Raw genomic sequence first — 144179 nt, 5'->3', positions numbered from 1 at the left:
ATGGCCCTCATTAGGTTGCCCTCAATTCTGATACTAAAACTAAACGCGCGCCCCATCACTTCGCGCTAACGGAGTCGAGTGCTTCCTGCCTTTCGCTGTTTGTGACGTAACTGCCGGGATGTCTGGCTTTTCGTAAACTAGCGATGGGATGATTAGGTAGTTATTCCATTATGGGGGCTGCAAGTGGCCAAGTTAACCCGCGGTGACCTCCGCTAAGCCGTGTGTCGTGTATGCCGGGTGTTCCTGCGACGATCCTAAGTCATTTTTAAAAATACCCTGCGGCAGATACCACAATACAATCCTTCAGCCGGACTGCTGAAACAGGCGGATATCATTTGCACGAGAAATGACAATGCATCATCGCCCAATTAACTAAATTCACTATTTAAGATTTCGACTAATTGGATGGGGGCGAAATGCGAAAACACTCGTGTACTTACGCGTAGATTTAGGTGCACGTTAAAGATCCCCAGGTGGTCCAAATTTCCGGAGTCCCCCACTACGGCGTGCCTCATGATCAGATCGTGGTTTGGGCACGTAAAACCCCATAATTTTTTTTTCGAATAATTGACTTACGGTACATTTACAAACTGTCGCCAGGCAGTTCGCAAGGCGTATCCAGTTAATACAGATTCCCAGGATGACAACAGTTTTCAGATATTAATTCCCAAACTTTGCAAATAAATGCATCGGCGGTCCTGTTACTTCTATGCTTCAGTGAAGAAACGCCGTTTTGCTTAAAAAATGTAAGGCGGAACGACCGCTAAGTTTAGCGCAAGTTTGATAGCGCATAACTCAAAAAATGATGTCACCTGCACAATTATTTTCAAGTTGATATGCCTGGCCATCTCTCCGGCTACAATTTGTGAATTAGAATATATGCCGTAAGATTATTAGTTGAAACTTAATTAGTGCAGTTTCTTTTTTAACTAGATGATTAGGCATTTCGATTTCTCGTGCAAGTAATATCCCCCTCTTCCATATGACCAGCTCAAGGACTACAATTTGGCTACTTGACATACGCAACCAAAAAGATTGTTAATGTCTTCGCAGGAACACCTGGTATGGCCATCTGACCTATACTGTTCTACTGCTGACTGCAAGGTCGAGGGTTCAATTCCTCGCCGGTACAGCCGTATTTCGACAAATTGCGATGCAAAAAACGCCTGCATGCTATACGCACTAGGCGCGCGTTGAACACTTTCAGGCGGTCAAAATTAACCAGGAGCCCAGCACTACGGCATAGCTCACTCCTCATGTGTTGGTTTCGACCGCTTAACCCCGCTAATGAATCCCTCGAAATGTATTTTGAGCGCCAGAATTAAGCAAATAACAAAGCACCACAGAAAAAGCACTAGGTTTTATTGGGAAATGGCCACTCCTATAATCCAATAAACGTCCGTCTATACCGTAAGCATCGCCCAGGTTAGAACAAAAAAAAAATGGGTCTGATTCCTCTTGCAGAGGAATAGCTTATAACACGAAAGTGAGGTATGCATTCTAAGAAGCAGTGGAAACTTCTTCGCACATTCACAAGAACGAGTCTATAAATGCGCACAGTATTTTATTATTAGCACAATATTTTATTGATGACTGCGTAGCAAGAACGGCAGACGTTATGGAAGCAATTTCATGTTTAGGAGCGTCACTGCTGGTTTAAAACGCCGCAGGGAATGTAAGTAGTTTGGAAATACAAAAGCAAAGACAGTGCGAAATGCTGATTGCAGTAAGTGTGCATCTGTATCTCAACTGGAGGTGGCACTTCTGCTAAAGAAAAGCGTGCCGATCAGCGCCCTATGCCAAAGAGGTCCTTCAATTAGACTCCATGTCGGCACTTAGGTCACAGTGAAACTTGACCTCCTCGTGAAAAGTAAAGTTCTACGGGAGTATCAGTTGACGGCAAGTGTGAGAATTCTCTGCCAAACTTCGGCTTGTTCCAGGAAATTATGCAAAGCTACGTAAACATGCCTCTATCAGTGGGGCTCACTACCAGCACCACAATACCAGTCTTAGCACCGCTCTTGCTGGAAATAAATAACTAGGGACCTAGCTATCAAGAGGCACGTTACAGGTGCTGGCTGTGCTGGCTAAAGCTTTGCGTGTGAGCGTGCACATTGGCAAAATTTAGATTTAGATAGCAATTGATGCGGTACAGAGAAGCTTGCGTAAACTAGGAATAATGTGCATTCGAGAATAAACTTTTAACCCGATAATTACTCAGGGCTCCATGTGAGCTGTAAACAGTGCATTATTTATGAGTACATCTTGCTTTTAAGCATCAATATCTCTGGGTCAGTATAGAATGTTGTTAGATTCTGCTTCATTTCATTTTAATTTACTGTGAGGGTAGTGATATTACAGAGAGGTGTGAGGAGTTATAGAACAGCTTAGTGCAATTACATGAATTACTCAACAGCGCTCATTATTCTAGGTACCATTAGATATATGCAAGAGTACAAAAACTGGCTGCCCTCTGCGGGCCAAGTATGCAACAAGTATGTCAGCATAGAATCATCAATATATATATATATATATATATATATATATATATATATATATATACGGAAGTGAGCTTACTCACTTACGAATTTACTATATAAATACGGAGCGCTGTACTTGCAACTAAATTTTGTATCAACAGAAACGCTTATGTATGATAACGGACTTAAGTAGCGGAGAGGAAAAATCAGTAATGTAGCCTAGCAAAGGTAAGCATTCACAAAAAAGACTTCTGGTAAGCAAAACGGTATGCTTAAAACAGTAAAAACTGGATGCCAAACAAAAAAAAACGTGTTTAAGTACGTATCGTACAAACTAGGTGCGGTATATCTGGTCCCGCTCTCTTGCGGCGACGTGTATGCTCGACAGGATGGGTGAAGTATCAAGACGAGATTGCAGGAGCACCATCGCTCACTCTCTTCGTCTGGATCGTCATACCATTTGGCCAGTCATTGTAACCCCGTTCTCAATGATACTGTTATCGTCTGACGACATGATAACACACTAAGCGGAAAAATAATTGAAGGTTTTCATATCAACACGGGTGGTGGCGTCAAGCAAGGATAGAACATCGGGCTTCTAATCTGAAGGTGGTAAGTTCGAGTGCTCCTCCAGTCCACTACATTTTCAGGCTTGGAGTGGCACCTGACACCGGCAAAAAAATTGCTCGGAGCCAGTGGGGCTTTGCCAGTCCTAGTGCAGCCAAATTTGGAAGGCCCACAAAGCTTCAGCAAAGACACTCCCTCACCAGAACAGAAATAGGCCTCCCTGACGTAGTATTCGGTCACTACGTCCCTCACGACTCTTACAATTAACCCATATGGCCGTCAGTCCCCAGCGGCTGCAGAGCACCTGATCAAGGCGGCGGTCAGAACTGAGACACGGCAGAGGGCGCTAAGAATCTCTGGATGCGAACAGGCCGCCACTGGAAACTGAACCTGGGGCGCTATAACGTAAAATGATTCCCAACTGTTTTGATTCCAATTTCTGCAATCAGCCTCCACGATTGGTCAAAACATTTTCAGGCCGCTCTCAACTTCGCCTGTCTGTCACGCGACGTCACGAAAACCGCAATAGCTCCCCATATGATATAACGTGTACACACTGATTATGCATGATTAAACCACAAAAAGAAAAATAATAATTCCTGATTCGATGTCTTTTCACCAGTAGCTCCCTGCTATTGGTCCAATGTTTTCTGGCTGCGCCCACTTCGCCTGTCTGTCACGCGACGTCACAAAACCGCGAAAACTCACCACGTCAAAGTGACGTGTACTCGAAAAAAAAAGCATTAATATGCCGAACAAAACCGAAAATGTTTCGGAATAGCCACAGACTGCCCCGTTCCGAAAGGAATCAAAGATGGCTGCCCTCCTATCGCTCAGGCCCTCGCTACTCGCACCTGCCGGTGAGCATGTATTTATTTGCGCATGATAAACCTTTTTGTGTGGCAGTAAAACGTTATCAAGCCCTTTCGGCATGCATACGACATCGCTCTGTCAACTCTTCCTTGTTGAGGATCCGTTTTAGCGGCATTATTATCCTTCCGTTTCACGCTGCCGCGATTTTCGACCAGCCACCGCTAGCTAAGTAAGGCGAAGCGGACCAATCGGAGAAGCCGGCACCACCCTCTTCATGCGGTTATCTATTTTCAATGTGCTGGCTCGGCCCCATCAAAACCCTCTCCACAAGAGCATGCTCCTCGCCTCTTGTCAGCCATTTAGATAAGAAAAACCTCTGAGTGTAGACAATGTTATTGGTTTTGAAGGCGAACAAAGGTGACATCCTATAAACGAGGAGACTGATTGGGTTGTTCAGACAACGCTGTGGGTCACCGCCCGATGCTTGCGTCGGTGGTTACGTAAATTTGACGTCAGGAGTTTGGAATCAAAACTGTTTGGAATCATTTTACGTTTTAGCACCCCTGGCAGCGTTTAACAAGCGAACCCTGTCGAGTGAGGCTAGCTTAAATGGGATCTTTGAGGAATTATCAGGCATTGTCTGGGATAATATCGGGCGTAGTGATGTCAGAAGAACTGATAACGCTTATACAGTGCTGGTATAGAATTTCTTTCATTTTGAACAGAGAAAAAATTAAAATGAGTCAAGAAGAAACAGGTCAACCGAGACGCAGTAAAGGTAAAAGCAGACGAATTCAGGCTGCTGCTCGCAAACAAATATGCAGCTTTAGAACAGGAAGATGAAGATACCATAGACGTAGTGAATGAAACCGTAACAAGAGTGATTTTAGAAGCAGCGATTTAAGTGGGAGTTAAGGTGTCATGGCAACCAGTAGGTATATATATATATATAGAAACTTTATTTGGCTGGAAAATATTTTAAGTATAGCGGTGGTCGGAGCCCCTCAGTCCAGGGCCCCACTGGCCTCTGCCGCCTGCCTGACCTGGCTAATTAAGGACTTTTGTCCTGCCAAGTCGGAACGGGCGAGCTGTGCCTCCCACTGCTCCATTGAGATATTATTAGTGGGCCTATGAGGGTGCTTACTACACTCCCAGGTCACATGTATTAGTGTAGGTATGCCACCGCACCAAGGGCATGTGGCCCTATAGCGGGTGGGATACATGGCATTTAGCAGTTTTAGATGGGGGAATACCCCGGTCTGTATTTTGCGCCAATCGGCGGCCTCTTCCCCGCTAAGTTGTGGGTGAGGCGGCGGGTATTTTTTGCGGACTCCGCGCTGATGAGCAAGGATGTCTTTTACATTTAAATTGATTGGATTTTGTGAGGGATAGTGTGAGGGGTTGGGGTTCGAAGAGGACGCCATCGCTCGGTTAGTAGACGCTCGAGCTAAAGCGTTAGCCTGTTCGTTCCCCTGTACCCCCGAATGTCCCGGGCACCATGCAGAGTAGGCGATGGCGGTGGTTGAACGATTTGGAGATTATCGCGAGGCTAGCCGCAGTCACGTGCCCCTTAAGAAACATGCAACATGTCTCCCGGGAGTCAGTGACCACGACTGAGTCCCTTTCCGAACGCTCCGCGTGAGCGAGCGCGATCGCCACTGCTAACATTTCGGCCGAGGTGGGGGAGCCCGCCGTGGTCGACGCGGTAATTTGCTGCTGGCTGATCGCGTTCACGACTGCCAGGGCGTACCTCCTTTGGTAGCGCTGCCCGGTAGCCTCTGCATACGCAGCTGCGTCCGTGTAGTACGCAGCACGCACGCGCAAAGCACGCGCACAACATATTCAACCGATGTAACCAGTAGGTAAGATCTCTCAAGTAACAAACAACCTAATAAAAAAACGACAACGCATGAAAGTGTCCAACTGAAGCGATCAGATAGAATTCGCGCAACTGTGAAAACTGATCAGCAAGAAGAAAGTAAGGCACATTCAAACTTCTTACGTGGGAAAGATTGAAGAAGCAGCATGAAATAGATGAGAAGAAAACTTGGCATAGGGCAAGGCAAGATGTATGCACGAAAGGTAAGCAGGGTAATGTCATGAGCAATTTTGATGATCTTTACTAGTAAAAGCAGCCGAAGAATTATACAGGGTGTTTCATTTTAGCCGCACCAAATTCTTAAGAATTGCCTGTGGCAGATAGCACAAGACAGATTTTGCCTGAATCGCTGCAGATTTGGATGCTCTCTCTTTGCAGCTGACACGTCGCAGTGGCTTAGCGGCTATGGTGTGGCGCTGCTAAGCACGAGGTCACGGGATCAAATCCCGGCCGCGGCGGCCGCATTTCGATGGGGGCGAAATGCTAGACCGCCCGTGTTCCGTGCATTGGTGACACGTTAAAGATCTCCTGGGGATCAAAATTAATACCCAGTCCCCCACTAAGAAATGCCTCGTAATCAAATCGTGGTTTTCGCACATAAAACCTCACAATTCAATTCTCTTTACAGCTGTCTTGTTTACAGTCTACATTGGAGCAAAGCTAAAGATGGCAGCTGTCTCGTGAAGGCGCCAAAGCAGCTGCCTACTAGACAAAAGGCTGGAAACGCATCCGAAGTGGCGGACGCCACAGATGTCGCTCTGCTTGTAACTGTGAAACCTCTTACACAGACAGTCTCAATTGCTAACAAAAGAGCCGTCCTCAATGTCTAACAGCAGGTAAAAGTGACTTTCTTTCATTTTTATGTGCATTTATCAGCGTTATTTCTGCAGAAAGTGTCTTTTTCTTTTCTTGTGCTATTTTTTTTGCTTTCTTCTTTAAATAACATTTTTTGGCCGTTCTTTGTGTCCCATTTCCCACTGTAGTCAGAATTAATGAATACACTGCGCTTGGCAGACCGAATACTGTCGGAAAGGCTTTGCGGATTCGTGTGCCGTACAAGCTAATGTCGTTGATTCAATTTTCACAACTAACTGCGGCGATACAAAGTTCTAGCTCACTGTGGCTTAAACGTGTTTTCTCTTTGCACAAACAACTGACACTTATCGATTGAGCATCTGCCGCACAAACCAGTTTTGACTGCACCGGCACAGCAGAAACACAATGCTCGAGATTTCAGTGTACACGAGTGATTCGGCAGCCCATACTCCCACTATTATAAAATAAAAGCATATTGCCGAGCATTAAAAAATAAAGGGAATGCAATTATTTCACTGAAAGCACAGCCTAGCCTATTATGGGTGCGGTGCTATTCTGCTTGTTTCTGTTCGCGGACAAGAAACCTTCAGTCGTCCAAATCGGGTGCGGCCCGCTTTGGTTGGCTGCCGTTGCTGAAGGCGACAGGTTGATATCAGTGGCCGTTCCGTGGGCGGGAGACATTGATCGCACGAAAGTGGACTGGCAAAGACGCGACACGGGTTCCATTCCGATGCTGGACAGTTAAGGGAGTGGACACCTAATGAGGCCACTGCAGGACGTGTGAGCAATTCGCTAATTAACGTTTCAACAAGGAAACGCCGCGTTTTGCAGCGCAGGGTGACACACTCGTTATTTGGTTTTTATCTTTCGCCTCGATCAGCAACGACCAGACTATGCAGAAAGCTCAAGGTCATGGCCTGTAAAAGGCTGTGGGCGTTAGGCGATTAAGCGAATACAGCTGTCGCACACTGGTCGTTTCACTTGTCTGGTTGCCGGCGAACATAGCTTTGGGGACATGTGTGGTCAGAGCAGCCGATGTCACGAATTGCGTGATGACGTAGCTAGGGCTACTAGAAATTGGGTGATGATATCCTCCCGAAAGCCTACGACAGCTCTGGGACAAGTTGTTTTCAAGTCGGTTCCAGTGAGCGACTAGTATGTTACGAACGAAATAATAATAAAAAAAACTGAATGCAGGGGACTTGTGCGCTGGCTGCTAAATCTGGATTGCTGCTGATTGCTACATCTGGTTTTGTGTCACGAGTTGTGAACTACTCGTAGAAACTTGTTCATACGTCGTTTGTAGTGCTATGGCTCTGTCCTTCCCGGAGTGTTCCTCATTTTATTGCAAGTTGGAGCAGAAGAGAAGACGGCGTCTCTACCTCCTTACATACATTTATTAAAAATTGAATAAAATAATCTTTTTTGTAAGTTATCCCGTTAGACGCTCTTCATTTACGTAAAGGAAGTAAACGTGTCAAAATGTTTATTTTATTTTGTGCGTGTGTGTATGTCACAAAAAAAAAAACGATTTTCTATAAAGATATGAAGATGCAACACGGTGTGCTGGGCTGACGTGCTGCAGCTACATACTGGGGCGCTATAACGTAAAATGATTCCAAACTGTTTTGATTCCAAACTCCTGACGTCAAATTTACGTAACCACCGACGCCAGCATCGGACGGTGACCCGCAGCGTTGTCTCAACAATCCAATCAAACACTCTCCTCGTTTATAGTAGGTCACCTTTGTTCGCTTTCAAAACGAATAACATTGCTTGCACTGAGAGGTGCTTGTTATCTAATTGGCTTACAAGAGGCGAGGAGCACGCTCTAGTAGAGAAGGTTTAGATGGGGCCGAGTCAGCACAGTGAAAATAGATAACCGCATGAAGACGGTGGTGCCGGCTTCTCCGATTGGTTCGCTTCGCCTTACTTAGCTTGCGGAGGCTGGTCGAAAATCATGGCGGCGTGCGACGGAAGGATAATAATGCCACTAAAATGGATTCTCAGCAAGGAAGAGTTGGCAGAGCGATGTCGTATACGTGCCGAAAGGGCTCGATAACGTTTCACAGCCATGCAAAAAGGTTTATCATGCGCAAATAAATACATGCTCACCGGCAGGTGCGAGTAGCAAGGCCCTGAGCGATCGGCGGGCAGCCGTTTCTATTCCTTTCGGCACGGTACCAGTCTCTGGCTATTCAGAAAAATTTTTAGTTTTGTTCGGCACATTAATGCATTTTTTTTCACGTACACGCCACTTTGACTGATGCAGTGAGCTTTCGCGGTTTTGTGAGTTCGCGTGAGAGACAGGTGAAGTGTGGGCGCAGCCCGAAAATATTGGACCATTACCAGAGGGCTAATGGTGAAAAGGCGTCGAATCAGGAATAATTGTGTTTGATTTGTGCGGTATAATATGCATAATCAGTGTGCGCACGTTATATCAGATGGGGATCTATCGCGGTTTTCCTCACGTCGCGTGACAGACAGGCAAAATTGGAAGTGGCCCGAAAATGTTTTGACCAATCGTGGTGGGCTGATTGCAGAACTGGAATAGAAAAGTTTGTAATCGCTCTACGTTATAGCGCCCCTGGATTTTCCTATGCTCCCGCATTATTCGAAACGCCCTTCACGGGTTCTTTTCATCGCCTTTAATGACAGATAGTTAGGATTCACTTCATCATCATTGTCAGCATCATCACCAATCTATTTCATGTCCACTGCAGGACGAAGTCCTCTCCCAGACACCTCCAATTCCCCACCTTCAGCTGATTTTATCATATACGTCGCCAATTTCCTGATTTCATCGGATCACGCTGTCGTGTTTGACTGTGCTGCGATCACTTGGCACCCGCAGCAACTCCAACGGACCACCGGTTATCTGCCCTACGCATTACCTGAACGGCCAAACGGCATTCATTGTTCTCAATCTCTGCTAATATATCAAATACCTTCATTGTCTCTCTAACCCACGCCGCTGTTTTGCTGGCTGTTAACGTTACGCTTATAATTTTTTTTCGTTCTGTCTCTGGATGCATGTTTCTTAACTTATCAAGCTTCTGTGTTACCCTCCAAGTTCCAGTGGCATAATTTAGTACCGCTAGGATGGGATGATTGTTCGCTTTCCTGTTCAAGGATAGTGGTTAGCTGCTGGAGAAAACACCATGACAGAAAATAAGACAACTCTCACAAGTAACAAATGATCTAATAAAGTAAGAATAGAAGCACTAGAGCATGGAAGTCTGTAACTCCATGAGTTCTGACCAAATTGGCAAGGTTTTTAAACAAAAAATGAGTAAATTACAGTCAAAATAATACCTTCCCAGCATGGTAGCATGGCTTCAGTAAGAAGAAGAAAAAAAACACAGTAAGCCTACGAGAGAGCTAGACGTATGTAGTGAAAGATAAGCAGGGCAATGTAATCAGCACCTTTCACAATATAATAATAGTGGCGAACAGCAAGCAGAAGTTCCATGTCTAACTAGCAAGAAGGTTAGAAAAAGGAGAGGACATTGTACTTGAAAACTTGTGACCCTTTATACACAACGCCTCATGACATTAGGTGTACGAGAGACATATAAGGACGCCCACATTCTATTCATCTATAAGAAGGGAGACATTAAAGAATTGATACGTTATAGGCGCAATAGTTTGTCATGGGTATCATACAGAGTATTCACCAAGGTTGTAACCAATACATCAAATTGTGTTGATTTCCGCGAAATTATGGCAAGCCATGATGAAACCACTTCCATAGAGTTCCGCATGCACCTGAATTCATGCCCTTGCTTAATGTTATTCGTATTCACTTGCGAGTTAATTTGGAAAAGCATTGTAGGCAACGCGCAATAAAATTTACAAATGGTATGCAGAGCATCTAAGCGGAATGGCGGAATTTAACGCGTCAGTAGTCTGCGCTCGTCGTAATGCTGTTGAGTTTCAAATCACGCCGCTGTCGTTGCTGCGTATGCCGCCGTTCCTCTTTAACTTCACGACCCTAGAGTACGAGGCGTTCAGCATGTGAAAGTGACGTGTGTCTTCACGCGTAGAGTCGGATCTAAGTCATTCCATAAAAATAAATCTTTGACTCAATGAGGAGGGCTTTAGTCAGCAGTACTGGCATATAAGTTTACCAATGTGTTCGCTATCGTGGTGTAGTTATTTCACTTTTTTGCGCGGTTTCATATTAAGTTCAATCGATGCCACTGCTTATTGGTTATAGGAATGCACTATCCTCACACCGCCATCAACTACAGGCTGTTAGCGGCGATATTTGAGAACGGAATCAGCGTCCTCGCTTGTAGTGAATGCCACGTTTGAAAGCGCAGACAAGAGGTACGCAGAGAAAATGGGTTCGCATGTTTAAAAAAATGCGTGCCTCATGACCTGCATTTATGCGGAATGTGGGTAGGTAAGAACTGATGGCATGCCCGCATTTATTCCGCTTGGGCAAGCCAGGCGTTGCTGACGAAAGACCAGGAAACCAGATACAGTACGGTTCAAGGATGGTTGATATACACTGTAGAGGGTGCGTTAAGCCGAACAAAAAAAAAGACAAAGAAAACATGAATAGATTGAGAGAGACGGAAAAGAGAGAAGAGGGACATAAGAAGCAGTAATTAGAAATGCTGGAAAAGAAACATGTCATCGAGTAGACAATTACGAAATTTAACTTTCAGCCGTATCGCTGGATTCAAGCAACAATGAGTTTGAAATAAATCGTCTGCTCGCTCGCACGCATGCACGCACACAAAAGGTAGCACCGTGATTGTATTGCAACGCGAAGTAAATTGTGCATGACACAAAATGCACGACACAACCTAGCCGATTAAACCCTGTCTCGAGACCCACGGAACTGTATTTGTTCCAGCTGTTGGCAAAAACGTCGACAGCAAAAAGAAAGAAAAAAAATGGTACAATACAGAAAGCATTGTGTTTATTTAGGTTGATAGTAGAAACAGTGCAAATGTGAGAGGGTTTTGCAAGTAAAGAGATGACAATTGGGCACATCGGCACAGGTAAGTGATTTCCGTATGAAACATCATTGATTATTTCGTGAAAAGCGGAGAACTATAAATAACGGTAAAATAACGAAGATTTGATGGTGTAATTGCGTGAAAGCGTGGAGATAGATGTAGGTACAGCAGCTAGGGAGATCAGGTGGTCAAGTTGTAAGCATTTGCTTCATACTACAGTAATTGACTCCTTCATGCGCTAAGGCACTATGAGTGCTGAAACTCATTTGAACATACAAAAAAAAAGAAATATGTTGCTCGAATAAAAATACAATAAACGGAAATAAATATTGTATGCCGCAATGTAAGTCCTAATCATGAAGTCAAAAGAAATATTTATCTTCGCGAGCATGCACGTTCCGCACGCAACAACAACAAAACTAAATAAATTAATTTTATGAGCGTCCCCAGGAACGACCTGGTGGTCTTGGTACAGGCGCTCGTGAAACTGATATAACATACATCACACGTATATACATGCATATGCCATCTAACTGGAATAAAAGCTGCGCATTCTATAAATTGCGGTTTAGAATATATAAAATACATAATATAACACAACATAACATACTACAGCATAGCATAACATAGCATCGAAATCAGGAGATAATTCGAGACATTGGTTTTACAGCCAGACTTAAATACAGGAAAAACACGAGCAGTTTTCCACATGTGAGGGTAAGTGTCAGTATCCAGAGAGTTATTGGATATAGATGGCGATACTGGGGCAAATATACTGCCGCGAGCTTTTAAAATTGCGCAGCGAATGCTATCAGGGCCACATAATAGGGAAGGCTTCAAGCGCTTAAGGCATTTGCTGATGAGCTTTTCATCAAACAACACATCACTAGATGTAGGAACCGTCGTGTGCTCCTGACTTACACCAGCGTTGAAACCTGAACCTTTATATAAGGATGAGAAATGGGCAGCAAAACAATGTGCGACTGCTTGGACTTCTAGTCCTGTAGTGTAGAGCAGGTGAAAACACTGTCCACGTTTATTAGAGCGCTTGCGGATATACTTCCAAAATTCCGCCGGCCGGTCGGAGGCGCTCTTCTCCAAGAATTCCAAAAATGAGTCATGATCCCGCTCAACGGGGCGGTTGCAGAGAGTCGGAAAAAAGCTGAATTCTTATCTCCACTCGTCAGGCACATGACTTCTGTATTTACGGTGCGCGCGATCTTTATACTTTAGAGCAGTCGTAAGTTCAGATGAGAACGAGTGGGGATATTTAGAGCGTTTAGGACTGTGCTGAAGAATGCATTTTCGCATAATGCTCAAAACAAGCTTCGTAAACTGATCTACTTGGTCATCAACGTTGATTTTGTCGGTGGCCAGTGACGTTTGAAAGCAAAGTGAGAGGATTCATTAATGCCTGTGGATGAACACTGCCTCAGGGCTGACACAGAGGCAGTTATCTTAACTGATGGCTAAAACGTATTGGAACGCACTAGGGAAATGTCAGAACGGGAGACATCGAAACTGAAGCATTCGAGAGTCACACGTCCAAGAAGTTGCCACAGGAATTGGCGGTTAAGCTATGTTGGTGAAGTGTACGGAAGGACAGGAAGTCAAACAACAGGCTACAATTTCTCTCTATGTAATGACTCTAATCAGAATATCTAAGCGTGTTCCTATCAATTCCAGGTGCGTTAAAATCACCAAGAAGGATTACACTATGCTTTCTATGGGAGTATAAGACGCTTTCAATAGAAGACATGACCACATCAAACAAGACCGGGGAAATATTAGGCTGTACATAGAAAGTTCCGATTAACAATTTTTCACAGCGCCGCTAGGCTCAGTTCAAGCAAATCGACTCCTGTACACTTTCTATGTCGTTGGGCCTAACAAATCTCAGTGAACTGTCAGCAGCAATCAGCATTCCACCAACTTTTTCTTCAAATCCACTGAAGTCTCGGTCATTCCAGAACACGTTGTAATGTGGTGGAAAAAATGAAGAGGAAATTTCACTGCAGAGCGAAGTTTCCGAAATAACAAAAATAGGAAAAGACGAAATGACATTGGAGAAAAATTATTGTGCTTTGGTGCGAAGTGCACGATCTTTTAAAGAAGATGGCCAAATTATACACCACTTTGATCTTTGGGGATTATCTCGGAAAAGCATGCTGTCGTGTAGTCCCCCACGGAACGGTTTGAACAGGCATCCCATTGGCCACCTTAACAGGTCATTCAGGCGTCCAAGGGCTTCATCATCGACAGATTCATCAGCGCAGACCTGAAACGAGGCATAGTAACTATGCCTCGTCTTGAAGCGCTTGTAGCCTATGCGTGGTGCTCCGACGTTTGAGAGGTGCGCAGTCAGATAAGCAGACGAGGTTTCATGACAGAGCCTAATAATAATATTATTCCGCACAGTCCATAACTCGCTCCTTGAAACATCTAATGACCACAGTCTGCGAATAGTCCTTGAAACGAGCACCTAATTTCGCGTTGGTTTAATGGTTTAAGCTTGACGAATTGCTTTGGCTTCTGCTTTGCATAAAATTGACAAGTTATTAACACATATGAGATGTCCACATCGCGTTCACCCCAAGGTGTATGCTGATGATTCAGCGCGACCAATTTTTTATCTAGTGCACTCTTAAAGAAGCTTGTACCATTTGGGGCTTATCTTGTTCTCCAACAATAATCGTCATCTGTATTGCTCGCGTTTCCTTTCTTGAAAACTCCCCGCTGGCTACTTTCCTGTCGATAACGCTATGCCACGCTGATAACGCGCATGCGGTTCATGACATGGAAGTACCGGGCGCGCAGCGTTAAAGAAAGGAAATGCGGGCAAGATAGATGCCGATTACCGTTGTGGGACAAGATAAGCCCCAAAGGGTGCAACCGTTTTTAAGAGTGTAAGTTGTTGGAGAAAGTCGCAGCTAGCCGGTGCCGATGACACAACATTTCAACGGCTCTCGGTAGGTCAATCGAATGTCGCAATTTCAACTGAAGGAGTTTAGCCGGTTGTTAATCCCACAGTAAAAAAAAAAAAAAAAAAAAAAAAAAAAAAAAAAAAAAACAGGTCCACAAAAACGATAGAATGCGTCCTCGAGAAAACGCAAATAAGGGCGGTGGTAGATTGGATGGAGCGATTACGTTAGAAACTTTTCATGGGTGAGCTTACACGAGACATGTACTACAGGTGAGTGTCGCCGGGCTATGCCTTCGTCCTGCAGTGGGCAGAAATTGTCTGGTAATGATCATATGTAAACAACGTTTTCCAGGTAGCCACTGTGGTGTTAACCGAAGTTGACAGGACAGAGGTAAGTCTACTTCAGAAAGGCCTATCGTCGCGTATGGACTTTTTTATTCTGCCCTATGGCTGCCCTGCATGGATTGTCCCGATCGGTGCTTCCTATACAGGGACCTCCCTGGCAGCGTTTCGAGCGCATCATCAGACTCAAATACAATGCAGCAGTACCTCCTGAACTTTTTTAATAGATCTCGTACAGGTCTAGAAGTTAATATATCCGTGACAAGCGCCACAGGTGAGTTAACCACGGGTATGTTTGCCGTTGCTTAAAAAGAAAAGAAAAGCATCCGCGCCGCAAGATGGAAACTTAGTTTCGTCCAGAAGAAAGTGTGCCCCAAATACAACGAATAGACATTGTTACCACTGATGGAGACTTCGGAGTCAGTCAGTGCACAATTATTCGACTTACTGTACTGGAAAGGCATCATTTGTGCATTTTTATTGACACGAATATATGTGTTTATATGTCATCGGGCTCATTTCTAGTACAACGGAAGTGCGCTTCGCCACATCACATTTTTGCATAAGTGTCTATCATTAAAACTAAGCCGAAGCGCGATCGGCGCATTGTCGAGTTTAGCAATGAAGGATGATCTATATTTACTGTAGCAAACTGCGTTTCAGGCAAGCCGGCTAGGCTTTCATATCATCTGGTTTGGACATTCGCCTATAGAGAACTGGAGAATCAGCACTGACAGAGGGTTAATGAGAATGGAAACATTGCTGACAGAATTGACAGGTTACCTAACCTAACGAGGTCAGACGAGAAAGAAGCAGGAATAGATGTTCAAGGTGATCAATGTTTCAATGTTGAGTAACGTATTTGCTAAAAGACCACTCTTCAGTGTAAGCGCAGTTCAGCGTTTGCTGTATCCATCTCTCAATCATTTTTCCTTTAGTCTCTCAGTAACCGAGTCCCCGTTTCGCTCGACGAAGAAAAAAAAATTTCGCCCTCGTTACGGGTACTTAAGGCCTCCCGTCTCTCGCGTGAGACAATTGGAACTGTTCACTTGCGAAACGACGCTGATAAGAGCCTCCGCAGTGGCAGCTAGTCGAGCGCACCACTTAGACCACGGCAGCAGGCGGAGTCCTTGACAGAGAGAGCGCGAGTTCAACGCACCAACAGCACGGAGACACGCACGAAACGTCTGACGGGACATGCGACGGCGCCGCTTTGCGTGAGGGCATATATTTGCGCATTGTGCGGCGGACACACACGCACACGGCGTCACGAGCGATTCTGAATGAGACGCGGTCGCACGATGCGGTCAAGACCAGTGCGCGCGGTGCGATTATGCGGACGCACGTGAAGGCAGATCGCGCGTGTAGACAGTGAATGTTGGGCGGGTCCTACTTTGCTTTCCTCCGCTGCCTCTGTTTGCGCGTGCGTGTGTGTGTTTATTTTTTTAAATGCTTGCGAAAGGCACTCACATGCTGCGATCTAACACGTACTGGGCGAGGCCAAGTCTGCAAAATCGAATGTTTTAGCAACCTCTGTCGGAGATTACCATACGTGAACTATATGAGAGTATCGCCGCTAACATGTGCGAAGTTTAAGCATAAGGAAAGCGATGCCATAATTGGAGATAGAATAACGGCTATGCTGTTACCCATCAGTGATGTGTGGAGTGCGCGACACGGTGCGGTGGATGGAGCCAAACAAGCAGACGACTAGGAATGCGCGCCCGGAGGCGAATTCCGTGCTGGATGGAAGACGACAACGTCGAAGAGCGTCCGGCACGTGAACACGCGGCGCAAGAAGAGAAAATAAAAGGAAAAGGCATCCAATGAGAAGAAAACACGGAGCTTTGAGCGGCCAATCAGCAAAAGACGAATCGGCCAGAGCGGCAGAATAGCGAGGTGCGCTGGCAGAAGGGGGGAGAGTTCCAGGAAGCGACGCCAGGAGAAGGTCGGCCACCTGACCGGGGGTTGAAGACGAGCCGTCGGGTTCCGCAACCGAGCTGGGGCCGGTTGCGACCCGGCTCCGGCTCACGCGACCGGGGCCTCCTGCCAACCCGTTCCTGGGCGTCGCCACTCTACCCGATCAAGAACTGCTGCCCGAGGCCGGCGAGCTTCTGCGCTGAGCTGGGCGTAGAACTCGGGCTACGGGCCCGAGTTCTACGCCCAGCTGCCCGGCCAGAACGCCGCCGCCATCTGCCTATGCCGCCAAGCCGCCGGCCTTCCCTCTCCAAGCCAGAGCAGCCGCGCTCTGGTAGCCTGTCCAACGGTCGAATAAACCGACCTTTGGTTAGACGAATGCCACGTCCTTCGTTGTTTCGCCGCCTCCCATCCTCTGCGAACTATTACGCGCCCTCACACTCGTGATCAGCCCGGACTCGCGTGCTGTTGATTCCATCCTAACTTTAAGTGCATTTGTTGCGGTGATTGTTCGTTGAGTGCTTATTTTATGGCTTTATTTTCGTTCTAGGAGACGTTGGATTAGAGTTACGCGTGTAATTTCGTCCGCAGGTCATACAGCGCGCACATAAATGTAAATTATCATCATCATCTCCCCAAATGCTTTAACAGCCGAGAAGGACAAATAGTTTTCGCTGGCTGCGGAAGGGTGCTTTTCGATTACACATCTTAGCCGCCACAGCTGGGAAGTGTACTCGCAACCTCGTGCCTAGCACCCAGAACGTCATAGTCGCTGGTGACTTTCAAGGACACGGGACAGTTTTGAATAGGTGTAATTCGAGCACAACTGTAGCATTTCACACAATAGACTTTTCAGTACAAACAAACTAGATCTTTACTTACGCCTTGTTCTTCTTGCGTACGTGTTCTTTCAAGCCCAGCATTTCAAGCCAGGCATAAATTTTGATGCATCTGGCCCCTCTCCTATGTTGCATGGCTTCTCAAGCTGGATAACCTCAGAAGCATCAGCTCCTCAAATGTTTTAACAGCCGAGAAAGACAAACCGTTTTCGCTGGCCCCGGAAAGGTATGTGTTCCCGACGCCATCGCGCATGTACCTCCAAGCGGCGTGGCCTTTCTCGCACGTGATCCGTCCTCTTAGTAGCAAACTGTAAAGGACACGGAGAAAGGAAATAACTAGGAAATAGCTTTGCGCAACACATTTGAAGTCGTATGAGTCAGCCCAACACGTTATCCTATTACGGTAAGTTTTAGTGCCTTCCCCCGCCACAGTAGCGTTGCTCAGCACACGCTCTGTTGCTGACTTGTACGCCGCTTAAAGCCTTTGCCCCACTACTATCAAAATTTGCGCTGTGCATTGGCGGCCGCGCGGCACCACACTTGTCAGGGTCACCCAAAGACAAGACCCGACCTTATGCCAACCTTCTACTTTGCAAGTAATTAATAGGCTGCTTGCAAGGATGTGCTTTTTGTTTCAATTGCATATATTGTTTTCTTCGCGACATGAATAGCAAAAAAAAAAAAAAATGTGACGTACCGTGGATCTTCTATACGGGCAGTGTGTTGCATTCAGCTGAAAGACCTCGCTTTCATTAAGTCTGCGTTTGAGGATGACAACGGCGTTTCATACTTATATCACGCAGTTTCATACTTACCCCATGAAGTTTACATTATCAAATTTGTGGTTGTGCAAAACAGATCACGAACGTCGCAAAGCACAAGCGGCGTGTCGACTGTAAGGACTGATGCAATTATTATTATTATTATTATTATTATTATTATTATTATTATTATTATTATTATTATTATTATTATTATTATTATTATTATTATTATTATTATTATTATTATCATTATTATTATTATTATTGTTCTGAACATGCACAGACCAGCAAACATGCGCCATTTGCTAAGCTGACAATAAACGTTTTGAGCACGCTTTGGCTACACAGAGTGCGGTAACTCGCGCAGCCAAAGCAGTGCCGTGACACCGAAGTGCCACGATTCGGTTTATTATAGGTCGCCTCGCAAGGCCGAGGAGCGCGCAAGTGTTTTTCGGCCTCGTCCTAAGCCCCATCTATTACGAGAGGCTTCTTTTCTCCTCCCCTCGCACTTGTTACCGCTTCTCGCGTGGACCTTCAGCGGCTAGAAAAGAAGACAGTCACGCTCAACGGGCATCGCGTCCCCAATGATGACAATGCGGCGTGCTCGCGAGAACGTGCTGGGATGTCGCCAAGGACAGGGCCACTCCATGACACTCACTGCTGCCCCCACTTGACCGGGAAACCATGTGCGAGCGCCAAGAAGCAGTTCTAGGGGCATATCGTCGCACCGGATGGTTGTTTCTCGAGGACTCGGCACCAGGGCCAACCAGGGTTGCCCGCGGCAGGTGCTTTCAAAAAGAACGGACGTCCTTCCATTCGAATCTGCGGTTGAGAAACGGAGTCGTGCGCGCCCGTTCGTCGCCTGAGGAACAGTTCCACTTAAAGACCTCCGCTCCAATCTGTCCCCCATTGTTTGAGCTTTGAGCACTCATCCTCGCAAATGGGGCCCGCATTTGGCGCTATCTTTTCATCGCTTCAAAAAGGAACCCCACGTGCCACGTTATTGTAGGGTCTCGCAAACTGGGGCACTTGCCAAGTGGGCCGCACGGACTACTTGAACCGTGAACCGTTTAGTTAAACTGACTTAGATAAGTGGTTGATCGCTGCGCGTAATGATGCATAAGCGCAGAAGCGCACCGTCCTCGGCCCGATCAGAACATTAAATTATGCCGCCTAGAAGACAAGTCAGGCACCGCTCTCGGTCGGTTGTCCGTGAGCGGTGCGGTCGCATATCTCGGTCGGAGAGGTCGCATATCTCGCGTCGCGATCTTTGCTCTGTCGTAAAGAGTCAACAGCGTAGCTTCTTTTCACAGACCTGGTGAAGATGACTAGATATCTCAAGATGGCATCTCACATTCAATACCCGCCGCGGTTGGCAGGTTGTCATGGCGGTACGCATGCGGGTTGGTGAGCTCAAGGTCGTCAGTTCAATTCTTCACGGCGGCGGCGGCATTTCGGTGGAGGCGACATGCAATAACATTAGTGTAACACGGGCCACAGCTTGTCAAAATTTACACGGAGAGCTTCACTAGCATCTCATAAGACCACTGTCACCTCAGAACATTAAACCCGGCCAATCAATTAATTGATCAATCAATCAAACAATCAATTTGCAGAACAGCGGCCCAATGAATTACTGTAAAAACTCGAGGAATAACCAAAATTAAGGCAAGAAAATATTGCTAGCATGGTGGTTATCTTTTTTGACGTGTAGTAGCAGCGATAGTAAGATTACTCAAATAATACTGTGGCCATGGAACAGCGATTTAGCGTCCTATGATTAGTTCGCTTCGGTGTAAACAGCGATGAAAGACAGAACGTCTTTCAACTTTCTGTCTTCAACGACGTCTTTCGTGCGATTCGCCAACACAAAGCTATACTTCTCAAACTGGAACCCATTGTGAGATCGGAATAGAGCACAGAGAAAAAGAAAAGAAACGCGAGAAATATTGTGCAATGTGCGTTTCAGCTTTCACATATCGTCCGTCAAGGCGTGAGAGATTGTCGCCAATTATTCTGGAACGCCGAGTTTCAGTAGAAAACGTTGTTTGTGGATGGAGGGACACGTGACAATACCCTTTCGCAATTTCGAGTAAAGGGTAAACTGTATTTTCACCTATTGGCATAGAGGTTCGGTTGCAGGATACCGATCAAATAAAAGTGCATGATGAGCTCTTGGCTTTCGGTAAGAGCAGTGGTGCTTTGAAGCGTATGTTTTTTTTTTCTTGAAAGTATAAAAATAAGGATATTTCATCCAAATTACGTACCAATGAAGGCAACATCTCAAGCAGGAGCTGTTGGAGTAAAGATTTGAACTGATGCACATGCTATGCGTACGTGGCCATTACTCTCAAATTGGGCTCTTTTGTAGCCCCTGCGCTGGTTATGCCGATGATCTGGTCAAAGGTTGTCTGGGGCCCTACACCATGGTAAGGCGGCCCGTACTTGACCCGCTCTGATTGTTCAGAGGACTGCCAAAGTGGCTATTGGCCCTTTTCCTGGTGCTGCCATGGGCGCGGCCATGTGAGATCACGTGATGACGCGTCCATTGCTTGCCTCAGCTGCCTCCATTGCCTCCGCGTTTACAATGCAAGCGCGTGACGCCGGTGCGGCGCAGCAAACCTCCGTTTCGACGCATATCGTAGGCGGTGACTGTGTGGACGACATGAAGCTTAGGCCACTGCTTCAGAGGCCATGTAAGTGCTTCCAGAGCTCATTACGCCTTGTTTAAATGGCGCAAGCAGCGTATACAGTACTTGTACTAAAAGCGGGGCTAGAAATGTATTCCGAGCTATCCGAACTTTCAGCTTATGAATTAAATCAGGATCACTGTGCTCATTCTTTATTTGGCAAACATTTTGAAGCAGAGGCTTGTCATGTTTCCGACTCAGTTAAGTTCCTCGGTTCTTCGGTGCTGCCACTATTTGATTGTTTATTTTCTGCCTAATCGCTCGGCGGGTGTTCTCTGCTACGATAGACTTATTCTTACGGCGCACAAATCTTGGAATGTAAATGTTCTGTACTTTGTGGTAGCTTGTAGAGAAGACGTATTATCGCTAGTCCCTCGCTTACTCTGTGGACCCTCACGAAACCTTCAACTTCCAATATTCGTGTCTTGTTGGTGTAGCCGCCGTCACTCATTCTTCGGCGCATGGATTCAAGTGTACGCCCATTCACTTATTATTGATACGTTAGCTATAAGGTGGGTGTAAGTTTGCATGCGAGTAGGGGTAGATGTGTGTAAATAACGTGCGAGAAACTTACTATGCCACTAAGTAGTGTTACTTTTGTAACGAGCGGTAGTAACTCCTAAGTGCCGACGTTGCGGAATTGAAGTTCTTTCTTTCGAGGTTAGCTATACAGCGCTGGCGGATGAATTATCTGTTTTTAACATCGACGAAAGCCGTGCATCGCGAAGGGCCGGCAACACAGGCAGTCCTTATGTAGCAGCGGCGACACAAGTTGATTCTATTCCTTAATATGCGAATCACTATTTTTGCAGCTAACTACCGCACACGTCTTCCTTTTATCATTACACATTTTGCAGGTTGAATTGGTCACAGTGCATTAGCGATCACCCACTTGCATTTCCGACAGCTGGTCGCACAGTAGCAGGGCAGAAGCAGTAATGGTTTCCTATTCGCGCGCATTCGCTGAGGCAATGTATGGCGCGCCGCCGAAAGCGCCATCTCATTCCTCTAGAGCAAACTGCTCCGTGAAAAGGGGCAATACAATGTGCGTCAAAAGTAAGCGCTGCTGGCGTGGACAGAAAAAGTTGGGAACGTGGTACTTTTTGCAACAAAAGACATGTGACGGGATTAGCATATGGCTAGCAAGCTGTGTACTAATGCTCAATTACCGTGGCTAATAATACTTTCACTGTTCACCTCGATGGCGTGGACAAAGCTTGCCTGGATCGAAACAGCTGCAGCTGTAGTTAAAGAACGCGCTTACTCCACTCGCTCTATCTAAGTCCGCTCGCTCAAGCGCAGTTGCCCATCTGCGCCTAACAAAACGCGTTCTAGGGAGTGTATAATAACGTTTGAGACAGCTCCTCTGTTGACCTGTGCGAAGAAAAGTATCTCGCCTTGGCGTCTGCTCACGGGGTACTGGTGTGCTTACATTGTGAACATATGGCCATTTACAAGATCTCGGGTCACACCAAGGCCGTGCAGATCTGTCGAATACAGAATCGGAAACTATAAGACTTTACGTCATTCTCTCTAGCTCTTCCTCTGGCTCGAACATCTCACTCGTAGCTGTGCACCGTACCGCTAAGGATTACTAGTGATTCTGTCTGTTTCGTATCGTACGCTTCATTCCGTTCACCTTATCCTTATGTCCATCTATTACAGCGAAGCTGTTAGGGGCGAGTTCCCCCAGGATAGTGTCCGCGTGTAGAAAAAATTATCATCATCAGCACTGGCTCGAGCGTCGTCGTCTTCTTCCGCAGCTGGCTTGTTGGCGCACCTCGGTTTGCGCTCGTGACACTGCTCCCGCGTTCGCCGTCATCGTTTGCTTTCACAGCTGGCTGCGTTTTCGCTAATCATTCAAGAGTAGAATTTCACTTTCTTATGTCGTCGTAATCGGGAGGCCACGTTTACGGGGGAAATCTGCCTCCCCATTACGATCATTGCATAAGGCAGTATGAGCAATTGCCTAAGGGGGTATGAGCCATTCATGAGCAACTGACGACGTGTCCTAACGAGTTTGAGCAACGCCGCCGCGAACGCGCTCGGGAGAGAGCTCGTCGTCGACGTGCCGATTCTAGCGTGAGGCCTTCCGAAGCCCAGGCGAAAATCAGCGAAGAGCCGTGCACACCAAGTTGAGGGAGCGCCATGTTGAAGCCAAACGTCAGTGAAGAGCCGCCGAACCCGAGTTGCGGGAGCATGATGTTGAGGCCAAACGTCAGCATCGTCTTGCCCTCAAGGAACCCAGCAACAGTGGTGCACGCCTCGGCAACGCTACCGCCAACTTCACCGGTGCGACGGCCAGGTTTCAGCGCGAGTTTCTCAACCGGAACGTTCATGATAGACATGTTCAGATGGGTGATGCCCAACGACGATACGCACATTCTCCAGACCCACCATAGTCCCAGCTTTGCTGGCTTCCACCTTCACAGTATTGGAAGGACTCTGAATTTTTTTGCCTTAACTTTCATCGGCCGAGAAAGGCACATGTGCGCTTCTCCAGATCCTGCAATCAACATGAACATGAGCTGCATCAACATCAACATGAGGCTGCAAACTGCAGCTGACCTCATCCAAGATTACGTCAGCCAACGGGGACTACAATGCTCGCCCGAGAAATCTGAACTCATACGAGTCTGCCGACGCCGGGGTAACCACATAGTCCCCACAGACCCAACACGAAAACTCGAGGTACACCTCAACGGGGGCCTCATACCAGAAACGTCATTGCTCAGGGTGCTGGGCATGTGGCTGCAGTCTAACCAGCGTGCTACCCACACCCTTACACTCCTCAAAACGAGTGTCAAGGCGATATCACGCATGATATCCCGTGTAACATCCAAGAATAGAGGCATGAAGGAAGGGGACACCCTCCGACTGGTCAAAAGCCTGGTGGTGAACAGAATCACATACAGCCTGCCTTACTACCATCTCAAACAATCCGAGACGAAACAGGCCGACACATTCTTGAGGTTGACTGTCAAGACCGCTCTCCGCCTGCCGATGAGTACATCGACTGAGAAATTATTGGCGCTGCGGTTACACAACACCCTCAGCGAACTCACAGAAGCTCTTCACGTCTCACAACAACAGAGACTTGCGCGGACTTACACGGGCCGGCAGGTCCTACAAACCTTGGGCTTCAAAGCCACAACAATACGAACCCAAGAAACCTACACGATACCTCGTCACGTCCAGGACAGGTCTCACATTGCCCCAATACCACGCCACATGGACCCTAACCTACACTCCGGAAGGAGGAAAGCGAGGGCCCAGTACATAGAGAAAACATTCAGGTTCCATACCACGGCCCGTTTTATGGACGCCGCTATGTACGGAATGAAGAAAAAGGGCGCAGTGGCAGTGGTCTGCGACCGCCGAGGCCATGTCACCTCCAGTGCATCGACCCAGCCCTGCACGATCACGGAAGCCGAAGAGCTGGCCATCGCGTTAGCCATCCGCAAAGGCCAACACGCAAACAAACCACTGACGATCCTCACGAATTTCCAGCAGGCCTGCGGCAACTTCCTACAGAGAAGAATCGCAAGACCTGCGGCAGAAGTCCTAGCCCAAATACCCGAGGAGGACACTGACGACAACACCATCCAAACCATCATTTGGATGCCGGGTCACGCTGCCATCACGGGTAACCTGTATGCCGACAGAGCAGCTCGAGAATTTGCACATAACCGAGCACTCATCACGCCGACTGCAGATGACCCTGACCCAGTTGACCCGAGTATTTAGCAATCCTGAACTACCACAGAGGGAGTCGCTTGCGATATCCCCCTAAAGACGGAGGATGCCGCTGCCTGGCGTAGGCTCCAGACAGGCACTTACACGAACCTACACATATTACATCGCATGCACCCCACAGCCTACAGGGACGAATGCCCGTGGTGTGGGTCGACACCCTATACCGCATTACGTGGGAGTTCACGCTACACAACATAGAACACCATGACACGAACACCACGAGGGAGCAATGGGAGGCACTGCTGTCCAGCTCGGCCCTCGACGACGAGCTCAAGCTGATCCAGAGAGCAGAGAAGATGGCAAGAGCCAGCGGAGCCCTGGACTAGGGGCCCCGACCATTAGCGATGCCCCATTGGGGCAAGACAGAACTCTATCTTTGCATTAAAGTTTATCTATCTAACATGAACTGAACTCGCGCACTAGGCAGTTTGAGCGCCCAATTATATAAGCGCTGTACTTCGTTCAGTGCCTGCGCTTAATCTGAACTCCTGCCTTCTTTTTATATCTCTGTCACTCCCACATCCCCTCCCCACGTGTAGGGTAGCTAACTAGACTAAGTCTAGCTAACCTTCAGCGTCCTTCCTTCCTTCTATCTATCTGTCTCTCCTTAATGCAATGCCAACAGTGACGAGTCCGTGTCGACTACATCATTTCCCTTTTAAGCTATCCTATATGGTGTTGGACTGCTGAGCACGAGGTCGCGGGATCGAATCCCGGCCACGGCGGTCGCATTTCGATGGTGCGAAATGCGAAAACACCCGTGTACTTAGATTTAGGTGCACGTTAAAGAACCCCAGGTGGTCCAAATTTCCGGAGTCCCCCACTACGGCGTGCTTCATAATCAGAACTGGTTTTGGCACGTAAAACCCCACAATTTCAAGCTATCCTATAACTTCCTTGGGCGCCCTCCTAAATGCGTTTGTAAGGGTGTTGACGTTGTTGCTCTGTGAGCACGTGCTTAGCCACTCTAGTTCAATGAAACTTCTTGCGGGGCAAGTTGATCAACATCTAGCTAATTCACAACACGTACACGCGCTAAACGTCAGCGGGGTTGGTCATCGGCACGACGACACAATGAAAATTGTTAGTGCAGAGCCATACTGTGGCGAAGCCTTCTTGTGACAATGTGACTTCAGATTGACAGTACTTAAGAGGCCTCTTATACATGTTAGAGCTAATACTATAATGGAGAACAATGACATTTCGGTTCATCTCAAGTGCGCTAACTTATTTGTCGAAAGTTGTCGCTATAAGAAAATTGCGGAATCAGGAAAAGTTACAGGTTAGTTTTCACGCTACAATCACACTAATCCTGATGATTCCGCAATCACATGCTTAACAGCATGACCCCGTCCAGCGTTTCAAGTTGTCGTTTATTCTTGCCCGCGCATTAACTGTTACTAGCATTTTTCAAGCAGTTCACTTCTGAATTTCTAAATTATCCAGGCATTCGTGGCATCACTCACCAGTGGCTTTGTACTGAGCGCGATAAATGATTCCAAAGCGAAACTTGCTCTGCATATGCAGTGGCATGCCACGGTTCCGACGGGTAAATAAATCTTACACGACGAAATCAGCTGCGTACAATTGTTTTCATTTTCGTCCTATGCCACGTGGAAACTCGTGGAATGTTTATAAGTATACACCACACTGGTCTCAATTCTAATGCCATTAAATCTTTATGTTACTTCATGCCTTCCCGGAAGTATGTAAGGTATTCAATAATGAACTACAGACATTGTTTATGCGCAATACTTGTCGCAATTTTAGGGTTAAAGGCACACGCCCAATCAGGCGAATGCAGTCTGAGACATATGCACTAGGATGTCACGAGGGACGGAGGCAATGTATGTTGCTTGCCGTAGGAACAATTGCGGTGATTAGTATACACACCCAGATAAGTAGTTGCCAGCAAACGCGCTTCAACTGTGCGTAGCATAACATACTTTATCGGTCAAATTTCCTAGTTAGTTGGCAAGCCGGAGCAATACCGTCAAACAGATGTAGTTGCCCAAATATATTCTATGCCAAATACAAGAAATAAAAAAGCAAGAAATTGAATATCTCGTACTCTTCAATTAGAAGATCAGGATTAGGTGCGTTTTAAAGTTTACTATTAACTGACTATGTATGCGCAAGCTTTATGCGGTTTACCATGTTTCACCAAGGAGGCTCACTGGTACTCTGTTGCGGGTCGATTCGCGCTATAAAAGCCTGTTGACTGTGTTCTATTATGCGAGATACCGACCGACCGGTGGAAGCGAAACAATTGTGGGTCAGGAAAAGAAGGCTTCGCTTTATTGCACGCCTTTCCTCGAACGCGAAGCTGTTCGAAATCGAATAGATGCGTCGGCTGCGAAGACAAAGCCCATGCGAAATGCCCACGCTTGCCAGCGCCAAACTGCGCGAGCAAGTGACTGCCAAGACGGCGTCGTCCCTCGCTCTCGCCGCGATGCCTCCGGGCGTCCATCCGCTTGTTCTGTCTAATTACGGAAGAGTCCGCGCGTGTCCTCGGCGGACTCGGCCCTCGCTCGCGGCTACCCCCCGACTATCTCGGATCACACAAACGGAACGGCGCGTCCGGAGACGTTTGTTCCCAGCCTTGCGCTCTTCCGGTCGCGTCTTTCCTGGCAAAGAGAAGGCGGCGATCCGCAGCGATCCAAGTCGTGCTCATATATACCGCCCGGCGGAATGAGCGGGCTGGATGCGGCCAGCCATCACCACCGCAACCACTCGTCGCATTTAATGGCAGCTTTGCGGAGCGAACCTGCACAGCGCGTATTCACATTGTCTACTTGACGGTGCGCTTTCTTCAGGGACTCGACGAAACGGCCCCGTCTAAATGCGGCGTGATTTGCATGATGAAGCTGGCAAGGTCTTGGCGGCGGTGCGAGCTGTTCAACATGCAACCTAGAAATTATGGCTGTCGGCATTGGTCAAAGAACATTTCACTACACGGTTCGTGTGTCCGCAGGCGTCAAACTTCAAGTGGGCTCTTCGGAAAAACGGGCGTCCCATGGCAGAAAGGAACTTCTTCGGCAAGTTTGTACGGTTTTTGCATATTCTTTGAAACGACGCGTAGGAGATTTAGACGAAGGAGGAAACACACATAGGAAACTACTCGTTTTTTTTTTCACTGCGGCGGAAGTAGTAACTTTAAAGCGTCTTTTGTCGCGGCCATCGTCGTGTGACCGCTGCTTAGTCCTAGGCTTTACCTCTTCAGCAATATGGCCAGGGCAGATTTAGCGCAGTCAACTGCAGCTGATGTCTACGTAATGCGAAAGCATGCTTGGTTTGGTAGAGATTGGTTGTTTTGAATCATTTAAGAGTTCTGCCGCGAAGAGTAGCTGATCTTGTTATGTATTTATCCTACGGATCAAGTAAAACATGTATCATAATGCACCTAAAACGCAGAAATGTTTTGATAAGACAACCACTGAAGCGATTTAAATGCGAATTGTGGTATTGAAAGCAGAAAGTTATATTATACGGAATGCAGGCCACAGAATCTTAGTTTGTAGGACCAGGAATTTATTTTAAAGATTGCCGAAAATCGGTTTGCTCAAAGAAAATAGAAACACGACGTTTACAGACGTGTAATTCTGCACCAAAAGAAAATATCGCATTCTTTTAACTTCATACTTAGAGCATGTAAAGTGGACAAACTGGATATATCAATTTATTGTGTATGTAAACTTGCTGCAATATTTACGAAACTTTTGGAAACGTCTTACTCGCATAACAGTGGAACATTTTTAGCGGGATGCGTTAGATCATCCATATATGCTCTAGATTTATTATTAGACGAGTTTACAGAATTGCAATATCGTTTTCTAAACATCAGAGTTGTAAACCTGATAAATTTCAGTATTCATTTCGGAAATTTTGTGACTTTCAGCAATCTTTATGAAAAAATGCGCTCCCTGCAGTCACTAGAATTTAAATTATTTTCTTCAATTTAACAAAATTCGTCAAATTCGGGGTGGTGGTTGCCGAGAAAAAAGATTCCTCCATTCCCATGTATTTAGATAGGAGCCCCCGAGCAAAAGCAGCTTCAAGTGAAACAAAATCATGGCAACACCACTGAAAATCGAGCTCAGGCCACTTTGGAAATGAGCAAACGGGAGCCGGAGGCCCCAAATTAGTGCGCCTTTGCGCATCTTTTGCGCACGGAAACGTGTTCGTGGTGTTACGAAACACGAAGATTTTAGTAATACTGACTTCGGTGAGTGTATTTCATAGGCCATAGCATGCAATATTGTAGAGTACAGGAGTACAATGTGGGCCTTTCAAAGAAATTGTTGTTAAGATGTCTGCTATACGGGATTGGGCTGCATTCGCAGTAAGTGAGGCCAGAGGCAGAGAAATCGCCGAAGTAGGACGAATATTTTGCCGCTAGCGACAGCTATTGTGGGTTTAAAAAAATCCCTTATATTTCTCCGACGCTGAGCGAAAGCGAACCCGCGTCAAAAGGGTTTTACGAAAGACAGCAACCCAACGCTTTAACAGGCTGCGCCACAAATGCACTGCGCATGCGCCGCTTTTCAATGAACGTCTCGCCAACTTGGGTCACTGAGGATGCGCCAGAAAATTATCTGTGTTTGCAGGCACCGGCGCGCCACGCTTCTGGTCTCGGATGCTGCGCACGGGCTTCTGTGCAGTGCCACTAAATGGAGGACGTTTCCAGAAAGAATGATATTATTAGCCTGCTTATCTTTCAGTGCATACATCTTGCCTTGTCCTATGTCAAGTTTGCTTCTCACTGATTTCATGCTGCGACCATATTTTACTGCTTCCTCAATCTTTTCCACGTTATAATTTTGGATATTCCTTACTTTCTTCTTGTTGATCCGTTTCGACAGTTCAGCGAATTCTATCTGATCTCTCGAGTTTGACACTTTCATGTTTTGCCGTTTCTTTAATAGGTCCTTTGTTACTTGGGAGAGCTTACCGACTGGTTGCCTTGGTACCTTACATCCCACTTCAATTGCTGCTGCTGAGATCAGCCTAGTTACGGTTTCATTCAATACCTCTATGTTGTCTTCATCTTACAATTCGAAAGCTGCATATTTGTTTGCGAGCACCAGCCAGAATTGGTCTGCTTTTACCCTTACTGCGTCTAGGTTGGCCGGTTTCTTCTTGACAAATTTTATTCATTCTCTCTTCGAGTTGAGAGAAATCCTAGACCTCACTTACCTATGGTCACTACGCTTTATCCTACCTAACACTTCGACATCGTGCACTATGTTGGGATCAGCAGAGATTATGCAATCTATTTCGTTCCTTGTTTCTCCATTAGGGCTTTTCCTGGTCTTGTTTCTGTTGCTGCGCTTCCTGAAGGAGGTATTCATTATTCGGAGCCTATTCCTTTTCGCAAATTCCGCCAACATCTCTCCCGTAGTGTTCCTAGAATCGATGCCGTAGTTGCCAATTGCTTGCTCACCAGCCTGCTTTTTCATCACTTTTGCATTGAAGTCGCCCATTACTACAGTATACTGAGTATGCCTTCCTCATTGCTAATTCAACATCTTTATAATACTGCTATATTTCTTCATCATCGTGAGTGGAGGATGGGGCGTAGGCTTGTACTACCTTCATTCCATACCTCCTATCAAGCTTTATTACGACGACTGCTACCCTCTTATTAATGCTGTAAAATTCATCAATGTTGCCCGCTATGTCCTTATTACTAGAAATCCTATACCGAATTCTCTCTTATCTGGAAGACCTCTGTAGCAGAGGACGTGGCCGTTAGTCTGTACTGTATAAGACTCACCAGTTCTTCTAACCTCACTAAGGCCAATAATATCCCAGGTAAGACCAATAATTTTTCATGTAGCCCTGCTAAACTAGCCTCACTCGATAGAGTGCGAGTTTCCAGTGGCGGCCTGTCCGGACCCAGATATTCTTAGCACCCTTTGCCACGTCGCAGGTCTGACCACCGCCTTGGTCAAGTGCTCCACAGCCGCTGGGGACTGAGGGCCATGGGCAAATTGTAGGAGTCACGAGGGAGGTAGTGGCCGAATACTCCACCAGGAAGACCAATTCCTGTCCTGATGAGGGAGTGACTTTGTTGAAGCTTAGTGGGTCATCCTAATTTGGTGGCACCTTGACTAGTATAACCCCACTAGCTCTCGGCGATATTATTTTTTGCCGGTTCAGGCGCCACTTCATGCCTGGATATGTAGCAGACTGGGAAAAAAATCGAACAGAAGGCTACACGTGTATGCATGCTACACCAAAATCCTCCAACTTAACTGCAGAATGACCCTAAATCATTCAGAAATGAAACATCATATTTTCGTACTCTACGTCCGTTATTAACGCACGTAATAGTGCCACTGAGAGCCTCGTTAACTTCACGGATGCATTATCAGACTCGCTTTCATGTTTCGGTCAAAACTCTTGGGTGCGACTCACGCATTAAAGAAACAAATAACTTCCGCAAATTACGCGTTCAAGACAATACAAGAAGATTCGCGCTTATTTATAAGTACTTTCACGCACTAAATGAAACTCAAATGCCACCGTCGTCTAAGTATAGGTGCGAGACAAGCACAGCCTTAGACATACCCTTACATAATACGTCGAAAAGAAATCTGTAGAGTATACCATTACTAAATGCGATCCACGCAGCCTATTTCTAAGGCGCAGTACTCTCCACGTGCGCGCGGGCCGGAACAATCATCCGGCAATTTCTAAAATCAGCTGAAGTAGTCTGCACAATAACCAGTATCTAACCTGATACAGCGTTATTTTCAGAACTCGCGAAATTCGAAAAGAAAGTCTTAGTTTAACATAAGCTCACGCGAACTTTCTACATATCTCTGCGAAAAAACCACTGACGCTCTCCTTTCTCGAGCGTTCAGCTGTCCATTGTCCTGAAAGCAAACATCAAATTAACTCGAAAAGTTATCGGCCTCTACCACGATCAGAAGAGACCAACACTGCCCTATGCCTAACAGAACGTTCCTAAAACTGAAAGTTGTTCCAAAATATTCTTAGAGAAATGAATAACAATGAATGCAACTTTTCCAAACGTGCCTACACGGTGTCAATTCAACAAGGCATACCCATAGTCAAGAAATATAAGCACGTCGACGTATGCATAAATGAAGGAAAGACTTACTCAAACACCCGCCAAGATAATTTAAAAATAAAGGCGAAGCGGAATGCAGCAATAATGAAACACAGAGCACTGTGGTGCCACAAAAAATTAAGAGGTGGTGCGTGGAATCTGGAAAGGAGTAATGGTGCGAGCGCTAACGTTCTCAAATGCCATTCTGTGCCTAAAACGGTCTAGCTTGTCGGGGTCGGAAGTTAACCAAAGATCAGTAGGCCGTTGGCTTTGGGAGCCTACAGTAAAACCTAAAAATTAGATGGGAAAATTTGTACGATAACACAAAGACAGTACCTTGTAATTTGGTGATCAAGCCGGTTGCCTAAGGACCAAAACATACCGGAGCAAATATTCGCTACTAGACGAGGCTGCATCAAAAATCCGGAGACCACTCAGCACATCGTAACGAAATGCGGATGGATTCACCCAGTGAGACCCGTAAGTAATGGACGCCTTCCAGAAGCGCTTGGATCTAAAGTGGACGGAAGCATAAACCGATCAGCAGTCGAGATATTCAACAGACGTTTAGAGTATGGTGAAGAAAAGCAGGGAAGAGGTTGGTACAACCTGATTTGATCTCTTAAAGTCATATGTAGCGGCCCAAGGTATGCTTTTGCGCCATCCCATTGAGGGAAAAAAATTTTAATAAATTGAATGAAATGTATACAAAAACGCTAGACAAAAAAAACTTGTATAACATACCTGATTAAATCAAGCAGGCAAGGTGACGATTCGTCACCGCCCCGTCTCAAAGGGGATGCCATTAAATCATCATCTTCAAGAGCGAGAGAGGAGCCCGGTGGCCGAAGGACTCGTTTCATAGCTTTCGCACGGAATGCATTTCGGAGGTCACGTGCAGGCTTTACGGCGGCGACGCCAGATGCCACCGAGTGTTCTTAGGGAAGCTCGAAAGAGGAGTCCCGCAACACTACTCGTTTCGACGGTGTCAATACGTTGTGTCGCCAGAGGGATTCCACGCTAAGGCATTATCGCTGATAGTCATCGTGAGATGGATTCTGCAGCAATTTTTTTTTTTTGTTCGAATAAACTTTGTCGACCGTCAATGCTTGTGCGTGTCAACTTGTGTACGTCCTGTCTACTTCGCGCTTTACCCACAGTCACGAATAACCAACGAGCCAAAATTTCTACACTTTTGGAACAAACAGCGATTAGGGTGCTTTCGCGTTTCAATATAAATCGCTGGCTGCAACATAAACACCTCAGTAGGTGCATTTGTGGCGCCACATGGGAAATGGTCGCCATGGGAACGGTCCAAGCCTCCTTTTTACAACAGAGCTGTTAAAGCCTCGCTAGGTTGGTCCCGTTGTCGTGCGCAGCATCGCCGAGCTGGCAGAGAGTGAAAGCAGAGCATAGGAGAGGAGGTGCAGAGAGAGAAAGAAAGAGAGACTGACAGAGAGTGAGGAATAAACAAATAAATAAAACAAAATGAACCTTCTTGGTGGGGCGGGATTTGAACTCGGGTACTCACGGTCCGAAGGAGAGCGTCATAACCTCGACGCTAAACACCCACGCTTGCACAGCCGCGCTGTTTCATCAGATTTCGCAAGCGTGAAACTGGCTTAAGCTTTTTTGCTTTCGACGGGAATTTAGGGCGCAGGTTATTTTCCCAAGCGTTTCACCCCTGGATGAAGCCGAATGCCAGGCCGGGGTACGCTTGTGCCCATTTGAACCAGTGGGCGCCCGGCGGTGGTGTTAATCGAACCCACAACCTCCCGCAGCCGAGGCGGGCGCTCTACAACTAGGCCACGGATGCAAAGAGCGCGTTCCCTTGCCATGGCACGTATGGGGTGCGTTTGTTGCTTATCTCGAACCCTCGCTTAAAGGACATGAATGAAGCAAAAGGACCTTTCTCACTAGAAATTTTCTGAGTAGTTGCTCACAAAGCTAATTGAATATATAGACAAAACTTCCAGACAAACCAGAGCAAGCGCGGAGGCTTTTCAAGGTGGCCCATACTGACAACGTCGGCAATCAGGTGGCTCCATTGGCAGTGCCCGTGTCGACTCGAGCGGTGTGTGCGGAAATAAGTGAAGCGTAAAAAAAATCGCAGTTTCACCTGAAAGGCGAAGCATCAATTGCGATAGCAAACTTGTAGAGAGCTATACGGAGTAATGATATTAGCTTTATCAGCTGTATAAACTTGGACATGCAGCAGCATCGGCAACACGCAGAACTGTTGTCGACGCCATCGGCGTTTTGCCCGCGTTCGCTCAAAATGCGTGCGGCGTTGGTGACTGTTGCCGGAGCCTCTGATATAAATAGGCACTGCGTGCCGCAGCTAAACGTCGCCTCCCTTCCCTCCCCCTCCCCCACGGCCTCTCGCTCGTCGGAAGAAGGCGCGTTTGCTCTACATACATGGTGATTGTGAAGGAGAACAGAGACGCCTACTTCTGCAGCCCTTAAGCGAGCACGGCGCAGAACGCGCGTTTGTTCTCCGCCGTGCGTTCACTCCCCGTGAAAGACGCGCCCCTCGCGCCCTTTCACTCGCACATACAGCGTTCGGCGCGCGGCAACGATTTCTTCTCCAAATGACGTCATACGGAACCTCACGGCGACGGCGACGGCAGAAATCTGCTTTTGAGTGTCCATATAATTGCTATCGCAATAAAACCGAAATGAACCGGTGTTGCCAACTTGCATTAAAAGAAGTCGGCAGTCGAGACTCCAAGAATCGACCCGCCGGTGTGGCTAAGTCAGCTAAGGCGTTGCGCTGCTGAGCACGACATCGCGGGATCGATTCCCAACCGCGGCAGTCGCATTTCGATGGAGGTGAAATGCAAAAACGCCCGTGTGCTTGCATTGTAGTGCACGTTGAAGAACCCCAGGTGGTAAAAATTAATTCGGAGCCATCCACTACGGCGTGCCTCATAATCAGAGCAGGTTTTGGCACGTAAAATCCCAGAAAGAAGAGACTCCAAGAATCTCTAAAACACGCGATGCGATCATCCAAATTCAGAAAAAAAAACCTACCAAATGCAGACAACAATGAGGTTCATTATCAAAGTGTTTCATTGTGCCTACGTAAAATACAGATGAAAAAAAATTACACTGGAGGGAAAAGTGCTTTTTTTTTTTTTTGTGAATCAAATAAAATCTTTTAAATTATCAATATTAGTCAGCGGTTTTTTGTGCGACTGCTAAGTGTGGAAACATATCGCGAAACGAAACTAAAAATAATATCGTTGGCCCTTCCACTCCGTGAAGATGGATGATAAGCGAAGCTTGTCCCTTTGCATACCTAATCGTCCCCTTTGCGATCAACTTTATGTTTACTGGAATGTGCCCTTGTGATGAGCTATTCATTGTCTTATATAACGGACAGATTTAATTTTTAAGCAATTTAATTTCGAAGAATCGCAAGCGGCAATTGCGGGCGATTGCTGCTAACCACGCCGCTGCGAAAACTTGAGACATCGAACGCAAGCGACAACGGCGGACTGCGGGCATACCGTCCGTGACGTAGTTCTCTCCGTCGCAGCCGAACGTGTGTGTAACCTCATAATTGAGAAATACTTGATTAACCTAGTGATAAACACCCAGGCCGCATGTTTCAGCTTCGCTGGTTAACCATCTTCATGGAGTGGAAGGGCCGGCGAATTTTTGAAGCAACGCCATCATACCAGTAAAGGTTCAATCACACTAGGCCGACAGGACACCGATTTTAGTCTGCCGACTGTTAGCGACAGCAGCTTAAAGGACGGAAAACGCTGTGGCCAACGGTTTAAAGGAAGGAGAACGCTGTCGCCGACAGTCGGCAGGCCAAAATCGGTGTGGTGTCGGCTTAGTGTGAATTAGCCTTAACAGGCAAACGTGCGATACTCATACTGTTACTTCCCCGGGAGCATCACTGCGGTACCGTCACGCATCAGGAGCACAAGTACAACATTGAGGATTAACCCGTGTTTGCATAAACTCCTACTCGCCTTGAACTGCTAAACGAACACCAAGCACTATCGCGATAAGTCGCAAAACAACCTAGGGGACGGCAGCAGCAAGAGCCGCTGGCGCGTGTCTTGTGGACGTCGTCGACCGTCCGTCCGCCGTACACGCAGAAGTCAGCAAGACCCGTCCTACGCCTACGGCCTGTATGCCGAGGTGACAGCGCGGTCCTTGAAGTGGCGATAAAGCCCGTTTCACATGGTGCGAATTTGCAGTGCGTTTTTCGCAGCTGCGATTTCCGCAGATGCGAAATTCGCAATCCCGTTTCACATGGATCTACGGCAGCTGCGTTTTTCGCATACTCGTTAAGCATTCTGACTGGCGATGACATATGAGCGAGCCGTCTCCTATTGGTCGTCTGTTTGCACCGCTACAGTGGCTACCACCGTATCTGCGTTTTTCGCAGAGAAGTTCAGCACGCCGAACATCGAAAAAACGCACGCACGAAGGGTCCAGCGGCCTATTTTCCGCAGCTGCGAATTCGCACGTGCGAATTCGCAGACAAAATCGCACCGTGTGAAACGGGCTTAACACGTGCTGGCCGAAGGGCCGAGCGAACGTTCGGGGCCGTGCTCAAAGGATATGATTAGCGGGTAGCCACTTCTTTACTGGATGTTTTTGCTTTGTCTCTGTCGCTGCCAGCACCACGCCTCGGCCAGTGGGAGCGAGAACTGCCCTTCGGAGCCGGCGCCCACGCAGTAGTTTTCGAGAATGCCACTTGCTCGAACGATGAGCCATTGACGTCCGCGCCACTTTGTCCGCGCTGCGTCATCGGGACGGCGAGTGGGTAGTAGTGACTCAAACACAGACGTGAAATCATGCCTGGGAAGCACCCCGCCGCCGTTATTACCTGTTTCACCACAAACCGCAAAGCAGGGTGCGAGATTACATGTTTTTAATAGTCGGCCGCCACCCGTACCACGACACCACTTAATCATACGTGTTGGTCAACTATAGTTGGTTCGTCCTTGTGAGGAACAGAGGAAATCGAAATGAGAGTAAGGCCATCGGGAAATACCCTGGTCCTGTCATTTCCGCTACTGTTTGTCTAACTCTGCGCTTGTTTCTCACCAAGATGAACAAATTGTCTCAGCAATCACGCGAAGTCGGCTTTCACAGACTGAGCAAGTACGTGTCAGGTGCCTTGTGCCTTAATAACTTGTCGTTGGACAATATGACGCGTCTTTTTTACTTCTGGAGACATCGGTGAATGATATTCATCGCGCGTTCTTCGTGCAGCAAGCGCGCACACTTATACGAAGCGGTCACATAACAAAGCATGAAGCTACAAGACAAAAACCCACAACTTACCATGAATGCCCTTTGCCAGAACTCCCTGGAACAGCATCGGGCCCGTGTGAACACCCGGCACCGATTGTCGCTACAAAAACAGCTAACAGCTCATTAAACTCTTGTCGCCTATTGCGTGCCAAATGATTATGTGTAGTCAATACGTACATCACTCGGGAAAACTTGTTCCCGAGTTTATATTTTGTTGTTTAAATAAGTAGCTTTTTATTGACTAACCAAGTGAACCAATCCACCACAATAAAAGTTTGCGACAAGTTTTTGAAGTAAGTTGCATGAGTGCATGCAGTCCAAAACGATATACGGGGTGTCCCAACTATCATGCACAAGATTTAAAACTATTCAAATGCCACGCAGCTGGACAGAACCATGGTAATGTTGTTTGCCGTCGCTTGGAGATATTTCTTTTGCACTCCACCTAATAACACAATTAGTCTTAATTAATTATTCAACTTCACAAGTTTTATGATTATGAGGCGGAAACAACTTTATTTTGTTAATTTGGCTGAGTGATGGGTGCCTACCAGGTGATGCCTTACAGCCACCTCCTAGATGAAAAGTGTCAATGAGAAAATTGTAGACCAACATGAAAAACTCCCTTTCTGTTGCTCAACACGTGCTGCATAAAAGTAATTTTCCGAGCGTGAAAGAAGTCTGCGAATATAATGAAAACTTCCTCGAGCGGCCAGTCGCGGGGCAATCCATTCTGCCCCTGGGTTAGCTCAATATCACTGTCCCTTGCTCTTCGTTTTTTTTCCTCCTAATTTACCAGCCACTTTCAAACGACATGGTTTCATGTTTGTTGACGTTTTTCGGTATATCATTTGTGCCCGTATTCACAAAACTGTTCCTGCGCTGAAATTGTTAATAAGAGTAAGTGCAAGCCAGCCGCGATGTATGGACATAACATTAGCGAAGAAGGTCAGCCAATAAAACAGAGAACTTAGGAAAGAAACGCTTTTTAAATCCGGCCCCTGTTGACTTATTTATTACTCGTTGTTGTGCACAATCGTGGTATATTTGTTGTTGCCAGGCTCCGGGGTTTAGAGCATGTACGCTTTGAAGTTTTGCAGTAGCGAGTCGAAAAGTCGTAATATAGCTCCTCACTCATTTACACCGTGGCTCGCAACGAAATGTTCACCTTCAAACATTAGGCGCAATCAAGGTAAACCACCGACTGGTCGGCATAACTAATGAGTGCGCTCATTTCTTATACGTGAGCAAATGAGTAAGCGTGAGTATGAGCCTTAGTGAGTTTGAGCGTGCTGGTGTGTGCATGAAAAAAAAAAAAACTCGATCACCGAAAAATATTTCTTACGAGCGAGTGCGCAAGCATTTTGGCGAGTTATCCGGACAGCATATTTTTTCGCTGGTGCATCGCGCTTGATAAAAATATTTTTTAAAATATTGGCGCAATGTTCCGCTACAGCAAACCGTTTCACTGAAGTAGATGGTGGATCGAAATTTTATTAGGGAGTTGCGCAAGAAGACAGGGACGAAGGAAGCATGGCAGGACAGAAAAATCAATCAAGCAAAGTTAGGAGTACGTCGTCCACATGTGGTCGCGAGCGATATATCTTTTGCCAGGGCTGCCTCATTTTCCTCAGAAAACACTGCAGGCTGGCCTGCTTTTGCAATACAAAGATCGATGGGAGAATGGCACACACATTCAGGGGCGGATCCAGGTTTTTTCTGAGGGGGGGGGGGGGGGGTCAGCTTCTGTCAGTGATGATGATGATGATGATGATGATGATAATGAGTAGCCTTTCTTATTTACCGAAATTTACCGTTTTTCCTCACGATAAAGTCGCGTTTTATACGGCTAAAGCAACACCTGTAGCCCTCCGTGGTGGCTCAGTCAGCTCAGGCGTTGAGCACGAGATCGCGGGATAAAATACCGGCCGCCGCGGCCGCATTTCAATGGAGGCGAAATGCAAAAACGCCCGTGTTCTTGCATTGTAGTGCAGGTTAAAGAACCCCAGGTGGTCAAAATTAATCCGGAGCCTTCCACTACGGCGTGCCTCATAATCAGAACTAGTTTTGGCACGTAAAACCCCAGAAAGATGAAGAAGACCTGTAGCGAAGCCAGGTATCGGTTTCTCCGAGTTTATAGGAAAATGACGTTACCCAATACAGCCATGTGCTTGGCGGCTGCGCCTGATAATACAGGGTGTTCAAAACTAAGCTTTATGGTTTTCTTAAAGTTAGCCACTGGGAGGCACGCCAAGACCACCTGTGAAAATAAGTTATATGGCTAGGGGGGCTCAAAGTGAGATGATAATTATCGTTGTGAGCAGCCCAATTAGCTAAAATTGAACAATTATTTTTTTGTTAACTGCAGTAAGTGGGTATGTTTGTATTGAAAACTTAGAGACAGTCGAGTTTCTACACAGTATCAGTCGGAAGAATTATTCTAGCCTGTCCGTGCTCCGAGATATCAGACTCCAAATTTCAATTGTCGTACTGCGCAGAATAATCGAGAATAAAGACGCGACAATTCTCATGAATTCCCGTGAATGATCATGAAGCTCAGTGACCACTTCTGTGGAGGGATGGCGGTGACATCTTCTCTCTTGAGTCATGGTGGTGTGTTGAGTAGAGGAACGTTCTTGAATACGGGCGTAACGGTCCGCTCCAACGCAGCAGCCACTACGCTGGTTGTTTACAATATGCGAATCACCGCGTATGAAGACTCACGACGCTACCTACAAGAATAACGATGTGGCGTAGTAGGCGAGAGCGCGAGCCAGCGTCTTCATGTTTTGTTTCCCCCGCGACGTCATCCTTTTACACAAGGCGCGCATCTCCTTCTGTTTCTCCAACCACGCGACGCCATCCTAGGCCCGCGCGCTGGCTTTGGCCGCTGACGTCACTCTCCCCCACTTCGCAGCCGCGGCGCGAGGCTTCGCCCCGCTCCGCGAGAACGCCGACTCAGACAAACGGAGCCGGTGGGCTTGAGCCTCCTGTGCTTAATGTACGACAATAAAACTGCGAAGTTACAATGAAAAACTTGTAGCGTATGAACGGCACTGTGCTCGTACTGGATATTGTCAACGTGTAACTGTGATCCCAATGAGTGCTACAGTTAAAAAAGTTGCCTATGCGTAGTTCTTAGTTTAGCTGTTAGTTGTTATTATTTATATATGAACACTTCAGCAAGAGATCTCTTTCATTAAGCAGGTTGGTCGCGGAACCGATGACAGCCAATGAGGCAACCGTTGACACCCCAGGGGGAAACTAAGTTAATCAGGCGCGAAGGCGCTCGAGCGGACCTCGGCGTGTTTGGCAAAAGGGACGTCCCCTCGTTCATTCGACGCCACCGACTGGACGAGTAAAGCACGGCAGGCGCCAGGAGGTCCAAGGTGTTCATGAGAAAAAATAACTACGCCAACTTCGCGACACCACACCCCTACGGAATAAAACTAAGCTTGTGAGCGAGCTAGCTTTACTTCTACATGGCTGATACCACTGGCACTCGCGAAAAATACTTTTGAAGAATGCTGGTTGCCATATATTTTTCATTTTTTTTTGCGACAGCTGGTTGTCAGCGAGGGGGCGATGCAGAAATCTGAGCGGGGGGGGGGGGGGGGGGGGGGGAGTCAGGACATCCGGACATCCCCCCTGGATCCGCGCCTGCACACATTTGTACTCTAATTAGAAAGTAGCATTTCGCAGGTATGTACAGTTAGTGGACTATGTTTTGCACAGTTACGCATCCTAAATTCGTATCTGTTTGCACTAAGGGTTAAGACAATTGAACTGCTTCTTTGATGTGTTTTCTGCGTTGCACTTTCTTGCACTGCCATGAAGTCACGACATTCTGCAGCTGTGTTTCAGTTGTCTGTGCTTATATGATAATGCGCATTTTAACGGCAAACCAGCTTTCGATAACACAGGATTCGCCGGAGGAATGAATCATTTGAACGATGGTCATGCGAGAGGGGCATTGTGTTAGTGCACAAATTATTGCATAGTGCACTTCGGTTTGAGACAGAAAAATTACATCAGTCAAATTATGGGATGTAACGACCAAAGCAACACATGACAACTTTTCGCAGTATTCTGTTCAGCTTTATTAGTCGGAAATCGCCAGGTCAAGCGGGGTCCTTGTTGTTGAGGTATGCACAGAAAGTTTGAGCACCTAAAGACCGAACTGCTTGTGACAGATGGCTTGAAAGCGGCACGCGTGCTTCCTTTACATATAGGGGTAGGGAAAACCGTTATGCAAAAATCTCGTGGTATTTCTATACTTTCAAGCATTGTACTCGAAGCACCTATCGTTCGTAATGATTGCGGTCTTAACTCGTCACAGCCTGATCTCTGAAAAGCAATACGGCTTTGTCAGAGACCGAAGCACGAATCTTGCTTTAGAGGATTTATCAAGCTTATTGAACTCCGCCATTGACAATAATGGAATTGCTTATGCCCTTTTTCAGCCGCTTCAAAGGCGTTTGTTTTGACTATGCGAAAAGCTATTTAATTACGGATTTCGTGGATGGTTCAGTGTTTCCAGTTTCAAATGTATTTCGCGAAATTCACAAAATGAATACAATTGTGTGCACATACTGTGTAGCCCCGTAGCCAAATGCTGGTCATTATGGACATCTTACATAACTCTCTGTACGAAGGTGGTGTCTATCGGGTATCAATAAATAGCAAGACAATCGGTTTACAGAGTGAAGTTTATCGCTCAATTTCGGAGCCTCTTCTTTTTCACTGATATGTGAGTGTCATTGGTAACTGCCTCAAGCTCTGCAACCCATTCCAATACGCAGATGACACCTTGTTAGTATCATGCCGCAGTACCTATGGAATAGCTATTACTGATAGTAAACATGACTCTGAGCAATTATTGGTATGGTACCATAATAATTTAATATTGTTTAATAACACAAGACTAGACTTGTTTGTCTTCACATTGCTACTAAACCGTTAACATACAAGCATGTACGTGTATCTACATTTCTCAAGCTGCTTTAGGTGCACTTGCTCTCCTGATGAACCTGTTCCAAGGGTGAAATATTTTTGACAATTTTTTTCTCTGACATGTCATGTAAAAGCGATCTACCAAATGTATGGGCACAACTACGCAAGTTCGTACATTTTATGTTTGCGCCTAAAACATTCTGCCCTGTCCGAGTTTGTAAACAGGTTGTTCTTGTTCTTGATTGTAGTGTGTAGAGATATGACATGTCTTGTTAACATGTTTCTTCCTTTTTCGGGAGAGATAAAGTGACGTCTGCGTTAAAAAGTATTTTGAGGTCTGTATGGTATTACTACTACGAAATGTGCTAATATATTTCCTATGTTACGCATGCGAAATCTATCTAATCATTTTAGGCAAACCGTTGTATTAAACATTTTTCGTCCGAACAATTCTGTATCCCTATGAGCCTGTCCGTCAACTTCATTTACGGGAACGTTTTGTTCTACTCCGTGTCAGAACACGATATGGGGAACGCCTCAGGTCTTCTTCATGACTAGCATGACAACATGTACTCATTTTATACGCGTAAGAAATGTCAGTGATCTGTTGTGTTAAAATAGCGTCTGTCTTAAAACAGTACCAAAGCCTTGTAAGTTGTGGATTGTACAGTGTTATGTTATGTGCATATGACATGCGTGCTCTGGACTGCCTCAATTGGCGGGTACTGCCACTCAAGCCAAACCCGTGGCTCCAGCAGGCCGAGGTGTGTTTATGGTGAATGTTTCAAGAATCAGGAATTATTATTATTGTGACAGACATCTCAACCATTGTATCCTTTAAACGTGCACCTAAACCTAAGTACAGGAGCACTGTTGCATTATATCCCTACTGAAACGTGGCCGCCGCAACCGGGTATCGAGCCCCTGCTGAGGCACCACGGTGGGTCTTTAGGCAAGAAACGGCTGCGCACGTTGGAAACGCCATCTATTTTTGGTGAACAAACCAGTCGGTAAAAATTGTCCATACAGCTGCACTAGACAGCACACAACGTGCGTACGGTCCGGCACTTCAATTTCTCCTCTTCAGATCGGGCAGAAGCACTCGTGTGTTTTTCTGGGCTAATCAGGACTGAGTCCTGACGAAGGCCTAGGATTTACTGATGAGTGTTTACTGATGATGTTGGTGCGTGTGTACGCTGAGTGCTGTCTTTGTTTTCTCTTTCACCTTGTTTTCTTTTTTTTTTCGTCTAGGTTCAGCGCGCGTGACAAGACGTCAACCCTCTTCGCAGCAAGGTTGTGGAGGAACTTTGTAGAATACATAGTGCGGCACCAAGTGCGTTCATTTGGTCGCGGCCACATGGCACAGGAGGGCGCCAAGAGCGTCCTCAAAGAGCGTCCTAAGCAGGGCACAAAGAGTGTCTTTCAAAAAGACGGTGGCCTGCTGAAGAATACGACGCCATAGCGGCTAATTTCTACAGTGACAACTAAAGCTGGACAATCGGCATGAACGAATTGGTACTCTCCCAGCACCTCCATGAACTAACTGCAGGAATGAGGCAAATTGTCATATTACGTTAGGTCCACACTCGTTGCCTACCTACCGAATGCTTTTTCAATTACACTGCGGGCAAAAAGAACACACATCGGTGAGCTGACTGTGGGAGCTTCTCCAACACACCACCCACACTCCAGGACTCCCTGGCGCTTACACAAGCAATACTAACACCAGTGCTCAACACACTAACCAAAACACCACAAACATTTGGGGAATAGTTAACGCTCCCTCACCATTGCTGCGTTAGCCAGGCTTGCCACAGCCCTGGAATTCTCGGTAGATGACAAGGGATCAGAGCCCAATCCGGACAATGCAGTAACAGCATTAATGCCGTCTTGAGTTCTTTGTTGGTTTCTTATGATACGATTATATATATATATATATATATATATATATATATATATATATATATATATATATATCTTCGTGTTGCAACTATTGCCAATGTACAGTGCACAGAAATGGTATGTGTGACGTGCAGAATGCAGAAAACTTCAAAGTCCAGCAAGTTGCAAGGCGTACCCTCGGTCAACGGAGCCCATGATGTCCACGAGTGTGGAACAGAGTCACGAGTGCCGACATCGGACAAAAGAGGCTGGCAAACATTAACAAGTGCGAAATTGATTCAATTCCTAATAGTAAACAACACAGGTGCGAGTGCTATAACGACCGTTAAATAATGCATTCGACTTCGAGACGTAATCAAAGCGTTGATCTGGCGGCTTTGCCCACAGTCGTTCTCAGTAAACAGAATAGCTGTGAAAGGATATCGAGAATAGTTAGCACGAAGGAAGTATTGTGTGAATGCAGACGCTCAAATGGTGGTCATGGAGCACCTCTGGATCTTGCTGAAAAATACGTGACCTGGAGCAATGAAGTAAAATTGCGCTGGTATTTTTCTTATTTAGCACAGATGATCTCAATATTCTCGTGCTATGAAAGCCTTATAAAACAGTAAATACCTTAAGGTTTGGCCACAATATACACATGTAAATTTAATGCAGCGCTGGCCTTTCAACAAATAGATTTGTCTTCAACCGATGAAGACGTCGTAATAATTGCACCGGATTGAAGCATGCCCCTCGTCTATCATGTCATGCGCCCAGCTCCAATTACCCCTGTCTTGTGCCAGCTGATTCCAACTTGAGCCTGCAAATTGCCTAATTTCCTTACTACGAAATGTAATTTTGTTATTGGGCCATTTGTCATAACGCAAGACGTATCGGCGGTAAAGTGTGCGACCATTGTGGAAACAGGCACTCCATCAGTTTGGCAGTGCTGTTTTCTTCGGCGTAGACTCAGCCGTTGTGGCGTACACGCCGCCGTCAGCAAGTCGTGCACGACGACGCCGTTTTCGAGCCGGAACGCTGTCCGGTCACGACGGTCACGTGTGGCCAAGGACTCGCGACCGGTCTTCGTTTGAGCTCTGCACCGCAGATGCATGCACACACACACGCGCATACACCTGCTACCATAGCGCTATCCATGCCGCTACAGAGACCGCCGGCAGCTGTGCACCAGACAGCCATTACTGCCGGCAGGCACGCATAGTTGTCGATTTATCTCCCTGTCAAATAAAGGATCCGACCGCTTCAACGGCGATGTAGCAAGAACGCAACACCTTTTGTACCGCCATCGTGACTAAGTCTATAGGGGCCGAATTCACCAAGGTATTGGTTAGTAAGTGCTCTTTACCAGTGGCCGGCCATCATGGCTAATCATATTCCCAGCATCAGCATTAGCTGGAATGTTCGCTTACAAAGCACTTGCGGCGAGTTTGCCGGCGCTAGAGCGCTGGTTCTACAGTATATTACGACGCCATTTTGAAGGCGCAAGCATACGTAAGTAGGCGTCAGTTTCCTGTGAAGTTTTAGAGACATTGTTGCCCGTTGAGTAATTATCCAAAAGTTACTGAACTGTGCTGTCTGGTGAGCCATAAAAAATGAGATAATGCCATTTTTTACGCATGGCCGTCCAAGAGATTTTTTTCATGTTATTCTAGCAAAACATATATTTATATCATCAGTAAAAATTGTGCTGCTAGAAAAAGCACCATGACAATACTCATTAACTGAGTTTCACGTGACTTCATTTTTTTTCTGATGTCGTAGCGAGAGAGGGCCATCTCTCGCATGTGTAACTCGGCTCACATTGACACTGCGTATCAGTGCTGGCATAGTAATTTGGAATTCCCTTTAATAATAGTAGACCATACTGTTTATTATCATTTCTATGTACAGACGTGAGCAGCCTTGTCTAGAACGCGGGAAAGGCGGCTTCCGGGGATCTCTGGTGCCAGCCAGCGACGTCTAACGGTAGTTGCTTGGCCCAAACGTGCCCAGAACCTACCGTTAGACGTCGTACCCAGCAGCTGGCGTTAGACGCCGCTGGCTGGCTCCAGAGAGCCCCGGAAGCCGCCGTTACCGCGTTCTAGACAAGGCTGCTTACCTAAGGTACTGATAGCTTGTTACATTCTTGTTTTGCAATGCTGGGAGACCCCCGAGTATGTTCAGCACCATGTTTGCTTACTCAAAATTCGGAAGCTATACATTTAGTGGAAAATTTTCTGATACTTGATATTCCTTTTGACGTTCGCAATTTGTGTCTTGATTCGATTTGATATTCGTTTCGAAATTAACTATTCAGTATTCCCACACCCCTACTTTTTTGCATTGCGGAAGTGCGGTTTACTAATGCATGTTCGAATCTATATCACCAGGTTACGAGACGGCTGAAAGCGTTCGCCGAAACAGAGCCTTAGGTACGCTACTGAACGCCTGTTTAATCTTTTTCTAGGATGTATATGTTCCACTCTTTGACGTTCATTGTTGTGGTCGTCCGCGTCGCACGTCTACTGAAGGTTACCATTTGATTGTTGCTGCAGATGTTGACGATCCGCTTCAAAGCGCTAAGGAAATATGCGATGCACTTGAGTTGGACGTCAGCCTCGGTACCACCAGGAATTGCATGCACGAAGCTGGCTTGAGAGGATGGGTGGCAGCGCGCAAGAACCCTACCTTACAGACAGGCAAAATCATCAGCGTTTGGCTTTCGCCGGAGCGCTATCTCTCGCAAGTGTAACTCGGCTCACATAGACACTGTGTAGGGCGGACGGCAGTTAATGTTTATGAAAACTACCTTTTCAAGTAACCGCTCCCATACAAGGCGCAGGACTGACAGTTATACAATCTATGACCGATCTACATGTTGTGAGGCACACTTTTCACGATCTGCGGGGGGTAATAGTCGTCGCACAGATATGCGTAGACATCGTCGCGAGCGTTTATCGCAGTCAACCGCAGCGATAAGGATGCGGCATCAGTGCGTCCGACACATTCCTCATTAGTGGGCGCCGGCGCGAGCGCCACAACTGTACGCTTCACTGCAGTGCTTCGGTGTTCTGCACAAGAGCGACTGAATCGCGCGAAAGGCCGAAGCAGGGAATGCTGGGCGAAAAAGGGCATAAGTTTGCTGTATAAAAGAACAGCGCGTCCGAAGCAACGCACGCCGGAAAGGGCACATATTACAAAGGATAATTGCGAATCCACACGTATGTGCGTCCATTGCTGTACGCTTGGTCTGGGCCGCGATGCTCTGTGAGAAAGCGCAGCGTGGAGCCAATTCCTATCAGACATTTTAACACGAAAGTGTTTTATGCCGGGGTCCACCAAGACTTCACTGACGTATTTCCGTCACGGATAATTGCGAATCCACACGTATGTGCGTCCATTGCTGTACGCTTGGTCTGGGCCGCGACGTATTTCCGTGACGTATTTCCGTCACGGAAATACGTCATAGAACATAATACAAAGAAAGAAACCAGAAGAAAAAGTTCCACAAACATGCAAAATTTGGAAATCGAACCCACGACCTCTCGGTCCGCGACGATAGATCGCCGAGCGTTTAACCCATTGCGCCACAAACGCATTTGCAGAGAGCTACACAGACGCGCCTTATATATCTAACACTCCTCCGTGTACCCGCGCTCTTGCTCGGGGCGGTGCCGCCGCCTACGAGCAGAAAAGAGAAATACTGCATTATGACACTAACGCGCACCGACAGTGAACGCTTCGGTGGTCTCAGCACTACGACGCCTCGATGCCAGCATTCGAAGGGACGCTGGCATCAAGAAGCACTACCAACGCCACCTAGGTGGCGTTCACCGTACTCAGCACAGCGGAGCGTGGCCTCCGCAATTAGCTCTGAAAATGTTTCTGAAGTTGATCGCGGAGGCTGCAATTACGACGCGCTGTACGCGCTGATTTGACTCGGTGACGATTCAGTTACGTGCTTTGTCTTGCGCGTTGTATTAGTGTGTCAGTTACGTGCTTCGTCTTTCGCGTTGTGCTAGCGTGTGCAGCGTAGTGCAGCTTCCATATGCACGACGGTTGCTCGTGGTCATCGACGTTGGTAGTCGTGATGGAGGAGACGTGCCACCAGGCGTCAGCGTGGGTGCATCAACGCCTAAGGGCGCTTTAGCCACAAAACACCAATAGACATTATATATCAATGTGCAATAAACATTACACTACTTCTGTGAAGACACGTTTCACTTTCGTGTTCTATACCGATTCCTATATAAGAGGGATCAACCACATTTTTTTAAAGACAACAGTCTTTCTTGGGTTACCTAAACGCGAGAAACAGTGTCTGTCTGTCTGTCTGTCACTCGATTCAACCGCCCGGCCAAAACCAACCAAGCTACTAGCACTGGTGGCACAGGGTCATACACGGCACCATTATACAGCGCAAAGGAAGCATCAGGCCTATTTGAGGCAAAATATATGTACATAACCTTGATCCGCAGCGTTCATTTATTAAGAATAGACACTGCACTGGTTTTTACGTTAGTAAATAAAAAAATAGGGCGTTAGAAATGGTGTCGAAGAGACGCTACGCGTTAAAAACAAACCGACTGAAGCCGCGTCTCTGTAGCCGGCTTTAAGCCAACAGTAATAAAAGGTTCCAACAGATGGCGCGAGAGCAGGGCGAACGCGGAAAATTGGAATTGAATTCAGCAAAAGCTCCTTTGCATTCATCATGGGAGGAGTGAGAGGGGAGGTGAAGAGCGTGAGGAGTGGTAGGGAGGAGAAGAGAGGGTGTTACCTATCAGGGGCGGCACAAGACTATCGTCTTAATTCGACATCATTTGCAGCGAAGCAAGCAGATATGCGGTCATTATTTTTTTGCCGATTAGCTATGAAGCGCGGCACGCCATACTGAGACCGAAAGAGCAAGAAGTAAATAATATAGGGATCAAGATATCAACAAGATATTAGTACTACGATATGATTATCAATCAATCGTTTTATTTTTTGTCTATTTGTACGAAAAGGCAGGAGAGAGGTGGAGAAAAACAGCGCAGATTTTATTCATTGGACGGCAGCTGCCATTCGACGGATTTCAAGCAGATTTATACGCTGCCCCCAAATCTAACTTCCGCCAATCCCTCCAAGGACGGTATGCGCCATTCCTGGAGGCAAGTCAATATCACGTCAGATCAATCGCACACGGAATGAACCATAGCACTAACGGTGTCCTCGGATACTATAGCACCAGAGTTTGCTCTTGCGATCACAGTGTGAAATTATATGACCTTAGGCGGTGTAAATACCGCGTAAATTTCGCAAACCTTTGTGCGTCGGCGCCTGGGAAAACGTTCTCGGGATGTGGTGACGTGCCACGGCGCCGCCTAATGACAGTGCATACACACCGTTCGTAGAAATGCAATTGCGAAACTGGCCGCGCCCAGTTTCAGAGAAAGCTGACTCGATAAAGCGCGCGGAATCACGCGCCACTTCAACGTGGTGCTCCACTTGAGAAGAGCGTAGATTACTGCTGCGGCGCTCACGTTCGCAGCTAAAACCTTGTGAGACCTGAAACAGAGCACGGCCTGCTATGGTGAGGAACAGGTGAAAAAAAAAACAAAAAAAAAAACACGCAGCTCAACATTTCTCGGGCGCAGAGTGCGCGGCTCGCATATAGGCGGGCGTTAAACGCGTGATTCATTGGTCATTAACACGGCAGCGGTAACCCGGTGAGTCAAACAATCGTTCTTCAGCGTCGAGGCCATTTCCCTTTCGCCGCGCCATATTAGCGGACGAGAAAGGGTTGTTTATTTTGCGTCCTTCTGCTGACCGCGCGCAAGCTGCGTTCGTGGGTGCCAATTGATAGCTTCGACGTCCGCCCGCCACCGTGGAACGTAATGAGAAGAGGCTACCGGGAGCGCAGATAAGAACAAAAGCGGGTAATTCTAGTGGAGGACTCGCGCGAGTGGCCTTCCGTGCTCGCGTAGGCAGACAACAGCGAGGCCCGTTTCTTCAGTAACGGGGATGCCGAACGGTTATGGCCTCATAACCGCTCGTCGTCCTTTGAATATTGTGGCACCGTAATGCCTCCCACGGAGCGAGATGATCGTAACGTAACTAAACGATTTATGCGCACCGCTATCGTTAACCATTCTTTTATTTTTTATAGCCGCCCTCTTGTATGTACATCTTGTAAAGTAAAAGGACATGGTCGTTGTGGTGAGACACGAAGTATATTTAAGCTATTTGGAGAGGTTGAGCAGTTAACGTTAGAGGACTGTTCATGACGAACGCTGTTCCTTTCCCTTCGATCTTTTTTCTGTCATGCACTCGCCGCGTTGGCTTACTAGCGTGTTTGGTTACTGCTATTCCTTTTTCAGGTTTGCTCTTGGAGGAACAAGAATTATTCAACACCCATTTGCACCTTCCTGCATCCCAGCAAAGACAAGGGTGCACCAAATTCATTTCTAAATAAAATTCATTCACTCATTCATTCATTCATTCATTCATTCATTCCCGAAATATCTTTATGCCCTGACCATGCGATGACGACTATGCTGACGGAAAGGAAAAGAAAACCTGCTGGCATTTCTTGCAAGCACTTGACTCAATTGGGCCATTTATCATTGTGGATACTTCGAGGATGATGGCGATCTTCATAATCATCATTATAACCACCACCGTCTTTACCAACTACGGCGACCATCTCATTCAAAAGACGGCACTTTGGAAACACTTGCTCAACGAATGGAACGTATCCCGAGCGAACGCGTCGAAAGCGCAATTGTAGCCCCGCCACAAGGACGATGGCAAGCGCATCTTACGGTACTATGACTGTGTTCCAATACTCGACTTAGACGGCAAAGTAGACGGCTAAGCGGACAGCGGCCATCTTAAGTCTCATCACATTTCTCACGAAAACGTCCAAGTAGACAGCCTCGCGAAGACAGCATCGAAGTCAAGAACGATGCAGGCTACTTTCCTGTCTAAAAAAGATGGCGACTGAACAGGACGCTTGGAAACTCGACGGGAAGGTCGTCTGCGCACATGAAACCGTAGACGCGCTTTTCTATGCCCTTAATATAAGTAGCATCGTATTTTTAATTGGTTCGCAAGCTAAAATACTTAAAATGCAGAAATAATGTGTGCTTTTCTCAACTTTCTTTTTGTCACCGCGAGGTGGTGTCACGTCGCAAAAGCCCGTTCCAGACGGATTGAAACGTGTTCCATTACTTGGCCTTGAAGCTGTCTCGGCTGTCTCCTTAGCTGTCTACGTAGGCTGTCTCAGAAGCTGGCCATTGGCCAGTGAAATTATTGGAACACACCCTAAATGTAGCACAGAAATCGGGCCCATTGGCGCCAGTTGTAGCGTAGGACCTGAACCAATCAACAGCTGTGCTAGTTGGTTCTGGATGAGAGCAAATCAACATTGTTCCAGCGTGAAAAAAAAGAAAAAAAAAGATACGAATAAGCGCTGGAATAGGGATCGATCATAGCTGAGCCCTTCGTATACGCCCATTCGGTCATCGCGTTCGACTTAGCAAAGAAAGCATTCATAATCTATTTCAGAATCAAAATCAGTGTATCAGCAGCGAAGTAGCAGTTACAGGAGATACAGTAGGAGGTTACTTGGTTAGAAACTGAATTTGCGACCTCCTGACAACGATTATTTAAACATATTAGTGGTTACAAGAAATTAAACTCGGAACAATAAAATCCTATTTAATGTTTTATTATATAGATTATCAAAGAACAAAATATTTTGATCGCTATCACAGCGGCGGTTCCATACCTAACAACTTTCGGCACACCTGGAGCGCGCCTGCCAACAACGTGACAACAAACGTGAGTAGACATGACGGCCGCATGGCTTCGACTGACGCCATGCTGAAGGAATTGCAAGCGTTACAATAAGGCTGAACCATCAGGCAACAAGTCACCACAAACCCAGTATATCGATGGCATCACTCACCCACCTCACCTAGGGTCGAGATATCAGATTCGTATAATGAGTTCTATTTTTAAGGCGAAAGCCTCGTGTGTCTCGTTTCGAGGTGGCCTTGAAAAAGTGGAGCCAGAAATCGGACAAAAAATTGGTAAAACATATGTACAAAAACACCGATAACGCAATAAGATCATCACAAACCCCATAACATTATGCATAAATCAATAGGTAATTATGGGAGGTATATAAATATCGATAACTAATCATGATAGTCACTCAATTAATTATCATAGTTAAGAATGACAAACCATTAATGGTGCCTCTTGGCAGCAGTTTAGAAATTTGCGCACGAAACATTGCAAACATGCAGTTACACCTGCGGTCTAGCTAAAGAATGTACGAACCTATCGAAGTGCAATAAGATGCAAATCATGAGTAGCGTTTCAGGTGCAGTTGATCCCCTATCATCTTGCATCGGTATCCCAAACAATTATCGTCTAAATGTACCTTGTATCTGCATCGTAATACAATGCCAAAGTATATCTTTGCCCAGGCCTTCTATTCAGTCATGACACCTTAGCCTGTTCGAACACGTATCTCCTCCGGCAGGTGCGCTCGCTAATTGTGGGTGCTTATTTTCAACGTGCTGTTATATATTTACAACTTCCGGGTTGAATCGTGACAGCGTGACCGCCGCGTAATGAACGACGCGTTAAATAGCCACGCTTGTTTTTGCGTAGGCGCTGAGGTCACAGCGTTTCTAAGCGCTGGTATAAAGGCCTCGAGGCTATATAGCGTAAACACATGCATCGCACATATGCTGTTTTTTTTTGCGTCTTGTAAATAGAGCGGCAGTGATTTGTTTGGTGAACGTGGCACATTAGATTTGAAGTTAATGCCCATCATCTATCTTCATTGAATGGAAATAGAGAACCGCGGTAATTGGCTGAGCTTGCAACCAGGTTGGCCTCGTCAAATCACGAACTTACTCGCGTTCAAAGCCGTCTCTCTCCGAAGGAGGGCGTATACCCTGTTAGAGGTAACGCCGAGGTCGTCGTCCAACAACGCGTACGAACACCAGAATTAACGCTCTTGTCATGTCTGCATTTTATTTCGTCGTCAAGCGCGAAAGTGGCGAAAGCGTATTACAGCAATGCTGTTTGTGCGACTACAAGCGCTAGAAAGTATATCTATATTTACAGGAATATGGGACACGTCAGGCGAGACGATCAGGAAAATGTTTAAGTGTGTAGCTTTTTAATTGGGCCAAATGAAAATTTATATACCCGAGTTATTCGGCTGTTTAGAGGCATTCTATGAAACGCTTACAAACTTTTACACCGCTACCCCGAGAGAACCGAGGGCGGTAAAGAAAGCTATATTGGCAGAAAATGGGCGCCATGGTATGGGTGGTGTGGCAAAAAACATCGAAGTGTTTGTAGGTTAATTGCAGCCTATGTAGATTGTTACTTACACAAGCATTCCAGTTTTTCCAGCATAAGAAGCGCAGTACCGTTCTGAAGAATTCAACATGCTACATATTTCATATTTTTAAACAATGGGGGGAAACTTGTGCGCGATACCTGGGCGAAGTTTCAAGAGCAGCAATTTGTCACAGCATTTGCAAGAAGTTGCTCCGACAAGCGTTCAAAGCTTCATACGGCCGTTATCAGCCATGTTTCCCCTCAATTTTCCCTATTTTCGAAAGTTATCTCAGGCGTCGACGGTGTCCTCGGTGAACTAAACGAGCCATCCGCCACGGTGACTTAGCGTCACTTAGCGGCTATTGCATTGCGCCGCCAAGCAACAAGGTGGCGGGATCGAATCCTGGCCCCGGCTGTCCCATTTTGATGCGGGTGAACTAAAAAAAGAAACCCCCGTGTACCGTGCATTCGGGACACGTTAAAGAACCCAAGGTGGTAAAAATTATTGCGGAGTCCCCCCACTGCGGCATGCTCATAATCATATCGCGGTTTTGACACGTAATACCCCAGAATAAAAATGATGGTGACGAACTACACCAGTCACTTTGTTTATATTTGGTGGAAATAGGGGGCCATTTATAACTGACGCCTGGACAAAGTTCGAAGCGTGTGGGTTAATTACATTTTTTAAAGTTAATTGCGTATGCAAACACTCCGCAACGTTATAAGTGTGTTTTACGAATCGTGCAGTATTTAGCCCCCTGTCCTTAGAGAGCTGGAAATTGTCACCGCGATTATGTTCAATAAAAGTGGAAAGAAGATTATCGTCAATTTGCATGTAAACTGTAATAGGTGTCGATAAATTACACCTTTAAAAAAACTATATAAGTTGCTCGAAAGGGGTGTCACGCTGCCGTTCTCCGCTGCCCCTGGAGAGCGCTACACCGAGTTCACATTCAGTGGAGATGGGAGCAATGTTAAAGGTGGTGTGTAGAGAAATTGTAATTTTCCAGCTTAATTAAGACTGTTGAACATATTTACTGAACCTTCATTTTCGTCTTCTGTTCATTGTTTATACGAGGCTGCCATGGTGCCCTTAATGAACTAAACCGGGCAGTATGATTACAATTCGCGCAAATGGGGGGTAGGTTAGGGGCAATATCTACACAAAATTCAAAGTGTGTGGATAATTACGGCCTTTACAGTATATCACTTAATTAAGTGTTGCAGATATAAGTGCGTTCCGAAAACAGCGTATAATTTACCTAGCTGCTATGCAGACAGCGTAACATCCACCGATGTCAAATGTAGTGAACAATTCGGGAACATTATGGCTGATACGCGTACGAATTAAAGTGTGCGGCGGTGTAGTGTGGCTTGTCCGAAATATTCATTGGTCAAGGGCTCGGAAAAAGTTATTTGTAGGCAACGTTTTAAACTATGTTACAGGTAGCTGAAATTCCAAATACAACTGCTTGAAAGAGACAGCGCTGAAAATTGGGTTCTGCTTCTCTAAGGTCGCACTAGGAGGAGGAGGAGGAGGAATGAACATTTATTTCGGAACCAGCACTTTAAGATGGACGGGCCTAAGCCTCCCATGAGGGGACGTCGAGGGCTTGCCTCGCCGCCGCCTCACGGGCGTGCTGGGTCGCTCAGGTTTGGTCTTCGAGGGCGGAGCTCCGCAGAGCCTCACGCAACCTCGACGAGAGCCGTGGTGTTAATTTGTGTGTACTGTGCTGGGCACTCCCACAGCATATGCGGAAGCGTAGCCGGGTGAGTGCCACAGCACCGGCAGTAGGGGGTACTGTAAACTTCAGGGAATATAAGGTGGAGGCGGGCGGGTGAAGGGTACGTATTTGTTTGTAGCAGACGCAGGGTGGTAGCCTGCGCCCGGCTGAACTTGGGGTGAGGTGGGGGGAAGGTTCGGCGACTAAGGTAAGATGCCTTAACGAGATCGTTATAAGTAGTCAGACTACCCTAGTGTCCAAGTCGTCTCCAGTGTCTCCGGCGCGGTTGACTAGTCCTCGCGCAATGGAGTGGGTGACCTCGTTGAGGTTGGGGAGGTGTGGTCGCACTAGTCTACCGTCTTTTTTTATTAAGCCAGACGCGTGTCTCGGGTTTATTCTATTGACGGCTGCGTTCATTCAAAATTCCAATAATAATAACAGATGATGCATGCTTAATTTCATCCGAATTTACCGTGTTCACGTGGGAACTACATGCTGTGCAATGTATGAATACATTGCACAGCATGTAGTTTAAAGCTTCTCTTAAAAATTTCGTCGGCCCTTTCATTCCGCGAAGATGGTAACAGTGAAGCTAAAAAGTGCCGCCCCGGTGTTTATCACTAGGTTAATCCAGAGGATTCGTTAAAGTATTTACAAATTATGAGGTTACACACACTTTCGGCTGCGATGGAGAGAATGACGTCACTGACGGTATACCCGCAGTCCGCCGTAGTCGCTTGCGCTCGATGTCTCGAGTTTGCTCGGCGGCGTGGTTAGCAGCAGTCGCCCGCCATTGCCGCTAGCGATTCTTCGAAATGAAATTGCTTCAAATATAAATCTGTCCATCACGTAAGACAATGAATGGCTCATACCCCCTTAAGCAATGGCTCATACCCCCGTGAACGCGGCCTCCCCATTACGACGACAGAAGTGAAATTCTACGCTGGAATGATGAGCGGCAACGCAGGCAGCTGTCGAAGACGACGACGAACGCGGGAGAAGTGGCACGAGCGCGTGCCCAGCAGGAGCGCAACCCGAGGGGGGCCAACGAGCCAGCTGCGGAAGAAGACTGACGACGCTCGAGCCACTGCTGATGATGATACCGCGTACGCGTACACCGACCCCGACACAAGTGAGCCTGTAAAGCTTCGCTTAAAAGCCAGACTGTTAACAAGGCCGAGCCTGCAATATTTCTCCAGTGGAGTACAATAAATCGCTTGTCATGCCATTGTCGTTGATGTCATCGTCGCCTTGGTGTTTTCACACACGCGCTTGCGTCACTCACATACAGTTTCTGACTAACACAAACATCTTGGTAAATCTGGTAGTACCTTGCAGAACCCAATGCGATGCTGTACAGCAAATTCAAATGCTTCACAAAACATTGATCCCTACTATCTTCATTTATTTTCTTTTTCTTCAGAAAGCGAACGATATATCTGCGTGTCTCCACGATAGTAAAGATGCCTATAAGCAGCTGATGGCATGAATATCCGAAGTAACATTCTGGGTGACGCCATGGTATCAGAGATGAAGCGCACGCTGCACAATGATTATGGATTTTCTGCTCATGCACTTGATGCTTTGAAAACTGCCGTTAAGTGGCGAACGATACTAAAGTCGTCCTTGTCCTCTTTTTTTTCATTTTTATGCTGATCTGAGGGGACCGTGGTCCCGTTGGTATGTCCAGCGGTTCCAATAGAGAAGGCTAAACAATGGCCGTGTTGTTCTTGTATGCAGGCAAAACAATCGACTGTGTTACGCTGTTTTGATACTCGAGCAGTAAAGTAGCCTAATAAGTCACTGACGTATTTTAATACTTCATGTCATATTACCACTATCAGCAAGTCAACGTAAAAGTTTACAGGATAATTCTCTAACCAATGCATAGACAAAATAGTGCGACATAAAGGCTCTACTGGAAGCACTTCTTTAAGTAAAACTCATCCGTGCGAGGTACAGGTTGTTATGACATCGGTGCCTTTTGCCGCTTTCAGTAGCAAAAGGGGAAAACAAAGGAGAAACTGCAAGACAAATTTGGCACAGTGAAAGAAAATTTTGGGTATTGTCATCAAGCTCCAGAATAACTCTGGGTCCGGCAACAGACGCAGGCCTGTTTATTGAGACGCGTTAATTTTTCGAACGAAGTATTACCATATAAATGGCAGAATGCAGAATGTATCGGTTTTTAGTACCGCGTCTAGTCATGCATAGTTTATGCCTTTGTGCAGAGTGGAAGCTCTCGATGTGAGATACATAATGGTACCTGACTGTGCATTCGGATACTTATGGAGTTCTTGTCATGTGTGACACATATCACGCGAAACCTTCCCAGTATCGCATGCTTACCCGTAGTAGTTGCGATCACTATGCATCTCGTTGTTTCTTCTTAGTTTCTAATGCTTGATATCGTGTCAAATCTTCTGTCACATTTTTCTTTTAATAACATACGTGACTTTATTCCAGCAGAATCTTCGCCCGAGAGGCCTAGACTAGGGGCCCCAACCACGGGACCTCAAATATTGTTTTAGTCTATAAAGTTTCTCTCTCTCTCTCTATGCGGCATCGTGAAAGCAGATCGCTTACAACAGAACCTCCTTCCTCCGCTCGCCAGGCTCTTCTGTATAGCTCTGATGTGGATACAAAACACTTGAGTGCCCGTTCCCATAGCATATACTGTCGAGCATTACCGCGCCATTTTGTTCGATGAAATTCTGCTACATCTCTTTGTAAACTCGAAGACTCCCACTCTGTTCAAGCGAGTGCGTAATGGGAGTCAATGCCCTTAAACACAAAATGGTGTCAATAAATCCATTCGATTCACTTAAGACTGGAAAACGAGGGCATTTTGCGCGCACGCCGTGGCGTTCCCGCCACGCAGCGCGAGATATCGCCCGTCGGAATCCGAAACTACCGCGCAAACTGCCAGCTCGAGGTTTCCGTCATCCGGCAACAACTTCATAAACGGGCAGCAGCATTGGCCCCCTATACAAAGTGGCACAGCACACGCCGCTCTGCGAAGCCGATTACCATAATCCGGCGCACGCCGCCCCCAGATTACCGAGGATGGATGAGGCGCCGAACGCGTTCTAAAATGTGCGCAACCTCTCGCTTCCCATGCGGGCACGGGGCGGGCGACGAATACTCAGCGCAACATGGGGGGTGGGGGGGACTCACCCCCCTGGGGCGCACGAAGCAGCGGCGGCGACTGAGCACTAAATGAAATCAGAGCAGAAAGATAAAGTGAAGCTGCTTGATAGGAGTCGAGCTGGAAATGCGTGACCGCTTCTACGGAGCAGAGTGAATGGGAAGGGAGCGAGAGAGTGAAACGGGTCTTGGCTTTCTTGGGACGTTCGTGAGTCACGAAGGCACGTGTAGGCGCGGGTTTTTCTTTTCTTTTTTTTTTTTTTTTGCAGGTTTCGTGCAGAGGCGCCAGCGGTTCGAGAACGTGGCCGGAGCGTTGGCAGTCGCCGGGGTGTCTGGACGGTATACGTGCGGTTCCGTTTTCTCTGGATTCAAATTCAAACAATAACGAGAGAGAAAGAAACAAGTCCGAGTGAGAAAGCGTCGCCCATTCAAGAAAAACGGAGCGGATTCTTAACAGCCCTACCGCACGCTACATCGCGCTGACACTTAACGCGCTTCTTTTTTTTTTTTTTTTCATTTTGATACTTTCGGCGGTGGTCGTGTCTTAGGACGACGATCACTTCCTCTTTCGACGTAGCGCTCCCGTTCTTAAAAGGGTCGTTCGCTTTCGTATAACATACCTCGTATATAACACGCTCGCTCGCACGTCGACAATGAGCGTGGCGAAGAAAAAGCGAGAGCGGAGAAAAAAGGTGGCGCGCGCGATAATTGTTCCTCCCTTCGAGTAAGGCACGCGTGAACGTGCGCGCCGACGCGAGCACGTGAAAGATCGGCATTACGCAACCATTACGCGGTGCATCTTTGTTCGTGTCTGTCTGACTGCCCACGAGTTGTAATAACAACGGAACAACGGGAACGACTGCCTAGTCATATTTTTTGTTTGTTTGTTTCGATTCTCTCGCGCCGGCTTTTAAGCGATCTCTTCTTGCTTGTTTTATACCTCGCGCAACCGCGTGGACTAGTTCTCGCATACCTTTGTTCCTAATGCGCTCCATCCGGCTTCTTTTTTTTTTACTTCTTGTTATTCACGAGACAGTGTGAGTCACGGCGCGCACTTATTTTCGTCCGCCTCTGTCGTTTTTGTTTCATTCGTCGCATGCGTACGCGGATTTCACGCTCTCGTTTTGCACTGACGGCGCGAAGTGACGCCTTTGCCGCGGAATCGCGGAACCGGAGGCGACGAAACGGGAAAAACGGAGCGTAAATTAAAGTGCGTCGTCGTAGAAAAAAAAAGATCGTTGCAGCATTTTTCACCTAGGTTGATGTTTATTTTTGCATGGGTATCGGCCACGATGCCCCCCGGTAGCTTAGTGACTATGCTGTTGCGCTGCCGAGAGTGAGCACGCGGGTTCTATTGCGGCCGCGGCGGCCGCAATGTGAGCGACAAGAAATGTAAAAAAAGAAGAGAAAAAAAAAAACGCCCGTTTACTCCGAGTGGCCAAAACTAATACGGAGACTCCCATTAAACGGCGTATCTCATAATGATATCGTGGTCCTGGCCAGTAAAACCCCAGAATTTGTTTTCTGTTTCAGTCGCGCAAACCAAGCCGAAAATAGTACTTTAACAGGGCATTTCAAGCTCGCTTGACTTCTCATCAGGAGGCGCGTTGAAAATATTTGGCTTCCTGTAACGCATCCTGTTGGGAGTCATAGTAGTCGGTTGCAGGGAATTAAATAATCACCTTCTCAGAGTGTCCCTATACATTGTCCCTTGAAAAATCGCACCTTTAACCCGGTGTGGGACAGTAAACGTACAAAATATCGGTAGCACCTCCGAATCGCTGACGAAACTACATGTCGCACGTGTTCGAGAAGTCGTCATTTTCTTATTGTCTCTTGTACATAAGTTTCTCAACATGTAACTTTGAGCTAGTCTGTGGTTCATTCTCAGACTTTAAACAGCGCATTCAAGGAAAAGAAAGAACATGCAAAGCAGTCATCAACTTCTATAATAAATGTACACTGATCAACTCCCCCGACGTCTTATCTTCGACCCCATATGGAGGCTTCTTCCTGCGCCCACATGAAAACTTGAAATTTCATATCTTCCGTTGTCCCCTTAGACTACGTTTCCTTTTGTCACACTAGGCATAACTTATAACATACGATATGCTTTACATTTTCCAAGCCGTCAAAATTATAGTCCAAAACGGGAAGCTGCACTAGATGTAAAAACGCACAAGGCGAAAAACGGAATCACCGTGATGCCATCGCGTACTTGAAAGACACCACGATATCAGTATTGAAATAGCAAAAAGGGGAAAAAATTATTATTGGAAGAGTATGCGTATTCAGCGGGATATCCGGTATGAATATATGCACCATCCGCGTAGATACGTATTGCGTGCATTTTAAAACTTGTACCGGATGGCGTTATCGCTGTAGCATGACCAATTTGCTAACCTTTCTCTGTGACTCAAGCATTATGTATGCGTTATACAGGTCAATCGAGCCTTGACAGCACTTTAGAGAACCACACTACGTCACCACTAATCCACGGCCCTCTACCACCATGGCGCTCGTAGCTCCTGTGTTGCTGTGCTATCATACACCCCATCAATGGCAATGTTACGCATAGACGTGCGCGCCTTAGGTTATATCTCAGCATACTCTCTGGCATGCCATGCATGCATAGGTGTGTGCACATGGAACCATGTTCTTTCGAAGCGAAGCTTTCTTTGCGAACCGTCCCGGAGTTTTCTGACCACGACTGCTGGGTGCGGTTGCTGTTTGCACGATAGCTCACCCTAGGAAAACATCCGCGCCCGAAGGTGGGATGGAACCTCGGTCGCTCATCACAACAACCCGATGCTCTAACCATTAGGCCACAATCGCACGCGCACTTCCATCGAGCCAACGCCGACTAAGTCTGGGAGATGATCGTCGCGTCTGTCATATTGCGTAACACGTGCGCGAAATACGCAGGATCGAAATTGGCAAATTTTGTAGCATTTCACCGAACCCTTCGAGAAAGCTTCACGAGGCAGCAGCTCCTTTACATTTACTGACAGATTCCAAGCACAGCCTTCACGCAGCACCATCGGCATGCTGGAAACCTTACTTCACCACTATATGTCGTCATCATCATCATCATCATCATCATCATCATCATCATCATCATCATCACCTTCTTCTTCTTCTCTTCTTCTTCTTCTTCATCAGCCGATGTTTATGTCCACTGCAGGACGAAGGCCTCTGCCAGCAATCTCGCGCTAGCTGATCCCGACTTGGGCCTGAAAATTTGGTAATTTCATCACCCCACCTAATTTTTGGCCGTCCTTGACTGCGATTCCCTTCCCTTGGCACCCATTCTGCAACTATACGTACATCGCTATAAAGACAATCTGGACAGTACTAGACGTACACAGCGCTGGCTTTAAACAAATTTAGAAAACTTCTTCAAAGTCGGCGCTGTATGTCTCTTTTGTCCGTCTTGTCTTTATCGCGCTATACAGGTACTGGTTGACCTGCATGAAGCCCAACTTTCCACCAATTGCACTTCGCAGCCCCCCTTCCCCCTCCTCCCCCCGCTGCTCTCTGCGCATGCGCCACGTTGCTATGGCGACGGAGGCGCGAGGTCTGAGGCGGAAAGGAAGAGGCCGGTGAGACGGTCTGTTTGGCGCGCCATCGGCCTAACCTACCTAACCTAACCTAACCTAACCTAACCCCGTCGAGGCGTATTAAAGAAAATAATAAAAAACTAAAGAAATTAGCGCCAAAAAAAAAAACTTCCCAACGACGGGAATCGAACGCGTGCCTCCTGGGTGAGAGCCACGTATTCTAATCACTAGACCGTGACGGGTACAAGTTCGCTGATTTCGTAAATCCCTGAAATAGGACAACAACGCCTTATAATGCAACGCGGCGCATGCGCAGAGAGAAGTGGGGGTCAGATCAAGAGCAAAAACCTCTCCCATAGAATACCACGCACTCCACGTATTGCGTAGGCTTCTTAGTTTTAATGACTCGCCGCCTCTTGTCTCGGAAAGTGATAGATTAGAAGATAACACGCGACCGTTAAGAACGCAGCTACCGGAAGAGCAGCTCAGTTGTACACGATCGGTCATCCTACATTCTCCGTGAGCTCGGGGGCGAGATTAACGCGACGAGCCGGCTAGGAAGACAGAGCAGGCGTTTCGAAGTCATGCACCCACGACGGCACCTTTTGAGAGCCGGAAGCCTGAAAAAACAACAACAATAAAAACAAACGCAAAAAAGAACACGAAGAACAGCACGCAGTACTGTTCGCCTAATTTCTCCGGTACGCACAGGGGCGCACCATTGACAGCGTGATCCGAAAAACCGGGCCAACGACATGCGGGCCAACACACACGCGGCGGGCAGCATGGGTGTCGGCGCACGCTTCTTCGCGCACGGGTAGCTGGATGAATGGTCGAAGCCGAGCCAAAAGCCGAGCCGCCCGGCGGGCGAGCATCGCGGAGGAGCTAGGGAGCAGCGGCGGCAGCGCGGGAGGTTCCCACGCGTCGAGGAAGCGCCCGCCAATGGAGACATCAATTACTATCTCACGAGGAATGCGCGCGGCGCTTGTGCCCGCTGCGAGGAGCCGGACGGGAGGCATGCGGTGAAACAGGAACCAGACCGGTGCGCTTGTCGCGTGCGTGCCCTGATGTTTCCGGCGCAGTGGATTACACGGGGCCGATCGGGGGCGGAGGCGCTGCTTTCTCCGAATACGTGCGTTGCGATCACGTGTGCTCCTTACGCGCGCGTGTCTAGAGCGTAATCGCACGCACCTCTTTAATCACTCTGACGCACAGTGCGGTAGGGTTAGCAATTACCGTCGAAGGAAGGAGCCCGGGATGCATGAAAAGTTGAATTGTGAAGAGGCGCGCGTGATTGCAGGGAAAATCGAACTTGATTGGTGTTATCTGGTAGCAGCATCTTGGAGAGGCTCTCAGTCATCTTGAATACCACGCGTGGGTCCTTTCCGTTGAGCCTACGGGGAGACGGAGAAAGTATTTAAGCTAATGTTCCGCACTCGTTCCGCAGCCCTTGCGTGATATTATGACGCTTTCTGCTTGAGTGACCAGGGTGGAGCACAGCACAGTGTCTTGCAAGCAAACGCGGATGTTAGTGTAGTATAGGGTACACAATATACTCAAGTTACCTTGAAACAGAAAGTGAGAGATTCGTGAGGGGGCAATCACTGTAGAACTGTAATGTGGGATAAGCTGACAATACAGCTCTCCAGGACAGTTAAATCAGATTATACAAAATAATGATGTCACGAGAGCTAACAGACGAGCCCTCTACTTGCTGAAAGTAAGGCTAGGTGCTTCACGGATAAAAGTTAAATGCAATAATTTCACAGTGTAGGTGATATTCTCCGCTGCTGTATGATATGCAGAAAAACGAGGAAGCATATTCTAACGAACTGCTCTTCCCTTCAGCCCCCAATAAACGCAGCAGGCACGATGATAAAATAAGCCTCGTGATTAAAAAAAAACGCGTTGCGGTATACTCAAAAGGAATATATAAAGAACAGTCACGAGAATTGTAGTAGAGATGTGGAATAGATGCGTCGGCATTTCAATGATGATCATATATATTTCGCTGTGCACTAAAGCACCGTCCCGATATAAAGACGCATTATCTATCTATCTATCTATCTATCTATCTATCTATCTATCTATCTATCTATCTATCTATCTATCTATCTATCTATCTATCTGTGTATCTTAGCTTGTTAGCTAGCTCTCAAAGCCTCTGCGTAACCCTTTCCCCAAGACATCGATACACTTGCAGGATACCATGCTGTATCCTGCAAATTAAATTTGCATGCATGCTGTCGTCATGCATGCAAATTACCACGCCTCAAAGCCAAAACACATGCATATAGCAGGAGGCAGTAACAGAAGACTGACGGTAAGTAATGGCGCCGACGAAGAAAAAAAACTGGAGGACGCTTAAGCTTCGCTTTTAAGAGTGGAACGTGATAGCATTCAAGGATTCCTGACTGCTTCTGACACTTCCCGGCAACTGCAGCATATGTAACCATAACGTTTACCGGGAAGCACTGGCGGCGAACGCTATGCGCGAAGGCGAGATTTCTGGTTCTTTTGTTTTCTTTCCTCCGCACGGCGAGCGCCGCGGATGCACGGAAGCGAGCGCCATCTGAATGGCGTTGCAAGGAACCGAGGGGTGCGGGCTGCTCTGTGATTGGTAGAAATGTGGCCCCTTGCCTGGGGCGATCCCATAGGAAGTGTATAGCCGCACAAAAAGCAGCTCGAACGGCAGTTGGAAAAGGGGTTTGTGTATGAGTTTCCACGCAACAGAATTGTTTTCTCGTATATTGAAATTATTTTCTCGTATATTCAAATTACAATCCGACGCCATCATTTCTGTAGGTTGTGTGTAAGTCGCACTTTAAGAATTATGTGACGCATTTTACTTTGAGAAATGCAACTAGATTAGTGACGATTATGCGCCACGCGGAGGGCCTGTATGGTGGATGCGTGGTTCGGGATGATTTCTCTCATACGGACAGCGCCGCCGACGCCGACACCGGATTTTCTGTGCACGGGGCCCTTAACGCTGTCGCGTTAAAAATGCCGACTTTCCGACCACTACTTACTCGTCACACAGCACTGACCATTCGTCTGAGTATGCCTTTACTCACTGATGATAAGTCAGTATACTTATTAGCTGCACGCAACCGACGTATGACAACCCAAACACGCTCAGTGAGATTTAATTCCGAGTGCAGCTGAGTAATTGTATTATTTCGCTAGCGGCTTCACGCCTGAAGTAAGTGAAGAAAGAGACTTTGCCACATTTTTCAACACATATGCTTTCCCTGTCAAACAACTGGTAGTTTTTTGACACATATTAAACATCAGATGAGTGTAAGCAGAGGCAAAGTAGTCTAAGCGAAGCTCTCAGAGGACCTCGTTGCTGAATGGGCGCTTCGCTATTTTGGCATTCACGAGCCTGTTGGCTGGATTGTGTTTATTTTGAAAGCAAATGTCGCTCCGCGGGAAAAATGTGTAAACCATTCCGGGCAATTGTACCAAGATGGCTGGCTCTACGCGTTCTCGGTCTGCCCTATATAGCCTATAGGCACAATGGTGCCTCGCACTGTTCGGCGTTCTAGAATGGTGCCGGTAAATAAAGATCGCCGTATTCCACGCATATGTGGAAATCGGTGTTAAGGGATGTTGCAATGATGTTTAGTGAAATGTCTTCGCTTCACTTCTCCATATTCACTTGTATGTAGCTTGGCGCTGAAAAAGATCTGGGGTGTTACGTGCCAAAACCCCGATATGCTTATGAGGCACGCCGTACATATATAGTGGAGGAATCCCGATTGATTTTCAACACCGAGGATTTTTAACCTGCACCCAATGCACGGCACACGGGCGCTTTTGCATTTAGCCCCCATCGAAATGACGCCGCCGCGGCCGGGATTCGATCCCGTGCCCTCGGACCTATAGCGCAAGGCCAATGCCGCTACTCAAGCAAGGCGGGTCGTTGCTTGACGCGCACCCAGGTCCCATTTTGTTCCCTTCAGTTCTTCGGCCACACTCAACGGCTTTTTGTGCCCACTTCGATTTTCTGTTGCGGACTGCTTCAGTTACTGTCTCTTGTTCTGCCTCTGCATTCGCGCAGAAACCCGTCGCACATTCGCATTCTGGGAGATTCGCCACAAATATTCAAATGCCCAATGGCGCATGCCCAATCGCAAGTACCCAATGTCCCAAGTTGTCCATACGAACGCATGGCCACTGGTGCATGCCCGGTTGCACATTGTTAGTGACTCAAGCTGCGTACTTGGCAAGACGGCAGCCAACGCCCGAAAGAAGTTAATAAAAAAAGGAGGGGGCAGGGAGGGCTGCGAGTAAAGGCATTGAATGCTTCGGTTTACTAAAATACCGCGATGCAGGTATCGTTAGCAGGCAGCCGAAATTGCGCCGCCACTTTGTCGACTGGAGAAGAGGCATCTGAAAAGGTTTAATTCTCAGTAATTAGGTTTGAAAATTGGGCAAGTTAGTAACAGCTCGTTGAGCAACACCAGCGCTTCCAAAAGGGATAAGAAAAGAGAACAAAAGAAATGTGCTTACAACCAAGTAAGTTTTATTGCAATAATTGGAGCAGCCTATTATATACGGAACAGCGGCACTCCTGAAACTGGCGTCTGTACATAGACAGTGTTTAACGCGAGTTCACTTCAGTCACTAGAAATCGCAATTCGATGGCACAATACAAGAACCAAAAAACGTTGTCATCTAGCTGCCTTCCGAAATTAGGGCATTTCGCGATGACATAAAACAATGTCTATCGCTTCCGCACGCATCGCCACATTTGATTATTCTAAACGTCTCGTCTATCTGGCGCGTTACCCTTTCCCTGTGTTTGTAAATGTTCATCTTGACTTCAAAAATTCAATTGCACCGACAATTGCGACGTTGTTTGGAGAGGTGTACGCGTTTGTATGAGTGAGTGAGTGAGTGAGTGAGTGAGTGAGTGAGTGAGTGAGTGAGTGAGTGAGTGAGTGAGTGTTGCTAAATTGATGTTGCGTGCACTGCAAATGCACGTTTTTCATCACTTGCTTGACGTGTCAATTTGCAAAGGCACACCTTAAGTACTGCGATGAAATTTTCGAGAAATGAAAATTTCAAAGCAGAGCTGTACTCTGCATGCCTAATGATGATGATGATAAAAATGTATTTATTGTAGGATGGCTCGAAGGCCTATTATGTGGAACAGTAAGGGGAGAGAGAAGGAGAAATTAGAGCCGTCCTGAGTGTCCTTCTCGAAACCCAAGAGCGTGTCCAGATCGGCCCCGTCGGAATCCGCCAATTCAGTTGGCGGCCTAATCCACTCCTCGTAGGACGACACTTGCACCGCCCTCAGGTGGTGGTCCCGCTGCTTAGCGTAGCGCTGGCACTCCCAAAACAAATGGGCTGTGGATGGTCGCGTGGCCATGCCGCAGTCAGGGCACTTGGGCGGCTCCTGGGTGCTTCTTCGTGCTCAAAGGCTGTCGAGGGGCGAGGTTCCTGCGACGAAAGGAACCTGATAAAGTATCGAAAAAACGGGAGGGGTCACCTCGCACAATTTGTGGCGAAGGTTTGCACCGTTTAATGAGAAAATTTTACTCCACGATAAGGGCGTCTCATAGGGACCGGCCACGCCAACTCCACCTGCCTGATCACACACAGCCTACGCTGCCGCTCTCTTGATAAACTCCGTCAGTCACCAATTGTTGCGCAAGAAATGGAAGAACTGTGATACATGTACTTAAAGTGAACGCGCATAGAGAAAAACTAACCCTGAGCCCCCCCCCCCCCCCCCCCCCCCTGTATATCGAGTCCGTTAGTGCTCAACAGCTCAATTAGAAGCAGATCTGTGCCATGATGGATAGCGTCTAACTACAGCTCGTTACAGAGTGCTTGGAACTCACCTAGTCCGAGAGAGCCCTAAAGCAGCCAGAGATATCGATATGTTGTTCTGGCAAAAAAGAAACAAAGTCAGGCCTGGTTAGCTTACCGGTCAGCAGTGGTAGGCAAAGATGACGATAATGAATAACAGAGGACAGGAGTGGCCTACCCTTAATGAGCCTAGAAAAGAGAAGGACGCATAAAAGCACTCACGCTTCGGGACCACCGGCAACGTTTCGCATTGTTCGCGATTACCGGAATGGGCGCAGTTCTGACGTTGACTTCGTGCCTTAGAAAATGTTTGGTTCTAATCGCTGCATATTCCCACAGACCGATAACCATGATTTAGAATCAATACGCAAAATATGCTACAGAAGCTACCTGCTCCATTTCCGGCTCTATATAACAGATGAAGAAAAAAGAACAGTATCGCAGTTCTGAAAACTGGACGTACCGTTAAAGCTGACATAATTAGCGTATTACGCTCCGCAATGAAATACGGTGATAATTTGTCATTGAAAGTCTTGCAAAATCCTCATAAATTCTGTAACAATATCACCTATGCTATGAACTGTATCATATAATATATTATAGTATACTATCTTATTTTACGTTATATTACACAGTTTACCTTTCTACACTGAAATACAAGAAATCCCATTCAAATCGGTTTAGTGGTGGCCTAATGAGAGCATTTCAGCATTTGAAAGGCATCTAAACAGATAAATATGCGGTAAAATTACCTCTTAAGAAAGCTCAGGTCAAGCAATTTCAACTTAAGTAAAGAAGAACTAGTGAATATTTTGTTATTGCATAAACCTGACTAGTCTACTAGTTCAAGAAGTTGAAATCGGGGAGATTTTTGGGAGATCATTTCTTGAATATACCTGTATGGTGACACCAAACATTCATGCTCATAAAACGGAAGCGTTTGCCGGTTCCGTTTTGAGAGAAGATCACTTTTTTAATTGCATTTTATTAGCTCCAGAAAAGTCTCCTTAGCAACGTGGCCCCACTGCGCGACGGAGTTACAAGGGGACACGAGCTCTCCTTTAAAAAATCCTTCGACATGTAATTTTCATTGCGCTTTCTTATGGTGTAATTGTGACCTGGATTCTGTGTGTTGCGCACACACAAAAAAATATGTGTGCGTCGCTTAGAAGCCGAGTTGTCCTAAAAGTAAAATATTTAACACTGGGTAACCCTTTCTGGTTAGAAAAATGTGTCCCTGTGCACGCATCTGAAGAGGAAGCTTTAATTTGGGACCAACTCCAATTTCATCTTGCGTATACTGCACACCCCAGGCGCGTAGTCATCTTGAAGATGTCTAACCTCTTCGGTCACGGTGTCCACATCTGTGGACACGACTTATTTTTGCCATTTCTATGCAGTTGTGGCGAGGAATAGATCACAAAAATTAAGCTTACGGTAAATTGAACGTTCTACTTACATCAAGTACTTTCATTTTAGTTCTGAGGGAAATCTATCGCTACCGAAGATCGCTTTGGAGAAGCCACTACAGCGTATAACGGGAGGTGTGACGTGGGACGTTCCTGTAGTAATTGCGAAAGAATTTGTTTGCCGTCTAGTAATGCTTGCAACCAATAAATAACTTGTGCAAGTAATTCCCGCTTGTGATACAATTCTTTTTTATGAAGAACTGTATCATTAGGATTGTAGAATAATTGGGTATATAATCACTCTGTAATTATGGTGACTTGAAGTAAAATCCAGAAAGAGTCATTCTAACCACCCTGACTTGCTCTTAGTGGAGTCTGCAGCACCTTGGCCGACAATTATGTAAATTTCATACATTTACCGACAGTCGATCATTATTCATGACTGAAGTGGCTGAATTATAGCTTCACTCAGCGTTAGTCGTTTCTAGCTTCCCTATTCAAATAAATGTTATACGCGGCAATGCTCCCAATAGACAACTGCTGGAACGATTCGAATGACATTTGTTGTATTTAAATAAAAGAGTTGAATTCTACTGACTGTGGGAATCAGAATTTTGATATAGGGCCTCATAATTCTGATCAGTATTGCCAAAATCGGTAAGTATAAAAAGAATTACGAATACGTAATTATTCACGAAAACGATATTGCTGTTACGTTAGCTGCATCTGTTAGAGTATCTGAAGCGGAGGACAAATGTGGTTATGAATTTCGGACTATGTGAAATATTTACAACGCTCACCATGATTTCGCAAAAGTCCACCTCAGAAACTGGTGATAAATTTCAGAGCGGTGTGTAATGCAAAAATTTAGACCGCTGTAGATGTCTGAATAGGCGCAGTTCGCACAACTGCTAAATCGTTTTCTTATTGTTGAGTTAGAAAGTGGTAAACATGATGCTTCCGTTTTATTTATTTCCCATTTTCAACACCTTCTGCAGAAACTTCTCGGCCAAATAAAAACATTCTGCTCCCTCCAATCTCTGCATTTCAACTTTGTAAGTGCAAAAAAACTAGCGCAATTTGGTGCCATAAATGCCAAGCAAAACAATTGCACTTCTCCTATTATTTACATAGGGAGCTCCTCAGTAAAAGCTTCCTCTTTATACAAAGGTTTACATGCCCCAGCATAAAACGCTCATTGCTGTCATGAACTATGAATTAGTTTGCAGTTCGCTCGGTGGTGCTACACCGTGAGAACTTGTTGGGTCACTAAGACTTTAGCCAGGACGGGCGCCTCAAACATGTACAACCGTAAACAATCAACGTGACTGTTTCTTGAAACTAGACTGGAAACTTCGACTGCATGGTTGAGACTCGTGTGAAATTTTCAATTCATAAAACTTCGGAAGAGCGCTTAAGGCATGGCAAGAAAACTGCACAAGAAAAATAATTCTGTCTTCATAAGCTAGCCCACATATCCATTACTGTAAATGCGAATTAGTAAGCGTGTCTGGAGGCAGGGCAGTGCTTCGCAGAAAGAAAACTTCGTGCGTTATATGACATAAAGCGCTGGCTAACATATGCCAAAATTTCCAAGATTTGCTGTCATTTCTTTTTTTTACAGCTTGTTTGCTAAGCGGCTTGCACATTGACAGCTTACTGACCACTTTCATAAACTCGACAATTTTCATCACGAGAGAGCAATAAATGAGAGGGTCATTGGCTTCATGAAACCATCACCGCGCACACAATGAACTCGACACAGTAAATGAATTTGTGCAAGAGGGATCACGCGTGCTCCACATGATGGGTATTGTACAATTACTCTCATTCGCTCACGCGATCACGCCCCAGAGCGGACGCATTTTTCCCTTGCGGTCACCTCACGGCGCGCATTGTGCGTCGGCAGAGTGCGCGCAATTCTGCACAACCGTCACGTGAAGGGGATCATTACTCTACCCTGCGGGCGCGCAAAACAACGTGTAACTCGCCGTAATCACTTTGGTCGCTTGCGGTCGTTGTTCGCAGTTCCGGACAATACAGAACGGGGTGTTTGACGCGCTGCTATAATTTTCCTTGTACTACTATGGCGCTTCTATGGCGGTGGTAGCGCAGCGCATCGTCTCTACAAGCGCCATCAGAAAGTAAAAGAACATTGTAGACGGCGAACAGGATTATAATGACATAACCATGCCGAACTAACAATATAACTAGGGGAAACCAGCATTGAAGCTTCGCGTGACAACAGCACAATAACACAAAAGTCTCGCGAGCGAAGCCAACAATTTTGAGTGCTATGATTTCGCCCGTCTTGCGATTACATGTGCGCGACTTACGAACTGACTGGGCGCAGGTATGCTTGAAAGTAAAGGATTGTGGAGTTTTACACGCGAAAACCACGATCTTATTATGAGGAAAGCCGTAGACACCGGATTAATATTGTCGATCTGGGGTTCTTTACCGTGGAGTCAAAACGCGGTACATGGTCACTTTCGCAGTGCACAGTCATCGAAATAATTCTACGTAGTAGGGGATGTGTGCCTCACAGCAATCATAGCCATAGACAGAGAGCTTACGTGGGCGCATTGGGTTCAAGAAAATATTTATACAGCGTGCGTCCGTGTATTGCCATTTTATTGGCTTCCCTTCCGGACGGTGTCGGCATACTTTATTTACACGCTCAAACTGCCGTAGCCTGGCCAGCAATGGTTGCCCATCGCGACCGTACGCCAAAAGGAGGGGGATGGGCGAGTGAATGTCTTTACAAAGGGGAAAAATGAATAAGAACCACAATAATACTGTTACTGGTTATTCTGTTAAGAGAGGATTTATTTGGACACGACGTAACCGACGGTCTTGAGCGCCAGCCTAGGTTCCGTGATCGCTTGGCAAAAAACGTCCTCTTCTTCCACACCCCTTATCTGTGTCCCACTACAGCTTATGGCACATACCCAAATAACATAAGACTTTCACGCTTGTAACACATCCCCCCGCGCAGACGAAGCCCACCGGGCAAATCAAACAGCCCCTCGAGAGTTAAAAGGCTTCAAGCGGGCAACATGAGTCACTTCAGTCTCTGAAGAGCGTCGTTCACTTGAATGGAGGCGCGCTATACGGTAATTCAATTCGCTTATGTGCTCTAGAACAACATAAGGTCCAACAGAGTGTGCCAGCAGTTTTTCGCACAACCCACGTTTTCTGGTAGGCGTCCACATCCACACTAAGTCACCGGGATCATATTTGACGTGTCGGTGTCGGCGGTCGTAACCTGCCTTCGAGCGATCTTGTGAAGCAAGAGTGCGCAAATAAGCAAGGCGTCGGGCTTCATCTGCGCGACAGATGGTCTCAGATAAACAGGCATCATCGTGGTTCATAAATGCAACATTCGTATCAAGGGTATAACGTGGCGGCTGGGCGTAAATGCGAAAGAAGGGGCCGTAGCCGATAGTTTCGTGCTGGGCGGTGTTAAATGCATAAGTAACGAAAGGTTGAACACTTTCCCAGTTCTTGTGACCTGTTGAGACGTACATGAACAACATGTTCGTGAGAGTTCTGTTGGTGCGTTCCGTAAGGCCGTTTGTGTGGGGATGGTACGGCGTAGTGTGTCGAAAACTTTAACAACACAGACGAAGCATCTCTTCCAGAACATCGGCAGTAAACTGTCGCCCACGATCGCTAATAACGACTTTAGGAGGCCCGTGTCGGAGAATGATAAATCATAGCAAGAAAAGGCACACGTCGGCTGCAGTAGTCGTTGGTATGGCAGCCGTCTCACAGTAGCGTGTCAGGTGGTCAGTGCACACAACGATCCAACGATATCCGTTAGAGGACCGTGGAAACGGGCCGAGAAGGTCGACGCCGACTTGTTTGAACGGGGTCCTTGGGGGTGGAACAGGGTGTAGTCTACCAGGAGGAGTACTTGTGGGAGGCTTGCGACGTTGACATTCGTTGCAGCTAGACATGTACTGCCGCATTGTCTGATGCATATTAGGCCAGTAAAATCTTTCTTGAAGACAGCAAAGCGTTCTAGCTGCTCCCAAGTGACCGGAGGTTGGGTCATCATGCATATCCCGCAAGATGGAAGTGCGTAGACTTTTCGGGACCACGATGAGATATCGTGAGCCTGTGGTAGCATAGTTCCTCTTATATAGGAGCTCATCAAGTGTGCAAAAGCGATTGGCTCTTGATTTCTTTTTTGGCAGCCAGCAGTTGCTTTAAAGTGTCGTCGTTTTGCTGCTCAGTCTTAAAGGTATTTAGATTAGGAAATGCTGGCTCCAAGGATGCGATGTAGTGGTCGAAGTTGTCCGCGTCACAGTCCGTCGTGGGAAGCGGTAGCCGCGAAAGGCAGTCTGCGTCGACGTGCCGTCGACCGCTTTTATTGGAAACGGTAAAGTCGTACTCCTTTAGACGGAGGGTCCAACATGCAAGCCTACCAGATGGATCACGCAGATTGACGAGCCAGCACAAAGAGTGATGTTCTGTGATGATGGTGAAAGGGCAGCCGTACAGGTATGACCGAAAGCGCGGTACTGCGAAAATCACTGCGAGACATTCCAGTTCCGTGACGGAGTAATTCCGCTCGGGCTTGCTTAGAGAGCGACTCGCGTACGCTACGACGTGATTTTTTTTGTGCCGAAGCGTGGAATAAGAACAGCGCTGACACCAATACCGCTAGCATCCGTGTGTAGTTATGTTGGAGCCGCAGGGTCGAAGTGTTTGAGAACGGGATGGGATGTCAAACGGAACTTCAGTTCACGAAAAGCAGACGCACATTCTGGGGTCCAGTCAAATTGAACACCTTTCCGAAGCAGACACGTCAGTGGATGCGCGATGTGAGCAAATCCGGGAATAAACCGACGGAAGTATGAGCAAAGGCCCAAGAAGCTTCGCAGCTCTTTTACTGAGCGAGGTTGTGGAAAGGCTTCGACCGCAGCTATTTTCGCTGGATCACGTCTTATTCCCTCTTTGTCCACTAGGTGGCCTGGAACCAGCGTTTGGCGTTCTCCAAAGCGACATTTCTTGGAGTTTAATACCAAGCGTGCTTAGCCTAAGCACTCTAGCACAAGATTGAGGCGTGGGTTGTGTTCACAAAACGTGCGTTCGAAAATCCCGACATTATCCAAATAAAAAATGCAGACTTCCCACTTAAAACCACGCAGAATGTTGTCCATGAATCGCTCAAAAGTTGCGGGCGCGTTACACAGCCCGAACGGCATCACATTAAATTCGAAAAGTCCGTCTGGTGTAACGAATGCCGTTTTTACCTTGTCTGCCTTGTGCATCGGAATCTGCTAGTATCCGGACCGCAAGTCTACACTCTAAAAATATGAGGCCGAAGAAAGGCAATCTATAGCATCATCAATCCGTGGGAAAGGGTATACATCTTTCTTGGTGACGGCGTTCAGGCGGCGGTAATCGACGCAAAATCACCATGTGTCATCTTTCTTTCTGACTAGAATTACTGGGGCTGCCCACGGACTACTCGACTCTTCAATAACGTTGTTCTTTAGCATGTCATGGACTTGGTCATTGATGACCTTGCGCTCCGAAGGGGACATCCGGTATGGCTTTTGTCGCAGAGGCTGGTGAGATCCTGTGTCTATGCGGTGCTGTACGCGAGAAGGGGGAAAGGATGGTGGTGCTTCTTGCTGGGAAAAGTCGAACACCGCGACGTGATTTCATAAAATATTCGCGAGCTCCTGACGTTGGTTAGTACTGAGCGATTTGTGTACCATAGGCATTATGGAAGTGTTCGTCGTGCATGCAACTGAATGAGACTCATCCGTGGCATCGGGACCTTCTGCGAGGATGGCGAGCGCCAACACTTGATGTTCACGAATTTCTGCAACTTTCAGACCCTCTGGTAGTATTGTGGGTTCATTGGAGCAATTTATCGTCCATAAGACAGTACGCCCATCAATAACCGACCGCGTGCAATAGAGGACCAGAGCATTCTCCTTAATGCAACTAAGGGGAACGGGCTCTACGGTAGCATCGAATGTTCTGTCGGTTGCAGGAGAACAGACAGGCGACTGGGACACATTTGGCAGACAACGGCGGTACGACGGTATCTGCAGACACACAAAGGGCCCTCTCACTTTCGTAACACGGCGGGTGATTCACAAATACGGCCGGAAGGCTCGAATCTACAGTTATTTCACCCGTTCGGCAATCAACATTGGCACCACACAGCTTCAGAAAATCGAGGCCCAGAATTACGTCATGCATGAGGTAAAACTATGAACTCCGCGTTATATGTTTCACTGCCCAAGCTAACTTTCACACTGCACAAACCTACAGGGTATAATAGTTCCCCACTCACTCCACGAAACATATCGGCACGGTCCCATGAAAGCACCACTTTTCGCCCTAGCAGGCGTTTGAATGCGAGACTCATTACTGAAATGGTCGCTCCTGTTTCCACTAAGGCCATTGTTGAGACACCGTCTACACGCACACACACACCTTATTTTTAAACATGCAAATTGGCGGAGGTATTTCTGTCAAAATCGAAGACTGTCCAGCGGCCTCACCTCCAACAGCCGCTCTGACTAGTTTTCCGGCGGAGGCCACGGGTAGCGGCGCCGGGGAGACGGTGACCGGTGTACGCGAGGAGCAGGCGATGGTGTCAAGCTCCGATCGGAGGCAGGGGAATGGTTTCGCAGTGTTCCCGGAGTCTCGTTGCACATAGGGCTTGGATACGTGTACGCACGCCCAACGCGTTGCTGGCCAGGTATTGTTGATCGGTCGTACCTCGGCGGCTGGCGGCGTGGTGGGGCCGCGTTACAGTACCTGGCAATGTGGCCCTCGACACCACAGTTGTAGCACAAGGGAGGAGGGCGATCGACAAAATATCGCTCAAAGCGCTCAGCCGAGGAGGGCGTCGAACTGGGTACATCATGTCAGTACGCTGAACAGGAGCCGTACGCCACTGTGCACCACGGTTGGGTTGAAAGCGGTGCCCATATCGCTGTTCTGACGGACACGTCTCCGGATGTGGCCGCGTAGTTCCAGCCACCTCGACGTCCGTGACACACATAGACGGTGTAAAAGTAGAGCATGGTGCTGCGGGCGCTGAGTGAGATACTCAGCGCCCGCCCCCTCCTTCCCTCCTATACCCCCACAGCCTTTCGCGCACTGTGCGTTCCCTCTCCGTGAAAGCGCGCGTCCCGCGCGTGCTTTCACTCGCACAAACCACGCGGCGACGATTTTGCCGCCCTTGCACATTATACGGACCATCACGGCGACGGCGACGACGGCGACGGTAGAAATCCGCTTGAAGTGTTCCTATTATCGCTATCGCAATACTACTGTGACAATAAGTAGACTGACCTGTTCCTCAATCGCGTCAAAATGCTCTCTCTCGGTCGAATATTCACGTAAAGTAGCAAGCAAGCCAGGACGCGGATGCGCATTGTGCTTTCACACTAAGTGGAACGAAGACGCCATAGGAGTGCACAGCGTGACCCCTGCTTTTGAGGCAAGGGAACTGAATGAAGGCAAGAATAGACGAAAGGCCCTCAGCATTGTCAAATGGTCTTACGTTAAAAATAAAATTGTGGCAGAAATGTCGACCGTGGCTTAATGGCTAACAATGTTTTGTAGAGATGATACGGAGTTAAGCAATCACGCACAAAGCTTCTTCTGGCGGTGAATACCCACGCGTGAAGTTTCAGTACGATGGAAGAAGACTAATACAAGCGAGCTTGTTTGTTTTCGTACAATTTTGTTTACTCTCATCCTACGCATAGTGTAATCTCATGCAATCTTTATGTTTAGCCACCCCAAAGTCACAACTTTATATTCACGCAATATTTTATGTTTAGGCACTTCACCGTTCACAAGCTACGCCGCTGAAATGCAAATACAAAACTAGGCGGATGTTCGGTGTGAGACGTCTACTCACAACGATGCCACGAGAACGAAGGTGACGTATGATGCTTGTCGAAGGAAGAATGATGAAGAGAGGTGCATGGCGGAACAAAGAAGTACGACCACACTTCTAGCGACGTCTATCGATTCTCTACCACCTGTATCACCTGCATCGCGTAGCGGAGAATTGGCCAGGAATGGACACACACCCAGTGGCGCCTACCGAAAATTTAAAGGACAATTATGTAAATGAAACAATGTGTTAAGTATGTGCTATTACATTAACACGTTGGTGTTTTTTAGAGATACCTGTGAGCCGACAGCAGATGTTGAGGTTTTAGGTAAGCATTCAATTTTCGTTTGTCACGCAGTGCAGAAGTGCGATTACCTGCGCTATATTGCCGGTCAGCACACAGGTATATTACATAAGCCCGTTAGCTGGTAGTTGCATTCGGCGCACGTAAAATTTTGGTATGTATATTCACAGATATATCTGCCGAGTTATCAACCGACTAGGCCGCAGACAACAATCAACCGCAGCAGCTAAGGAATCCAGGAAGGTAGGCAAAAAGGTATCGCTTTAATATCGCGGCAGTTCACTCTCCAGAATTGATTCACTGTTCTATGCAGACATCCGTTTGCCGTTGTAGACGCCAAGGTCGCTCTTCAAGATGTTGCGCACTGAACATAGAAGACAGGTATGCAATACACACAAAAGACTATTTTGATCATGACTGGGCTGCAAAATCGGTAATTCTATTCGAAGATATCTTGTAGAAAAGTGCATGATAGCGACGCACGGCTGGATGCGCAGACAAGCAGCTTATGGTGACGGGACCTGTTTGGTTTTTTTAGGGGCGAAGCTCCTTAGGGTGTGGGGGTCTGTCCCTCCTCTGTAGTATGTAGTAGTAGTAGTAGTAGTAGTAGTAGTAGTCGTAGTAGGTAGCCACGTCTAGTTCTATGAAAAAAAAATTCCGAAAGTTGTGTCCGTAGCGCGGAACCGAACCAGGGACCCCTCGCTTCCGAACGCGCGGCGCTAGCCACTGCGCCACGAAGAGCACATGGACACAGGCACCACGATGACAATAAATACCGAACATTAACGAAAGACTGCGCGTTTCTAACGCGTTTGTGCTAGCGCGTTACGGCCCGTGTAAGAAGCTGGTGTAAGACGCTGTGGCCTCTCCGCCTTACCCCCGTATTCATAAACGCTCCTCGACTTGAACTTGACTTGCCACTGCCTTGGGCAGCGCGTTCGAAACGCGTTGAAGGCGGTGGCAAGTCAAGTTCAAGTTCAAATTAAAGTTGATTTTGTATATATACACACAGTGTTTCTCACGTCTTTACATGATGATCGATTGGGCGAATTACACGGAAGATTCACGGTTTACCGATGATTCCCTCCGGAGCTTCGCCCACTCATCATCATTCACCCCGTGGATATGCTGTGATTTTTTTCTCGTTTTTTTTTTCCAGCGGTTTGAAATATCTCCCAAGTTTTTGGAATAATGAGGTGTGCTTCAACGCGATACTGAAATCAGCCTCTTTATCCCTATGCCCGAAACGTTGTTTTATGCAGGAAAATCGTTTTATACACACGCATCCTCATATGCCACATCAGTATCACTGCGAATTTTCGGATTAACATTTTCACATTCTTATCATGCCTGCTTTAATAATTCCGAAGCTCGAAGCAATTGCATAAAACTAACTTGCCGAAACACACTTATGATTAGAGCCTGAAGGTACTATCGCACTCATAGATCTTATCTGCGCTGGCCATGCCTGTGGCAGTATGATGTAGTTGCCGATCTGCCGAAAGGCGAAGGAGCCCTTTGAAGCGCTGCAAATATTACGAGCCAATTATTGCGGCGAAGATGAATTGTCTGAAGGCTGGCGCTTAATACAATGCCTAAGTTTTCATGGTCAGCCGCACGGACTGCCGCGGCTGTTAATTGCGAACCACGCCGTGTGACCTGCGACCGTTCGAAAGTAACAAGCAAACCAGGGACTACGATGCAGTTGCTCGAATATCTGATCTTAGCAAGTGGCAGCAGACAGAAGAGCAAGACCGAATTAACTGGCAGTTTGAAACATAGGACTCACTCATGACTCGACTCACTCAGACTGACCCGTGAGTTTCACAGTCTGAGTAACCCCGGCTGAGTAGAATTTTGGTGATCCCGAGTCCGAGCGCCTCGTTATCCGTGTTTCTCACCTTGTCCCATTTTTCGTGCTGTTTAAATCTTCTATACTATTTATCTTGTGATTCACTCTTGGTGAGCATGCCTGGCAGCGTCCGCAAAAAGTTCTTTTCACAAAAATTCACAAAATCTAGTGAACAAACTACTATTCAAGTGGTGCTGCTTGCATTAGATTTTGGATCATTCGAGTTAACTATTAATTGTTCATGATGTATTTTAGCTGTGCGTTTTATGATCGCACTGCATGCTCATTATGTGCTCATTCTTTTTACTATAATTGATCTGTGGACATTTTAAGGCACACAAAATAAGGTCCTCCTTCATACGTTCAATACTACGTCATGTTTCTTTAAGATATGTCGCTTTTCAACCTTGTGTAATGAGCTCTATATCAAATTTATTGTGTTTTGTTTTTCATTGTTCTGTATATTCACCACAATTTTAATAATGTTTGCAGATATTATGTCGCTAAGTTACAACGTACAGTTTATGACGGAACAATCTTATAAATTGACTGCAACCATGAAATCTCCCTTTTAATAGTACACAAATCAGCGCATTTATACGTCTAAGCAATTCATTTTGTGCGTTTGCACGTATTCAGTACGAAAAACACGGATAAAAGGAAACACGGAAAAGAGGGAGGGCCGAGACGGACGCGCCGAGGCATCCCATCGCATGCCGCGCACTCTAGATCTAGTGACGGCGCTTCCTACCAAAATACCTGTCTTTATGTGTAAGCCTGCTGCGGCTGTATAAGATGAAAATTTAATAACTCACATTCACTAAAAAATGTCAGTTGATTTCTCCCATGTGCCAGGCCACCGGTTTCTGCCTTCTCCTGACAAAACTTGCGCATATGCTATGCGGATAAGTCGATAGCGCTAGGCAACGTGTCGCCGTGAGGCTAAACAGGACTACGCTGAACCGGCTGGCGAACCATTATATTAGTTATTTGTAAAAAGCCGAACTTATAGGGACAGACAACCGCTCAGAATATGAATCGAGATAACCTCGCTGATTGAAAGATTGCCTATCGTACTGGTTAAAACGAGCCATGTTTTTCTCATTAAACGTGGAGGAGGAATAAACTTTATCTGCAGAAATCAACTGACGGTGAAATCGTCCGAGTCTCAAAAAATTACCTTTGGCGCCCTACGTGGCAAAAGCATGAATATGCATAACAGGGCAACCACGTGACATTCTATTAATTTACGCGTTTCTAGATTTTTTATTAGGATTCAAATGCAGCGCACTTTTTTCTGTTATAAGTTTTTTCTAACTTACAATGTGCAGATTAGGCCTTTGTTTGTAGCGAGTAGAAAAGTTGCATTGTCTTCGCCTTCGTTTTCTATGACTTGGTTTGGCTCGTCTATCGACAGAATAGCGACGACGCGGGCCAGCCCGCCATGGCATAGGCGTGTACTTGGGGGAAAAGGCGGTTCAAGTATAAGGAAGGTCTGTACGACAACGCAAACTTATTGTACCAGCTTTTTACTTTCAAAAGTGGTTGATGAGGTCAAAATGCAGATGATTACCCAAAGTTGCACTCACTACTGTGAAAGCAGAACCGCCTTTCAGAATTTGTGAGGCGGGCTATCGGCATCGTTTTCACTTCTCAGCGTTACTGGCGAAAGAAGAACGTAAACTTTATTATCAAATCGATAAGATTTGAGTCCGGCGTATTTTAGTGGGTCTGGGCACCCGCCGCGGACGCGGTTCCGAGACCTTGTCTCGAAGCGGCTTCCTCGGCTCGCTGGACGGCCCAGAGTTGTACATTCAGGTTCGAGCTGAGCAGTGCGGTCTTCCAACGCGAGCGAAGGCTGGCGGTGGAAGAGACGGAGGTGTCGGCACTGCCCGAATTGTTTGTTATGTCCCGACATTCCCATAACATGTGATTAAGTGTGGCAACCTCGCCACAGGATGTGCATCTGCTTGTAGGGTACATGTCTGGATATATGGCGTGCATGAGTCTTGGGTTTATGTAAGAATCAGTTTGTAATTGCCTGTAGTGTACTGCTTGCGCCCTGTCTAACCTAGCGTGAGGGAATGGGTATACGCGTCTCTGTAACTGGTAGTGTGTCGTGATGTCGTGGAACCTGGTCAAACGATCCTCCCACGCCCAGACGTTTGCAGTACCCCGCGGGGGCTCTTCCTCCGATGATGCTCGGTGAGTGAGGCCTCGAGCAAAGCGGTGAGCCGCGTCGTTGGGGGTGCTCAGTCCAGTGTGTGCCGGGATCCATAGCAAGTGCCTTCGGTTATCGACGTCGGCCTCTCCCTGGTGTATGAGATGTCGCTTGAGTATGTCGTACGCCTCTTGCGATATGCGCCCATTTGCAAAATTGCGAATTGCCGTTTGCGAATAGCAGATCACGTATGTAGCCTTGGTTTGTGTGAGGGCCAGTGCAATGGCCGCTTCCTCTGCCGCTTCGGCATATGCCGTGTTCACGGTGACGCTCGTGAGGCGGTTACCTCGGTGGCTAGTAAGGACTCTTACTTTTTCAAGCGAAGCTTGTTATAACTCACAGATTTCGGAGGTGTCCATGTACGCATAAAATTATCATGACCAGCATTGGCTTGAGCGTCGTCGTCTTCTTCCGCAGCTGGCTCGTTGGCGCCCTCGGTTTGCGCTCGTGCCGCTGCTCCCACGTTCGTCGTCATCGTCATCTGCTTCCACGGCTGCCTGCGTTCCCGCTATTCATTCCAGCGTAGAATTTGCCTTGTCTTCTGTCGTCGTAATGTGGAGGCCGCGTTTACGGGGGTATTAGCCATTGCTTAAGGGGGTATGAGCCATTCATTGTCTTACGTAACGGACAGATTTAATTTTGAAGAAATTTCATGGAAATCCACCCAGAATGAACGCACTCGGGAAAGGGCTCGTCGTCGACGTGCCGATTCTAGCGTGAGGTCTTCCGAAGCCCAGGCGAAACGTCAGCGAAGAGCCGCCGACCCCCGAGTTGCGGGAGCGCGATGTTGAGGCCAAAGATCAGCGTCGTCTAGCCCTCCAGGAACCCGACAACGGTGGTACACACCTCGGAAACGCTAGCGCCATTTCCCCGGTGCGATGGCCAGGGTTCAGCACGATTTTCTCAACCGGAACTTCGGAGCCAGTTGCAGTGCGTGTGACCGGCTGTTGTTCGAGCACAACATGGTACTCGTCACTGCAATTCGTTCGGAGGAACACCGAAGAACCACACGACAAGCTTCGCTTAACCCCATTTCCTCGACATGGGAGAGGCTACTGATTTTTTAGAGGCTGCTCAGATTGAAAAATTCTGCTTACCACGCATTCTGTGTTCCACGCGCTTTTTGAAGTAACCGCTGCAGGTTAAAACACTACCGAGGGTGAGCTATTCGTTCTGCCATAAAAAACTAGGTCCTTAAAAATGGGCAGTCCAAATACAAATCAGAGCGCGTCGAACCAGAACCGAACTAGTATTTTCTTTTTGGGTTTGACACCCTGGTTTGATTATCAGCAAACGCTGCTGAATGTAAATGTAACTCATTATGAGCATGAACGAGTACATGTGAGTTTCAGCGCAAGAGTGTGCAAGTGGGTGCGTGACAGTGCAGGTTTGTAGACGTGAGTGTGAACGTGACCTTAAAGCGGGCTCTGATGTTGCTCTGTATCAGTGATCCTTTTATTGAGTTTGTAATTCACATGGGTAATAAGCCTACGAGTGCGAAGAACTTAATATTTGGGCGATTCATTAGATTTAATGGCGCCTGATTCCGTGATTTCGTTAGTATGAGTGTGTATGTAATTACGTGAATCCGAATGAATTCGAGTCTGTGTAAGTTCTTGAATATAAGTAGTGTTTGTCCAAGTCTCATTCTGGTGAGTCTAGCTACGAGTGACTTAGGCTTAGCCTGGTCCTTGAGTCCGGGGGAGTTCAGATGCGTGGAACTTCGGTGAGTCGGAGTCCGAGTGATCCCAACGCAAATACTATAGTTTGTGAGTGAGTCTGGGGAAGTTTCGTTTGTTTTGCCGAGCTATGGTTTGATGCACACAAAGCTAATGTGTCTCAGTTGTTATGAAATCCGGAAAATGGAGCAATGTTTTTCTGCAGAAAGGTTTGCCATCGACTTAAAACGTAGGAATGAGTCTGCAGTTATACTTTGTGTTTCCGGAAATCGTATTTCTTCCATTTTGAGCAATACGTCCTTTTTCACAGTCATTATTAGCATCTGGTGTAAAGATCGATTATTCTTGTACTCCTAAGTTTTGCCGACTCGATGAATTTACATAGGTGATCTGCAAGTTATGATTGCTACGTACGTCGGACCACGCTGTTGGTTGTTGTATAACGCTGTAACAGTTTGCACTTAGCCGTATCAAGCGCGACACTGGTATTCGAACTTTCGCGCGGAGAAAAGAACGCAGTTTGAATCCAGCGGACCAACACGGTTGATCAATGCTAGCGTCATACTTTTGCGTAATATAATGAATGTAGCATTATTAAAGAAATGGTGTTTTGACTGAATCAGTGAAACTTCGGTTACGCTGTACAATGAGGAGATCAGCTTCTTTGAAACATGATTGAGCCATTTGCTGTAAATGATTATTCGCCAATGTCAACTCTCTGTTGAATTGTATAGGGAGATTAGCTGCAACATGCGTGTTGCAATACACTCATGGATTGCAACACACTCATGGATATGTGTACGGAATAACATTTTTTCCAATTGCGAAGTAAACGAAGTAGCATGCGAGAAAAATAATGTTTAATCGTAAGCAAAACGCGTATCCCTGCAAAACGCTCGGTAAGCTACTACAGATATGCGTTATGAACGAAGCAATAGAAAGAAATTGAAACCGCGGAAGGCGCACACGCAGACTCATACATGCGAGAATATACACCCACAAAAGACACGTACAAGACACGGGCACATGCAAATCAAATTTTACAGTGCCTCCCGAGATTCAGAAGGTACCAAACAATACTAAACAAGTTGTACAGTCTGAACCGAACAGCACAATCATGTTGATCAAACGTGACATGAAACGGCAGATTATGTCCCTTACATCTAAAGGAGAAGCAGTTTGGGAAGCTATTCGCACCACTTTCCTTGCGAAGGCATGCAGCTGTCGTTGGAAACTAGTTGCGCCTAGTTACAGCTCCTAGGCAAACACACACTCAGAAAAAAATAGAAACATGCTCGCGGACACCGAGAAGAGTCATTGACCAAGGAGGGTTGTCGCTTCATCTCCATCCTTTACAAGAGTTTCTTTCTCTTCATAATTGCCCATTAAAAGCCAGCGCACACTGCGTGACGTACACCACCGGGTACTCAGCCCGGTTAAAAGTATACACGGGCGCACTAGACAGGGCAATCATAAAGCGCTAGTCGACTTTCGTCTCAAATGCAAAGAGGACCCGTGTGCGACGAGAACGCGCGGAAACAATGGAGCGTGCGCCAGGCGACCCTGTTTTTTTGCGCCAAACGAGCTGCCTCCGAGCCAACATCGCGAGAGCGGGTTAGCCATCCGCTTTCCGCACCTACAGAAGATGTTAGGCTTAGCGTCGCCGACTGCGACGACGGAGACGTCTCGTCGTGATTTTCGCCTCCATGCACCATCGTTAGCCGACAGGATGGCGCGTGGACAATGGGGGACCCCTTTCTGCACTTGTCGCCTGCTGCGCGACTGGTCAAGGGCGCTCGCGAAAGTGCGATTGCGGTCACCGCCAGGGCTGGCACTAAGTGGGGGGTGGCAGAGAAAGGGATGGTTCAGACACACATGCACCACTCGGCATCTTTCGTTGAAAGAAGTTTTGGATTGTGTGCAAGATTTCATCTTCTGTTATTGACGCAGTCGCGACGATAGCCGAATCGATCTTGCTACCGCCTGAAACAAGCGTGCGTGGATGGTTGCGAATATTTGATGATGTCCGCAGAATCAACTAAAACCGTACACTATCGGGCCATTGTAACCTCAAGGTTCATATTTGGGCTTGCCTTTGTGTACATCACACTTCGCTTGTGCAGCCTTTGCGCGTGCTCACTGTATATACGAAGCATTTAACCACGTGCAGCGATTTTACTCGCTTTGACCAAACGCATCTAACGGAACAAGCCTACATATCACGGGTGCGATTTAAATTTAGTTGCGAATAAGACATGCCTACGAAGACGGCTGCATGGCGAAGATGGAACGAAGAGACTGCCAACGGCGACATAATAACAATGACACAATAACGGTGACTGTATACGTGCGAATGGCGATGATGATGATGACGACGGTACAATAATGACGGCAAGATAACGACGGCACTCATGAGAAGGAAACCGACGGCAACCTGATAACGATTGGGCCAGAATGACGATGGCAAGACGAGGATGATCAGGACCGCACTTCGTTTACTGCGACTATGTAACGCTCATTTTCTTGCACGTTGCACTGTACTGTTACACAACAGGCGTTACAGTAACAATGTTGCATCAACGGTGTCCTTTAAACGGCGCTGCATCAATAACCTTATGCTGAAACTCGGGTACCTAGGACACTACTGCGGCGCACACACAAAGTAACCAGGGTGGAGCACAAACTTATCAAAGAGATCTGTTTTAAACGATCTATTTCACTTTACATACACTTAGCCCTTGGACTTTGGTTTGGACAGCTCCCTCCACTTTTATCGCCGGGATCGGCTATTCGTTGCAACGGTTTATGAAAACGAATAGAAACTAAAATTGATCGTTGTGGAATACGACCTTATTTTGATAACTTCCACACAGGGCGGAATGCATTGATCCAGTCTCGTACTTACGCGGCTTCATCCAGCCCTGCTGCTCGAGATCTCTTAGAGTATCTTTGAGTAGAGTTCTAGAGAGCCGACGCTTATGCAACCTGTGATATTACTCTTTTGCCAGCGCCCGCTTCAGTGCTGTGAAGAAAAAAAATTATAATCTCGCGTATCTCGCAGAAAACCTATAGCTATAGCTGAGGATCTGGATGCGACGACTTTGAGTGCAGTTTGACGGCAGGTATAACAGCTTTTATGTAGAGTTCTATAAAACACGTTGGTGCATGGTTAATTAGATTAATTGTAGCGCAGCAAAAGCCGAGTGACAACAGAAGCAACTCAAACAGGTTCACACATTAAATTGACTTATTTTCGGAAGAATACAGATTATATATGCAGGTGTACAGCATATGTGCAACAAGTAGTATCAAAAGCGATATCCCAGAAAGTTATATTCGCAACTGTAGATTACAATAGAAGGTTCACTTACACATGAATGGCCTTTCTTTTTGATGAAGTAAGCCTCCGCCAACTTGCGCGCAACCGTATCATGATTTAGTTTGAGAATTCGAATAGTTCGGAGTGCGTGTTCACACGTGCAAGATTTTCCGTGATGAGGAAGGTGTGAGCCAGTTCCCTTCCTTATGGACAACGCAAGCTTATGCGTTCCTTATGGACAACGCAAGCTATCGTAAGCGATCATGCCATGCAAGCTAGTTTTGAATTGCGAGTTTCCAGCCGCGTTTCAGCTTGCTTTCCCAGTGCGGGGCTATCTTCTGTCACCGAAGCAATGTTAAAGAAGTTTAAACGTAAGCCTCCGAGTTCTAAAATTCAGTGCCAAACAAAGGAGACACGACCGATTCTCATACCGTACTGTCGAGTGGCACACGATCTAAAATATGTACCTTGAAGGTATGGCGCGCCGGTGGTTTTCTCTGCACCGTGGAATGTAATATTTGCAGGGGCGTAATGGTAGACGGAAGAGAAAAGCAATTCTCTGAAAAGAAGCATGTTAGATATTTTGTGGAGTGCTCTGTTGGAGTATACAAAATTATGTTAAGCTGTGGGAAGATATGCAATGATCACTTAAGAGATCATGCGCTGTCTATGAGGAACGGTATTGTATGGTATCCCTTCTTTGATGGCGTACACCCACTGCAGGGAATTGGCCAAGATTTGGATGCTATTAGGAGACTTCTGGTAATAGAATAATTGGTAAAGTTGTCAGAAGTAAACGAACAAAAATAACATATGAAGAATTTATGAAAATCTTCTTGAAGCAACTATAAATTCCTCCATGGCTGAGCAAATATCCCTGTGGCAGTTTCCAAGAGATGGAACTTATTGACATCTTCCTCATCACTGTCAATCTTGCACATGTGAATCCAGACTGTCAGCTACTCATATTCTGATAAAACTAATTCGTGATACGGTTGCTCGTGAGTTGGATGAGGTCTACATTATCAAAAAGAAAAGTGATTCATGTGTAAGTGAATTTTCAATTGCAATCCACAATAACTAATATAACTTTCGGCAATATCGGTCTTGATTGTGCTTGTTGATCAACAGATCCGATAGGTCCTATCATCCTTCCTCCGTCACCATGCACTTCTAATCGGGTGATAACCACAATTCCATGGACAAATAAACAACTTTTTACTAAAAACATGTTTAACAAACAACTTTTGCCGACATGTGAGCGCAAAATTGTAGCTGGCCACTGCGTTAATTGCATTGATTTTCCGCCCCACCTCAAGAGAAAGGCTCCGGTCATTCAATGGGCGATTCTTCTTGCGACGCTGTCACCTAATGTCGGTAAAAGATTGCGTCAACGACCTCCTCTAGCTACCGAAGAACTGGTAGATAGGCTTGCCTATGCAAAGTATCAATACATCTGAACATGTCGACGCCGTGGACCTGGCTGCGGAGGTGTCCTTGAACAGAAGACGTGCGTTGCCGACACCTTGACATACAAAGCCCCCCCCCCCCCCCCCCCCGCCTCCCCAGTAGTTCTTGTGGCATACGAACATCGTCATAACTTGCTCTTCTCACGCGATAAAAAGTAAAAAGTAGGGCTTGTAAGTTTATGGTACAGAAGGTCGAGTTGCAGGCACGCACGCCTTGCGGCCACTATTTTGCTTGAAGACGTTGACAAAACCGTCATCTCACACACAGATCTCAACTACAAGTTTAAATGGGTAGTCTTGCCTATCACACACACTTTGAAGAAGTTCGATATACCTGTACTCGTTTGTCATAAACGATTATACACACGTGCCTTGTTCACAATATACTTTTTATAAAATAATTTGCGATATATCAACCTTACTCAATTTGGACGTTATGAAAGGCACCTTACCGGGCCCAATCAGAAATTTCGGTTCTACTCTGGAAGACGTAAAGCACCGTCTAAGGATCATATTAACTGAAGAATTTTTTTCAAACTGGTTCATTTTTAGTGGAAACAATAGAAATTGAAATGTCGCGTAACCATGCTGTCAGGAGGCTAGCTTCACTACCAAGCTTGAGAGTCTCCCTTTCTGACTCGATTTCTGTCCGCAAGCAACATTCATTCCCTCCGTTATCGCATAGCAGAGCGGGGGGGGATCGCGTCACAATTACGTCAGAACCCACGTCTGCCTTTTTTTGTCCTGCTTTTTTATTTCGCGGTGCATTTCCAGTGATGTTTTGCACTTTCTGCATTAATGGTGACGTTGAAGGCAGTGAGTCTGACATAGACGCGTTTATGAGCGTGACCTTGATCCTCCGGCAGCATGCGCGACTCCCTCGAGAGGAAGGGCGCGCGGGCTTTAGTTTGAAATTTCAGATGTTTTTGCATCTTGCAACGATATTACTTTGTCGAAGCAGCTCCTTTGTCTGTTAGGGATGTCCAGATCCGGTGAGGGGTCTATTAAGAGAAGGAATGCAGAAGACGTAGTTTGCAGTTTCGTTCTCCAGGTCACAAGAAACCAACGTATCCATGGAGTTCGAAAGCTTACAAACTACATTTCTTGAGCACAAAACGGTTCTTAAGTTTTCATATAATGTGATTGATATAACGCGGGCTCCGCAGCGTTTTGTCAACTACGTCTAGTTATCAGAGTGGCCTTAGCGAATAAGCTCAGTAAACAGGATTAAAGTTATTGCACTGTTCCAGCCTCGCCGTAGCTTCACGGGAATGCTTGTCCTTTGGCACACAACGAGGTGCGTTCAAAAAGAAACCAAACTTTTGAAATAGCGCGCCAACAGGCAGAGGTGGCGCGCTGCGGCTACTAAGCGCACGTAGCGGCAGCTTCAGACACCAAACTGTCATTTGTCGCGTTTCCCTCTGACTGGTAGTTGGCGAGTTACAGCCGCTGAAGTGAGCACATGCACAAGGTGTTCGTCGGATTATTGGCAAGGTGACAATGAAAGAGACAGAAGAACAACCTGTGTGTGTGAAATTTTGCACCAATCTTGACAAAACGTTCACTGAGATATTTCAATTAATTAGTTAATCAGATGGGGAGGACTCTATGAGGAGCAAGGTGTGCTATGAGTGGTTTAAGCGTTTTGAACACGGCAGAATGTCGATCGGTGACAATCCCAAGCCTGGAAGACTTTCCATATCAACAGATGATGACCACGTCAAGTGATTTCGTGCTGTGATTCGTGGAACTCGTCGTTTAACTGTCCGAAAAGTTGCTGACGGAGGGGGCATCAGCGTAGGATCACGCAAACAAATTTTTAGTGACAAACTTCAGATGCAAAACATGAGTGCAAAATTCGTGCCGAGTTTGTTGACTGACGATTAGAAACAGACCTGTGTTGAAATCAGCCAGGAATTGCTTGTCACTGCCAATGACAATGCAACCTTCCTTAAGAACATCATAACAGGTGATGAGATGTGGGTTTATTGCTATGATATTTAAACGAAGGTGCAGTTGTCGCAGTGGGTGGGCAAAGGGTCTCCTCATCAAAAAAAAATCAAAGCCCTTTTCTTGGTTGAAATATGGTTGAAAGCGAAGCTTTCTTCCATGCAAACTGAATCAAAGTCAAAGTCCAAAGCCAACGAAAACGCAACGAACCCAAGAAATGCTGAGCGACCCGATGCGATGCATATGTGATTTCCTTGCTTGTTTAGTATTGTATTTTTTGAACGTTGAAATTGAATGAAGACAGATTTAGTTAAGTTGCATAGTCTTGATTTTAGATCATGTAGCCGTTGCTTATACGCACACACTCACACTTTTACGGACTTCATGCCGTTGCCGATACACGGGATCGGCCTTACGGGCACGATCGCGCTCGCACTTACGTTCGCGTAGGGCAGCCTCTTCTGCATAATTGCGCTGCACCCGTAACCTACCCATGTTGACGGCCGGGAATGCATTCCTTGACGCGCGTAATGCAATGCGGATATGTACAGTTCGTCTGGGTAGCGTGGCGTTGCAGTTCCGATTGTTCTTATCGGTAAAATTGTGAATGTAAAACTTAGTGTTCTACGATACGTATGTCGTGCGCCGTGGTTCTATTGTGTGCGCAGATGCGCAGATAGTTCCATTGTGTAAGTTGGCTTTCCTGCAGTGCATTTTTGGCATAGAAACATAGACAAGGAAAGCTTCGCTTTAAAAGCACGCATGAATCGGTCAAAGATTAAGATGGTGTTGGTTGTATTTTTTGACTGCAAATGCATTGTCCATAAGGAATTAGTACCATGTGGTCAGATGGTAAACAAGGAAGTCCACCAGGGAATTCTAGTGCGTTTGAGGGATTCTGTGCGCAGTAAGACGCCTGAATTGTGGGAAAACCAAACCTTTAGGTTGCGTCATGGCAATGCGCCGGCTCACGCGTCGTTCTTTGTCGGTAGCTATTTAGCAAAACATCAGACTCCCGCTGTGCCCCATCCACCATTTTCTCTGAACCTATCCCCAGCAGAATTCATCCTGTTTATCAAACTTAAAACCACGTTGAAAGGACGTCGTTTGCAAACCACATATGAGTTTCAGAACAATGCGACAAGAGACCTGAGCACCATCTCAGACAGTGCGTTCCAGGAGGCTTTCCAAAAGTGATAGAAACGATGGGAACAGTGTATTTACGGTAGAGGGGACTACTTTGACAGGTGTATTGCCCAATGTGCTGTACAATAAGCAATAACGATGTTATAGCAAAAGTTCGGTTTCATGATCATTTCGGTGATTCAATAGATGTGGACGGACATCATTATGCAGTTTGTCTGTAATGACGAATAGGGAACCTCTGGCCAGGGACAGGAAGACACTGCACATCTACAGCTATTTTTATTTGAAATGATGAGGTGTTATGCACTGAATGCATATTGTAATGTCTATGATGGAAGAAAGAATTGCCTGTTTCTATGCAGTATGAAGCATAGTTTTTTTATTTGTCTGTGTGTGCTTGTGTGTGATTTTCTTTACTTGCGAGGTACAACGACGACCCCAGCATCTCGCGATGACGTTGAGTATCCGTAGGGTAGAATTCATATATAATGGGCACAGATAATGTTGGTGAACTGCGCACTCAGTGGTCGCGCTATTATGAAGTTACCACCGTAAAACCGAGAGCGAGCGCCCGCTCATTGCACATGGCGAGTATGGAATAAGTAGTCTACAGCAGCGACTTTGTTACGATTTATGATCTCTTTACTGATTGAAATGTAAATATTTTTTCTACGTCAAAACGAGGCACCACAACAGTGTCCTGTCGTGGTACACTCCCTGTCACAACCAGGTGACACTCTGGCGCCCTTGCGGTTTTCCTGTAATTACATCCTGGTATGAAGGCCTCCCAATACTGGGAATTCGGAGGTAACCTAGGCTTCTTTTCGCGTTTAAATAAAACGGTGAAAAAAAAACACCACATCCACAATGAAGAAAACGACGAAACGTCCTTCCTCCTGTCTGCTCTCGCTTATCGGTGAGTGCCCGTCACGTCATTGAGGTCTACCTACGCTAGAAAGACCCCGTGCCCTCATTACGAGCATTTAACGTCCACCGCGGCTCCCCGGGGCGTAATTAAAAGCTAAAACAAAGCACGTGCGTAAACTTGGGCGACGCCGTCGCTAGAAGTCGTGCGCTGGGAGGCGCCGTCCTTGACCGAGCTCCGCCGCTCAACGGCGACCGCCCGCTTCGCCGACTCGAGAGCCGAAACGTGCTCTTAAAAAAACCTCTCCCGTGTGACGCTGACTGACTTCGCGCGCTCGTTCGATCTCTCGTGTAGCCCTATTTGCGTGCACAGCCAAACACACTCACGCAGAGCGAGTCTCCTGAATGAGACGCCGTCTCGCGTGAGCCGATAGGAACGAGCTCAATCAATGTTTCTTTATGTATACACGCGCCTGCCGGGAGAAAGTAAGCGGAGTGTGCGCGCGTGATGTCAGGCCGTGCGCGTCGCGTTTGTTCGCGTTCCTTGTGTTTTCGCTGGCGAGAACGATTTGCATTCAAATGAGGTCGGCCGTTGTGTCTACCTCCGGTCGGTGCCTGACGTGAGTGGTGTGCCGTACGTGACGTCGACTCCACGTCGTTATCTCACGTACAAGGTCACGTCGTGTACAGGCCTGCTTGCTTTTTTTTTTTTTTCATTTCGCGTTGTCGAGCGCGACTACAAGCTAAGGTATACATAAGGATTACAAAAGGACGCTGCCTTGTCTGTGTCCTTTCTGCCGCCGTGGAACATGTTGGCTCCAGAAAAATGGCGCCCGATATAATCTGCGTCCCACGAAGAAACAGAAATTGCGATACTATCGCTTAAAAGCAGATGTGTCTCTGAAAACACTGCCTACCCTGTTACGAATTTGTTACTTTGTTGTCCGGTTGGTAGTGACAATGAAGACATCGCAGCACACTCAATAACAATTTAGTTACCGCAGGAGGATATGTGCGCGCACAAACTATGTAAATATGTCAGTGAATACACGGCGGTATGTAACCTAATTTTCTAAAGTGTAACTTAAACATGCACTCCATCTTCTTTAACTGCACTTTGTATGTGCATAAGGCTACCCGCATTGTATGCGCTAGAACATGAACCATCGAAACAGCACGAAACAATATAAAGATCACCAGTGCCGATAGATTGTATGCAATGTGGACCTCCTCCGATCGACCGCGCACGAACTGCAGAAGCATAACTCTTAGTACTTTACTGTATGTAGGTTTCTTTTTTTCTTATCTGGTTTACATAACAACGCTGCAACGGATTTACGACACAAAGCGATCGCCGTAGCTGATTGCAAAACGATAATCTGGTTACAAATGTGAAGCGTTTTCTATGTTAACACCAAAGGAACCAACACTAAGCAGGCGTGTGGGTGTAACAGATAAAGAGTTTGCCACGCAGGAGAAAGGCAACGAATTAGGTCGATGAAATGTTTCCCACTGTAAGCTCATGCCTTTTTTTTTTTGAAGGCTTATTTAGCCTTGTCATCGTTATTTGCATTTTGTTTTCGATTCATACACTGGCGATTGCTGTGAGAAAGTCGCCACAGGGACCATCATTCTTACTGCAAAGAGCGCCAGAGACGAAGACGAGTAAAATAGTTAACAGTGAGCGCTTGTGAAGCCTTCTCATTTTTATGTGTGTTTAGCACTGTTTTCAGTACTGATTCGTAACCAAGCTAAACCCCCAAGCACCTTGCTTAGCACGTCATATCGTAAAAGCAACGATACTTTGGTGAGTGTAAAGGTAAATGTAAAGGTAAATGTAAAAGGTTGATGGCTATATTCTGCCATTTTATTCTTGTTAAACTTCCCGTTCTCCTTTCACCCTTGTCTCCCCTTCGTCGTCTGTTGCATCGTGATTATAGTTCTTGTTCTGGAAGCTTCATAACAAGATGGTGTGCATTTCTACTATACCCAGTCTTATTGGCGAAACTTTTACACAATCAACCGAATCGCGTAACGCGTGCATCTTGAGCGCCGCAATAGTAGAGGAACCTGTTGGCAACTCTTTCTCAAGGCGAGGTGACTGCTTGGAGCTATCAGTATAAATAGGCTACCAGTGTAGACGCGCTCAGAAACTGAATTCTCGGAAGCTGGCAGACTGCCTAGTCAGCGACGCCGGCACACTCGAAGCCCTTCTCGTAGTGAGGGGTCGCTTTTGCAGCAACTAGCCGTTTTTGGGACAGCTGCCTTTTGAGGGAGTCTCTTGTGGCAGCTTAATAAAGCAGTCACGCTTGGTGCATCCGTTGAGCCCACACAGATAACGCTAAGTGCGCGTTCTAGCTGAAGTGCCTTACAGAGAAGCAGAATGCACAAAAAAAATAAAGAAAAGCTCTTCCTGTGTTATGCGCGCTTGGCAGAATATGCAACAGAAGACTACAACAAATAAACATACCACAGTTACAGGCTAGAGTGCATATACTCACACGCAGAAAAGTCTTCTTGGATCAGCTTCTCTAAATGTTTCTTCGCTAAAAGATGCCTATTGTAACTCATGAGCAGCTTATCTCGTCAGCGTCCCTTCGTGTTGGAAGTCGAGCTTTGATAGCTTATCAAGAGCCCATGAGGCTCTTAACAAGAAGTCAGATCAAACGCCTTGGACGTTTCATAGCCCAGGCGCTGTTCAACAACAGCATTCGGCGTAATAAATTAAGGCTTTTCTATAATAAAATTTCCGAATCTAATATTTCGCCATTTATAAACGAACTGAAATGTGTATTTTGCGCCATTGTCTTAAAGCGACGGAATCGAGCAACAAGTTCGTATACAGGCTTCCTAAAGGTAAATCCTTCTTATTGATTAATGGAAATTATTGAGCGTAAGTCATCCGACCCGTTGCGACTGCTCTTGAACTGACGCCTTTATTTTTCATTTTTTAATTATTATTATTTAGAGGTAGAAGCACGATGAAAAGGTCTATCGGGGAATGAAACGCTGCTCTCTGGCGACTGAACCACTGGCAACGGTCCGCACTTCCATCGTTCTCTTTCATCTCGAAATTCCAACGATCGTTAGTTATACATTACATTCAAATAACAATTACAGTCGAGCGCCTCTACAGCGGATGCCCCTTCCGCGAAATGGCCTGTATAACAAAGGAACAATTCTCTCCCGCTTGTATTGCGAGCTGTAGAGAGCGCGACCTTTACAACGAAGTGGCCTGCATACTGAAATATTTCGGAGGCCTCAAGTACTTCGTTATAAAGGCGCTCGACTGTATCCGACAAATGAAATGGTGTACTCGCAAATCAAATAGCGCACACCATTCGATTCGTAATAAAACTTCTGAATATTCATACACAACTAAATAATACGATGCACTAGTATAGCGCAAGACCATTTAAGAATACAGTAAGAAGCTGCGAAGGCCAAATAAACGACTTTGCTCACTTGCATTTGCCATCTGTATACTCAGAGTTGCTTCCTGAACGCTTTATATCCGTGGCGTTGTTTTTGTTTTTGCCTTCTGGCCTCATTCCTCGCAAGCCCTATGACCTCGTTTTCTGCAGTGAAGATGAGGCAGGAGGGTGGTACAGCCCTGACTCACCTCACGCTTAAGCAAAAGACCACGTGATTGCTGATTGAACGGTTGAACTCTGTAGCGAGTGTAATTCGCGTATACGAGAGAAAAAAAAACATAATTGTGTTACGCGGAAGCTCAAAGACAAAGCCATATTCCAACTGCCGTTCGAGGTCTGTCTGAGCGGCCACCGCCGCGGTCGCCAGGTGGCGGTACTGTTTTTGGATGAGCAAGAACCGACGAAGAATCCCAACCAACTATAGGGGCTAACAGCTTCGCTGTTAAAGGTAAAAGCGAGGAAGACGCTCAATGTGTGCGCGTGCGCGGACAGCGCCACGCAGTCAAAGGTGCTCGCACAAGCTGCAGAAAAAAACTGTTGGAGCGATTGCGGAAAAGTAAGTCAGAGAAGAAATGGGGACCGGTTCGTCACAGGTGTAGGTATGCATTTGCTAGATAAAACAGTCATAGACAGGATGGTAAATTAGGACGTGGTAACAGGCAAAGCGCTCGAACCACCTATAGATGACTACATGTCGCCCCCTAGTTTAAAAGGCGATGTTTTTAGCAAATAATCATGATCATATGTTTGCTTTCAGTTTTGTCGGAGGCACAGAATATTCACGACGTCCAAACAAATTTTACAAATTTCCATCGTTCTTGTAGGTGTATATACGTGAAAAGTCGCACGAATTTTAGGAGGTCAAAAGAAAGAAAGGCGGCATTTTGAGCGAAACTAAAGGTTTCTAGCTGTGCAAAGGGAAAGGGACAATATTGCTCTAAATAGGCCTAGCAGCTCTGACGAGCGATTGAACTGGTTCAATTGTTTGAATTATGTTGCATACTTCGTTTAACGTTAGATGTATAATTTTTCATGCAATCACTTTTTGTGTGCTGCACTCGCTTTTCCATTACCTTTTGTCCCCTCGGCGACTGTCAATTTGTGCCTGGCTTTATTTGGTGTGACATCTACGTACAGCTCGTCGAGGAATTTAAGTGGGGGATGCAGTGAGTGCAAAGTGCTTGCCCGCTTACTCGCCCCTGGGCCTCTGAAATGATCGTTAAGTCAAAAACGCAAGTGTCACACGAGCGCGAAGACGGCGCGTGTTTACCTAATTACGAGCGAAAACTAGCGTGGGAATAGGCAAAGGTGCACGAACTACGCCGTCGCAAGCACTCGCGTGCACGACAGGTGTAGAAACGGGCCCGTATATCGACTGCGCTGCGGACGACCTTGCGTGGAAAGCCTCGATCGTCCGTCCTCGGGTGCTGTCCGGCGGACAGTCGGATCGGGCACGTCGCTGAGTGTTTAGCCGACGGGCCGGCGCCGTTAGTAGCCGCCGGGCGAGTGGCCCCGATTCGGCGTTGAGCGACGCGCCGGGCTCGGCCGCTTTCGTAGAAACAAAAGCGAGTTTTTACGGCGACGTCATCCCACGTCCACGGTCGCTGGCCGTGGGCAAGAGCGCAGGCCTTGAGACGGCGATGTCGCCTGCTGCGTGCACTCAGGCACACGCTCAGGGTGCTAGATTTGTTGTAGCACTAGTTTTCTCCGTTAACCTTTCACGCTGATTCTACCAGCACCCACGCCGGCCCATTCTGGGCTGCCGGTAGCCGAATCTGGGCCTCACCGCTGTGTTCAATTTGTCTTTACTTGTACTCGCTGTGAGTGAACCAGGTTCTGGTACAATGACAAATGAAACGTTGACTACCCGGTTTATATAATGAAAGTACGATTAACATCTCAGCGTTACTCATCATGAATCGCCTGGCTCTTGAACTAGCCCCTTTAGCAGCTAGGTGGGGAATCCAGGATTCAGTCTGCTCCTCAAGTTATGTTTTGACTTTTCTCATCTGCATGTCATACTGCTATTCCAGACCTCTCAAACTACTCGTCGACGATCGAACTACAGCAGCATTGAACGGCTTCACCACACAGCACTTGCATTCAATAATCATTCTTCCCTACAGCCTGGGAAAAATGGAAGCCTTCCCGAAACTGCTGTTCATGAGATGAACCCAGAAAACTTTCAGGGCGTATTTAACAGGAACTTGTTCTTTGATCCTGTAAACATACCGTTTTTTTGCCCTATCCTTGCACGTTCTCTGTTCAAGTTTTGCTGCAGCTTTATATACGTAGGCTTTGACGACTGAAAATAACGACTATAATTTTGTTCTTTGAATTACGTATTTCATTGTCTGCCTTATTGTCAATCTGCTCATTGCTGTTCGTCCCATATTATGTAATGGTCTGTTCTGTTTGCTTTTTCTAGTACAGCTATTATTATGCACGATTTTCATTACGTGCACAAATGATAGAATTTTTTTGATTTTTTAGTACTCACTTTATACTTAATAGTTTCGAAACTCGCTACAGTTCGCTTAATTATTGAATTCGTTTTATCACACGTCGTTTCTTGTTTTTGATCATGATGAGCATGATGATTAGGGCGCTACGGTCAAGGCTGAAAACAAATACTCCCACTTCCCTCCGCCAGCCTGCCAAGTATTGTCACGAAGTGGGCAGCGCAGAGCGTACCGCTCTAGCCTCACGTTTTCTCATTTTAGGTCAGCGGGCGACGGGTCCTTGCTTACATTGTGGAAGAATTCATACGGCGGTTTTTATAACAGAAAAACACTAACACTTTTTTGTTGGTAACGGTGATATTAGTAGTAATAACATAATTGATTATTACGATTCCTCAAAGCAGATAAGGTTGCTTATCATGGAGGCAGAGTAGCAGCAAACAAAAGTCTGCCATTAAAAGCATACATGGAGAGTGAATACTGACATAGTGGACGGGCGAACTATATTGACCCTCCGCCGCACAGCTAAGCCTAATTGAAGCCTGTGTTCCCCGAAGGCAGAAAGGGGCGGAATTCCTTCGGCTTTCCGTTGTTTACCCGCACCCATCTTCCCTAAATAGCGCCAACGTACGTCACTATGACCCGGTACATGAGCGATTGTCGACTCACTTGAAGGATTCGTACCTTGTTCAGTAGAGCTTAACGCTTTGGAAATCTATTTGCAACGGGAACGCTGGTGGTGCCATTCGCCGTTCGCGGCTTCTCTCTCCACACTGTATTCACGATGCGGCAGCTCTGATTAAAGAGGACCAGGGACTCTGAATTGATGTTGTGATGTGTGGCGCTGATATTCGTGAGCCGTGCGATTTGTAGCTATGATGCATATGGATAGCCTATGTATGTAGACGCTTTTATATATTCATGTGTAGGCGTCTTGACTTCTACGCACATAGACGGAAGCGTTTGGGTGCCACCATCAGGGGCTGTTAAGGCTGCTGCTTTCTATCATTAACAACGAAATGTACGTTACTGCAGTCGATTTGAAAGCATGAAAATAGTTCTATAAGTCTGTTCAGCGTTTCATGACCATGTTACGTTACCTTACTTCTAAAAAAAACTTATAAAGTGTTTGTGTAACAGACCAGAGACGGCGGCGATCACGAATCGCATGTAAAATCGTCGATAGGCAGTGTGCATGTATATACGGTGTGTTTCATATATATATATATATATATATATATATATATATACAGAATTTTCAGGCGAAGCTTCTACTGCGTTACAGATTTCGGTGGCGGCGTATAGTCACGCAGAAAGTCACGCTGGCGCATACCTGCATTGGATATGCGCGTATGAGCCAGAGACAAGAAATAAAGGAACAAGGAAAGAAGGAAAGAAAAAAGAAAAAAAAATAAGCAAGGAAGAAAGAAAGAGCAGGTGCGGGGAAAGCTGCGCCAGCAGCTAGATCACGTGATGCGCGCGACCAATCAGGGTCGTTTGGTGTGTCACAGGGAGGGAAAGAGATGGAAAGGGGGTTGGTGCGCGCTTCGCCCGGCATCCCTCGCCTGAGATCAGTTTCGACGTCCGGATGGGAAGGCCGCGCGTGGTGCGTTCCGCCGAGGAGCAGGCTGCGTTTGAGCAACGTCGCCGCGAAATCGCTCGGTAAAGGGCTCGTCGTCGACGTGCCGATTCCATCGTGAGGGCTTCCGAAGCCCTGGCGAAACGTCAGCGAAGAGCCGCCGACCCTGAGTTTAGGGCAAACGAAGCGGAACGCCTGCGTCGCCTTGCCACAAGCTTCGCTTAGCCACATTTCCTCGACAGCGGAGGGGCTCTGAATTTTTGTAATATCGCCCGTGGCGGACAGCGCAATTGCAGTCTTTGAATTGTAATACTCGGAGCAGCGGGCATTACTCGTACGAGAAATGAAAATTGGATAATCGACTAATTAAGTGAATTTCCCTAAGGAACTTTTACTTGATTACAGTATTGTACATGAGGCAATTTACGAATTGTAGCGGGTGAGCATGCAAAGCATATCCCCTTGAAAGAAATTTTAAGGGCCACAGTGGTTTCGAGATATGCGCCGTGAAAATTACGGTATAAATGCACAGTTGCTCCCCTGACTTTTTTTAACAAACCACTGTTGTGTGTATTCAAGCACGAAAGTAACTGGAACGCCCATGTGTTTTATCGCACACTTTAGGAATAAATATCTCGAATCTGGTGTCATCCTGAAAATTCGTTGCAAGTGCATATGCCTTGCGAACTAAGCGGCTGCGATTCGTAAATTTCTATGTTTACCGTTAACTAATTCACTAAAATGTTAATTAGTTATTGTTTGTGAATTAGCCAAATGTGCATTCTTATTTCTCGTGTCAGCGTCTTTGATTAGTCCCATATTATGCTATCTGCCACGAGTAACTGAAAAAAAAACTGTATGGTCTAAAAAAAAACCACCCGGTATAGTTTTTGTTCTGTGCCTTCTCGCGCGCTATTCAGGAACATTGATCAAGTTAGACTGATCGGACTGCAGGTACTTATCACATAGTATTTTTCCATCATCACTCCTCACTCCCTTCCGCTTTCGTGTGTTCTGCCACTTTATTTTATCACAGTGTGGCGCAGCAGGCCCGAGACAAGCGCATGTAGCTACCCTCTCCACTTGTACTCTCAGTAAAGGCTCTCTTGGATTGCATAATCAAATTTGTAATTTCCTGTCCTCCCGATGCGTCTTTGTATGCACGTAGAGGACGGACATATTGTTGGGCGTGTCAGACCGCATTCGGCCTCTCTGGTCAACCGCCATCCGTTACGCCTTGTCCAACGTTCTACGACCAAGCTCTGCCCAGCGCCAACAAGGACGTCGCCGCTCCACCATATCGAATGTTTAATGGAAGCCGTCAAAAATGGCACGCGGCCGTAATAGGATTTGAAGAACAGTGAATACATAGTACTTCGTCTGGCCAGACGTCTGCGAACAAATGATTGTGTAGCCGGAACGGGCAAGGATGTCACGCGGCGATTCGTAAATTGGTGATGTTGTTAGCTAGACAAACTTTCCCGAAGAGTGGAAAAAGCAAATGAAGTAGGCTGTCACCCATAAGCCAAGCAGCCTTTACAGAAATGCTGCCGAGAAAGTATATAAATCAGTTTATGCTTGCAATGTTGTTGCTGTTGCTGTTTCTTTGCACACGTTGTCCATGCCCACCATGGGGGATCGGCCAAGAATTGGGCGGTGTGGTGAAAATACATGAAAGAAGCTTAGAAAAAAATACTAGGGAAACAAGTATTCTGCTTGGTGTTCAATGTGGAATAGTCATCATGCCAATGTGAAAAAATAGGGAAATAATCATCATAATTTACTCTTTTAGGAAGGCAGGCGAATGGTGTCAAGAATAAAATATAGCCAGGTGACGTCGAGTTTACTCGCGTCTATCGTGGACCAAATAAAGTTCACTCACTCACTCACTTTCATCGCTGTGCAAAGATTCTGGTGGCTGTACCCCACAAAATCATGACGGGAACGTTCGTGTTGAGGCCAAGCTTGTTTATAGGGACCTCGAGCAACCTTCTTACTGAGGACAATCGTCGGCACGTAAGGAGAAAGTGGTCAGTTGTGTCCAATTCTCTGCACTTTTCTCAGAAAGGTTATGCTACCAAACCAGCCCTATGTATATAGAAATTTAGTGTCGGTATGCGGCAGCGTAGCCTTGTTAGTGTAACCTTTAATTTCCGTGTTGGGCGAAATTTTCCGTTCCAAGGGAATAGTAAGTAGGGGGCGGTAGCCGTAATGCGAGGCCAGGCTAGATTTATACAACTCATCCATCACTGTTAATCTCCAAAACCTCGCGGCAATGTTATAGGTGGTTGGGGGAACGGCAGTAAATAAAGGGCCACCCACGGAAGCATTTGCTAATGAGATGGCACACTCATTCAAAGGTAAACCTTTGTGCGCAGGCACCGAAGGTAACGCAATTAAACGAAAGAAGCGCAAATGAGACACAGCCAATAAATATAATGCTTGCAAAATTGTTCAGTCACTACACGTTGTAAGCGATAAAAACGAGAGCGTCGGTGATAAGAGCTGCTTATGAATAAGAGGGGTTCAATATGCGCTATACTTAATTCTGCTAAATGGATAGGAGTAAAATCAGGAAGTCTCATTGAATAGCACCAATCTAGGGAATCAGGAAAAAATCTACACCTGCATTTATTGCTTTGTGAGGCATATGTCGTTGTTATAGCAGTGGTCTCAATATGCCTCAAGTGGTTATCCAGCAAGTCAGGGAGAATCCGTGACCGCAAAAATTTTGAATTATTTGAGTAAAAGTTTTCCAAAATAATTTCTAAAGGGGAGGTAGTAGAATTTGCTAGAGTTATATCATAGATTTTAACATTGGAGGGCTCGAACAGTGCGTGCGCCAAAACCACCTGTGGTGTATGACAACGGGGTCATTAAACATGAAAAAATGAAGTCGGAGGTGCTTCTGAAAAGCAAGTGCACAACTAATTCTGACTCCGTGCATTATATTACGTGGTTCCCCGATCACATGGGCGACAATGTGCTGCCGGGCCGCCCGAACCCCAATGAGATTGCTCACCGCCGTGCACGAGAACTTACGCGCCGCGACGCCGGTGGGGCTTCATTGGATCCGGAGGAGATCGGCCACAGCGACCCCTTAATAACCTTCCATGAGGTCTTCTTCAACTGTAAAGAGGAACGCAGGCGCTTCCCGCCTCCACGCCCAAATCTACGTAGATCTCAATCGATCACGCTTAGGATGCTTCAGACGAGGTCGTATCCCTCGCGAGGTTTCCTAAGCAGGATTAACACAGAAATTGACGCACAGTACCCGGATTGGGAGGAGGAGTTTAACACTCTAGCTCATATGTCCTGCGTTACGGGATACGTCAGATCACCAGCGAACAGGACTGGGATGAGGTCATGCCTAGTACCGAACTCGAGCTACAGTCCACGGCCGTCCAGAGGGTCCGTGAAAGAGCGGGGAGGCTTGGGGGCCCCAACGGGTCTGCGCCTGCTGGTCACTCAGGGCCTCAATAAAAGTTCATTGCCTGTCTGTCTGTCGGTTGACTAATAAACACTGTATGGTGTCTTCTAAAACGGGATTCATGCAGTCGCAGAAAGGTTTGGACTGTTAGTAGTCGAAATCTAGCTATTAACGAATGCACTCGCGCTTCCATATAAGCTACAGCGATCGCTGAGCATTTGGGGGGGGGGGGGGGGGGGGGGGCATGGCAAAGGCGGAGCGCATCCCGTTCTAGTATAATAAGCTGATGAGTCGTATAAGCGGCACCTCCAGAGAAGATAACGCACCCAAATTCTAATATTGGCCTGACATACATGCTGTCTATCATTAGCAGTGTGTCTGAGCGATTCCTGACCGATTATTGCTGAGCCGTCGTAATATTCCGAGAGCACGGCTGTCTTTTGCAGAAACATACTCAATATCCGGCAGCCAATTGAGTTTACTATCATTAGTCACCCCAAGGTACTTGGTTTCTTCAACTTGGGGGATGAAACTGTTCTGATAAAATAGAGATACATACACTGCACTCCTTAGCGGAAAGACCAGGACAACACTCTTGATAACGTTGAACGAGACAGGTTAATTCCTTCCAGCCACTGATCCAGGGTGGTGAGATAATCTTGCAGTTTCCCGTCAAGAGACTGAATGTCATCTGCAGAAGCAATGAACTATTGAATATATTCCAAAAAATATAATGAATAACAGTGGCGACAAAACGGCCTCTTGAGATACAACCGCGGTTGTGTAAACCTTTTAGAGGCGATACCATTCTTAACACAAAAATTTGTCCCCCTCAATAACTCGGCTGCTCATCTTACAAAGTACCCAGGAAGATCTAGGAGAGAGAGGTTTCAACCATCGAGGTCATGGCTCTTGAGGTCGAGTGGCCATTCATTCTGTCCAACAATATTCAATGCTCGAGTCTGTCATAAGCTTTGGCAGCATCTAACGTGACCAGTGCACCAAATTACCCGCGGCGTCGTGGGAATTAAATTCGACTCTCTATGTCTGAGTGTACACACCAGAAGGACAAGCCTGGTCTGAAACCAATTTCAAAAGGGCTCACCAGCAGTTCTCTGATGTTCAGGAACTTCATGATGCGGACATATAACATTGTTTCTGCTAGCTTAACATGGTTTGACATGAGCGAAATAGGCCGAATGTTCTCCAGTGTATATCTTCTACCTTAATTTTTGAGCAATAATATTACCTTGGCGAGTTTCCACCAAAATCATATCCAAGCCCTCTCTATAGAATGATTAACAAGAGCCACTAGGTGATCTGGATACTCCTTCTACAAAATTTTTATGGTTGTGGTGGTAATCCCATCCGGACCCGGGGTAAGAGCAGGCCAACTCACAACCACTAAGGACAATTGTGGTAGAGACACCTCCTCGAAATCGTCCACAGCGCCAAGCCTTAATGGCCGACAAGAAAGACAAGATGAAAAGCTGTTCTCTTGCACTTTGGCAATTTGTTCCAAAAACTCAAGAACTCAGCAATTTTACTAGGCGTAAGAACAAGTGATTCACCGTTAATTGACGGTTGTATCATCTTCCGTGAACTCAGAAAGCGAAACATTGCCCCTCTATTGCGTGTTTGGGACAGGAAATGAAAATGCCTGACGTTATACTCGTCCTTCACTTTAGAAACCGTACGTTTAAAGGCGTCCGCTATATATTTGTAATCGTTCTAATTTGTCGGACACACGTTGTGTAGAAGCTCTTTTCCACGCAGCTTTCCTGCTCCTATATTCTCAAGTGCAGTCATCATTCCACCGTTTGCTAGGGCTATTGCTTTTACTCGAACGCATCACAAATTCCGATCTTTTTCAAGAATTCTCGGATACCTAACATAAAATATCTGCATTTTTATTCCCACTCGTATGCATCATTGAACTAAACGCTGCTCTCAAACAAGTCTTAAAAGGTGTGTAATTATTAATTCATAAATCTTCTCGCACGAAGCTCCGCAGATGTTAGCGGATCTTCCACTTCAAAAACAAGACAGAGGTGATCACTGTTTGTAGCACAATTAACCGTTGACCACGATGATACTATATTTGTCCCAGAGAATGTCAGTTCCAAAACAGAGCGAGACTGTCATTGGAGAAACGTAACTGCTCCAGTATTCATGCAAGAGAGCCTATTATCTACTGTCGATTCCACCAGTCGCTTACCAGAGTGTAACGTCCAATTTCAGAACTTCTTGTTCATTGATTTGCTTAACCGTTGAAGGACGAGACATATAAACACCCAGAAAAGTATTTTATTTTTGGCCTAAATGTGCAAAACACATCAAGAATAAGCATAATCCACAAAAACAAAAACATTTTTGCGGAAATTCTTTTCAGCAACGAAGGAAAACCCCAGGCAGGAAACTAGAAGTGGGCTTCACCCCAAGCCACCTAAGGCTTCGTTTTCAGTTTGTACAGACAGCTCTCGTCATATATGAACCATAGGTGTACAATCACATGGCTGACACAACCGCAGCTGGATATCTTTGTTGTTGTTGTTATCTTTCATCGCCCTGTCTCCTCTCACCTTGTCTTCGAAAGAGTCAGTCGCGTGCCAAGCCTCTTCTTCCTCATCCAGTCTTCCTGCTCTAAACTAAAAAATGACGCATGCTGCCTAACATTCATTGTTGGCCTGAATACATTTAGGCAGAAACTTCGTACTCAATACTGAAACTCGGCAAGGAAAAAAATTTCTCTCATATTGCCTGACGGTAACGCTCGTCAATAAATGGTTAAGGAGTGGATTGCTAGAGGAGAAAACGACGTAAAAGCTTATTATTACTATTTCTCACTGCCAAATTCCAAGCACTTGCATGCCATTTTGATCTCACATATTTCGAAGTTTCAGTGCTTCTGTAAACTGTTCTGGCATTTAGAAACTTCTAGGAATTTGCCAAGTTTAATGTCGTGTTTGTTTATGATGCCTTACGTTTATGTTAGTGCCGTCTATTATAAGCAATGGAGAAAGCGAGAGAAACCGTCAATGAGTACCATCACAACCCTAGTTCTCATTATTAATATGGATATTATTACTACTACGGCCACTCTAAACGTGTTGAAGCTAGCATGACACCTAATTCAAAATATATATGGAGCTACGTGCGCTCTCATTCTTCTAAAAAAAGCGCCGAAGAAGCGTCTCTTGTTAATGAAAATGGCGATGCTGCTCTCGAACAATATACTGATGCCTTTGCAGAGCATTTCGGTTCTGCATTTGTCGTAAAAGAAGCTTCTAGTTCAAGTACCCTTCCTTCTCAGTCGGGTGGTGTGTTTACACTATCACTCCATGAAGACCTTGATTTAAAGTCTATAAAGTGCCTCAAACCTTCCCTTTCTTGTGGCAGTGATGGTATCCCTCCTGCACTGCTGAAGACGTACGGAAGCATACCTGTCCCTGTTCTCACAAGCGTCTTCAAGAGTTCCCTAATGTTTAGTACGTTTCCTAGCACTTGGTGGGTAGCACGGGTGGTGCCCGTACACAAATCGGGTACTAGCAGTGCAGTTATCACCACCTGCCTATATCTAACCTCTGCGCTGCGTCAAGAATGTTTGAATCGATATGGTATTTCCTGTTTTCTGCTGGTGCTACGAACATTATAATAGAGGAATAGTATGTCTTTCTAGCGGGGCGCTCCACAACAACGAGCTTTGTCACATTTATTACCCATGCTTCCAGTGTGGTACTTAATAGGGGCCGATTAGACCTCTTTACTTTGACCTAAGTAAAGCTTTTGATAAGCTCCTTATTACAAAGCTCTAGCGGATGGACATAACTTCCATCATTGCCGTGGTATAAAATTATCGTGCTTCGGTGGCTCTGAGGTCGCTAGCGGAGTTCCTCAAGGAACTGTTTTTGGCCCTGTTCTCTTCCTACCGTTCATAATTAATATTTCGTGAGCAATTCGACACTCTTCATCCCTTACATAGGCCTGGCTTCTGCAAGCTATTGAAAACTTCCAACAGTTTTCAGGACACATTTTTCTTTAAGCACACCAATACGAAGGCTCTGTAGTTCTTCCTGGGTACTATAAAACCATTTTATTATTTCTTCCTTTCTTTACTGATTGATTGATTGAATAATTGAAAGCTTACGGCAGTATATTTGCCCCAATATTGACATCTATGCTTCATAACTCTCTGGATACTGACACTTACCCTCACATGTGGAAAACTGCTCGTGTTTTTCCTGTATTTAAGGCTGGCTGTAAAACCGATGTCTCGAATTATTACGCAGGTACCGTAAGGAATCCTGTGAGGGCCGTACTTTGTTATCCCAGTTATGACGAGCGCGGCCCTTACACGGGACCGGACCTTGTGGTCACAATAGTGCCAGCGCCGCCTTGACTTGTGCCCACCCCGGATCTCCGCATGTACCATTGCATAAGAGGTCAAAGCTCAGCGCTCGCCATCTAGTAGCGGCACGTGGAATTACGCAGCCGGGGAAAATTCGCCGATGCGTGCACGCAGCATCGGGGCACGGAACTCGATTGCTTCCCCGTTTCAATTTTTTTTCTTAAAAATTTGGGCTGCCAAGTTGGGGGTACGGCCCTTCAGGGATGCGGCCCTTACACGAGTCAATACGGTACTTGAAAGGGCGCAAGTTGACGCCATTTACTGTGACCTCGACAAAGGTTTTGATGTAGTCAGCCACTCACTGCTTCTGATCAACCTTACCCACTCCGGTGTTGACTCGTCAATTGTTAATCTCTTGCACACTCCTTTTAAAAAAATAATAATGAAGTTCTTTCCGCTATCCAGAGTTCTTCTTTCATTCTACGTGCTGATGACACCAAGATTTTAAAGTAAATTTATGCTGTTGATGACTGTCGCATCCTGCAGTCTGACCGGTTTTCTTTTTCTAAATAGTGCAAGGAGAACAACCTCACCTTGAATGCTGCTAAAACCAAATTCATGTCTTGTACATGCAAAACAGCCATCATTTTTTTCTTATTCTGTAGATTCTGTATTATTGTGTAAAGTTTGTGAGATCAGTGATCTCGGTGTACTTTTTATACAGCTTTACACTTTTCAGCTATCACTAAACGCGTTGCACTGCGTGGTATGCGCTCTCTTGGCTCTGTTTGCAGACTATTGAGGTAATTCAGTTCTCGTACACCATTTTGCAAGTTCTGTCTCCCTCAACTCGTATATGCATATGCGATCTTGAATGACATTTCCGGACCCAACAAAAATTATATACCGGGTCCAAAATAGTTTCTAAACATCTATCATCACCACTGGCTAACACCGACACTGGACCTTGCTCTAGCACTGGTAGATTATAGTTATTGCCTTTACTTCGCTGCCGACGTAATCGCGCTGACCTCTATATTTTCAAATTCCTTCACGGTATCTTCCCCTACCCCGAACTTCCCAGTTCTATCATGTTTCGTATGCTGCGCAAGATCACCGAGAGCACAGGCCTTTCAATGTTTCTACCCGTCATCACCAACACACAACTGTCCACAAAATCCAGAATCTTTATAACGCTTATTTTCATGTATTGCGTTGTTCTAGCTGTCAGTTTCACATATTGTTCAGCTGCGCTTCCTCTCATTTTTCTTTTGAATTGCCCTTGCGCCTTGTATGTACACTATTCTTATCGAGATTGTTTTTTATTAGTTATTCTTTTTTACCTATATTCCCCTGCCATTATTGTCTCTTATTTTGTTAATGTATTCATGCGCCATAACTCAGACATTATGATTGTTCCTTGTCACGGTAAATAAATGATTTAATTAATTATTTAATACTGTAAGGAAGAAGAAGTGCGCCGTGCAGAGCTCCGCAGCCGGATCGCCAGCGCTACTGAAGTGGGGCTGGGGCTCGACGCTGTTCCTGGTGCGCCTGGCTAAGCCTACGCTGTTGTGTCTTCCTGTCGGCGTCCTTCGTGTCATCCACAGCTGTGCGAGACTTCCTTGTCATAATTACTATTACTATGATTTGTTTTCAAAACATATATGCTCTTGACAGGGAAGGGAAAACGAGACGCAGGCTGGCAAATGGCACTGGAAGGGTCATGACAACTAAGTGTGGAAAATTAACTGCAGCAATACGATTATGATCATGATTCCTTGTTCAATGAAGTAATCCCACTAGGGGGAATAGGCCACAAACGATCCCAACCAGATAAGACAGATGGGCTAGTTGGTGCTTATTACATACATGAGAACATCAACTCGCGCGAAAAAGGCGTTGGACGAGCAGCACACAGGACAGAACGCTAGTGTCCTGCACACACGACACTAGCGTTCTGTCCTCTTTGTTTCTTGTTGTCGTACGATGTCTTTTTCACGCTAGGTAACGATGTCTCAATCCTTTTACCCTCTTTTCCTTTTTGGTTTTTTAGTGTGTATCAAGGCTGCACCCCCTGTAATAGTGCCCGCTTCTCTATCCTCCTGAGACCCGAACACAACTATGGAACATAATCGCTATTCAAGGTAGTTTTTATTTTCTACTGCTATGTTACGGACTTGAAATACAATTTTTAAAATTTATATGCCACGATTAGATGCCAGAGGCTGCGTCTCCATGTACATGAAAAAAATAACTATCATCATCATCTCCTCACGTTTGCTATCAGAAAACTGCATTTGATTGCTTCAACGCAGACATGAAAACGGAGCTCCGTGTAGTACACTGCCATGTTGCCAAGCGTGCCGGTATTTTCACGCGATCTCACTCATTTCGAAACATACCTCACGGTTACTTCCGGCCGTCTGGGACGACACAGAGGTCTAGATCAATTTAGTGTCGAATTTTTTGAAAGCGGATGAAATAATGTGGGGAAACCACTTTTTTACATTCACACATGCACCGTACTTCATACCCAGAGTGACTATTTTACGTAATAGCTAGCGAGTGAATTTGTAAAAAATCTTGGAGGCAACATGCAATGTATTGTGCTTTCGATTTCAGGAGGCTATTACAAAAAAAGGCACTATATGAAGCAAGCTTTGATTTGATAACTGTATGAATTTACGAATATAAAGTTAACTGATGAATACAGATGAATGTCCAGCATAATGATTGTTACATCAGTACTTTTCTTTTTCTTTTTTTTTACCATGCACCAATGCAGTTGTTTTCCTTTGAGTACGATATCCGCTCATTTAATAGCTCTTTAGGGTTGTGAGTGTGACTAAATTAGCTGAAATTAGAATAGGAACAAGAAAAATTCACACAGCTATTCTCTGCGCACTTGGCTTCATCTCCGACACTAAGGGTAAGGGTAAGGGAAATTTCGAGCTACAGACAAATCAAGCATTCGAAATAATTTCTGGTAATTGGTCCCTACTCCCTCTTCACCTACAGTAAAATTAACTACGTAGTAATAAATAAAGAAGTTTAAAAAATGAAACGTTTCACGGAAAAGATATCAATAGGGGTCAGGCAAACAATCAACAAAAACAAATTGAAATGGGCAATACAGAACGTGGAATTATAGTTAATGAACTACGTAGAACCACCACTAGGGACGTAGTTTTTCCTGTGTATTGACACGTGTACTTGTTTATCTTTCTCATAGGATGTAGGACGAACTACGTTCTAACTTTCGTCCTTTATCATTGTCAAGACCTAATTACACAGGAGATAAGCTATCGGACCATTTCTCATTGAATATAAAATTTGTGTGCCCTTCAATATTTTTTGTGGTACATACACGCCACCCTTATAAACCAAGGTGTTTCTGTATTCTGTGCTGTGCGACTCCAATTCTTTGTATTTCTATATTTACGTTGCTCATTGTATCTCTATTTCATTGTTCCAATAGTGCCAGTAGTACCAGTAGTACTGGCAATTTTTTTTTCCTGCACGAGCGTACATACCGCTAGCACGCGCTGTTTTACTTAGCATGTTTAATTGATACTGTGTGAGCCCGTTTTAGGGCTGTTCAGCTAAGTGCCAAGCAGTATTGTACACCTTCCTCTAAAACAGGAACAAAAGGTCGTTCCTCGTTCCTTACCAATCTTGGAACTAGTTCCCGTTAGAAGTTACTTTAATGAGAAAGGAACGCGTTCCAGACATTTCTAACATTGGAACGTGTCGTTACATTAACTAAAATATGGTGTCGGATAATCCTGCGGCGAAATAAAGTGAGCAGTTTAAAGCTCACATCTAACTACGTATATTATACGAATCTTAACATCGCCGGCGGCAGATTATCTGGAGATAGAAAGAATCCAAAGAAACGCTCCTTGACGATTTTTTTTTCAGGCATACTGGACACACTTCAGACATGTCTAACTGCAACTTTGGTGCTTGTCTATTACAAGTGCAACACATATGGCACTTTCCACTTCGGCCTTCAAATGCGCAGTCGGGATACTGCGCTTCAGATCTTCAAATAGAAAGTTGGGCGCATTCACCAATATAATTAAGTTTCTTGCACAAGAAACCGCATCGAAAGGAACAATACATTGGCGTTTAATGAATGCTGATTTAATATTGCAGTATGAGTGGGAAAAATATCCGGAATGCATGTTCGCAATTTAGTCAAGACCCTTGTTTGAACTAGTTAGTGTCCGACAGGCCGGCATGGAGGAAATAAACTACAGGAGGGAGCGCCACGTGACAATCTTGAAGCCTAGTCACGAAAAAAAATATAATGGAGAACTCACGAAAGAAAATGCCCCATAGTCAGGCGACAGGCAAGCGGTAGTTCCTTGCGCCTCACGCGGTCGCCCATCCGCCCTGCATGATGTGTTGCGTACGTCCGTGCGTCTGTTCAATACCGTGGAACATTTACAGAAGGAAAGCCGTTCCCTCAGCCGTTCCTTCGTAAACATAACGAGTTACTGTTACAATTCCATAACGGAACGGTGGCGTTCCTCCGTTGCTCCCAAAAGGAACTAGTTCCAGGTACGCCGTTCTGTACAACCCTGGTGCCAAGGTGGCCGCTATTTAGATTTGGATGCAGATTCTTGGAAATACTGGCATGTACCCACTCTGGTGGACTAGTCAAGAACCGAGTAGGTCAAAGTAATGCACAAAAAAGAGGTCAAAATTTTATAATAGGTAATTTAGAACCGAGAGATTGAAGAGACTGATCTTATGAAAATCATTTTACGCCAGAAAATCACATCATTTTCAGGTTTCTAACATTGTTTTGCCCTTTTAATATTTCAGTATTAGAAGACTTACTATAAAAGGCATGCGCTGTCTGTGTTTTGTGTCTCGACATTTGTTTGTCGGCTGTCATTTCCAGAATTCTGAGGAATAACATTGTCAAGGATGTAAGGCAAGGTATGAGCAACTTTAGCGATAGAATGGTGTGGCAATATAAGCCGCATATGCCGCATGTCAAATAGCAGGGAGTGGCATACACATATACCTAAATACATACGGGTATTCTCGCTCACTGACAACGTCGCCGATGCCGAAACCGGATTTTCTGCAACAAGGTGCCCTTAATGCTGTCTCGTTAATAATCGCAAATGCTACCTAAATGTTACCTATGTTTACTTAAAGGGAGAAGCCCGTCCGTTTTGAAAGTGTGAATATGTGACCGCCCATTTCTTAGCTTATCCCCCACGGTGGGTATGTGCCATTTGTACAGAGGATCAGTATCATCATCATCATCCTGCACGCCTCACGCGAGGAGGCGTCAAGCTCAAGGCCTACTGCGAGGAATTCAGTGGAGAATGGCAAGCGTATCGGAGGCGCCTTCAACGAGTGGAGTAGACAGGCGGGTGAGTTTGTGCGTGCTGAGGCCAGTCAAGGCCAGCGTAAGCTGGTCACTTGCAACGTCACTGTTGGACAGTGACAACAGCGGAGAGCAGGGAGTCGGCTAATCTCCGTCTGGTCACGAGAGGCCACATTTACTATTCGGCCTTTTCGAACAGTGATTCCTAACCGGGCCAGTCATGCTTCTCACGTGTCATCGCCACGAATTCATGCCGCGTGCTGGTAATACAGATCCCTAATGAGGTTAGCCTATACGAATACGGAACAGTGAGAATTCAGGACCAAATGGATCCTACTTTCATGCGTCTGCGTAATCTTGAAATGTGGCGCATGATTATCATGTGTTTGGAATTCTGCCTCATGTTATTGACTTCAACGGCGGTCACGACGTATCCGCGGGAGGTGAATCTTAAGTTTTCATGAGCTCGAAATCCTACTCGCCAAATTGGCTTGCGTGTTACTCATGCATAGCCCAGATGCATCTTAAGCGGGCTGATCGAGCTGGTATGGGGGACATTTACCGTTCGATTTCAACGCGAAGGCGTTAAGGGTACCGTGTCGCTAAAAATCTGGTGTCGGCGTCCGGCGTCGCCTGAGCTGTAATTGCCGTATGTATTTAGGTATATGTATATGCAACGCAGCATAGAGCAGCAGCAGTCATAGAGGCATTGCGTAATCAAGAAGTACAGGAGGCATACGTGAATATCTTAGCAAACATATACAAGGATTCCACAACTACCTTGATTCTCCACCAGTGTTGCCAGGTTTGGCTATATATAGCCAAATTGGGCTACGGGAAAAATCTTTTGGCGTCGACTTGGATGAGTTGGCTATGTGGCTATATTTGGGCTACTTAAAATCTGCGACTTGGCTTTGTTTGGGCTATAAGTGGCGCCCAGTCCACGCTCCCGAGCTGGCTCCGATCCAGTAGAAGCAAGCTGGCTGAGCCAGCCGCGTGGCTGTGCGTGTGTGCGGGCGCGAAATGACCCCTCCTCCCCTTCCCTTCCCTCTCTGCGCCGTTGTCTGAGCCAGTGGCTTTGATCTTCGATGCACTTAAACTTAAACCCTGCTTGACCGTTGGACACCCGATCTCCGCGCATCGGGATGAACCTGGGAGTAGTGGGTTTTTCACAGTACACTGTACGAACATGGCTATGCTCAGGAAGGGAGAGCAATAACATAGGGGTGGGGCCATCGGGCGATCGTGGCGCCGACATGAAAGAAGGGAAGCACGGGTGGATGACACGCTCCAGTGTGTTAATGGCCACGTCTTCCGGATGAAGTATCGCGCCGGGCACAGCTTTCGACCTACTCCACGTTTCTCGTGCGAAGCTTTACTGCTATTTTTCTTTTCCTGCTAGATAAATTTTTCTTCGTGCTTAGATTCGAGATTCATTTCGATAGGTTGGACGTAAGATCGGATCCCCGTCACGGAGGAGAATCCAAACATAGGAAAGTGGGCCAAGTATGCGAGAACATATAAAAAAGAATGGGAGCAAGACCCCGTGCCAAAGGTGGCTTCTGGTGCTTTTACTTTTAGATGGTTTGCCCGTAACGTCATGGATGCAGATACTCATTCTGCCAATATCAAAACATGTTTGCCACGATGACATCAGTGCACCACGCCACATGAACTTCACCCACCGTGTTAGCTTAACTTGTGAGGTGTCGTACTGCTGGCTCGATGACGCGGGTTTGATTCCCGGCCACGGCGGCCGCATTTCGATCAAGGCGAAATGCAGGAGCACCCGTGTACTTAGGTGGACGTTAAAGAACCCGAGGTGGCCAAAATTAATGCGGAGTCCCCCACTGCGTCATGGCTCCCAATCATATCATGGTTCTGGCACGTAAAACCCCAGCAATTATTAGAGTTTTAGATTAGGGGCCACAAGGAAATAGCGTCGAGGCCACTGCGCATGCGCAAGACGGAAACTGTGTTTGGGTTTTGCGTAGGGCACGCTATTTCATCGATTTAGTGGGAGCCTCAGAAGCTACCCCAAAAGCTTTCGTCAACAAACATGGCGGCACCCATCGAAGTGATGGCTCTAACCTAGCACAAAACTGGGCTCGATTCGTGGTAACGCGTGAAGTTTGTAAGCTAGAAGAAGTGATTGCGGTTATCGCTTTCTCTCAACTAACATGTGTAATGAAGATTGATTCATTATGCGCCGCTGATTCCGAATTCAATTGTCGCTTTCATGGCTTGTAGGCCTATCACGGAGTGACTTGGCTGGGTGAAGGTGCGTAAAGTTGGTTACTCAAAACTAAGCGCGACAAGCTGCATGCTGCTAATAGAATTGCTTCTGAATTGTAAATAAAGGTGAAAAACGAAAGTCTAAATTACTTTTCTTATCATAAAATGGTATATTTTATTTTAATATTTATAACAGCTTTTCTTTCACGGTGTAGTGACGCTGCAAACGCAACACGCTATCCGCAAACGCAAGACGCCTATTCCAAAACTCTTCATTCCTGCATGCCCCAATGCTAACACCCGCAAAGCTCTTTGGGGCCCCAAACTTTAGGGGCCCCTATTCTAAAACTTTATAGCCATCAACATGGTTTGCTTTTTGACAGTGAGCGGTTTCGACAGCATCACCACTGTTATCAATTTGTTGTTTACCATTTCTCTTTGTGCGCCGTCGCGGCTTTTACCATTTCGAGCGAGTTAGTTCGGGACGTGCTCGTCGCCGAAAACGACTGCGCGCTTCTTGCACTAGTGTGCCGGTTTGCGTAGTAATCCTTTAAAGCGCCGCTTACACTGATTAAGACAGTGAGTGGCATCTGTTGTATGTCCCTTTTCTTAACGCGTGTTCTTGGCGTGCTAGAGACTTAAGATGGCGGCCAGGTTGATGTAAATTGACACTGTACACGTAGTGTGTGTCCCAGCTAATCCGGGCCAAGCTAATTGAAAGAAAAACCCAAAAACGAGAAAACAAGATTGGACGATGAGACAAATAACGCGAGATATCATAGCGCAAAAGACTTGTTTTAGCTCATCAAAAAAGAAGCCGTGAGCACGTCGCCGTCGCAGATCGCTGGACAGCTGAACTTCTACGCCGTAGGCAGAGATAACGTGAGAGGTCGATGACGCTGAACATTATTTTGTGTTCACGACAGCTAAAAAGCAGAGTTCGTAGTTAATATTACTGTAAATAACTAAAAATAATAACTTAGTACTATCTGTCATAAAATAAAAGCACTTATTCGCCCAGTGCAGTGATTCGCTGAAACTTAAGAGTTTCCGGCGCCAACCAAAAAGTGTTCTGTGCAAGCATGATGTCCCTGTTGTTGACGTAAAGGGTCGACCGTCACGGCGGCACGGACATTTTGTTACGATGGGTTGTGCAAAAAAGGACTACCGTAGTCGAACGTAAAAATGTATACACAAATAAAATTGCAAATAAAAATGGCTATATTTGGCTACGAAATATTTGGCACTTTTTTTCTGTTTGGCTACATTTGGGCTACAACTTCTCTTGCTTTTGGCTACGCCGCCTAGTCGAACCTGGCAACACTGTTCTCCACAAGAAAAGTAGAAAGTTACCTATCAAGAAAGGAGTCAGGCAAGGAGACACAATCTCTCCAATGCTATTCACTGCATGCTTAGAAGTATTCAAGCTCTTAGATTGGGAAGGCTTAGGAGTGAGATCAACGGCGAATATCTCAGCAACCTTCGGTTTGCAGATGACATTGTCCTATTCAGCAACAATGGAGACGAATTACAGCAAATGATTGAGGACCTTAATCGAGAAAGTGTAAGAATTGGGTTGAAGATGAATATGCAGAAGACAAAGTTCATGTTCAATAGCCTGGCAAGGGAACAAGAATTAAGGATCGCCAGTAAGCCTCTAGAGTCTGTAAAGGAGTACGTTCATCTAGGTCAATTACTCCCAGGGGACCCTGATCACGAGAAGGAAATTTACATAAGAATAAAATTGGGTTGGAGTGCATACGGCAGGCATTGCCAAATCCTCACTGGGAGCTTACCACTGTCGCTGAAAAGAAAAGTGCACAATCAGTGCATTCTACCGGTGCTATCATATGGGGCAGAAACTTGGAGGTTAACAAAGAAGCTCGAGAACAAGTTAAAGACCGCACAAAGAGCGATGGAACGAAAAATCTTAGGACTAACGTTAAGAGACAGGAAGAGAGCGGTGTGGATCAGAGAACAAACAGGGATAGCCGATATTCTAGTTGACATTAAGCGCAAGAAATGGAGCTGGGCAGGCCATGTAATGCGTAGGATGGATAACCGGTGGACCATTAGGGTTACAGAATGGATACCAAGAGAAGGGAAGCGCTGTCGAGGTCGGCAGAAAACCAGATGGGTTGACGAACTTAGGAAATTTGCAGGCGCAAGTTGGAATACGCTAGCGCAAGACAGGGGTAATTGGATATCGCAGGAAGACGCCTTCGTCCTGAAGTGGACATAAAATATAGGCTGATGATGATGATGATGATGATGATGATATGCAACGCCTTGCTATATGACGTGCGGTATATGCGGGTTATATTGCCACCCCATTCTATCACTAATGTTGCTCATACCATGTCTTATATTGTTAACAAAGTTATTCCTCGGAATTTTGAGAATGACAGCCCACAAACAAATGTCTTGAAACAAAACACCGGCAGCACCTGCCCTTTATGTTAGATTTCTCAGAATGCAATGCTAAAGTGCGAACCAATAACAGAAACCTGAAAATTATGTAATGTTCTGGCGTGGTTGTGCACTACCTCCGGGATCGACCAAGGCAAGAGGCCGCGTTTCTACCAGAAAGCTCGCCCTCGTGCATTAGCGTTCGACGCCCGCGTTTCGCGGTAAATATTACGATTAAATGAGCTGCAGTTGACGGGAAGCGTGAGAAGGAGTCAGGAATTTTTTAATGCTATTACGTTTCACTCTTATTTGAGCCACTTCTTGACCTCAGCCTGAGACGCAAACTGCACAAGCGAACCTTATATATGTCAACGTGCCCCTTAACTACAATACGGAATAGTGCCATATGATTACTAGGGATCAAGCCTACAACCAGTAACATTGTTTAATATTCGTGGATACGAGGGTTACAAAATACAGAAATTTAGATTGGAGCATGTGCAAAAACCATGTGGTCACATGAATTTATTGGCAGTGGGGTTACAACCACATTCCTTGGTAGTAAGCGGTGCCGTTCCGAGAACAAAACAATTCTAGGGCGTTGTGTACGTGGTTTTCTATCTGCCACCACTGCATGGGTGGCACCTACCATTGAAAACGTTCATTTGCCACATATCTGTCTTATATGCGCGACATTTTGCGCACTGCGGCAAGTAAGGTAGCGTCTCTAGCCTGCTTGACAATGTGGAGTACTGTCTGCCACACCGCAGCAGCCGCAGCCGACAGGCTTGGGACCCGTGGTGTCCTCGTGCTTGGGCGTGGTGATGACCCTCAGCGCAATCACCATCGGCCTGTCGGTGCTCAGCTACCGCAACGGCGGAGGCTTCTTCGGAATGGCGCGCAACACGTGGAACACCTGCCACTCCAAGCCCTGCCTCATGCACTTCCGCAGGCTCGAAGGTACGGCACAGGCATCTGCTTTTATACACTTCAACCTGAGCGTATGTGCACGCATGTCACATTATAGTAAAGAAGGCCAATGACACATGACGTGGATTACGCCGTGCTCTCTCTGATCTTTGAGCGCGTGTGAGCTGTAGGATAGACCTCGCTGTATTTTTGTTCCTTTGTAACATTCGCAGCACATTAGCGGTTTCTATAATACGCCATAGAAAAGGAACTCTTCGTCGGTCATGCAAGCGCCATCTCAATAAACATGTCAATGCAGAGAAAAGTGGCCTTGCCAGAACAACTATTATTCACGCTACTCTACCCGTGCTAGTTCTAGGACATATAACTTCCTTCAACACGATGATTGATAATTCATTCTACACTTCTTTTACGTCGATTGTTAGTAACATGAATACTTGTGTAACTAGAAGTGACGTGTCAGAACCTTTCTTAGCAGATATTTGAGAAAGTCCCCTAATGCATGGTTACCGCTGCCTCGATCGCGCACAGTGGACTATCAAGGGTTGGGGGGGGGGGGGGGAATCTTGACACTCGCGGCAACTAAAGATGCAGCGTGACAACCCAGTGATGGTGCATCTAGAACCTCCGGAACAACTATTTGTGACCGCAGGACATGAAGATGATTAGAAACTATGATGTAGACGAAAGAGAAGACACCGGAAAGAGTCGGTCAAATCAGGCGACGGAGTCATGCGACCAGCTTAATTTTCCTATTTAAGCGGCTGTTTAATGACGCCGTTTTAGGTCGTTAACAAACAAGAGACAAAATCCGGCGCGATATCTTGGTCACATTTCTTGCTTTTTCATTTCTTAGTGCGCTCGCTGTTTTCGTCGGTTTACACCTGTGCTTTCACGTACGCTGCTTAATAATTGAAACTCACATAGGCTGATGCAACGGCTTTAAGTGCTCCAGTTTACCTATAAATCAGCAACAAGATGAAACAAATTAAGTGAAGCTAGCAGTAAGATGTGAAAGCCAGGAAGGGGCAAGGAGACAAAGTAGTTGGGCCGGTCTATCCACATTACGACCGGGGTGAAACAATTCGAGCTGTAACAACTTAAACCGAGCCAATGGTAAAAAGCTGAACGCGGGATAAGAAATAAAGGTTCACTAGTGGTGACAGCACGTACATGCAGTAGCAGGTTGACATCCATAGCCTACTGTGACCATATGGTGAGCTTGAACAATGACGTACAATTACTTATTAGCCTACAGCAGCGGTGGCTTAGCGGTAGAGCATCCGCCTCGTATGCGGGAGGTACCGAGTTCGAATCCTGGTACCGCTGGAAACCCGACGGTTGTTTCTAACATATAGAGGTCTTCCCTTGCCTGGTGCTCGGCTTCTCGTTGGGGTGCACAACTCGAAAAGCGGCCCAATACAGATTTCCCTAGTTCTCTCTGGGCACTTCTTATCCCACCACAGACGGGCTTGTTGAAGAGCATCGGCCGTGGGAGGCAAGTGCTGCAGCCGGGTACCTACCGGTAAAATAGGTACAAGAGCGCTCCCGGCCTGGTGCTCGGACGTAGCGCAAACCGCTACAATACACTTATGGCTTTTCACTAGCTTGATGTATCGAAGTGCCCGAGCACCTTTAAATTCTACAAGGTGTTTGTTTCGAGCAGAACACCCTACTAGCACCTTGAAGTCAATGAAAGGGTGCACTAAGGTTGTTCTGCTAATGGAAGCTCTCATTTTGAAAAAATCCAGTTACGGTAAGGGTGTAAAAAGAGTGTTTGCACATCCAATCCACCCTTGAGGATGTTATTTTCCTGGGTCTGCACGTCGCAGATTAACAAGAGCGCTGTGTATTTCGAAGGAGAGAAGCGTAATACTACACCACCCCTAATGTTTATTTATCCTTTACACAGCAATTTTGTAGGAAGACTATTCTATAGGAAGGCCCGTAAGTCTGATGACAGCAGGGTCTTTTGGATAAATGCGGAATCTGATCTTAGCGTATTCACGTGACACTGATGTCTCCAGTTTATCTTTCCTATTTCATAATGCTTGTTTCATATCATCATGGCATTGCTTTCATCTGAGGAAACAAAATATAATTCTGCTGAAAACAAGAAAGTTGTGCTGGTTGGTGATATCAATATTAAATTATTGGATACTGATAGCAACAGCACAATAGCATACAGTGATTGCTTTCTTGGTTTCGGGCTTGAGTCACTAATTTCATCCCCTACTCGATTTTCACCCAATGGAACTGGTAGTCTTCTTGACCATGTTTTAAGCAATATAACACCAACGCCACACGCAGGTGTAATTGATGTGCTTATCACTGACCATCTTCCCGTATTTGCAACTTTCGCCGCTAAACTACCTGGCAATACCACGTGCCATTTTACTTCTAGCTTACATCAGAATAACTTTATCAATACAATTCACGGCACTGACTGGATATCCATTAGCACCTTGCGTGATCCTGAAAAAGCACTAGAGAATTTCTGTTCCTTGTTTCTTAAAGCTGTGTATGCAAACAATAAAACTGTGAAATGCAAGAAAGTGTTTATATTTCCCCATAATCCATGGTTAACCCAAGGTTTGTTAACTAGCATGCGAAAGAAAGATAATCTCTACAGGAAAACTAGAAAACAGCCATTCAACGTGGATCTAAAAGTTAGATGTAAAAATTATAGTAATATGTTGAATAACCGTCTAAAAATATCAAGACGACTTTATTATGAAAAACAATTTAGTAAGACAAAAAATAACCCCAAGAAAAAATGGAAACTTTTCAATGACTTTTTAAATAGACAACAGGTTAGTAGAATTATTGATAAAATAAATTATAAACAACGAATCTATACTGAGGCATCGGGCATTGCTAACTCATTTAGTGATTACTTCCATGAGATATACAATAATAGGCCCCTAGCTTCTTCTAATCCTCTTACCCGTTGTAAACATTAATTTTTTCTCTTTCCTGTCACCCCTGATGAAGCGTGTTCTACAATCCTAAATCTAAAAAACTCTAGCGCCGGGCTAGATAATATTTCTGCATATCACTTGAAGCTCGCGGCTACATATATTGCGGAAACATTAAGCAATATAATTAATCTCATTTTTAAATGTGGTACCTTTCCGAGCTCCCTCAAGAAGGCTAAGTTAGTCCCGGTGCACAAAAAAGGTGATATCACAGAGGTCCTAAACTATCGCCCTATCTCTATTTTGTCGTCAATTAGCAAAATTATTGAAAAATTATTTCTGAAACGCATTAACAAGTACCTTAACAAATTTAAGTTGCTAAAGCCTTGCCAATTTGGTTTCCGTGCAGGTAGTTCAACCAATCTAGCTTTACTATCATTAACCGATTTCTTAAAGTCTTCCATTGACAAGGGTGATTTTGTCGGTTCTGTATTTCTTGATTTCACCAAAGCCTTTGACACCGTTAATCATGATATTTTATTTACTAAACTAGAATCACTGGGTATAACTGGTCCACCTTTAACTTTTATAAAAGATTACTTGCTTGATCGCGAACAATCAGTCTGCATAGATGGCGTTTATTCAAACGTTAAGGTGATTAATCAAGGGGTGCCGCAGGGTTCGATACTTGGGCCTTTATTGTTTTGCATCTACATTAATGATTTACCTGATTGCATTAATCTTTCTAAAGTTGTCCTTTACGCTGATGATACCACCATTTCCATGTCACATAAATCGTTAACAACGTTAATCACTAAGCTGAACAATGAATTAACCCAAGTTGTTCAATGGTGTCGTTTAAACAACCTAATTTTAAACCCACTTAAAAGTCAGTTTATGATTTTTAGAACATCTCAAAAAGTTCTCCCTTATCTACCCCAGGTATCCGTAGACCATCATTTAATCCCAGTGGCTGAATATGTATCCTTCCTTGGCATAAAATTGGACCCGCACTTGAAGTTCAATAATCATATTGCTTATGTGAAACAAAAAACTGCTTTTGGTATAAGAGCTCTCATTAAATCTCGTCCATTTTTTCAGCTCACGCCTTATTCTCTTTATACTTTGCCTTCATACATAATCACATCACATATGGCATTACTTCGTGGGGAAATACATATAACAGTCACCTTTCGTCCATACAGCACATTCAGAACCAAGCCATTCGCATTATTACCAAGAGTTCTTTTTACTCTAATGCTTCTCCACTCCTTCAGGCTAACTTAATTCTTGCTGTATCTGGTTTGTTCAAATTTAATTTACTTATTATTCTATTAAATTACTCAACATACAGCTCGCGTTTCAATTAATAGACTCTAGGTTGCTCACAAATACCAATAGCACTAGGTTTGCGAATAATCACAACTTTCTATTACCTAAATGTAACACAAACTATGGCAAAATAACATCTTACTTCTCGGCGATTAAATTTTGGAACAGCTTACCCTATGCACTTAAATCATCAACCTTGCATGCATTCAAGTATGAACTTAAAAATTTCATTTTGTATAACTAGTTGCCCTGTTTAATTTACTTTGCATATAAAGCGTGTACTTCATTTGTTAAATAGATTTGTATAATTAGATTGATAATTTGCGTAATTTTCTTAGTTGCATGTATGACTCCTTTTATAGAATCGTGTGTATTCCTTTCCACTACAATGTCCACTATTTATTTACTTGTAGATTGCATAATTTTTATACTGCTCTATCAATTAATTATTTTGTACCAATCTTGTTAACCGAGGGTCCCGCCGCAGTCGTATGACTTTGGGACCCTCGCCTGTATACTACTAACAACCAACTATGTATCCTGAATGAATAATAAACTGAAACTGAAACTGAAGCCATAAAGGACCAACATACAGTTTGAAGTGAACGCCATACTGTATTTATAATGTGGTAGGCGATTTAGGCCACAACGTGGCCTACTTTCGGCATTTTCCATAGCACAGCCAGGGCTCTCGACGACAGGTTTTGCCATGGTTGCGGCCCGCCACAATTAAACCCTAAGGTTGGTGGGTGACGCAGACTCCCTGAACAAGAGCAGTTCGCCGTGCGGGGACTTCTACCAGTTCGCGTGCGGCTCGTGGCGCCCTCGTGTGGCCGGGGCGCAAACCGCTCTGCGGGACCTGCTGGCCGTGTCGCAGATGGACGCCATTCGATTCCTCGGTGCAGCGCACAACCTCAACATGACGCTGCCCATGGGAGGAATCATCGCCAAGGTTTGCGGGCGCCATGCATTATCCGTTGCGACAGGACCCACCGTAGTGACTACGCCAGAACGACGTACTAGCGCGAAGGACAGGGACTGAGTGAGACGACACACGCAGCGCAGTGTGTACGCTTCCTCACTCAGTCCATGTCCCTTGCGCTGTACGCCGCTTCTATCATGAATTGCCGACTAGCCCAAGCCACCACCCTTGTGACTATCGTTCTGCTGCTGAGTATGTATGGTCACGCGCTCGATTCTTGGCCGCGGTGATCATAATTTGCTGGGGGCGATATGGAAAGAAAAAAAAGAAACCACGTGTGCAGTGGTCCGGGTGTACGTTAAAGTAACCCAGGTTGTCAGAATTAAGTCCGTACACCTCCGGAGCCCCGCGTTACTCAGAACCCACAGTGCATTTTTCGAGACGGTAAAACTTATACCGTAATTAGTAATTTACTGGTCCCGATTCTATGCTGTCCAAGTAAAATATTCTTACGAGGAGCAAGTGTGGAAACTTGAAATCGGAGTCTTTCGTCTTCGGCGTCTTTTTTGGCCTGTGAAGACTCAGCTCATATTGAGACTGATGTCTGCGATAGTTTATTTTACCAACAGAGCATACATTCTTTATTGTTCCTTTAAAACATTGTCGCGGTGCATATCGCATCATGGGGAGATGATGGCAGTGATAAAGACGGCAGAACGTCGGAGTTTCTGAGACAGCAAACTACATCGGACGGCAATTCTGCAACCACCGACTCCGCTGATGACGATATGGCCGTTTGGGGACCCGTCTTAAGTTTCTGGTAGGACGACGTCGAGCAAACAACCGATGTAATAGCGCAGGTGAGACAGAAGATACATGATCACTGCCTGGCACGTTACAACGAGAGAGGCATCATTAGAGCCATGATTCGAGAAGAGCTGCCTTCTCAAGGAACCAATATAGCATTGGTAATGCTATAGAACAACTTACAGCACTTAAAGGCTGGGAATACAATGGATGTAAATACCATCAGCATTTATCAAGGTACCTATTCCTGAACGTCAAACCTCTGCAACAGACGCCTCTTCCCCGTTAGCGTGTCCGTAACTGTAGTGAGCTTTATCCTCATACTTATAGTTCGAGATGTCTTACTCTGTTGGCTATGTGTGGCTACGCAAAATTCAGTCATAAGACCGTTTGGCTTTGCAGCTTAGCGGAACTTTTGCGACTGTAGAAGGGGTGTATCTTTTACAGGGATCATACGAGCAAAAGGTGCACCCACAAGTTCTTACTCTGCCAAATCCCATAGTGAATTCAGCTCCGGCAACATTTGGTCTGGATAGTTAATGTTACCGCCAAAGTGCCTCCCCCCCCCCCTTACCCCAAGTTTACTGAACCTTGTGCTGAGTGTATAGCGTGACGGTGCTTCATTGTGAGACTAGAACGAGTGCCTAAAACGTGGCGCAGGAACCGACCCCGCTGCCGCGCAACCGCGCCGAGCGCGCGTACCGCGTCTGCCTATACAGCCAGTCGGGCGACGTGTCCCTGCTGCACCAGTTCCTAGCCAACCGGTCGCTGTCGTGGCCAGAGAAACCGATGACGCCCGCGAAGCCTCTCGACGTGCTCCTCGACCTGGATATCAACTGGAACCTCGGTGCGCTCATACACGTGACCTAGAAGTAACGCCTATGTAGGTGGGTTTGTAGTTGACATTAGGGCGAAGGGAACCTGGGCGTACGTCAACCAATGAATGGGAAACACAGTTGAGGGAGACTAAGGATTAGATAGAGGGATGCAATTCGTACGGCTTCGATTCACGCCGGATGTAAAAGCTAGAAGTATCAGGCACAGCCCTTCGCGCTGCAGTGTAGTCCACTTAAAGGCACGCTAATGCTGCAGTTCATGATGACAAAGGACAGGATGATAGTGCAGATAAGGGCCTCATTTCCTTTATTTGTTGAGAAATACTGCGGTCTCAGATTTGAGACATAGCAGTAATGGGTAAAAGAGAGTTCCCTTATGAAATACTCATGTGGCAATTGCCGTAGACAAGCGTGTAGCTTATTCCACATTTCAATAGTTAATGGGTAAGAAAGAAAATTTGAAGCTAAGTAAGATCTAATGCAAACAATATTCAGAGCATTGGTTCATCGTGTTCTACGTGCTGAAGAGCTACATCGATGGTTGATTGTCAAAGCTCGGTCGTTCGTTGTTGTGGACATATAGTAGCTCCCTACTTTGGAAGACCGTTGGCGCGGTACAGCATAGGAGGTGACACGGATGCCAACGTACGTAGCAAAGTCCCACGTACAGTCGCGTAGAACTTGGTGAAAGGTGCCTAGGAGGTCGTATTCGAGCTTTTCTCTCCGACTTTGCACGAACTGCAGGCCTGTGGTTTTCCGTGCGGGTCTCACCGTTGCCAGGCCACAACCGACGGCAGGTGCGCGTCGCGCCGGGCCTCGTGTCCAGCTCCTGGAAGAAGGCCCTGGACACCCTGGTGCTGCGCGGAGTGTACAACGCCCGAGTGCGCCGCTTTTACGACCTGTTGCGCACGAGCAACTTTGTGCCAATCAGCGATAGGTAAACTGATTTGCCGCTTGTAATAACTGCCATGTGGCCACTATGTATGAATAATGACTTTTTCTGACAGGCAGAAGTTATCATTCCCCTGCACCTCGGAAACACTTGGGGAAATAATGCCACTGGACATGCTATACCACGTGTGGGATCACATCATGAAAATGTTCGCGCTGTGCACCGTATACGTGTTTGGTTCGAGTATTCAATACCTAATAGAATCTCGTTAAACGTAAATTTATTAAACGGAACTGCAGCTTAGTTAAGTGAACCAGCCTTATGGCTAGTTGGTTTCGCATTCAGGCATTGCAAAAAAAAGTATGTTTAACGAAACCCCATTTTTTTCCATCTCTGGGTGAACGGAACTAAAAATATTACCAGAATGAAACTGACCAGCCAATCTCAGCGACATCGGAAAAGCATCACTGTTTGCGGCTTTCTTTTTGTGGTTATCTCGCCAGTTCTATACGTTTCTCTTGCGTGTTCGCCACGGCAGCTCTTGCTAGCTCTTGTTGTTCCCGTGGTGCATAGTTTTCTGCAAGAATCACAAGAGGGAACTCTGACGCTGCGATCGTTCAGCCCCCATGGAAATTATGGGTAGTACGTGGATTTGTCTGATCTTCGTGCTTGTGGATTCAGATGTTCTTGTGGCTTCGTTTAATGCCCAGCATCTGCCTTCATTGGCCTAAATATCAAAGGAATCCATACTTTTTTTGCAGTTGGCAATAATACTCTGCGAACACGCATAATCGCTGGTAATTGCAGGAGTCCCACTTGTCCACGCGTCCGTGGAGTAATGGTTTCATGATCGAGCTCGATGTCCAGTGTTCGAATCATGACATCGGACTTTTAATAACGTTTATCCAATTATTTAAACGCAGTACTTCTCTTTTAAAAAATCGGTTTGCAAAGTATGGAAGCCGTTTTCAAAGCGACAAAGACCAAGTTTAGGCCAACCCGTGTATTGACCATCGTTCCCCTCCTGGCCCTGCTACCAGCTCCCGTGGACCCTAGCGCCACAGATTCCTCTTGTAATTGTAGTGTATGTGGCTGAACCATGGTCATGGCTTGCTGTGGTTTCTTTGTGCTGGCAATGTAGGTTAGCTGTGCGCTTGCTCAGCATTTCCGATGGCGCTTGTCTACGTGTGTCTCTTTCGCCGGCCTTTGTCCAAGTTCGCGCTGTTATACATCATACATGTTTTAAGAAGAACATCTTGTGGAGCACTGAGCTCAATTTCAAAATAAATTGAACTCCTGATAAACGGAACTCATGTGACTAGTCCCTTAAGGTTTCACTTGATTAAGTTCCACTTTATATAATCTCAAACAGCCTCGCTCCAACTAGTACAACACGCGCCGTTCGGCCTCAAACACTGGAAATTAAAAAGTTCTTTTTGGATGACTTGAGTATTGGCTTCAACCGCAAACGAGCTCCTGTTTATGCTAATCTAGCAAGTGCCTCGCGCATGGATTCGTGTGAGGGCTTCTTTTGATCAAAGTGGATACAAGGCACTGTACTGCATCAGGGCGGTTTTCCTAAATTTCTACTGATTTATTAACATCCGCACAGCTTCATACGAGCGAGTTTCTGGCCGCAAAAAAAATTTGTACAGCAGTAATTTTTTTTAATACAGAGCCTCAGAAGCGTAAAAATGTAGTGATTCTATTTCAAGGCTATCTTTTATCACGCTTCATCAGTGGTCCAACTCTTCAACTTTTTTTTTATTTGTGGCTATGCCGCTTGTAAAGGCTCAATGATAAGGAATACAAAAAGTATACGTGCATTATACTCGTCCAGAGACCGCTTCTGAATTCTGTCCATTGTCAACTTGTTTCAAATACATTGGGACGTCTCCGATTCCGGTCTTTCCCGCAGGGATCTGGAGGACCTGCGTCACGATGAGTATGCGGTCGCTGGTGCACTGTCAGAAGCAGCGAGCCGTGGCCAAAACGAGTTGGCCTTCCAGCTAAAGCAGATCCAGAAGATGGCCACACCCCGAACTACCGCCGCCCAGTGGGCCACGTCGCTCAATCGCCACCTCACGTTAACACATAGGTAAAACCTATTAGTGCGGAGTACGAGATATCCGGGAAATTCACTGGACTAAAGGAATCTTGGTGATTAAACCTTGCTTCGTAGAACAGACTTTCAAACTGGCTAGCATCATAGCAATACGTGCAGGCTAAACAAGAAAGAATCACTTCGATATCTTGCACTGCCATGACAAACTACTCTGAAAAGAAATGTTATTGGCGTTTTGTTGAGTTTGTAGCCGATGAACACAAATACCCACGCTGCTCGTAGTGTGTGTAAGAACGATGTGGCCCACATAGCTGGTGAACCATTCATGATGGTTACTGTCAACATTGTATTAGACCGCAATGTAAAAATCTAATTGTCTAGTGGTTAACGTCAGCCAGTAGCAGTAACCTACCTAAGTCCACTGAACGACCGAAGGCTGTCTAGGTGATCACCCCAAACCCCTGTGTTCCATCAGAGAGATCCATTCTGTGCCTGCAAGCTTCCTAACTTTATTAATTTAATTCTCCTCTAACTTCGACAGTGTTTCCCGTACTTTTGTGCTAGTGCTGTAAAAGTGATAGGCCAACGCTCAAAGTAGTTGCATAATTGTATAATTCATAAGCCCTGTCATCTCCATATGTTCCGTTTAATCTCTACAATAGGACATCAGACACCCGCGTTCACTTTCCTGTGCGCATTCTCGTCGTCTAGTCTCTTAACGTTACGCCTATACCTTTCCGTTTCACCGCTGATGATGCCGTCGTCAGCTTCCTTTTAGGTTACTTCGCCATGCTACATTCGTTACATGCAAGTGCGGTTTCGCATTGTGTTTGGCGCCCAGAGTGACCGACGCCGACCGCGTGCTTGCGACCAACGTGAAGCTCCTGCAAGCGGTCGATGGGCTCCTGGAGTCACTGCCAACCGAGACTGTGCTCTACCAGCTGGCCTGGACGGTGGTGCAGTTGCTGGGCTGGATGGCCGATCCCACGCTCCCTGCAAGGCCAGCGGCCGTACGTCTTGTCGAGGCCCGGCACGCCGACTGCTTCTGGGCAGCCAACAGGGCCTTCGGATTGCCTTTCCTCTCCAGGTGCCTGCGCGCGCTTTATGAAGGCAATCGCAGGCGCTTTCACTGTACCAAAGTTCACGATGCTATTGTAGGGAAACGAGAGGGCCATATTGTGGGAAGGGCTGTTTTAAGTTAGTCGTTCGATTTCATAATACCTTGCAGTTATAACAAATTTTCTTAAGGCGAGGGATAGAAACAACACATTTTATTCTTCAGCAAGCCACTGTAGAAAACTTAAGGAAGTAAATCTTTAAAACTGGACGACGCATATTCAAAACGTTTAAAGGCGAAGAATTACGTCTACATGCCTCAACCCGAATATCCATGTTTCTCGCAACACTTGTCTAGCAACATGACGTCACGCTCACAGACAACACATCTGCGTTAAGCTATTATGCGAGCCGTTATGTGTGCGAACATCAGTTCGAAGTAGTTGCGACGGACTTAGTTGGGGGTGAGCAGGAGACCCGCTGTAATATTGATCCTCCTGGGCTCTTATATGCATTGCAATCGAATTAAACACACATGCTTTCTTTATCAGCTCTCATTCAAATGTGGTGTCAAAGGCTGGAAATCCAAGGTTTAGGGCTGTCTCGTCTATCGTAGCTCACACTGAAACATTTCTTTTTGCAAGGCACATCCTTTTTCAGCACTTCTTTATGATCTCCTTTTGGCGCAGTCTGTTGGAGCGTAACTTTCGTCCCAACATTGAAATCGACTACCATGCCTTCATTACTTGAATATCTTGAGTTCGCTTTATTTGTTTATTGCTTGCACAATGACATGATGATAATCAATCTGCAGTTGTTAAGGCCGGAATTTGCCTAGTTGTGATACTGGCCACTGCCAAAGGCGGGATATTTATCGGCCTTTCCGATATGGGCAAAAGTACAACTAATTTGAGACCACCTGCGAGACGCGTCCGCTCTTGAGAAAGCGTTACGGATGCAAATACTATTGCAGTATTGGTTCTGTAGTGTATACGTACACGTTGAAACGTGGCTTCGCTGGTGCGGGCTTCATTCGCGTTGAACGTTCCGCCCGCACGAAATGTTCCCAATAAACCACTCGCAGCTACATCAGCACCAAGTATCCGCCGCACGTCCGGTCCGAGGTGGACGACGTCCTGATGGGCGTCACGCAGGCGGCCATCAGCCTGTTCATGAGGGCGCCCTGGATCGACGGCGACACGCGCGAGGCGGCGGTGGAGAAGCTGCGACGCGTGAACACCTCGCTGTGGCCGCCGGGCGGTTTCCTGAACGCCTCCGAGACTGACGCCCTGCTGGAGCACTTCCCGGAGCCCAGGGACGACGTCTTCCGCAACTGGCTGGACGCCCTGGACGCTCGCAGGACGCTGCTGAGGAGAAAGGACCTGGAACGGGCCCTGTACACCGAGGACGTGCAGGCGCAGCGGGCTCTTTTCCGGTGACTGAGCGACTTTTTATTTTTTTTCTTCTTAGTGGTAATCTCGCGCAGCAGTAACGGCATGTGAAACGTAAATGAGGGTAGCAATGACAAACTTTAAAGGGGCACTAAAGGGAAATATTAAGCCGAGCTAGATTGAAATATTAGGCTTCTGTAATGACACACTTGTCATGCGTATGTTGAGAACAGCCAGCGAAAAAAATCAAAGTGGCGCCACCTGTTGTGGTCTATGGTCCTTCTGATGTGACGTCAGCATGCACTGGCTGAGAAAGTGGTATATAGGGAGGTCACGTGGAGATTACGTGAGCTCCTATGTTTTTGCGCAGCCGGACCTCTGGCGGCAACTTTCAGCGCAGCACAGTAATATATTGGCACAAAAAAAAGAACGATCAGACACTTCTAGAACAATAATATATCCATCTAGCTCGACCTAATGTTTTCCTTGAGTGTATGTCTAAAGAAAAACGTCTGTGGCATTCGACACGAAGCCCTGAATCTAACATCGAGCTGTTGCTCAAGTGCCCGCAAAGCTTTAGTTTGCCTTCTTTACAGAAAGAACCCGACGGAAAGGCTTTGCACGTGCTCACGAGGTTGTGGAAAACAAAACCCACGCGACTTAGTTGGCGTTGTACAATGGCATCTTATGTCATGACATTTGCGTGAACCAACGTTTACTGCCTCATGTCGCTAAGGTGATAGCCCCTGACTAGACTTTGCGAGTACTAAAGATGCCATTTTGACAGGATTATTCCCATGAACTCACCTGGCAATGCTTTCCATTGAAGCAATAGGTGCAATATGACTCATGAAAAAGACAGATTTAGTTGCTATATCGGGCATACGAACACTCGAGGGTGGTTCGCACTATCGTCCCAGCCGCCGCGATCACCTTAATATACCGGGTGCTACCAACATTACTAGTTGGTTATAGTAACGTTGGGTGCGTGTTGTTAGCGCCAGTGTTGTGTCCGCGAGTGCTCGCCCTCATCAAGTGAGCTCCTTTATTGTGTCTTTCCGCGTGTGACACCACGCTCAATTAGGTAGTAAGCGAATCTTCCGTAAAATGTATACTGCTCAAAAAAAGCACGAGCCTAACTTACTGTAAGATGCTAATACCTTGTCATCGCTGTCAATGCTTCACCTTTCCGGCAAACCTGTTAAATTTTATGCATCTTTTCTGCAACCCCAACCCGCCTCCACAATCTCTGGCAGGTACCACTACTACACCAACGAGCTGTCCATCTCGCTGTACGCCCTGAGCAGCCCACTGTTCGTGGAAGGGGCCGGCCGTGCCGTCAACATGGCTGGACTAGGCGCGCAGTACGCGGCGGCTCTGGTGCGCGCTTTCGACCCTCGCGGTGTTCTGCTCGAGGGCCGCGGCGGAACCTCGTCGGGCGTCTGGTGGGGCAGGGCCTCTTACCACGAGTACGAGCGTAGGACTGGCGCCTGCGCGGCGGCAACCCACGGAACCGCCACCACTTCTGCTACCGGCGACCTGGAGCCGTTCGAAGGAGTCGCTGCAGTAGAGATAGGTGCGAAACACTGTCTGTAGATGTCAATATTTAGGCATAGAACGAAATGGGCGACCGACATAGTTATTGTTGGGAGAAACATTTATTTGCTCTAGTCCTCCCAGCCGCGCATACTTCGTTCATACTCATTTCGCTATCAAATACTTTTCGCTATCAAATGGGTGGGATCCCCAGGCAAGGAGAACTGGCTAGTGGTCGCTATGACTGCCTCAGCCGGAGGAAGTGTATGAAAGAGCACGGGAAGCTCGCGCTTTAACTCTGGAATCTAGAAGAAGACTCCAGAGCTAAAGAAGAAGGAAGGTGTGTGTGTGTGTGTTTGTGATTGTGTGTATTTAGGGGGGGGGGGTACCTTAAGGTCAGATTTCCTTTTTTTTATTTGGCGCATAACCGCTCTGCCAAGGATGTGAGCTTGCCGTCAGAAATTTCAATGGATACGGTAAATCAGTTCTGCTGAAGCCTCTCAAGGCGGAGGAAGGTGCATTAGAGGGTAAATTGTCGTCCAGCCGACTGTACGACTAAGCTGCGATAGAAACCCCTGTACGGGTTTCTCAGAAACATAGCTTCACAGTTGAACATTTTCCCCTGGTCCTGGGGATCGAATCCTGCGTCAACGCATTTCCGAAGCGGTGACTCTACTATCGTCTATCGGGATGACTATTCTGTATCTCCCTGTACTATGACGCTTGCTCTACCTTTGTGCTACTTTCGGGAGGGTGACAATTTTTCCTTTCAATGATTTCACGGTATCTTATCATGCCAGAGACATTGCTAGACAACTGGAATAACTTCTCAAAAACTGTCATCCTGAGATGAGCATTTGCTGATCTTCAATCATCTTGTAATCGCACGTTTCGTATAGACAACCAACGTCCGATACACGTTTTCTAAATGGATGACGTTGCCAATGAGCACCTACGGGAACTATCTCATTTTGGCGTCCTTTCTGGAATCCTTTGCTTTTGTGCAGACTTACCTATCTGTATTCAACAAGTGTCATTAACAAATTCAGTGCACGTTAATGAGACGCTACTCAGAAGCATGAAGATAAACTACACTAGCGATTACACAGCGTATAACGCAGATTGCAAGGCATTTCTTGGCTGTTGTCACCGAGCGTTACCGAGTATAGTTACCGAGCCAGCGGTGGTGGCTCGATAACTGAAGTTCTACTGCTCAGCAGGGGTTTAGGGTTTCAGTTTCCTGCTGTATGCGGTCCGCATTCTAATGGGGGCTGAATGCGAAAATTGCCAAGCGTATGCCATGTGCACGTTAAGGAACTAAACTGGTAAAACCTAACTCGGAGCTATCCAGCAAGGCACCTGTCATAACCACTATATCATTATGAGGCCTTTAATAGAATCGATACAATTGTATTAAATACTCGCTATTCTAGTGGACATTAAGAGAACTGAATGAAGCAGAGAAGCCATGTTACGCGTAGAACATGGCCGGCATCATAATCATATCGAGGTTCCGGCGCGTAAAACCACATAATTTAAATAAATAAGTTCATCGCGTCCGTTGGAATGTTGATTGTACCCTCCCTACTTTGAGACCTGTACATGGTCCACAGTATTTTATAAATAGAAGTGTGAAAGGTATCGGGTACAGCGACGGAATTGCACCGGGTAATACAGCTTCGGTGTCTTCTATGCGCGAGTTCTTAGTAGTCGCATACATCGGCAAGGGTATTGTTACTCCTCACACTTCCTCCTTTCAAGTTGCCGTTAACGCGATGTCTGGCGCGGTGTCTCCTCGGCAGCGTATGCGGCCTTCAACGCCACCCGGTGGATGAGCGACCGTGGCTGGCACAAGCGGCGCAGCTTCCTGGGCTTGAGCGAGGAGCAGGCCTTCTTCGTCTCCTTCTGCCAGGCCCACTGCGCCCGCGAACCCACCGAGTGGCACCGGCAGTCCTGTACGCTGCCGCTGAAGAACTTCCGCGGCTTTGCGGCAGCCTTCGCGTGCCCCGCTCCCTCGCCGATGAACCCGGCGAAGCGGTGCGGCTTCTTCGAGAGCGAACTGCCGTCCACCGCCGCTCCTGGCGCTCCCACGACGGAGCTGACTACGCGCGGACGAAGCGAGTCCGGCGACCCGGTGTCGCTGGCGTCGACGCCGTTCGGCGGCAACCTGTTCTGACGCCAATGCGCGATAGCGATTTTAGCACGTACTGCCTGGCGCCGACGAAGCGCCGCGAGCGCTCGAGCGTTCTCTTGCTTGAGCGCGTTGTATTGTAACGCGGTATTTGTAACTAAAAGGCTCCGTTTATGCGTAAATATGCGTGTCGTTCTCGGTTTCTTCACTTTCGTTGCGTTTTTTTTTTTGTTCACTGAAGTACAGAAATGCAGAGAAGAAGCGAGCATCTTTTTTTGTGTGTGTACGAGTAAGTGAATACGAGCGGTGAAAAGCATATACATCAAGCAAGGGTACATCTGGGTGTCCACGCAGCATTTACCATATACCGTTCCCACTCAAGTATTCCAACTCATTTATGTCAAAACCGAGTCGCTACTCGAATCATTTTCATGGAGAATTAGTAAACATCGCTAATACAGACCAAATCCGCGAAGTGCTAGCCAATATTACGTAATGTGTAGCTCATTTCTCACACAGCCTTGTTGCGTTACATGTCTTATTGCTTGATGTCATACTAATTGTTGCTGGACATTGTTCTCAGTGTCACAATCTCTATTATTACATTTCGCATTTGCCTTTTTTTTACTTCTGTAGCTTCCTTGTGTCAATTTCTCATTTCGTTACACAGCTGCTAGACATAATTTGCGCCAATGGCTATTTTGTACGAGCGCATTTTTTACTTGTAACTCAATTATTGTTCCCCTCTCCCGTGTAATGCTTCATAAAAAAGCCCTGAGGGTACAACAAATAAATACATAAATACTACTGAGAACCGGCAGTCACGAAATGTTTCTGAACTACTAGCATAACAACCTCATGGCCCGGCGTTCAGGCGCCTGTCACTCACGATAGCGATATACTTATTAGCGCGCCCTGGGCACCGCAATGAACGGGAATTGCGAGAAATGCCACAGAAATGTTAATGGGAATTCGTTATATAAATACGTCATGCAACTGAACGGACCATTTGGCTACGTCGCATAAGGAACCGACCCAGATGCTCACGACAGCAGTGTCACCTCACTAGGCTCCTTAATAAAGCTTGTTCAGAAAGAGCTGCAGGGCCCAATTAAGAATAATGTACCGTTCACTTGTGCCGCGACGCACAAGTTGTCGCTTCAGATTCTTTCCGAACGCTTACCGTCGAAAGCCATAGTTCGCACTGCAACCACTACCGGGAGATGGAGGGCACATCATCGTGGGCGACCTTTTTGCTACATAGAAAGGCCTTGCCGCAATAAAGGCATCCAGCGAAATTACGAAACCCGTAAGTGATAGAGCACGAAGCACTGATCATGCACGGCGAGCCAATTGAGATGATTACCTGCATTTATGCACGGCTCAACCGAAGATTGATGAAAAGCGAAAGACCTTCTAATTGCGAGGTATGCGCGCCTCGACAGGAAGAATGAGCTACATAGCAAAGACGGTACCACGGTGTCAGTGCCAAGAGGCACTGTACATACAATGAGCTGACAGACAGACAGACAAATAACTTTATTGAAGGTCCTGAGAAGCTCCGTTCCCCTCTCTCAGGGAGGCGACGAAGCCGCGGGCCGCACCCACGTCGGGACGAGGAGACCGAGGTCCAGCGCCGCATCGTGGGCTCTCTAGACAGCCCAAAATTGCCGTGACTGGTCGGAGCTCCGAAGGGCAGAGCTCCACTCTTTGCGTGCCCCTCTTTAACGAGGGGCATCCCCAGAGCATGTGGTCTAAATTACTACGTTGTCCGCAGCTAGGGCAGTCTGGGCTAGAGAAGTCTGGATTGATGCAGGGAAATAAATTCAGGTTGGAATATGATCGCGTCTGAAGCATGCGTAGTGTGACAGCTTGAGGTCTGGTTAGTGTGCCGTGTGGGGGAGGGTATAATCTCCTACCAAGGTAGTAGTGTTCGGTAAACTCGTTAAATGTGGAGAGAGTGTCACGGAACTCGACGAGCCTAGAATAGACGGAGCCTCGACTCGCAGTGGCGTCAGCGCGGAGGGTTAGTTCGCGCGCTTGTACGTGTGCAATGTCATAGGTTGGGGCTCGAGATGTACCGGGAACCATGTGATTGTATGTGGCTGCATGACTTTGCCTTTGAGAATTCGTTGTACTTCCTCTACGATGGTACCAAAGGCAAATGCCCGGACCGCCGCCCTCGAGTCAGTAAATATTTCAGCTCTGACATCGTCGAGAAGTGCCAGAGCGATCGTAGCCTGCTTTGCCGTAGCCGGGGTGCTGTCTCTGATGAAGACCGCACAAGTTACGTGTCTGTCGTGATTAACTACCGTTGCGATGAAGTCCGATGTGTGCTCGTACTGAGCCGCGTCAACGAAAGTGACCGTGTGAGGCGAGGCTTCTACCCTCCGGAGCAATGCCACAGCTCTAGCTTTGCGCCTGCTCGCATTGTGTTGTGGATGCACGTTTTTGGGAAAAGGAGCAACCATAATGTTGTCCCGTAGGTGATCTGACATTTGACATGTACGTTCCAACGCTACAGTGGAGCCGATTCGTGCAACCGCGAGAATACCCCCCCCCCCCCCCCCCCCCCGCCAGGGTGCTAGAGAGTCATGATGATACTTGAGCCGTTTCCTGAGCTTCGATGATTTAGTTGAGTGCATTATGTACACCTAGTTGAAGCAGGCGGTCCGTGCTGGCGTTTATTGCTACTCCTGTGACTTTTTTCACGCTTTTACGGATGAGCGTGTCCAGCTTGTGCCTTTCAGAAGCGTACTTGTGCATTGCAGCCACGTAAATGGTGTGACTCATGAGGAACGCGTGGAATAGCCGTAGCAGATTGTCCTTCTTTATACCGCTCCTCCTCTTAGAGATTCTATTCATTAATCCAATCATGTACTCCGTCTTGGTCGTGTTTTTTCTGAGCGTCGTGATGTTACCTCCGGTAGACCCTAGGAATGCTCGGCGCTTAGAAAAAAATACATGGGAACCGAGCCTGTTGGCAGCCGAACGTGACTTAGAGCATGTATGAAACAGTTCCAGCGAGAGCGCAGAAACTGCTTGCACGCTCCCAACCTGTGCAATACGACGCACTTGCTAGCTACGCGAGCAGAAGCAGCGCATTCTGCGTTCGCAAAAAAGTACTCAGTGGCGGTCTCCTGCCTTCTGCTGTTTATTTTACTTAATTACACGACGGGAAAGCGGTCGTCGGTGAACGTATCACACTAGCTTACGCTCAGTGGGTCATGTTTCTCTACCACGCTTGAGTTTTCGTAGCCGCTTCCTTGATTGTCATTTTGGTACATAAGTCACTTCCTTTCAGCGACAAACTGTGCAGGAATATGTTTTGGGTAACCACTCCCTGAATAGCTAAATGCAAAAGTGGGAAAGAAGCAGGCTGGTGAGCAAGCAATTGGCAACGACGCCATCGTTGCTAGGAACACTAGAGAAGAGATGTTGGTAGAATTCGCGGAAAGGAATAGGCTCCGAATAATGAATACCTTCTTCAGGAAGCGCGACAACAGGAAGTGGACCTGGAAAAGCCCTAATGGAGAAACAAGAAATGAAATAGATTTCATACTCTCTGCCGATCCAAGCATAGTGCAGGATGTAGAAGTGTTAGGTAGGATAAAAGGCAGTGACCATAGGTTAGTGGGATCTCGGATTTCTCTCAATTTGAAGAGAGAAAGAGTAAAAAAGAAGGAACAGGCCAACCTAGACGCAGTAAGGGTAAAATCACACCAATTGAGGCTGGTGATCGCAAACAAATATGCAACTTTGGAACAGGATGATGAAGATAACATAGAGGTAATGAATGAAACCGTAACTAGGCTGATCTCAGAAGCAGCAGTTGAAGTGGCAAGTAAGGCACTAAGGGCAACCAGCAGGTAAGCCCTCCCAAGTAACAAATTACCTAATAAATAAACGACAATACATGAACAGTGTCGAACTCGAGAGATCAGATAGAATTCGCAGAACTGTTGAAACAGATCAACGAGAAGAAAGTAAGGGATATGCGAAATTATAACGTGGAAAAGATTGAGGAAGCAGTAAAATATGGACGCAGCATGAAAGCAGAGTGAAGAAAACTTGGCATAGGACAAGACAAAATGAATGTAATGAAAGATAAGCAGGGTAATATCATCAGCAATTTCGATGACAAAGTAAAAGCAGCGAAAAAATTCTATACTGACCTGTACAGTACCCAGAGCAGCCAAGCTACATTCATTCGAAGTAGTGATGAACAGGATAGAGAGGCTCCTTCTATAACTAGCAATGAAGTTAGAAGGGCCTTGAAAGACATGACCAGGGGAAAAGCTGCTGGAGAAGATGGAATAACATCAGATTTAATCAAAGATGTAGGAGATATCATGCTTGAAACGCTTTCGGCCCTTTATACGCAAATGCCTCACGACTTCAAGTGTACCAGAAAGCTGGAAGAACGCCAACATTATACTCATCCATAAAAAGGGAGACGTTAAAGAATTGAAGAATTGTAGACCCATAAGCTTGCCTTCAATATTGTATAAAATATTCACCAAGATAACTTCCAATAGAATCAGGGCACACTTTACATCAGTCAACCAAGAGAACAGGCTGGCTTCAGGAAGGAATATTCTAGGATGGGAGATATCCATGTCATAAATCAGGTAATACAGAAAGCTGTGGAGTACAATCAACCTCTCTATATGGCTTTCATAGATTATGAAAAATCATTTGATTCAGTAGAGATACCAGCAGTCATAAAGACATTGCGCAGTCAAGGAGTACAAGAGGCATACGTGAATATCTTGGCAAATATCTACAAGGATTGCACAGCAACCTTGGTTCTCCACAACAAAAGTAGAAAGATACCCATCAAAAAAGGCGTCAGGCAAGGAGACGCAATCTCTTCAATGCTATTCACCGTATGTTTAGAAGAAGTATTCAAGCTCTTAGACTGGGGAGGCTTAGGAGTGAGGATCAACGGCGAATATCTCAGCAACCTTGGGTTTGCAGTTGACATTCTCCTATTCAGCAACAATGGGGACGAATTACAGCAAATGATTGAGGACCTTAACCGAGAAAGTGTAAAATTGGGGTGGAAGATTAATATGCAGAAGACAAACATAATGTTCAATAGCCTGGCAAGGGAACAAGAATTCAGGATCGCCAGTCAGCCTCTAGAGTCTGTAAAGGAGTACGTTTATCTAGGTCAATTACTCACAAGGGGACCCTGATCATGAGACAGAAATTTACAAAAGAATAAAATTGGGTTGGAGTGCATAAGGCAGGCATTGCCTAAATCCTGACTGGGAGCTTACCACTGTTGTTGAAACAAAAAGTGTACAATCATTGCATTCTATCGGTGCTAACACATGGGGCAAAAACTTGGAGCTTAACAAAAAAGCTCGAGAACAAGTTAAGGACCGCACAAAGAGCGATGGAATGAAAAATTTTAGGCATAATATTAAGAGACAGGAAGAGAGCGGTTGGATCAGAGAACAAACGGGGATAACCGATATTCTAGTTGACATTAAGCGGAATAAATGGAGCTGGGCAGGCCATGTAATGCGTAGGCTGGATAACCGGTGGACCATTACAGTTACACAATGGATACCAAGTGAAGGGAAGCGCAGTCTATAGGACGACAGAAAATTAGATGGGGTGATGAAGTTAGGAAATTTGCCGACGCAAGTTGGAATCAGCTAGCGCAAGGCCGGGTTAATTGGAGAGCGCAGGGAGAGGCCTTCGTCATGCAGTGGACATAAATATAGGCTGATGATGATGACAATGATGATGATGAATATATCGAAGAAGAAAAAAACGAAATGCGTAGATACGAATTATCCATTACTGGTGTTAGAACAAAAACATTGACTAATAAAATCGAATAGGGATATGCGAGAAAAATCACCTTTGCATATCGATTTCAATAGAGATTATCTCCTGAATTTTGAACGAAAAATTCAGCGACGATTACGATACTCCCTAATGCGAAATTTCAGTGCAACTTTATATTGTGTTTTCATTTCGCGATATATTGGTTTGCGCGGACAACCTGCCTCGCGCAGCACGTTGCAAACAAGCGAAGTGTGGCGTGACAATGCCTGGCATAATCTCGAGATTCGCGAGAACCAGTGCGTGGGTGACGCGTGGGCGTGATTCACAGCAGCCGCCGCCGACAGACCTCGCAGACAATGCGCTAAACTGGGACCGATCTCGTAGCCATTGTCGCCGCGCTGCGCATTTGTTTCTCGCGCTTTTGCCATAACCTCGTCCGCTATTCCGACTCATGGTTCCGTTACCCTCCTCGCGTCTTTCATCGCCCACTGCGCTCTGCGTTCGCCTTCATCGTTCCCTGCGCTCGTCCGATCGGTCACGCCGAGCTACGACGCCGAGGCACGCCGACGCTCGCCGCAGGAACTGGCGCCTAAGAGTGACGGTATAAAAGTTTGTGTGCAGTTCGCATATTTTAAAAAAATGTCGCAGTTTCGCCCGAAAGGCGAACCCTCGATTGTAATAGATAATTTGTAGGCAGCCATACAAACTAAGGATAGCAGTTTTATCGGCAGTACAAACATATAAACATATTGTACCGGAGCACATCGGCACCAGCTCTGTGCCAGCCAGTGTGTGGAAGAAGACGTTGACGATCGTGTGGTTCGCGCTGGGTCGGTTTTCAACGATCCAGCTTGTTTACCCGCTTTATCAAGTCTAGCTGCAAAATACTCTTGTTGCATTTGGTGGAGGTGCTGGGTCGTCACCTTCAGCGTCCTGGAACTCCATAGCCGTACGCTACCATCTGCCTTCACAATGACCGAGGACGCCGGACCCTCGCGAGCTTCTCCCGCTCCTACACCTGTCATGTGCTCTGGGGTGCTTCGTCAGCGTGATCCTCCAGTCTTCAGTGGCACTGACGATCACGACGTGGAAGACTGGCTGGCCGAGTTTGAACGTGTTAGTGCACACAACTAAGTGGGATGACCGCGACAAGCTGACTCACGCCATCTTTTATCTTACCGGCGTGGCCCACCTGCGGTTCAAGAACCACGAAGCTGATTTTACCACCTGGTCAGCTTTCAAAGCGACCCTCGTTTCGTTTTTTGGTCGGCCAGCGGTGCGCAAGCTTCGCGCTGAACACAGCCTCCGCGGACGATCTCAACAAATTGCTGAGACCTTCACAAGCTACATTGAGGATGTCATCGGCCTCTGTAGGCGAGTGAATGCGTCCATGTCCGAACCTGACCGAATCAAACACATAATGAAAGGCATCGACGATGACGCTTTTCATATGCTCGTGGCCGAAAACCCACAGAGCGTTACTGAAGTTATTGAACTTTGCCATAGTTTTCACGAGCTGCGTAAACAGCGCATCTCCACACGTTTCCCTGGAATGCAAACGGCTGACCTTTCAGCTTTGGCTCCCCGCAGCGCTGGTATTGATTACACCTCGTTGCTGCCTCAAATTCAGCATTACGTACGCGAGGAAGTTGCACGTGAGCTCTCTCTTGTGGCATCGGTCACTGAGCCTCTCCCCCCCCCCTGGCCCAGTCGCTACGTCGGGTTATCCAGACGCAAGTTGCTGAAGCCCTACCGTCCCCCGCTTCGCCGCCGCAAGTTACGGCCCCGCCGAAAGTAACGGCGCCGCTAACTTATGCTGAGGCCCTTACACGATCTCATGCCCAACCGACGCCAGTCCCATCCAGCCCAGCCACCAACTTCTACACTCCGCCAAGACCGGTACGGCCGGTTTACGTACCGTTCTCGCATCCGAGACCAGCCTATAAACCCCTGGCGCACTCCGGACAACCGGCCAGTGTGCTACGCTTGCGGTATTCCGGGACATGTTACGCGCTTCTGTCGCCGCCGCGGACTCTATTTTCGCGATGGCGCTCCCAACCTTAGCCATGTCCCTCAGCAAGCTACACACCGTCTTACATTTGACGCCACGGACTCGTATTCACGTCGCCCCGCCTTCAGTTCACGCCGATCTCCTTCTCCCCGCCGCCGTTCCCTTTCTGCCATGATTCGCCGTTCCAACCATGACCAGGAGGAAAACTAACAGCCGCAGTTCCTGAGGCAAGAGCTGCGCCGTCGTCGAAATTTGCAAGGCCTCTTCTTTCGCCGCCTAACGAGATTGTAGTGCTTATAGACGGTGTCGCGACGAACGCTCTTGTCGACACACGAGCAGCTGTTTGTATGATCAGTGAGATTCTCTGCCGCAAACTGAGCAAAGTGACGACTCCACTTTTTGATATTTCGCTACGCACAGTGAGCTCGCAGCACGTCAAGCCTTCGGCCACCTGCACCACTCGTGTTTTAATTCAAGATGAGCTCTACGTTGTCGAATTTGTCGTCCTTTCTCATGCGTCGCATGACGTTATCCTGGGCTGGGGCTTCCTTTCCGCGCATCATGCAGTTGTCTACTGCGCTCGCTGCACAACTCGCCTGGTCTCCGTTCTGTACCACAACCGTCGATGACCCTCGCCCGTCTGCTAAAGTGGTTGTCGCTGCTGACGTCGTCATCCCTGCTTTCTCTGTCGCCTTAGTGTCTGTCACCTGTGACGCTGTCCCCAATTTCCACTGCACTTTTAGCACCGTCTGAGGAATGTGCGCGTCGCCGGAACCTTGTCCTACCGTTTGCAGTCGTCACACTTGATCGTGATTCCGGTGCAGTTTACGCGTGCAATCCGTTTCCCTGCCCTTCAACTCTATTCCATGGCGAATCTGTTGGGCGTCTCGACACTTTTGATGCCATCTTTCCGTTTGATGCGCCTTGAGATACGACACCACTGCCTATCGATGCCGTCACTTCTGCCGCCGCTCCCACCTCACCAAACCACGACGTCTTGTTACGCAGCGTTCATAACGCGCTCCCGCAAACTCAGGGCGATCAGCTCGTTCAACTCCTTGACCGTTTTCGGACCTCTTTCGCCCTCGGCCGACCTTGTTTGGGGCGCACGTCAGCGGTTGTTCACCATATTGACACCGGTCACCATGCTCCACTGCGTCAGCGTCACTACCGAGTGTCACAAACCGAACGCAGCGTCATCAGTGAACAAGTCGATGACATGCTGCAACGCGGCGCGATCCAGCAGTCATACAGTCATTGGGCTTCTCCGGTCGTACTGGTGCGAAAAAAGGACGGCTAAATCAGATTTTGCGTGGATTACCGCCGACTAAACAAGATCACACGTAAGGACGTTTATCCTCTACCACGAATAGACGATGCTCTCGATTGTCTACAAGGTGCCGAATTTTTTTCTTCCCTGGATCTTCGCTCTGGATACTGGCAAGTGCCGATGCCTGAAGCGGACCGTCCAAAAACGGCTTTCGTGACCCCTGACGGGTTATACGAATTTAATGTGATTCCCTTCGGCCTGTGTAACGCGCCTGCGAATTTCGAGAGGATGATGGATACCATCCTCCGGGGCCTTTAGTGGCGTACCTGTATTTGCTACTTAGACGACATAGTTGTCTTTTCTCCCAATTTTGCATCTCATCTCGATCGCCTCGAGCAAGTTCTTGAGTGTCTCATGGCCGCTGGTTTGCAATTAAACTTGAAAAATGTCATTTTGGTGCCAGACAGCTTACGATTCTAGGCCACGTCGTTTCACAAGATGGAATCCTACCAGACCCTACCGAACTGCGAGCCATTGCCGAGTTTCCCAAGCCAGCCACTCTTAAACAGCTCCGTAGCTTCATCGGCTTGTGGCTGAGCACGAGGTCGCGGGATCGAATCCCGGCCACGGCGGCCGCATTACGATGGGGGCAAAATGCGAAAACACCCGTGTACTTAGATTTAGGTGCACGTTAAAGAACCCCAGGTGGTCCAAATTTCCGGAGTCCCCCACTACGGCGTGCCTCATAATCAGAGCTGGTTTTGGCACGTAAAACCCCATAATTTAATTTTTTTTCATCGGCTTGTGCTCTTATTTTCGGCGTTTCATCCGTAATTTCGCCTCTATTATCGCCCCCTACTTGCCAGCAGCGCTGACCTCTCGGCATGGAATCCCGATTGCGACGAGTCATTTACGACGCTCCGCCGGCTCCTTACGTCCCCTGCAGTACAGCGCCACTTCGATCCCAATGCGTCTACTGAAATTCACACGGACGCTAGCGGTGTCGGTCTCGGTGCCATCCTCGTCCAACGCAAAGATGGCTATGACGAGTATGTCGTTGCATATGCCAGCCCTACCCTAACAAAGGCAGAGTTGAACTATTCTGTAACGGAAAAGGAATGTTTGGGAATTATTTGGGCAATGAGCAAATTCCGTACTTACCTTTACGGACACCAATTTGACGTTGCGACTGATCACCATGCCTTGTGCTGGTTGTCATCTATGAAAGACCCCACTGGCCGCCTCGCTCGTTGGGCTTTACGCCTTCAAGAGTATGACATACGTGTCATTTATCGCTCGGGACGCAAACATTCAGACGCCGATGCCCTATCCCGTTCTCCGCTGCCTTCTGACCTACTTTGCTT

The 144179-nt window shown here is 46.5% G+C and overlaps 1 protein-coding gene across 1 annotated transcript; it reads left to right on the top strand.

Moving 5' to 3' along the window:
- Nucleotides 1-42765: 42765 nt before the first annotated feature.
- LOC119444562 (endothelin-converting enzyme 2-like) lies at nucleotides 42766-133787 on the top strand. Its single transcript, XM_037708940.2, has 10 exons — nucleotides 42766-42837; nucleotides 117684-117873; nucleotides 122852-123045; nucleotides 124483-124669; nucleotides 125403-125595; nucleotides 127469-127648; nucleotides 128457-128702; nucleotides 129756-130106; nucleotides 131319-131638; nucleotides 133401-133787. Exons 1-10 carry the CDS (start codon nucleotides 42766-42768, stop codon nucleotides 133772-133774), a joined length of 2307 nt encoding a protein of 768 aa, XP_037564868.2. The 3' UTR covers nucleotides 133775-133787.
- Nucleotides 133788-144179: the final 10392 nt, after the last annotated feature.

Source organism: Dermacentor silvarum, chromosome 3 (assembly GCF_013339745.2).
Source record: "Dermacentor silvarum isolate Dsil-2018 chromosome 3, BIME_Dsil_1.4, whole genome shotgun sequence".
In the NCBI taxonomy this organism is placed as follows: Eukaryota; Metazoa; Arthropoda; class Arachnida; order Ixodida; family Ixodidae; genus Dermacentor; species Dermacentor silvarum.
Note: the sequence above shows the minus strand (reverse complement) of the source record. Positions and strands in the feature narration are given on the sequence as shown.

Bases quoted from the DNA above. Each gene is read 5' to 3' on its own strand.
- LOC119444562 (XM_037708940.2), top strand. From the start codon at position 42,766: ATGCGTGCTCTGGACTGCCTCAATTGGCGGGTACTGCCACTCAAGCCA. The intron at 125,596-127,468 runs GTAAACTGATTT...TCTTTCCCGCAG, and splicing joins TTTGTGCCAATCAGCGATAG to GGATCTGGAGGACCTGCGTC. The intron at 127,649-128,456 runs GTAAAACCTATT...TTTGGCGCCCAG, and splicing joins CACCTCACGTTAACACATAG to AGTGACCGACGCCGACCGCG.